At 43.4% G+C, this 144,179-nt stretch overlaps 2 protein-coding genes across 7 annotated transcripts; one reads left to right on the top strand and one right to left on the bottom strand.

Moving 5' to 3' along the window:
- Positions 1–67,094: 67,094 nt before the first annotated feature.
- ST3GAL1 (ST3 beta-galactoside alpha-2,3-sialyltransferase 1) lies at positions 67,095–143,536 on the top strand. Of its 6 annotated transcripts, XM_040547280.1 has the most exons (8): positions 95,658–95,797; positions 97,333–97,370; positions 117,270–118,057; positions 126,576–126,772; positions 129,945–130,124; positions 135,427–135,472; positions 137,947–138,066; positions 139,978–143,536. In XM_040547280.1, the coding sequence occupies exons 3-8, from the start codon at positions 117,746–117,748 to the stop codon at positions 140,149–140,151; spliced, it is 1,029 nt and encodes a 342-aa protein (XP_040403214.1). In that variant the 5' UTR covers positions 95,658–95,797; positions 97,333–97,370; positions 117,270–117,745; the 3' UTR covers positions 140,152–143,536. The 6 variants fall into 6 exon arrangements, with proteins under 6 accessions (XP_040403213.1, XP_040403217.1, XP_040403214.1 ...); XM_040547279.1 differs by lacking the exons at positions 95,658–95,797; positions 97,333–97,370 and adding an exon at positions 67,095–67,418; XM_040547283.1 differs by lacking the exons at positions 95,658–95,797; positions 97,333–97,370 and adding an exon at positions 89,940–90,360.
- Positions 108,038–111,770, bottom strand: LOC121064958. The gene is made up of 3 exons (XM_040547285.1): positions 111,248–111,770; positions 108,845–109,183; positions 108,038–108,617 (listed from the first exon to the last, which is right to left on the bottom strand). The coding sequence occupies exons 1-3, from the start codon at positions 111,593–111,595 to the stop codon at positions 108,588–108,590; spliced, it is 717 nt and encodes a 238-aa protein (XP_040403219.1). The 5' UTR covers positions 111,596–111,770; the 3' UTR covers positions 108,038–108,587.
- Positions 143,537–144,179: the final 643 nt, after the last annotated feature.

Genomic DNA, 144,179 nt, shown 5'->3' with positions numbered 1-144,179 from the left:
TATCTCTGTTTCTTCTTGTTTTGTTTGTCATTCCTCACGTTTTACCATAAGAAAATATGGTGAATCAGCTCCCCTTCTTAGACCCTCAAAAAGGAACTTGTTTCACATGACCAAAACAAAACAAAACAAAACACAAACAAACAAACAAAAAGACTCCAGCTGGACATATTCCAGGAAATTCCAATTACTGTTGGAATTCCAATTAATATTTGCAGATGTAGAGAATGGTTCAGAATAAATATGTGCTTTTCATTGCACATAATGAGAAAGATCAATCTAGCAGACAGGATCGTAGGAAGATGGACAAAATCTCTTTTTCAGACCACTGTAACATGTTAGCTTTGACAGTCACAGTTAGATTTATGTTCAGAGCAGTCCTGTGAGTTGCAGGAACAGTCATTCCTGCTTTATAGTTCAAGAAATGAGTTACAACACAGACTTATTAAAGTATGGGGAACTGTACTGAAAGACTAATTATCAATGGTTTAGTGTTAAACTGAAATAAAGTATTGAATGGTGTTCTGCAAGAGTCCATCTAGTCCTGTTAAATACTTTCTTTAATGACTTGGATGAAGAAATATAGAATGACCTTATTGAATTAACTGATTATATAAAACTGGAAAATATTTGCAAACATTTTGTAGACTAGGATGGGGATTCAAAAAGATCTCAGAAAATGGATAGCATATGCTGTAAAAGAATGGAACATATGTTGTAAAGACAAGAGAAATATTCCATGTTTAGATAGGCATAATCATTCCACAAGATGCAAGCTGAGACATCAGGCCCACATGAACACTCCCACTTGAGATCATAAACTGTACTTTCAAAGTACAACAGTCCTCAGTGTAAATTGCTCCCAGAGGAGCTAAAATATCACTGTGAGTCCCATCAGTTTTTACTCTACAATCAAAGATGATTTCTTCAAAACTACCTGTCAATACCTGCCATTTACTTAATCACGCTCCTGTTAAAAAAGAGTGTATGGCACCTACATTTCTACCTTGAGGAAAAGGAAGAGACGGCCTGCACCATAATACATGTTGCCCTTAGAAGCTGTGGATGCCCCATTCCTTAAGGCGTTAAATGACAGGTTGGATGAGGCCCTGGGCAACCTGCCCATGGCAGGGGAGTTGGAACTGGATGAACTTTAAGATCCCTTCCAACCCAAGCCGTTCTATGATTCTATACAGGAATATATGTGTTACCATACCTCTTAGTGCCCATGTGGAAGGAGAGACAGTAGGGAATCAGTATATACAAATGCAAAACAAGCGTCTCTCAATGTTGCTGGATTCTTCTGAATTTCACCAGTTCCTTTATGAAAAGTTTCTAGCTAATGTGTTTTTCTACAATAGCCTCAGAAATGCAAGGTGAGAAAACAGTCTGTGATATGGTCTTCTAGAATAGCAGATCTGCTCAGCCCCATTGACCCCTATGAAGAACTGCCTCAGGTGGCTGTTGACTGTCATAGATATGACCAGTTTTAACATTGCTCTAGTTTCAATTAAAAAAAAAAAAAAAAAGTAATGCATGTCCTTTCTGTTTTTGTTTTGTTTGTTTGTTTGTTTTTGTGATGTCATCCTGTTTTCGAATACCCCCTGCATTAGATCCCACTTGACACTCAATCAAAAGTTTCATGGAGTCATGGAGTACCTACTGGACATGTTCAGTCCTCAGACAGGGAAAACCTGGCTTGGTGAATCCATCATCATAGAATCATAGAATGAGTCATAGAATGCTTTGGGTTGGAAGAGACCCTGAAGATCATCTAATTCTAAAATGTCTAAATCTAAATCTAAATCTAAATCTAAATCTAAATATATATATATAATTTAAATCTAAAATGTCCCATTGGCAGGGACACCTTCCACTACAACAGGTTGCTCAAAGCCCCATCCAACCTGGCCTTAAACACTTGTCTCTCAGTAACTATACACAATTAAATTTGTCCACTATGCTCAAGAAAAAGCTTTGGATGTGAGTGCAAGAGGGTGAGATACTACCTGTTAGAAGCAGGAAACTTGGCTACAGAATGGAATCCAATCCTCCATTTAAATTAGACCTTGTTCTATCAAAGCTGTTTCTCATTTTGTCTTTCTGCCTTTCATCCCTCATTTTTTCCTCCTGCTTTTAACAAACAATTATGGCAGTACAGTAAAAACAATATATATGATTTTTCTTTCATGTTTTCAACGGCAAAAAAAAAAAAAAAAAAGGAATCTGCACATTTTCAAGTGACACTCTGCTGTGACTAAAAGATTTGTCATCTGATAGAAGTGCTAATTAGAAGCAATTATCATTAAGATTTACCTGCCAATGTATTCTGCCATCCAAAAAAAATTACACTTGTTTACTTTGGGAATCTCACAGCTTTATGGATTTACAGACGCTGAAAATGAGTGTAAAATGTGGCAGCTCACTGCTCAGAATTACGCTAGAAGCAGCACTCACTTGTCTTTGTCACTGGTATTTTTATACAGGACAGTGGAAATTATAAAAGCCTTCCAGCCATTCTACTAAAAAAAAAAAAAAAAAAAAAAAAGCAGTACTGAGAAAAGTATAATATCTGAATATCTGAGAGATGACAGAAGACTCCCGTGGAGATTCCAGAGCATGGCCAAGTAACATTACTATTAATCAGGAGCTGTATCCCAGAAGCAAGGAAAACAGGCACACAAAGTTTAGTAGATTCAATTGAAGGGAAGAAAGTAGGTGGTCACAAAGCATGGATTACATTCAGTGATGATTGCACATGGATGTTTCTTTATTTTGAAATAAAGACTACAGCATTGCTGCCAACTCCAAGTTTTAAGGTTTTTGCCCAGATGGATTCAATCCCATGTCACTGGGGAATTGAGGCTAACCAAACACACAGAGATAAAGTGTTCGTTGCAAGGAGTTAGTAAGGCTTTGTTGCTAAATCCAGAGCTAAGCATATAAGGCTAAAAGCACAGCAGCTTTATGTTTCTACCCAGCATGCCGTGACGCCTTTTAATTTTTAGGTCTCTTTCACCTCATGGCATTCACATGACTCCATTAGACACCTGGGCTGATGTAGTTCATGAAGAGTTCAACATCTTAGACTGGGATCTACAAAAGCTAGCTGGAAGGCTACTTATGTTAGCCAGCAGGACATGATCATATATGTCACAGACCTCCAAATCATGGTGTTTAACTTGCAGCTTCATGGAGAGAGTCTCAGAGATTAAAATTTCTAAGAAATCTCTGCTGGCACAGGGCACATTTTTCCTAAAACACAGGAGAAAGTGGAGTTGTTGTTCGTTTACTTAATAGCCTATTGACTGCAAAACTTATCCATGATTTTGAAAATCTAGGTTCAAGACCAACAGAATAGTTGGACATGCTCACTGGTCTACAGAATTTAGAGGGATAAGGCAGTGAACTGATAGTGTTCTGCTCTTCAGAAGAAGACAATCTGGACCTGGTCTCTCCTTCACACCACTATTATGTTAATGCATCTCCTGATCATTAAACTGTGGATGTCTTGGTGACATTTGACATACACTAGACATGACATTCAATTGACTTTGTGTAGATGTTTAAAATAGCACCAGGGACCTAACTCTCCCAAGCTCCTGTTATAGTTAATGGAAGACAAAGAAATTGATCTTAGGTGCTATGTACCTCAATTTAAGTTGTATGAATAAAGTAGATTTGCTAAATCATGCTCTGAAAGTGCCTATTTCTCTCCATTGACTAAGAATGGCCCTAATGAGCTCTGATGGGTGTATTTATATGTGTACCCACAATATCTCTAATGCATCACAGTTTTAATTATCGTTTCAAAAGAAAAATGTATTTCTAGAGAACTGGCCTGAGATTCATGGAGATCACAACTTTCACAAATCCCTTTTTGTTCTCCCACACAAAGAAACTGATTATGTGAATTTGTCTGTTTCTGAAGAAAATGTGTTTACAGTTTTGCAGCTTGGTGACAATTAATCTCACCAACCTCCTTTATTGCTAATTCACAATAACATGGTAAGAGCCTTTTCCTGTGCAAAGACCTTAGTGTACTCTACACCATTAAAATACATAAGTCTTCTATGGAAGAAGAAAACAGTAATCATGTTAAAATGGTAAGACGTGAAATGGAAAACAATTATAAGATTTAGACAGGATCAAAAAATCAGTGACAAATGAGTGGGCAGAGTTAGGTAGAGAACTAGTTGACCTTTATGCTCTCAACCCTTCTTCCTCCTGTTGGTCAAGTAGTGGAAAAAAAAGAAAAAAAAGGAAAAAAAAAAAAAAAAAAAAAAAAAAAAGAGGGTTTGTCTATAATAGCTAGGTTCTTTTAAATGCTTTACAAATCAGGAACGTATAAGCATTTCCTCAGCCAACATTTACCTATTTTCTTTTGTTGACACATGTTATGGAAAATCTTGCTATGTGTTTTAGAGGTAGAACAACTTGTCCACTAGTGTTTGCATCACCATGGGGTGCTTGGCAGCTCTCAGCACTTTGAAAGCACTTCAGCAATGTGTATCCGGGAGCACTTTTGACCACAGGTTTTCCCTTTTGTGTACACTCCTGCCATTTGGTGCATAGAGGAACTTCAAAAGACACAAGAGAGCTCAGCCAAAGATGCTGCTGTTCACTTTAATTTATCCTTTGCATTGAATCCCAGGAAGGAAACTTGAAAAGAAAATATGGAGGTGGCAGGTTATTAAACCATATCATCTCTTAAACTGTTTTTCCTCTCTTTTGCAATTTGCGAATCCTGTCATAAAGCAGGTATTAAAAACAATCAATCTGATTTCCTGAAGGGTGCTACATTAATTATTCAGATGCAGCTCCTTGCAGAACAGACGGGGTCTGACAGCCTCAAGTGCAAGACGAAAAAAGAACTAAACATGTCCAGGTAATCTCCAGAAAGTAAAGCTGACAGTGTTTCCAAAGGCAAAGACAGCAAATAGTGATGTCCCCAATGAAAAAGGTGGGACATTACCCCCCACATTCCTTCTCTGCCATAGGCAAAGGTTATTTGATGAGCTTTCTTGCTTGGTATCTTACTGTCCTTTGGGATGTGACAGATATAATACATGATGGATTCCTTTATGTTTCTGCATTAGAGACCAGTCCTATTAAAAATATCTGATACATGTCATTGATTCTAATAGGCAGAGGAGTCCAGGCCTCATTGTGTCCCATGAGTACTCTTTACCTTTTCAGCCTCTTTTTATGATGTTTCATTCTAAAGCACCTCAAATACTCTATGAATTAAACAAACTCATCTTGTTATGAATCTCCAGGGTGCCTTCGGCACTATGGCTTCTAACTTCAGCCCCTGGACACAATCAATGAATGAATCAATAGTAATCGATACACAGAGCATTTCAGCAGGATTAATGACTGGCTGGGAGGTGCTGATGGGCAGAAATTAAGTCAAGGGCCATTAAACCCAGCTGGTCATTTGTCTCCAGGCAGTGTTCTGTGCTAAGGTCATTACTGCTATTCTAAGGAAAAGTAAAAGGAAACTGACATTGGCACTTGGGTATTTTTAACCTGACTGGTGCAATCAGTTGTTGTGTGTAACTCTTTCTAGCAAACGTTATCCACCCTCCATTAGGCATTTCTGCTGCATAAAGTGTCTCAGCACCATTTTCTCCATCTGGTGAATCAACAGACATTTTTCATGCAGGCTGCAGAGAGGTGTCCTGGGATTCATGGAGCCTGACAGACCACAGTTTCCTGCAGCGAGGATTTACTCACAGCCTCTCCCCACAGACATCCAGCTGTGTCTAGGATGACAACAGAGACATCTGCCTTTCTGCCAAGGCGTTAGGAATTGTGGCAGTCACATATCGTGTCTACTGGGTCCTCAGGAAATCTTACCATCTCAAAGCAGAGAGGCATCACAAAATCAAAAAGACTTCTAAAGATTTTTTTACCTCTTCCTGGACAGTCCCTAGCATGCATGCCTAACCACACAGCTACATACAGATGGGATGAGAAAAGAATTATAAACTTTCTCAAAGTATCCTAAGAATCAGTGGCCCACAGTGAAAGGCAGCCATATTGCATCTGTAGAGTATTTTTAAGAGCCAACTTCAAGATGGAACCAGGATGGTATTTGTTGACCATCTATGTTAGTTAGCTGTTAGAAAATGATCAGAGACAGTTTGGGGGAAACCCAGCTGCTGCAGCCCAGAACTCCTTGTTCTTCAAAGCGCAGAGTATTCCACTGTACCTGATGTATCTTGAGGCTCTGAGCTTGTCCCTTTTCCCTCTGTGCGTGCAGAACATGTGATCTGTGATATTACTTGGCCAACAATGGTTGGATGAGCCAAATCAGGTTCCTTCACATCAGGGTCCAGCTGTTTTCTTTTGCAAGAAAAATATAGTATGGACAGTAGCATAATGTGCTTGGTAATTTGGTATGAGGAAGGAGCTAGGCAGTCCTAATTATGCTAGGGAAACAATTATGTCCCAGAGGCCTGGAGAATTGTCTTGTGTTACTTATTATAAAGCGCACTTAAGTGCAACTCACAACACTGTTTGAAATTTCTCCCATTTTCCAATCAACTTCAGGTTTTCTTGTAATTCAAATATGAAACAGATTAAATTGGAGTGTCCCTCTGTTCTAGGGACTAATTTTCCTATCTAAGTACAAACATGAAAAACCTGAAAATGTTGGAAAGGGAGATGAATATTTTGAAGGGGAAGGCAATAGATGAATATACTCCAGGAGACAACTGAATGAAAAGAGACAACAGGTGAAAAGAGTTTCAGTACTACTTTATGTTGATCGGGTAAAAGTTTACCAGACGTGTTACTTTCTGGAAATTTTGTAAAACTTGTACACAACCAAGGTTTATAACATAGGAAGAGTAGACAATTTGGATTGAGACAGGATAATGTGCAAATTCTCATGGCAGGGAGGAATTTTGCTCTTTCTCACTTGAGTACCAGAAGAAAAAAGTACATAAAGCTCACATTCAGTGCAAACATGGTATCGATAGCAAGACAAATTGTTTTGCATACAAACACAGAGTTGCCTGGGCTGTAAGGAAAACTAACAGTTACAGCACTGAACTACAGAATGGGGCTTGTTGGCATAGATAAGTGTTGAGTGAAGTAATATTTACTATTGCTTTACTCTGTCTTTCCATGATTTTATTAAAAAAAAAAAAAAGTTTTTAAAAAGAAACACCAGTGAACAATCCAGTTCCTGTTCACTTTCTGTAGGCCTTTTATGATTTATAGGTGTTATCCAGATCCATCCTCTGGACTGTCATAGGTCTGGTAGGAGAAAGAACTGTATAATTGTATGTTTTTCTACGGAACATATAAAACAAACTCAGTATTGAAACATTAACAAGGCAAACTAACTGTATGTTGCAAGAGAAGCTGACCAAGTGATATTTTAACGCTTGAAAGAATTAATGTTACCAAATGAAGCAGTTTCCTGTGCATGGTTTGTGTCATGTTGTGCAATTGTTTAACAAAACTAAGAGAAAAAAATAAATGACTTAATAACTTAAAATGCTGAAGAAGTCATGCAGAACTAGATGGAAATCTCCTGGAGACAATGTGCTTGAAACAATAACCTCTACCGTGTACTACAGAAATGGAGAAAGACTCAAGCAAAGCAATCTTGTATTTTCCTGGTTATCTTCATCAATAACAGGACCATTCTCAGCCTATGGCTACAGCCATATTAGAAGATGCTTCTGGCCTGATTTCAGAGTTGTTGCTGACGCCATTTAATTAGAAAATTGCTACCTCACCCTGTTACAGACCCAAATTAAGTTACAGAAGTGTATCTCTGCAGAGTTCCCCTGGATATTCTCACATCTTAACCTCCAGTTTTTAAACGCAAGGTAGACAGGCATATTCAATTAGATGCTGTGTTTTCTCAGGGCTTTCTAGAGCATAAGCTACACAAGGAATGACAACAGTCCCCCCTCTTGTTGGTCCCATCAGCTCATGAAAACACAGCAGGTATTGCAACCAGTATCCCATTTCAGAGAAAGGTCAATGTGTCTGCCAAACATGTCCAAAGGCAAAGCAAGAGAATATGAAGAAACTAAGTGAGAAAGAAGTCCCCGGAATGAATAGCAGGGTGACACCACAGCTGCCATTCAGAAACTCTCAGTGGAGAAGGCTGGGCCAGTGCTGCTGTTAACCCCAGAATATATGCTCCTGGCTGGGTTGCACGCTGAGTTACAGGCTGACTTTTCTTTCATACCAATTAAAAGACAGGCTGCTGAGCTGTCTCTTGCAGTCACTGTACTTGGACCCAGTGCTCAGAAAGCCTTTGGCACAAGATGAGAGCAGTGCCCATGCCCAAGCCCTCTCACAACTGCTGTGGTCACTTCTGGGAGAAGGCTGTACAAGGCTGTCATCACCAAGCACAAGGTAGAAGTGGTAGCAAAGGGGACACGAGAGCAGGGCTTGCTATCAAGGAAGAGAAAGCTGAAATAATCATCCTGGAAGCAGACCAGTTACCCTAAAACCCTTTAAAGCATTCACACACACACACACACACACACACACAAACACACATACACACACACATCCTTATCTGAAAAACACTTGAGAAATACTTGAGATTGTTTCCTACTAGGGCAGATCTGAGGACTTCTGTGTTGCTTCGGATGAGAGAGGAACAGTTCCTGGTTGAATAAACTGTATTTGCTTAGAGAGAAGAGACTTTTAAATCCAAAGCAGCAATTAAATGTGCAAGCATTCTAAGAGTATTCACATGGGTAAATACTATTGACATATCCTTTCTGTTTTTTCCAGAGGAAATGTCAGTCAAATTATTAATATCATATTGTTACAATAATGAGCTCTTGATAGTCATGGAACTTAGTTCTCCCTCTGTTGGTTTAGCCCTGAGTCAGTTTTCGCTGGCAATAAATAAGAGCTTATTTTGCTTTAGCATCACTGACAACGGCAGAAAGATGAATACAAGATGGGAACACCATGAAATGCACTGCAAGGCTTTTCTGAAGTCAACGAATCCAGGGCATCGATGCCAGTTTGCCACCTACTGCCTCAGTCACTGGAAAGTGCTGACCTGGTTAAACTGCAGAAGCAGCAATTGAAACCCTGGACCCAAACCACTAATGAGATAGTGAACAGCCTTCTAAATCCTTTCACTCCTGCTCCAAGTACTTGGGAACACATTAGCATGGATCTCCTGGTCCTACTGCTTGCACAATGCTTTGGTCTGTGAGCTATTCTACAAGCACCTACAACCCTTATCATGAATAATTAATTATAGACTTGCTTACTCCTTTGCTTTGGTGTTTTTTTTGGTTGGTTGGTTGTGGATTTTTTTTTTTTTTAATTGTGGTTGTATTATTATTGTTGTTGTTGTTATTATTATTATTATTATTAGGAATGTAGGAATGTTCGAGGAACAGAACCCTCAGAACGTTTAGTAAAAGACTCTGGAAATCTGGAGTAACTACTAAAATATACTGTTCAGCCTGCCTCTGGTTTATGGTCTACTACTTAGGATCCACGAGGGTAATTATAATAATTGATGGGGTTTTAAAAAAAGCTGTCTTTTTTTTTTTTTTTTTTTTTTTAATGCCTCAATGCTGATCTAGAAAATGAAAGGAAGTAACCTGAAAGGAAATAATTTGATTTTGTTGTACAAACAGATAGAAAGCAAAAATGTTTCAAATAAAAAATATCTAATTCAACATTTTGGTCTTAGCAGACCAAAGCATACTAGGATTGAATAGATTTTTTTTTTGTTCTTGTTTTGAAATGTATTTCTTTTAATAGTGAAACAAGATTTGTAGGGAGAAGTAATAATTTTTGCTAGACAGGATGATGCATATAGAGAAAAAAAAGAATCTCATAGGCATACAGTCCTCCCTTTTCTTTTAAAATCTTTAATATAAAGTGAAAGAAATATTATGCCTAAATGTGAACTAGTTGTTTCTATTTAAAAAAAAAAAAAAAAGATATTTACAATCACCTACGTCCCTTTTTTTTTTTTTTAACCCTAATTATTACTATTCTTATTTTTGAATATAAATAAGTTTTACATGGAAAAACTGTTTTCAGTCTTGCCATCTCAGCATGTTAAGGATGGAGTTTTTAATTTACCTTTTTTTTTTTTTTTTTTTTTTTTCCCTACAGACACCAGATTTGGAACTAAATGGAGCTGGAATGCTGTCTGTCTGCTGAGCGGCCTCCTTGTGCTTCAGTCCATTCATTTGGACTGAGGGAACTGGGGTTGTTGTCTGAAGAAAAGGAAGATGAGGGGAGACCTCATTGCTCTCTACAACTACCTGAAAGGAGACTGTAGTGGTCAGTATCTTTTCTCAGGTGACAGGTGATAGGACATAAGGAAACAGTCACAGGTTGTACCAAGGGAGGTTTAGATTCTATATTGAAGAATTTCTTCATGAAAAAGGTGGCTAGGAATTGGAACAGGCTGTCCAGGAAAGTGGTGGAGTCCCCATCCCTGGAGTATTTAAGAGATGGGTGGGTGTGATGCTTAGGGGCACAGTTTAGTGTTGGACTTGGTAGCATAAGCTGATGGTTGGACATGATGACCTCAAGGGTCTTTTCCAACCTAAATGATTCTATGGTTCTGTGATTCAATGATTTAGATGTTGACAATCATTGTCAAATGATCTGATTCCAATACAGAAGAGCAGCCCAAGAATAACATTAACACAGGGGCTGTGCCAACCCAGACTTAGATGGCCATAGTGCTATACTTGGCACAACCTGCTCCCTGACACCTGATCGTGTTGGTCACATTGCTGCTTCCTTCATTCTGCCCTGGGGCACCGTCCTCTGCCCCCAACTACTCTGCATTACATGGTTGTTTTGAAACTGTCCTTCAATAGTGATCTACAGGATCAGAAAAGGAGAACAGCAAACAAAAAGGTGTGGAGGCTTTTGTCCCTTTCTGCCCCAGGCCACTGGGCACACTGCAAAGTTGAGACCTGCTGTACTTGTTACTGCTTACTGGGAATAACAGCCCATCTTGTCATGGCTTCAGGCTATTTTAGGAGGAGATGTCCAAACCACAGAACTACAAATCTCTTTTTTGCTTAATATGTCACTGTGCTTGGCCCTGAAGAGACAGATGTGAATTTTGTTTGCACAGTGTTTTCTTTGGTAATTGTCTGTAACATGTGCATTATTATTATTACTGTTATTGTTGTTGTTGTTATTATTATTATTATTATTTGGCACATAAAAATCCCAAGGAGGAACCTATTGCTCATTCACACTGTCTCTCAATAAGAACCTTATTTCTCCTGAGATTTGCTGGATGCACACAGACAGCACTCATCAGTTACTTCAAAGCTGCATTCATTGTCTCTTGTTTCCTCTCCAGTCCAGGCTTTTTTAGGGCACCCTGGGAAGAGCCAGGACACCAGAACATCTCTCAAGAACTACACTTGAGGAAAGTGGCTTGCTGGCTATAGTGACCTCCATGCCCACCCTTCAGAGTGGAGGCTTTTTTGGTCTTGCAGATCTTTTCACCTTTTCTTTCTGGTGCCATGGGAACCAGAAAGTAACTTACCACAAAGTTGCTTTGACGTGAGACTCTGGGACCAAGACTCTTTGCTCCTGTGAATGGTTCATCTCATACTTGTTTTCTTTCTTTTCATGTATTTTAGAAGCTTTCCCAAGATATTCTGGCATAAAGACCATGTCAGAAATAACTGCTAGCTTTAAAGTACACGTTTTGGACATCAGCAATATGATGTTCAAACTGCATCTAAGCTTTGGTTGACACCTGTTGGCCCATACCTTTTCTCGCAGAATAAGATGACAAAATATTGTGTGCAAAGCACACAGTGAAAGCACAGCCCAGGATCACGCTCCCTTGGGTTCTGTGGAACTTTTTATTAGCAAAGAACGTTGTTAAGAACAATTTGGGTATCTGAACCTGTTGCAATTCTAGCACAGATATCTGTAAACACAATCATGTAGAGTGCCTTGTCATGCAGATGCCATTAGATTTTTAGGTAGTCTGGGATGATATTTCCATGCAAAAACCTGACTGCAAATTATTTCTGGCTGTTCTCTCTGCTTCACGGGATCCATGCGTATCTCACCTTTACACAGGATATCAAAACAGAATAAACATGCACAGAAAATGTGTTTAACCTCATTTCCAGTTCTATGTGATTGTTGTCATATAAAGTGATGCAACAATCCCACCAGCCAAAAAGAGATGAAGCATGTACTGTTTGACCAGCAGACCTCTTAGAAGGGATGGGGGGAACGAATGACATTGATTAGGAGAAGCGAGGAGAGGAGACATAGAAGCAACAAAGACTCTTCCTATGGAGCAGAGATAGGGACTCTGTTTGAACAAGAAGTGTTGCACATAGATGGAGTGGAAATTGTAGCATAGTTGTGATAAATTGAAGCCTTAATGGACCTATTTTCTGGTTTACATTTAAGGCCCTACTCTTAACTTTGCAATGTGGTGATAATATGAAGGAAGACAGATGCTAAAACTCTGGGAGCTAATATTCCTAGTGGTTTGTGGAGATGTATGTCTTCTTGTTCTCTGAAAAAAAAAAAAAATGATGACAGTAGTAAGTATTCTGTAGTCTCTTCTGCAGACCCAGCACATCAAAGGGCACATGCAAAAAATGTCTCTGTTCTCCTTCTAAGCTCCAGTTCAGGAGATAGCAGTGACAGTACAGGTGCAAGAGGTTTTCTCATCCATAACACATCAGTCATGTCAATAAATAACCTAAGGTACCTGCTATGTGATGGAGAACAAAATACTGTAGAATATGTTTTACTGAACACCACCACCCCCCCCACAGCCACCCCTGACTTTGAATATGTTGTTTGTGCTTCTGTTTGCCTGAAAGAATAAAACCTCAGGGATAATGGGGACCGCTTGCCTGTACAGAGTATTTTGTGCGTAATTAATTTTATGTATGGACAAGAGCTGCTTTATCTACTAGATTAAGTATCTGTTCCAAGGTAATGTTTTTTGCTTGTAGTTTGGGGCAAGGGAAGGTGGTTTATTAGCCATTTTAGAGGGCTTGTTGGATTTTTTATACTTCAGTAAAACTTCTGGCATAGTTGTCATTTCCCCTTCTCTTGTAGTTGAACAGAGAACAATGTAAAGTTTTAAAACAAAACACCTTGGAGGCTTCACTGAGCTCACTACAACGTACAAAAGGCACGTGCACTGTCTGACCTGCCAGCAGAAGCTGCTTCATTTCTCCACCAGTTAGAGTTCTTGCTGCATGACAAACTCACAAGCAGCATCTCCCAGGACCACGGTGTACTCCAGAGAAACATTGCTAAGCCACTGATGTGCCTTTGACTGGTACTCAGAGACTGGCTCCATCTCCTGCAAGAAGAACCATAAACAACTTGGAACAAGAAATTAATGGTTTGTAGTTTGCTCCTGAAGGACTGATGATTACCTCAGTGAGACCATAACAGACAATACCAGCTAAAAACATTTTCTTTTTGCTGTACCAATACCTTGGTGAGGATAGAACAACCCTTGCTACTCTTGGCAAGGACTGAAGAGTTTGATGAGAGTTTTTTTCTTAAACTCCAATCCATGGCAGAAACACTCATAAGGAAAAGCGAATATCCAACATCACACATAGCAGGAGCAAACGAGACCAAAAGGGCTGAGAATGGTGGGAGAGCAGAGGACTGTTTGCTTGTGTTCAAGATCAGTAACGACACTCTCAGAGCCACACGAAAACCACTCGACAAACTGATCAAGAAAAGAGCTTTGACATCAGTAGAGCTTATGGGCATGGGCTGAAACAGCGCTTCAAATACTCAGCTTTCAAGTGTGGTTGATAGGATAGTGTGAGGGACAATGTGAGCTTGAATATGCGGTACCTTGCAAACAGACAAAGACCAAGAAAACCAGAAGAAAAGCAGAACTCCCACTGCGTACAAATAACCAGCTCTATATATGCCGGAGTATGACCTCCAGCTAGGATATAATAACCAGCTTTCATGAACAACACTCATTATATTGTGTCCATTATAAAAGTGCAGCTACATGACAGTGCCATAGGCTATAATGTTGTTACTCAGAAGAGTTTCAATTTTCTTCTGAGAGACAATGTCTCCCTTTTGCGAGCTTATTTTGTGCATCCTGTGGTCGCTTTTATGGGACAGGGTGGGTGGTTTCATTGTTGGTGGTGGTGGCTTGTTTGATTGTTTGTTTGCTTGTTTTCCTTCTAAAATGAAAAAAAAAAAAAAAAAAAAAAAAAAGAAGAGAGAGAGAAAAAAAGGCACAATAAAGTTCTGTGATGATTTGGGAGATGGCTGGGCAGGTATTCCGCCACTGTAAATCAGTGTGACAAACACCAGCTGAGGACTTTTACCAGATGACTATAAACTTACTGGATCAGAGTGTTTGTCAATGGCCAAAAATATCTCACAGAAATGTCCTAGTTGGCCTTCTGTTGACACAACAGAAAATGCTGCTTGGTCAGCAGAAAACTTGGATTTGTTATGTGATGGCTTAAGCAAGGTTTTCTCAGTTATTTACTCAGTACTTTTGCTTGAATATTAACTGTGAGATAACTCAGGCTTGTAAAGTACAGGCATCTGAAACACCTGCGATTTTATAGAGAAACGCCTGAATGCCACAGGCAGACCCAGGCAGAGCCTGGCAGAGGTCATTATCTTTGAGTAGTTGCCCTTTATCTGGTCCAACCTTTCCAGGAAACAATAAAGCTACAACTACATGTTGCCAGGTCTGTACTAAGAAAACCTACAAATCTCAGCCATACAAAAAGCTACTTCTAAGTACGTCATCCTCAACGTCCTTTGCAATGTGTGGAGGTATAAACAAGGGGATGCAGGATGCAACTCATCTAATCCAGCAGTACCTCAAAACCACGGTGAAGAACAGCAAGCTCCAGTGCTTGTTTCCTTCTTATTAGCCATAAAAGAAGCTCAGAGAAACAAAATCCCATGGGTTTGGTGTCTCTGCAAAAAAATTTGAGATCTGACAGTTACTTTCCCTAGAGAGTGACTTGCTGGGATGAGTTTACATCTCACATTTTCACGGAGGTATGGGGAAACACACAGGAAAGTCACCCAGGAGTCAGCTTCCCAGAGAGACAAGACAAACAGGTTCCCACTCCAGGTGCAGAGCTGTTATCTTTCAGATCATGCAAATATAAGTGTTTTGTGATATGCCAAATCACCGGCTAAGTAGTTAACCTGAAGAGCACTCCTGAGAGCTCTCTAGGATGCTAATGTTTTCTATACATGTAAGGAAAGTTTGTCTGAGGTCGTCTTGAGCACAAACACTTGCTAAATGTAAGTCCTGATGGAGCCTTGTCTTGAATTTCACAGTAGGAAACTGGTGACTTCCTTGATAGAGACAGGAGCTGGTTTTGGTCTGGGGAACGGGTTGATTTCCCTGTACCAGTTAGACGTGAGGTCACCTGCAGCCTCCTCTCAACCTCTCCTCTCAGCAGAGCCAACACAGGAGATAGCGCCAGTCACTGGTGCCAATACTGCACATGAAAAAGGGCACTGAGCCCAGGGTGAAATAATCAGGGTGAGATAACATGCTAGCAGAGATGTCACACTGTTGTCTTCTCCTGATAGGGATGGGAGTCCTTTTCTGCCTGCTGGCCTCCTGCTGCCTGCCTTGTTAGCCCCAGATCAGGTTCCTCTCCTTCACCCTGTGCTAGGGGTCCTTGGCAAAGGGACCCAGCAAGCACCCTACAAACTCTAGGGATGATGGGGAGACAGCAGAAATTATCTCTGGCCCTCTGAGTAACATTGGTTCCCTCTTTCAGTCCCACTTTGCAGCTAAACTCTTTTTGCCGGTGTGTCTCTTTACTCAAAGCCTACTTTCACCAGTGAAATTGGGTTTGTCTGACTAAGCTGTCTGTGTGTGTCTGTGATCCATACTAATAACCTCTGAACCTGCTGGCCAAAGGTATTGACAGATGTCAGAGCTGTGAAGTTCTGCCACTTTATGAAAATAAATAAATCCTGTCAATCTTTCCACTTAAAAAAAAAAAAAAAAAAAAAAAAAAAGGCATGAGGCTAATCTCTAGTGAGTAAATGTTTCAAAATGCTTTGGTAAGGGACTGCTGGGTCTTTAATCTACTCAAGTCCTCTCTTTCTCTGTCTGCAAGGTGGCAGTGTTTTTTGTTTGTTTGTTTGTTTTGATTTTCTTGTTTTGTTTTGTTTCGCTTTTTCTTTTGGGTGGTTGGGTGGTTTGGTCTGGTGGTGGTGGTTTTTTGTTGTTATTTTTGTTTGTTTGTTTGTTTGTTTGTTTGTTTGTTTCAGTGAGCTAAGGACTTGCTTGTCCAAATGACTCTCTGCAAACCTTTCAGTTATTTCCTTGCTGGTGATTTGCTGGAGCACAGATACCCCAAGGATGCTCCATAACCTACAGAGGTAATACCAGAAAGGCAGCGGCTTAAATTACTATTTTTAGCAAGCATACCCACCCTCCTTCATACAGGAGCATTGCATTTACAGAACTGGTGGGATAACAGCCCTTTAGCTTATGCCATCAGGATTCATGGTTAGGTGATAAAGGACTGCATTAAAAACACTGACAAAAATCCTGAGCTCACTTACCCTATATTTCCCATCATGGTTGCTGCAGCACTACCTGCCCTAGTAAAAGAGCATCAGTAGGGGATTTGCTAATAAGTTCTAGTGCCCAGGAGAAGTGTGGGAGGATGTGCTTGCTGCAGTTATCTCCTGTCTCCAGGGGAAAATACACCAAGTGTATTTTAGAAAAGGTCTTTCCATGCATTAATTAGACCACAACTGAGTCACCCATCTCATTACACTGCTGATAGAGATCAGCAAACACTTCCTTCACAAGCATTTGATATCTTCCAGGGGCTGCAAATAAAAGTGTAGAGAGATGCACCATTTCTTTTTGAGGAAAACTTGGGTGAACTGTTTTCTGACGGATCAAAATGTTGGCTAGCAGCTCGTGCAGGGATTAACAGTCCGGATCCTCTTCCCTGTGTGCAGAACAGAGCTTTGGGAGGTTGGAGCTTGACACATCTGTGTTGATGGCACAAGTATCTCACTGTGGTGGGAAGGAGGTCAGGGCTTATATGTGATGCCTGATGTCTGCAGGTAGTTTTGAGTCAGCAACACAGTCGAGAACTCCCACTCTGCTCCCTAGCTATCTTCACCTAGCTTCTTGCTCTGTGTCCCATGTAGGACCAAGCACTAGGGGAAGGCTGAAAGTGGCATTTCTGAGTGGCAGAAAATGCTCTGGATGGAGCAACAACAACAGCAACATCAACAACAACAAAACTCTCTATTTTTGTAGGGGGGCCAGGATTTCTCCAGCTTTCATTTCTAGGAGAGAAAAAATGGCACCCCTGTGGGTCCCATACCTCACTGATGAAAATGAAACCCACCAAATCTTTCAGACTGTCCAGAGCATGAAAGTATTACTTTTTTTACACACTCTCCTTGGAGGGAAGGAGAACAAAGGAAAGAATTTCACCATCCATTCTTTAATCCTACTCAGTCGGTAGTTCCTTTAGCTGAAATGCTTGTGTCACTTTGGCTGTCCTCTTGTGTCAGCTGTGGGATTGTAAAACTTTTCCTGGTGGAATATCCAAGTGGCTTGGAAAAAATTATGCTTTTCAAAGGAAATTTTCTCATTTGGCTGTTTCCATAAGAAGTTTATTAAATGGTTCTACCAGATAAGAAGCCAGAGACAATGATTTCAAGTACTTTACTAATATTTTTTAAGCAAGCTTTAATTCCTATGTATTTAAAGAATGTGTGATGTCCTACTATGCAAAAACTGAGGAGCATGTCATAATTCACTTGGAGTATGACTTATGATTTTAGGAATCCTGAAATGGGCAATGTAAGAAAAGAATATTTGCATAGTGGGCAATACTGTGGAGTGGAGTGTCACAGAGAAATGCTGGCATTTGTCCTCTTTATTTTTCTTTATTTTTGTAAGTCAAAGCACAAGCTAGATAACCTAACACACATTTCAGAGCATCACAAAACTGCCTTTGGCAGACAACTAATTCATATCGAAGAAAAAGCACCTTGCCAGGTTCAAAAATTAATTAAAAATGCCTGGTGTGATTCTAGAAATCACCCACTGAACCTCTGTGATACATTTTTAATGAAAAAATACTCCTGAAATTCATTAAATATTACAGATTTATACCTTCCAAATAATTCAAAGCAACATGTCCAGAACTAGGAATGATCTAATCTCACAAATTTATAATTATTTGGAATTACATAAATAAGACATATGACATGCAGTAAATACTCCCAGATATTTTATTTCACAAAAAAAAAAAAAAAGGAAGAAAAGAAAATAAAGAGAAAAGTACTAGTAATTAGCATTTAAGAAGACCAAGAAGAATTATGCCATTTGATATAAATCAAAAATGTCAGTTCACAAATAATTCAGTGCTTCCATTATTATACTTTATGGCTTTTGTGAGGTTTATAGTATTGCTTGTTACTGTATAGTTCAGTGCAAAAGGCAGCTTTGGGGGATAACAGGTATAAAGTGTTTGGTGCAGAATGACAGAAGCAATATAAAAGCAGTAAAAGATCTGTAGAGTGACTTGTGATCCAAATTGACTACATTTTTGATGAGTGTCTTGAGAGACCTTTGAGGGACCTGCTTTTTAAGAATTCACTATACTTAGTGTTCTCTCAAGTGCTTCTGATACAGGAAGTTTTGTACCCAGAATTACTAATGATGCTTTGAAGATCTAGTATAGAAATGTGCATATTAATGTTAAAAAGGGCTGCGTTGTGAGGTTTTCCTTTGTTGGCTCTTTCTAGAGAAACATCCATTTCTTCTCCTAAATCACATCAGCCAGAAAACTAATCATTCGTGTTCTTTGAAAAAGTAGATTTAAATCTCAATGTCAATGAGAAGATATAGGTGTGTTTTAAGGTGTCCTTTAAAAATCTGGATCCTGGATTAATCTGTGCAACCATGGAAGTAATGAACATCTACAGGAATGAATAGCTCCATTGAGCTCCAGAAGGATTCCTTCTGTGAAACCCTACTCGCAGCACAAGGAAGGGATAAACAAACTAGACCTTACCACAGGGGAAGACTAATATTTTTAAAACCTGGCCAAGATGCGAAGTCTGAAGTACTATGTACTGGCTGTGAGTGACTTACCGGTGTCACATTTGATACAGTAATGGTCTGGCTTGTCAGACAGGGTTTTGTAACATCTGCCAGGTTTGCACCTACACATTCCTGGGCATAGCAAGAGAACAAGAAGGGTCTTCAATATTTTCTTTCCTCTGGCTGGCGGTACCACAATTGGCCATCTTATTTTTGCTGCCGACACAGTTTTATACAGGAGTCTTAGATTTAAAAAAAAAAAAAAAAAAAAAAAAGTAATTCAAGTGGAGAATGCAGAATTCTTGGGAATAGTTGTATGCTGACTTTTTCTTTTCATATATGTTCTTTTTGTCCTTAAAATGTTCATAATATCTAATTGAAGCCATATCTTATGGATTCCTTTGTGCTTGGTATTACAATTACTAAGGTGTTTTTTATTATTATTATTACAATGACTAATAATTTTTTTTTTTTTTTCAGATCTTGCAATAATTATAAATTCTCTAGTGTACAAGGTGACCCACAGGACATTTAATTGTCTAAATGAAAATTGTTATGAGTTGTGCGGCTGAGAGAGAGTAAGACAGATAGACATGCACACGGGCTTGTAGCATGTCACTATTGGATTGCAGTCATTCTGGAGGGAGGTTACCTATGTCAGTTTGGGCCATGGTATTTCATCCATGGACTGGTTAAGGTGAAAATGTAAGAATAAAGGCATAAATAAATAAATAAATAAGCACTTATCTTCTGTGATGGGTTCAATCTGGTGGCTGCCAGGTGCCCACCCAGCCTCTATCTCACTCCCTCTCATCAAGACTGGGGGAGAAAATTACATGAAAAAGCTCCTGGGCTGAGGTAAGGACAGGAAAATCAGTTCCCAGCTACTGTCATGGGCAAAACAGATCTGACTTGCGGAAAATGAATTTAATTTATTGTCAATTATAAATTAGAGTAGGATAGTAAGAAGCAAAACTGAAACTATAAACATGGTCATCTCACTCCCAATTCTTCTCAGGCTCAGCTTCAGTCCTTTGTTCCCTGTTCTTCTGTCTCTTCTTACCTCCCCCAACACAAGTGATGAAGGGGAATGGGGAATGGGGGCTGTGGTCAGTCCCTGACACTTCGTCTCCGCCGCTCCCTCACGGTACCTCTCTGCCCCTGCTCCCCGTGGGGTCCCTCCCATGGGATGCCGTCCTTCCCGAACTGAGCCTGCGGGGGCTGCCCACAGGCAGCAGCTCTTCAACAACTGCTCCCACACGGCTCCGTCCCACGGGGTCCATCCCCCAGGAGCAAACTGCTCCAGCACGGGTCCCCCACGGGCGGCAGCTCCCCCCAGACCCCCTGCTCCTGCGTGGGCTCCTCTCCACGGGCTGCAGCTCCGGCCTGGGGCCTGCTCCTGCGGGGGCTCTCCATGGGCCGCAGCCTCCTCCAGGCCACATCCACCTGCTCCACCGGGGGCTCCTCCACGGGCTGCAGCATGGAGATCTGCTCCGTGTGGGACCCGTGGGCTGCAGGGGGACAGCCTGCTCCACCAGGGGCCTCTCCACAGGCCTCAGGGGAACTGCTGCTCTGGGGTTTCTGCAGGGCTACTTCTTTGTCATCTTTCTCACTCTTCTTTTTCTCAGTAGATGGAAAGCATTTTTTATCCCTCTTTAACTATATTATCACAGAAGTGCAACCAGCACTGATGATGGGCTCAGTTTCATCCAGTGACCAGTCCTTTTTGGAGCAGCTAGACCATGTCCTACATGGGTGCAGCCCCTGGTCTCTTCTCATAAAGACCACCCCTGCAGTCCCGCTGCAACCTGGACATAAGCCCAATACACCTACTTAGAGCTGAGAGAGAGGAAACTTTTAGGTGAAATTCCACCATACCCTGTAGCAAATGCAGTCTTACTGAAGATAGTGCAACTGTGCGCAGTGTGAATTAAGAGCAAAATGTGTCATTAAATTGGGGCAGTGAAAACCGAGGCATAAAGGAGGATGGCAGAGGAGATCAGGCCCAAGAACATAAGAACTCTATTCCCTTTCTTCTTCAAGTAATAACTTTTAAGCTTTTTTTTTTTTTTTTCAAATTAAGAAAAAAAGTCACCCTGACCCTTCCAAAATGCGGCAGAATAGCAAGACTCAGCTTGGTCTGCAAGGAGACAGAAAAACCACCTCCAAGAAGGTAGAGATCTTGGTTTTGGCTTCCCTAGGAATGTGAGGCAGCTGCAACCTTCCATCCAACCTCATAATAAATCCCAGGCAGAGTCCAGCCTTCCCACATAGCCAGCAACCAGTCTATAAATTGTAGTGATCTCAGCTGCCTCTGCTTGCTGTTTATGCCAGTTACAGATCATTTCTCCATACCTCATAAAGAGGCTTCCTGATCCAGAAATATTCAAGTTTATAACTGCTTGAGATCCCCTCCTTATATGAAATACGACATTCTTTATTTTATTTTTTTTTTTTTAAAAATTTCTTTATTTGAAGATGTCTGTGGGTTTTCAAAACATGCTGTGGGTTTAAAATAATTCTTTCAAGGGTTAGTATTTTTTACTGAAGCAAAATTTTCACAAAACCACAAATGTCTTTGGTCACTCAGGCTTGCTAATACTTTCCACAAACATCTCAGATAGTAGTTTAAAGAAAGAAATTTGCTTTAATGTGATTTTTTCACATATTTCATGAACCCCTTGGGGGAAAAAAAAAAAAAAAAGATATGCTCTTTCAGTGTTTTGGTGGTGGTGGTGGTGGTTTTATTTGTTTTCTTTTGTTTTGTTTTTGTTTTAAAGGCTTTCTCTGCCTACAAAGAAATAATGGATTCTCAGTTGTGGAAAAATCAAGGCAAACTGTCACTCAGATAAAAATTAATTAGCTCAGAAGATCACATCCTGGAATCTGATAATAACGAAATACATTGTTTAGTGTGACCTGACACAGACGATGTACATTTGTTGCTTTGCTGATAAGCAAATGTTATTTCTAGGAAGCAATCATTCTATAAAAAAGCAAAAATCTCCATGTGGGATGGGGTGGTGCTGTGCAATAAAGGGATGCTGACACAGCCTGGCTCCACAGAGCATGGGCTGCAAAGGTGGGTGGAGGAGAGCCAGCGTGGATCCAGGCACTGCTGGGGATGGAGCTGTGGATAGAGCTGTGACAGTGGTGATTCACATGAAGGGTTCACCCATGCTGAAGCTCACATGGCTGCTTCTTCACCCTGGCAGCCTTAAGGAGTGGGGAAACACACTTCCTGAGGAAGACAGGAGGATTCACCATAGGTGATCAACTCTAGACAGTAAATCTTGGGAAACCTGTAGTGCTCCATCACTTCAGCTTGAGCATTAGCCTCAAAATTCAAGTGATTTATGGGTTCCTTGCATAATTCAGGGACCAGGGGATGGAGGAGCCTTTCTCTGAAAGAAGCTAGGCAAGAAGTAAAAAAGCTTCTGGTGAATGCTGGCTTGTTCAGAGCAGATGTTCATAAAGCTCACTCGCAGCATTACTGATCTGCAAGCTTCACTTGAAGCGCCATGTGTGTTTAACAACATTTTTACTCTGTTACTCCCTCCTGGAAAACTGAGCTGTAAAGGGCTCTTTTGTTGAAACCAACTGCCCTGACTCACAGTTGCAGGGTCAGTCCCTTTAGACAGACCAACAAATGATTTGTCGTCTGGGTGGATATAAGCTTCCACATGAGTGCCCTTTGCCATCACAGCTGGGTGGCATCCGACTCCACCAACATCCTGTGCGTTGTTGCCTCCAATGTGCTGAAGGGGCCAGGACAGTCAGGGTGGAGTAAGGCTTGATATGACCTTGTAGCAACATTACTAGGTGTTTTGGGAGGGTGCTTTGCCTCACAGGTATTTGGGGAGCGAGTTGAAGAAACTTGTTCTGGTCTTTGCTACGTGTGCAAGCAATTTGCATTTGTCTTTTTCCAGCAGGCAGCTGAGCAGACAGAGCTGGCCACACTGCAGAAACCATCACTACAAACTCAGCAACTCAGCGACTCAACCCTGAGTGATGAATGGAGTTAATTGGAATTGCTCCACCATCCCTGAAGCTGGAAGGTATCATTCAAAGGCATGGCTGTGGGGAGGAAAGTCTCACACTCTGGGAATCTCAGGCTGTTACCTTTTCATAAAAGTTTTTTCTTATTATTATTCAGTGAAATAAAAACTATGGAGTAGTGTAGGCATCTCTACAGTCAGAATCACAGAGTGGTTGAGGTTGGCAGGACCCTCTGGAGGCCCTCTGGTCCAACCTTCCTGTCCAAGCAGTGACATCCAGAGCAGGTTGCCCAGGACCATGTCCAGGTGGGTTTTGAAGATCTCCAAGGAGGGAGACTCCACAACCTCTCTGGGCAATCTGTGCCAGTGCTCTGTCACCCACACAGCACAGAAGCATTTCCTGGTGTTCAGAGGAACCTCCTGTGTTCCAGTTTGTGTCCATTGCCTCTTGTTCTGTCATTGGGCACCGCTGAAAAGAGCCTGGCCCCATCCTCTTTGCACCCTCTCTTACAGCTATTTATGGACATTGATAAGATCTTACCTGAGCTACCTATTGGACTCTTTCCAGTATGTGCAGGTCTCTCTGGTATTGAGGAGCCCAGCACTGGACACAGCACTCCAGGTGTGGCTTCTCCAATGTTGAGCAGAGAGAAAGGATCACCCCCTTTGACCTGCTGGTGATACTTTGGCTAATGCAGCCCAGGATATAATTAGCCTTCTTTGTGATAAGGACTTATTGATGACTCGTGTTCAACCTGGTGTTCATCAAAAGGATCCTTTTCTGCAGAACTGCTTTCCAGCTGGGTGACCCCTGACATGTCCTGGATCCGGGGGTTGTTCCTCCCCAGGTGCAGGACTTTGCGCTTCCCTTTGTTGAACAACCAATATCAACTTTTAGCAATAAGTCCCCTGAGTGTTTTTTAAGCGGAGAAGAAACTCAACATGAAGCAAAGTGAAATGCCAAAACAATAAGAATGGGGCAGTATCCAGGACCTCCTGACTAGAAGACTACTTAATATGAGAATGAGAAACATAGAGGAAAAAATGTTGTTTCTCTCTCCATGTCCTGCCTGGTTCCTTGTGCAGTCTGCTGGGTTATGGCTGCAGCTAGCCTGAACACCCGTAATGAAAAACAAGAGGTTTGCCATGCACTAGAAGACTGGAACATTAACAAAAGTTGCTGAGCATCCTTCCAGTGTATGCTGGGATTTGCAAAGGAGTGGTTGCAGCCAGGTATGCATCCAACAAGCTGAAACCCAGGGAGTGCAGGGTAAATGTGCTGCCGTGTGCGAGAGGCATGAGCAGGTAGGGGAAAAAACAGAGCCACAACTTCAATCATGGCTATATCAGCTCAGGAGGGTCCCCCTTGGAGCTTATCCTGAGAGAATTGTGACAATACAACTTTCCTGGCAGAAAAGGCTTTGTTTTTCTAATTAAAGTATTTCACAATCAGTCAGTAGTTTAAAAGATAAAAAAAAAAAAAAAAAAAGTAAGAAATAAAGGAAGAAAAACACCAATTTTAAAATCACTTTTAATAGGAGAAAAATTGAAACAACTTTCAACTTTCTAGTTTTTATTTGTTTTCTGTAGATAGACTAGATGAGTTCATATTATTTTTTCTTGTACTTTGTACATGTTATAGCAATATTAATCTGGGCTACCAACACTTTTCTCTATCTTACTTAACATCGTGCAGCTTCTGGGACTGGAGCTGTCATTTCAGTCCTGTCCAGAACATTTCCAATAAATCTCAGTATGTCCTGTGGGAATGTTAAATGGGGTCAGGAGTGAGGGAGGGGAAAGAGCATAGAGCCAGGTATGAATGTAGGACATTCTGTTGTCTTTAACTGAACTTTTACACAATAAATGATGCCCTCTGAGTCTGGTTTGTTTTATATTGGACATGTATATTTCCACAGGGAATTTCTCTGCTTTTATTAAGACTAAAAGAAATTCATTTACAGCTACATTTAATTGGCTGCTGTCTTGACACAAGCTTTTGAGAAGAGTGAGGGTTCTTCTTGCTTTCCAGGCAACACATCTCCAGAGACCCTGCTACCTGTTACCACATGACTTTCCTCAACCTTAGAAATGCTCTGAAAAATAAGTTTTCCAGTGTTAACCTGTGCCATGAAGAAGATGAAAGTTGGAGACAGATTAAGCGTTGGGAGAACATCCTGCATCTTGGTCCGTAAACATGAAGGGCTAAAAGGACTTAAGGCTGTTGCTGAGTAGGCAGATGTGTCTCAGTTGGAGAAGCCCAAGTCTGAGAAAACTGAAGCAATTGTAATTTCATTAGTTACTCCTCAGTGCATCTCCTCTTTGACCGTCCTTATATGTTGTACCTTATAGTCTCCTTCAGAGCCTTTTCCACAAAGCTCCCTGCCTTCTGGTCAGCCTCTTCTCCAGAATAAAAAGCCTTGCTTATAAAATACTTGCTTCCTAGGATGCCCACCTTTTGAGGAAGCTCTTTGCTATGCCCATGGTTCAAACCCTCTGCAATATTCTCCTTCCAGGTGAGTGTCTTCCCCGAGAACAAGGCAGATGGAAATTCCCTTCAAATGGCCCCCTTTGCTTCTGATGATGCGGGGGTGGAAGGAAACAAGCTGCTCCCATCCATAGTTCACAGGTGAATGGTCCAAGAGGCAGCACACAGAGAAACTCTGAAGCTATAGATCAGACAAAAAGAAATGCAGAAGTTAAACAGACACCTCTGGTGGCAGCTTAAATGACCCAGAGTCAAGTCTCTAGAGGCAACAGAAGTGTCTGCTGTCACAGGTACAAACATCTGGGTATTAAGATGCCTTTTACATCAAACTCTATCTGTTTCCTGCATGGAGAGGTCAGTGGTGTTTCAAGCCACTGGAGAAGCTGCATCAGCAGAAAGTGTTCTGCACCAGGGAAGGATGGAAACATTAAACGTAAGAAAAGAAGCAGAGATGGAGATTGTTCAGAAGACAAAGTTGATAAAGAGTGATGGGAAATCAAAGACTGAATCGGTGTGGGGACAGAAAACCAGGGTGAGATAAAAGGCAAACAGAAAAAAAATGAAAGGATACTGAAAAAAGAGAAAATGGGGCAGGAGAGAGGGGCAGGGAGATGAAATTGGAGGAGTCTGAAGGAAGTATTATGAAAAAGAACACTGCATGAAAAGGAGATGGGGAAAGGAGCAGAACACAGTGGACCAGACAGGAAAAAAAAAAAAAAAAGAAAAAAAAAAAAAAAGAAAAAAAAAAAAGAAAAAAAAAAAAAAAGGACTTTCAGAATAGCTAACCTATCCATACAAATGAGAGGTAAATGGAAAGGGATATGGACCCTTCCACCTGTACAAGCTGAATTTGTATATAGGTATGCCCTACCCAGGAGTAGTCCATCAGCAAGTAGATGGATGGCTGGGACCGATTCATCAAGTGTGTTTCCCTCATGGAAATGCAGGTGTTCCCACGTGCGACAACACCTATCCTGGGAACAAAGCTATCACTCTTAGAGGGCTTGTTTTAGCCTCATAACTCTAAGAGACAAGGATCTGAGAGGGAGGGAGGGAATGAAATTAAAAAGCTCTTTGCCCTCAGCAGGAATGCACAGAGGGCTTTACCCCAGAAGCTTTCCTCCCAGCTTTTACGCCCAGTTGGGGTCATAGTGGCAACAGGATGGACAAAGTTGATTGACACCCATTGTTATTCTATCTCAGGTGATGGTTTAATGTCTCGCAAACATTTTTAATTAGCATTTCTGGGAGGTGAGTTTCTTCAGGGTGAACTTCCTTACTAGCTTCAGTAGTCTGAATGTTAGTGGGAGCCTGTCTTCCCTATGACTAACACTATTTCCATCCTTCTCATGCATGACATTTCTGGTCCTTCTTCTTGTGCACATTTTCCATCTTTGGTAGTTCTGGTAGGAAATGTGAAGTAGAGACCTCTCTCTTCACCTTTGGTGGCACTTCTCCCATTCTACCACACTCACATAAAATGAATGGCATCTCAAAGCTTGTTCTCTCTTGCATCTCAAAGCTTTGTAAATAACAAATCTCACACACCGGCCAAGCATGCTAGTCTACCATCTACATTTCCTGGTGGCTTTATGATCATTCTCCCTTTGAAACTTGCAACCTGACATGGGAACCAAGTCATGACAGGTACCCTCCAACTTGGAGCCCCAAGTCTGGTAGATTTGTCTCTTCTTTCCCTTTTGCAGCTCAGCTCTGCAACCCGAATCAAAGTGCATCACAGCAGCAGAAGTCAAAAAGAATCTTCCACTGTTAATTAACTGGTAAGTTCCTGTCCTGGTTTCAGGTAGGACAGAGTTAATTTTCCTCCTAGTAGCTGGCAGGGTGCTATGTTTTGGATTAGAATGAGAAGAGCGCTGATAACATGCTGATGTTTTAATTGTTGTAGAGCAGCGCTTACACCAAGCCAAGGACTTTTCAGCTTCTCGCTCTGTCCTGCTAGCGAGCAGGCTAGGGATGCAGCAGGAGCTGGGAGGGGACAGACCCAGGACAGCTGACCCAAACTGGCCAAAGGGGTATTCCATACCATCTGACGTCATGCTGAACAATATATAGGGGTGGCTAGCCGGGGTGGGGGGTGGGGGGCGGCTGCTCGGGGATAGGCTGGGCATTGGTCAACGGGTGGTGAGCAATTGCATTGTGCATCACTTATTTTGTACACATTATTACTATTAATACTATTATTATTATTATTATTGTTGTTATTCTTTTCCCTGTCTTAATAAACTGTTTTTATCTCAACTCACAGGCTTCACTTTCCCGTTTCTCTCCCCCATCCCGGAGAGGGAGGGGGGAGGGTGAGCGAACGGCTGTGTGGTGTTTGGCTGCCAGCCGGGCTAAACCACAACAGTTCCACTACCAAGAATCCCAGTGGTGGCTACCTACTATTCATACAAATAGGTTCTGTCATATCAGTTCTTCTTGAGGTGATCTAAAAAACTGCTTTTCTCCATCCTGTTTTTTTTTTTTTTTTTTTTTTTTTTTTAACCTACACCCCAAGGCTGCAGCAGTAGCACATGAGCTGAACACACAACCAGAAGCACATCCTTTCCCTCCTTCCAGCAGAAGTACCACCAGGCTGATGGTCCTTCCATTTATATCATCCAGAAGTGTATAGATTCTATAGAAAGGAAATGGCAGCCTGTCAGTCTAACTGTGGAAGTAATTAGGTGTTGGATGATGGTTATAAATAACAAGGATCACTGACCAAAGCATTTCCAGAAAACAAAGCTGAACAGGATCTATGCCCTGGGAGGTGTAGGGTTTCCCTCTGCCCTGGTATAGGAAATGCAGGATGCATTAACATACTGCAGCACATCTTTTGGTAACATATGTTGCTATCTAGAAAGAAGGCAACACAGTGCAGGTACAAAGAAGGAGGTAATTTAAGGAAGAAGAGTGGCCAACAGGGAACTGCTGCTTTCCAAGTCACTGCATCTGATTAGTTAAAACAGCAAAGCAGAGCTACCTTCTTCTATAAAACCTCATACATCAAGTTTCAGTTCTTTCACCCTCCTATCTCTTTTGCTGAATTCTAGTTGCAGACACTGACAATTTCTCAACCATTGTTTTTTTTTTCTTACCATCCATTATGATTATTTAGGCTACCAGCTGCCTCTGGAATAAATATACCTTGTCTTGTACTTATTAAAACAATTAAACACATTCTCTTCACTCCTATTCCTATCTTTCTTTATTTATTTATTTGGGTCTGTGAAGGGATTGACACATAGAACCTTTTGAGATTTAAATTTGCAACCAGTTTAGATTCAGATGCTTCAAGATGAAAAGTTTTAAGGAACTGGAAAAAAGTATGTCTGATTTTCATTGCAGATTCTGTCCTGACGTCTCTCTGGCAGGAGAGGCATACAGTTATGAGGAGTATTTATGTATGGAGTGGAATCTGTAGCATCCTGGATATACAATGGCCATAGAAATTAAATTAAATTATATCTTAAAATACGTAACTCAGGTACTGGGCTTTATCTAATCTGGTTAAGAATAAATAAATAAAAAAATCATTTTTGTTAAAATGGATGCAGAACCTAAATAGAATTCTTTGTCTTCCTGCCAGTTCGGATGTTTTGGGTAGCAGAAAGCAGTGAGCCAAGCCTGCTGCATACCACCCTGCTAGAACCATTTTCTAGGTGAAGAACATGTCAGATTTACAGTGCCTTGGGAACACACGCAGTAGATTTTTCATGACACAAGCCCCATAGGAGATATAATTCATTTCAGAAATTATATGCAATAAATCCTTCTGGTTGGTTATTACAGTTAATTGACACTTCTCATAATAACACTTAGTAGTGCCTCCAGTGCCTCCTGCCTGTGTTGTTGCAATGGAAGTCCAAGTTTTGTGCATTGGACTGTCAGAGGCATCAGCAGCTCTGCAAGCTCAAGTAAGAAAAGACCAGTGTCTCACACTGAAGCCGGCGGACAGAAGTCAGGAGAGGTCAGAAAAAAGCCCTGCACCTTGCTTCTGTGGACTGTACAGATGGTGAGGCAAATGATAAGGTGTTTCTTATTTTAGGAAGGCATATGAGTACGCTGTGCTAGAAGCATTTTTATGAAGGAGGGAAGGCTGGTTGTTCTCATTTGCTGGTATTTCCACCGACTATCAAAGCAGAATTGTAAAACTATTCACATTCATGGCTCCCTTTTATTTCCCTCTAGCATTAATTTTTCAGTAATTTCCATACAGAAAATTGCTGTGTACTGCTGTAGGCTGTGAATGGTCAGGATAGGGGTCTTGCCCATAGACTCCGTTTTCCGAAAAGCAACCAAACCCTCAACATGTACTGTGCATAAATGAAATCTTGTTAATCACCTTTGGACTCTAGTTGCAGGATGATTAGGACATGTAGGCTGGGCAGCAGATAATAGTGCTGGGTACTGCAGTTCAGATGATGTTCTCAGGGAAGATTTAACACATTTTGAGGATGCTCTGTGTCAACGGGAAAAGTACTGTCCCTGTATATATTTACAGGACTCAGATGAAAGCACCTGGATTTAGCACATCTCACACTTGATGTCATCTGCATCCCTGCCATTGCCATCAATTGATCCAAAAATGCATTAGTCTCAACCTTGACACAGGGTTATTAGATCGCATTGTCTGCATCTGAACACAGAGTGAAAGCACATGGAGTGGTTAGAATAGAACAAATGCACATTCCCTCGAGTCTAGCCCCAAAAGGATGCCTGTCATATGCATGTTAGCATTGTTGGAGAATGGCTGTGCTACAGACAGAGAGAAGGAAGGAAGGAAGGAAGGAAGGAAGGAAGGAAGGAAGGAAGGAAGGAAGGAAGGAAGGAAGGAAGAAAGGAAGGAAGTTAATGAGCACGTTTTATCATAGTTGATAAAATACTTGTGTATCATATCAATGCAACACATATCATTGTATTTGCGGTAGCTTATAAATAACTTAGTGCCTCACAGACACTGGTGGTATGTCAAAGCCCCAGGTCTGGGTCCTCTCTGCAAGGCTCAGGCATACTGTAAGGCCTGAAGGCACACCTGGATCCCACCTCAGCACAAGCTCATCCCCATGTGAACAAACAACAACGTTTACTTGCCACCAGGCTTCACATGCAGGCTGAAAGGAGTGATGAGCAAACATAGGCTACTGTCTGCTCAGTAAGGGTTAGATATAGCCACCGTCACAGAACAAAACTATAGCAGTCACAGTTGTCTTCAGATGGAGAAAGTGTGGCTTTGTTACAGGCTTAGACCTTTCCTCCACGATGAATGCTTCTCACTCATCATTACATCAGTAGGGAACTCCATCAGGGATCAGACAAGAGCAGTTCTGTGCAATTAGTTGACAAGGAAATCTCTTACCCAAACAGTGGTTTAGTTAAGACTTGGATTTAAAACAATTGCAATGAAATGTAAAGGTCAGGCTCAAGAGTATTTCCCCAAAAGCTGGTTCCACAAAGGTTTTGAGTATCCTGTGTTAATAAATCACCTTTTATTTGTAACCTTCTGTTATGCCTATAGCACATGCTTTCCAAATTTAGACTAAAATGTGGTATATATTTCATAAGAAGTTATGACAGGGCAGGCAAAAATTGGATTTTGGAGCTTACAGTGAGTTACAGCCTTGGATGGTTTAAAAAACACCAGAAGATAAATGGATGATACATGCCTACCATTGTGCATCGATCACTGTGACCCAGCTTTGGGAAAGGGTCTAGCTGTCTTTACCTCATTCCCTGCAGCCCTCTTTCTTCGAATGCTGCACCGCTTCTATGTGCAATAAGAACCATCCTCAGTGATAAAACAGCAAGAATTTGACTTTTCAGAAATCTAATTTATGGCTGCCAGTGCTGCTCTTTTACTAGTGAATCTTTTGTTTAACTTACCTTGGAGAAGAAAGAAATCAGCAGGTTCCTATGCTGCTAAACACATCTTTGAAAGAGGGAAAAGGGGAAGGGAAGGGACTGGGAGGGAAGATATGGGAAGGGACAAAACCAAATGAAATTTTATCTTCAGGAAAGTTATATTAGGGAAGTAATCTCTCCAAAAAAGAGCTGAGAGACCTTATTGGCAAAATATGAAAGACGTGTCCTCTCCTGTTCCCCAGTGGTATATGGTTCTTCAGTCTCCTTTGCGGCTCATCCAGCATTACATTCATTTTTAGGAAAAGCCATATAGCAGCAGTCACATATTCTCCTTCAGTATCAAATGCTGCTTTTCCTTTGGGCCTTGAGGCACGTAGTTTTCATTTGCTTGCCATATGTGACTTAAATCACCTAAATGTCTCTCTGATGCTTCATTGTGAAGGGGGCTGGAAAGACAGCCTTCAAGCAAATGAATGTTAGTGTGTGGGCTAAGGACTTCTATGTGACTTCCATACAAGACTTTCATATAGCCTTGTGGTGGAACTGTGCAATATGTTTGGAGGTGAGTTGGAGATGAGCCAGAACTGAAAGGTCCTGACAGGATCCACCTTCAGCCAAGAGAAGAGACCCCCCTAAGGAAGATCTAAGTAACCTCATCACCGAACTGGAAACAAGACAATTGCTGCACTCTTACCTTCAGCATACTGAACATGCATTAGCAATGGCAAAGGATCACAAATGCCTGAGCTAAATTCAGTGGTCATGTTGTTCATCTGCACCAACTGAACTTGCAGAGACAAAACCTAACCCACTTGCTTCAGCACTGGCACAGGTTGCCCAAAGAGGTTGTGGAGTCCCCCTCCTTGGAGAACTTCAAAAGCCACCAGGACATGGTCCTGGGCAACCAACTCTAGGTGTCCCTACTTGAGCAGGGGATTGGACCCCATATGACCTCTAGAGGTCCCTTCTAACCTCCACCATTTTCTGATTCTTTGAGGGGGCTGCAGACAGTCCCTGACGCTTCATCTCCTTCACAGCCCCTCTCTGCCCCTGCTCCCCATGGGGTCCCTCCCATGGATGCCGTCCTTCCTGAACTGAGCCTGCGGGGGCTGCCCACAGGCAGCAGCTCTTCAACAACTGCTCCCACACGGCTCTGTCCCACGGGGTCCATCCCCCAGGAGCAAACTGCTCCAGCACGGGTCCCCCACGGGCGGCAGCTCCCCCCAGACCCCCTGCTCCTGCGTGGGCTCCTCTTCACGGGCTGCAGCTCCGGCCCGGGGCCTGCTCCTGCGGGGGCTCTCCATGGGCCGCAGCCTCCTCCAGGCCACATCCACCTGCTCCACCGGGGGCTCCTCCACAGGCCGCAGGGGAACTGCTGCTGCGTGCCTGGAGCACCTCCTGCCCTCCTGCTGCACTCAGCTTGGGGGCTGCGTTGCTGCTTCTCACATCTCTCTCTCCCAGCTGCTGTTTTGTTGTTGTTGTTTGATTTTTTTATTATTATTATTATTTTTTATTTCCCTTCCTTAGATCTGCTCTCCCAGAAGCACAACCAGAAACGCTCACTAGCTCAGCTCTGGCCAGCAGCAGGTCCATTTTGGAGCCAGCTGGAGCTGGCTCTGATCTGACATGGGGCAGCTGCTTGGCTCTGCTCACAGAAGCCACCCCTGCAGTCCCTCTGCTATGAATTCCTTGCCATGTAAAAAAATGAAGGTTTAACCAAGCCCAAAGCAGAAGGGTTTTCTCTGGAGAGCTGTCGAGTCCAGGTCCTTTCTTTACAACCACAGGAGCAAAGGAACTGCCAAGTGCTGTCATACGCACCAGGAACCACATCAGCCTGCATCACTCTCAGCATGTGCCTCCAGCACCTGAAGCAAGCAGAGCTGTGGGTAGGTGACGTGTAAGCCTCTGTCTAATGAGACTTAACAGCAGAGTGCTCCATTTTCTTCAGCCATAATCCAATTTCCACACTGAGAATAATCCACTCCGGTTTCAGATGGAAACTTTATCCATCAAGGGGAAGAGAGAGGAGCAGATTATCACCTTATTGAATGAAGTGACCTATTGCTCCCTAAATAGTCCCTTGCCCATGTATTGCTTTAGCTGTTGGCTACATATGGGGAACAACACTTTGTCACTGCTGCTCTCCTTTAATACATATCTATATTCCCCCTCCACTATGATGCTACTGTTACCTATTTCCCAGCTATCTTTTTAATGTTGCTGTCAGGAAAGTGTGTGATTACAAAACAGAATTTGGTTTCCTAATCAAGGAAAGCCAGGAATTTACTTCATCTAGTGTTGCTCAAGACAATTAGCAGAACTTCATTTATGTACTGTCTAAGAGCCTTTGAAACGCCCCAGATTACTGAGGTTAAAGATGAAGTGAATCTGTGTTTACGATTTATGAGATTATTTTGTTTCCTAGGAATGTGTTGTGCATCTGCTGTTCTTGTGGTGCAGCCAGTGACAGCAGAGATCGCTGCATGTCGTGGAGTATTGAATTTGTACTGAGCAACAGGCAACTACTTATAGTACAACACATGGACTGTTATGTATGTATCCTCACTCTGCACAGCAGGATGTATCACTAGGATGTGAAGAGTGGTCCAGGATATTCTTCTTGACAGAGTTTCAGTGGTTTACAACTGCCAGGAATCATCTCCAAGAGGCTTTGCTATAACATTTATAGCAATTAAGACAAGGGACTGTACTGCAGACAGTTCCCATCTTGGCAATAATTGTGGACATGTTTCTGGGGTCTATTTTAAGCTGTCCAAGGACAGCTACATCAAGGCTACTATATAAAGTGCAAGAACTATGACCTTGAATCAAAGGGAGCATAATCCAGATTAAACTTGCTCTTGGGAGCCTCCTTATGAAAATATGTCATACATTGTTGTTCAGATTCTTACTCCAATCTGCATCTACCTCCCTGGGAACAGAAGTCTGTTGCATTACTTTCCAACAGTTAAGCTATGCTTTTTGAAAGAGGAGAAGCACGCATAAACTTGGTTTGGACTCTGTTGGTGCTCAGTATGAAATTTAGTAATGAAATAAACACAAAAGTTATGGACAAGGTAACTGGATATATAATGAATTATGAAGAGATATACAGAGATAAGAGCTATATGTGTATGTATATTAATGTGTATATATATGTACAAATTTCTCGTCAATGATTCCCATTAATTTAGTACCAAAACATGAATCTGATTATCATCAATTCCCCTGTGTTATAGTACAGGCTGAGACAAAAGACTTGGGGAAGGAAATAGGGAAAAAGAGTGCAGATTTAAGTCATGTGCTGGAAGACATGCAGAGAGTCACTGTCAATCCCCTACTTCTCGCACCATGCTAACAGGAGGATCACTTTGTTCACAGCGGTAATGCAGATTGCAGTTTATATTAGTAAAACTATGTTGTGATTGGTATTTCTTAGTTCCACCCTCTTCTGGTCCAGTGGTGGTACATATGTGAAACGTAGCCTGACAACCTAAATTACAAGTGAGAATATTCTGCCTTGATCCACGTGCTTTTATTCACGTAAGAACATGGTCCACGCAGAGTCAACAGAGCCCAGGGCAGCAGTGGAAGCAGCCCAGGCAAGAGTTGTAAGAGGAAGATTAGATTAAATTTAATGACATTTTGCCTTGTAAAGATCACACAGATGGAGAGGCCTGTTTTTAAGGAAAGCTAAAGGTCATGCATTGCTAAGGCAGAAGTGAAATTTGTCCATTCTGCTAACCTTAAAATTAAACTGTTAAGAATGTAATAAAAATGGACTTAGAAATGGAAGCATTTTGATTATTTTGAAATGCTTATGCATGAGCCATGTGGGATGCATGTACAGAACCAGGGAAACAGGGAATTTACATAGTGATTAAAACCATGAGTAAGAAGACTGTAAAGTCTACAAGATAGAAACCATATTGTTGTCCCAATGTTTATTATTGAATTGCCCTGAGTTCAGGACTGATACCTCTTGAGACCACAGTAAAAGCAATGTCTGTAACCTCAGAGGAGTGGGTGCATATGATTAAATCACTGAAATTGGCAAGGATTATAGCACCTTACCCACTGACTTCAGGGGCCTTTGGAAAAACTCTTTTTAGCTTATGTATGATATATTATTTTTTTTTTCTAATTAAACTCTCTGGTAGATAAGAGTTTGGATAAAGAAATAACACAGTCATCTGCCCCCAAAGGAAAATATACAACCCCATATCTGCATCAGTTTCAATTAGTCTTAAAAAGAAAGGTGAGTCCCTCTAAAAAAACTGACCAAGGAGTGCTTCTTTCTCTGTAATGGATAATGACCATGAAAGAACTCAGAACTCACAAAATTAGAGCAGCTCTTTTTTTCTGAGACAAGTATTTACAAAGATGCAAGCACCATTTTAGCCATGCATGCACAGCCTGACCTGATGGATGTCTCTGTTTCACATGCCTACTCATCCTGCATGCCTCCTGCTGAGCCTAAGGCCAGTTAACAAAGGTGCAAATGGCACAGGATTTGGTGTGAGAACCACCAGCACAGGTGTCATATAAGTGCCACCTACCTATTTGCAAGACCTATAGGGAATGGAAGAGTAGGAGATCTTGGAACAGCTCTCCTTGTCATCACAAAATACCAAGCAGTCGCCACGTGATGCGCAATGTTTCCTTGAAGGTTATCAATTTAATATGATATTTTGACAAGACCACCTGCTGCAGAAAAACATGCTACATATATCATCAGAACAAACTTCTACCCTAAGGGAGGCATATTGTTCCCAGTTGTTTGAAGAAAGTGTAGCCTAATGCCAAAATGAGTATTTTAAGGACTTTTAATATACCAGCATGAGATTAGGCCCCATGGTATTTCTTTGGTGTGATACAGCAATTGAATACTGAATCATTTTCATCCTCTATGGACTCTGGTGGAAGCTGAGGGTCTCAATTGTCTTCAGGAGCTCAGTGCAAGTAAGGAGGAAAGCTACCAGTGTGAGGACAGACATATGCCCACTATGGGGCTTGGGTCACCAAATAACATAAATTCAGTTCTTAAATGCATGAGACCTTTTCATACATAAGCAGAACTTATCTTAATCAGGACTTGAAATCCATGCAGCAAATACCAATGAGATAAACTTGGGAGTCTTGTCTTTCAGTGGGGTTCACATACAGCATGGCAGGAAGGAGGGTGATGTTCTGAGTGGTATAGAGCTGCCTACAGTGGAGCTTTCACAAATCACTCAACTATGGGGAGACAATTTACTTCTCTTTCATTGCACTGTGTTTTGTCCTGAACTGTAAGATTCACAAGGGGTTACTTCACCATGCATGAAAGTAGAGTGATAAAAATCACAGGCTGTTTCATGAGCTGGTCTTACGTGAAATCGTGGTTGGGATTTGGGCAGTAGAAAAGAAAGCATTTGCAAGCGTTAACAAAAAAAAGCAAAGAAGGAACTATACATGGGTAAGCCAGACTGTCCCCACAGGGTGTGGCATGAAGAGACCAAGAAAATGGATGTTAAGTACACTTCAGGCTTTTCCACCCTTTTATCTTTGCAATATAGTTGCAGAACTTATTAGAAGACTTCCCACACAGAACTTCAATCCACAGAGCCCGGAGAGCTTTGCTAAAAATGTCTCACATTTGAGAAGGAACCTGCAGTAGTGCAAGGCAGTGCTCTGCACTCAGTGTGTCTGCTCTGCCTCCCTGCCACCTCCCCAAACATGCAGAGCTCCCTTTCACTGCAGTCTATCTTTGATGCACACCTGACAAGAACATCAGTCTGGCGGAGAACAAAAGATTGGAGGGCTTCCAGGCTCAGAAATAACGGTTTGAATACAGGGTGCAGCCAAACACACTAAAAGCAAAAACAAAGACTTTACAGCCAACAGGAATTCTGCTTATCAGTTGGCTTTATTTATCAGCTCTTCCATATTGTAACCTAGATCTTTGCCCATAACATAATGACACTAATAATCATCTGCCAAAAAACTGACACAGACAGCATTTAGGTGTTTTGTCAGTTTATGGGGATTTTTTTTTTTTGGGGGGGGTGGGGGTGGGAACTCTCAAACTTCTAAACTGGTGTACTGGTCTTGACTGGGATAGAGTTAGCTTTCCTCGTAATAGCTTGTGTGGTGTTATATTTTATGATGAAAAGAATGTTGATAACACAGTGATGTTTTAGTTGTTGCTGAGCAGTGTTTACAGAGCATCAAGGACTTTTCTGCTTCTCACACCACCCTGCCAGTGAGGAGGCTGGGGGTGCACAAGGAGCTGGGAGGGGACAGAACCAAGACAGGTGACCCAAACTGACCTAAGGGATATCCCATACCATGTGGTGTCATGCTCATCTCAGGTTAATGATTGCCTTTGATGTCACTTATTCTTGAGTGTTTTGTTTGTCTGTTTGTTTACTTAATTAATTTTCTTTCTCTCAACCCATGAGTTTTCTCTCTTTTGCCTTTCCAGTTCTTTTCCCCCACCCTGCTGGAGGGGAGCGAGCAAGCGGCTGTATGGTGCTTAGCTCCCAAGCAGGGTTAAGCTACAACTATCAAATTCAGAACTAAATTTGAGTTTATTCAAAACTGTAGGTTGCTTATATGGTGGAATTTAGTGTGTGTGCCTGGTTTAATACAAATAATTCCCTTTGTTTCGCAGTTCCCAATGAGGCTTTTTGCCTCACAAATACAACTGGCTGTAAGGAGATCAGAAAACGAATTCTTCAGTCTTGTGGGCAGTTGACAGTGCCTGTACAGATACACCAAAAAAGCCTAGAGAGAGGAAAGACACATTCCTCTTTTCACAACTCATTAGTGCTACTTTGGGGTGGAAATAACTCCTCACTTGGTGTGCTGTGCCAGAGCAAAGCCTGGGCTGAAACAGTTCATTGCCGGAAGAAAGGACTTCTTGTAAAATAGGGCTACCTCCTTGCTCCCTACATCTCTCTTCTAGTGGGCTGATTGCTCAGGAGCATGGCCTGCATACAAACATACTGACCAGCAACATTTTTGCACCCAGCTGGCCACTTGATCCACTTACCCCTTTATTTTCCCATACTTGCTCTTTCCCAAACCAGTTATATTCCTCCCTTTCTCTGCGTTGGTTCCTCCCCTCAGCATCCCATAATAAGTTTCATGCAGCCCCACATGCTCTTCCCTTGAATCCCATAGTGTGTCCAATACCTCAGGCAGTGACCCGGTTGGATCTGTGAGGTGTCCCATAGAGCTGTTCCCACCTCACCGCACAGTAGGACAGCCTCAGTCTGGCCCAGAGGCTCGTGTCCCTGGCTGAGATACTGGGGACTCCCCCAGTGCCCTTGTGCCTCTGGGTTTCCTTCTGTGTGTGACGAGTCTTTAATCACGCAACCTAACACAGTCCTTCCAAAACATTTCACGTTGGCTGAAGGAAGATCTCAAGAACAAAGTACTGGAGGTAATCTACTGCTCGCTGGGCTCTGCAGCTGTGCATTGCAGTCTGTTGCATATGGTGTGTGCCACAATACATCGTACAATGGGTGAGCATGAGTGGAGAAGGGTGATGACGTACTGCCTAACTTTGCAGAATGCAGTAATGAAATGCAATTTTTTAATGGCTGTGTGTTATTGCAAAGTCTTGTTTGTAAAAAGGGTTAAAGAAGGGAACACTGAGGTATGCCAGAAATTAAAAGAAAGGCCAGAGGCTGGACCGTCCTGAGAGAAGGATACTTTCTGGGGGACTTGGAACATCTGGGTTCAGTTAAAAAGTTCTTGGAAATCATGGTCATATGGAAATGATCCATGGTCCCTGCATCATGGAATAAGCCTCTGAGGGGCATGAAACAGTATAGGGTCAGAACCCTGGACCCGCTCTACCACATGTTATCGCACACTCTTTATCCCACACTTTACAACTTTCTCTACCAGCCTGAGGGGACTGTAGTCTGTATATCTTCCTCAGTTCGGGCATTAAACCTAAGTATTGATCCTTCTTTTATCTTCTCCCTTGAGTCCAGGTGGAAGTACTACTGCATTTGCTGAATTCATCACTGTGTGCAAACAATATTTACATGACAGCAAATCCATACAACTTTCAGCTAGCAAAAAAAGGAAACTTATTAGGTCCTTGCTGGAGGGCACAGTAGTTCCCTCTTTTTCGTGGTTCAGCACAGATCCTTTGCCCTACATGAAAATGGCCACCACAGCAATTTCCTTGCTGTTTGCTTGCGTGTTTGTTTGTTTTTGTTTGTCTCTTTGTTGATTGTTTGTTTGTCTGTTTTTTAGATGGGAAAAAAATTGGATTCTAATAAGTGATTTTTCTCAGCAGTAGTTCAGTTTTAACTTGTTCTATTTACAGTCAGTCTAGTCCTAGCATATATACCATATTTCAATAACCCTTAGGCTTATATAAATAAAGCAAGTCAAAGGGATGGAAAAGAAAGATAAAGCCCAAGCAGAGCTAGTAAAATATTTAAGGGAAGGAGGAGGTATCTTGGTCTATCCATGCCTTTCAATCATGAGTTGATGGCAAAACACTACTGTGAAGGCTTTGAGCAATCCATTGGTGTGTTTGTAGGGGGTTGGAAATAAGAGTTGTCCCAGATTAGCAATCTAAGACCATCTGATAGCTCTAGATTGGAAGCAGGACTAGTGGATCTCAAATTAGACACTGAAAACACTTCTCTTCCTTGGGAGATTCATAAATTCCTAGAAGACTTCCCAGTTTTCCTAGTCATTGGTCACCTTGTTTTTTGCATACCATAGTGTAGCCTTTAGAGGGATAGAGCTCAGTGTTGTAACTTGAGGACACTCAGGAAAGAAATCTATAGTCTATGCAGCCTATAGAATTTAATTTTGCAGAAAAATGCTGATTTAAGATATTCATGGAGATGTGCCAGGTGCAGTAATCTTTCATTAAACTATACATTTTCTTGGTGCCTTTGAGGCCTGCTGTGGAACCCTGGGACCCCCTGGTGGGATGGGAGTTTGGAAACCACATGAGGTTACAGGTCTCTCTACTGTAATGGTAGGTGTGAAAGATATAAATCAAGCAGTCCAAAATCCTCAAAACTATGTCAGAATTTTGGTATGTTTCCCAAGTCTATAATAAAGGTTTGGAAGACTTGAGAGCTCCAGGTTGACATAGGATTTTCATACCTTCTGTATACGTTATGAAGTGGAAGGAGGAATCTGGAGAATAAGAGACAAGTTTACAATATTAGGAGCTCTATAAAGAGCCCAAACCAACTTGTCTTTGTATAAGAGACATTAGTTCTTCCCATGTTTTCTGGCTTCAGGCTGAGCCCTCTCAGGAACCTGGTGGGAGGAATTTTCCAAGGGTCACAAATGCACCTGACAAACTCATTTGGTGGTCAGATCTGACCAGATGATCGCTGAAGATCCTCTCTTTCTAGAACATCACTTGGCAGAGCATTTGAAAATAAAAATTGGAAATATCAAAGAAATTGGAAATTCAATTTCAGCCGGCAGTATTTCAGATCTCCCTTGCATCCATTTTACTTATGTTGAGAAAGTCATTCCTGAGGTCGTGACTGGGGAGTGATCAGCAAGGAAATCCAATTAGACTGGCGTTGATTAACCTGAGTATTACTCTGATAATCATGTTTATTATGTAGCATGGCATTTCTGAACCCTTAGATTGGATTGCCAAATCCATCTTGCACACATATTGGAGGTATCTGAAACAGTCTATCTCCCCCCAGATTTAGTAACCATATCTTTACTATTTTTCTCATACCACTTTATGGGAGAAGATGCTGTCAGGACAGCAAATGTCTGGCTGTGCAGAGGAAAGCAACAGATGTAGTCTGTCTGGCCACAGATCCCTTTTCTGCTCCCTGTTGTCTTGCCCACATCTCACAGCTCAGCAGAGGAGTCCCACACTGATGGGATGAGGCATAAGTCTGTTGATGACCAAATCTCTTCTTACCCAATAAGAGGAACCAGAGCCATTTTTTTGTTGTTGTTGTGATTTTAGTATCTAAACATCCCAACAAATCTCCCCTAAGTGTTATTCAAGCTACTGTGACAAATGAGGCTCAGTGAATCCAAGTGTTAATTTTGATTCATGTCAGAGACACAAGCCCCTGCCCTGTCCCCTGCCAGGCCTGCCCCAGGGGCCCCTCTGCCCCATGGGCCAGGGGTCCACTCACCCCGTGGGGCAATGGAGCAGCTCTCCAGGTCACCTCACTGACTAAGGAAGATCACTGCATGGGATATGGGACACGTCATGGGAAGCAGGGGAAGAGCATCTGGGGATTGCACAAGGCTTTTTATGGGATGTTTAGGGGAAAAACCAAAGGCAGGGGAAGGGAAGCATTAGCAAGGTTTGGGAAGGAACAAGTGTCAGAAAATTAACGTATAATGGGATAAAGTGTCTAGTCAAGTATAAACAGTTTGCTGGGCAGTACACTTGTCTAGTCACACCGTTTCTCATGAGTTCAGCCTGTCCTGTCTTTTCATTAGACCCCATTTCTAACTCTTTTCCTGGGTAAGGGACTCTCTACTCTGTGTGTGTATCAGTGTATTGGGGGTCTGAGTACAGCAACTGGAGTGGGACTAGGGATCTTGGGGCCCACACATCCATGGTGCAGCAACGGGAGCCAGTGCAGGTGTGTGAACGAGTGTGAGATTGGTAGTGAAGATCAAACTGGACCAGCTGGCAAGTAGGTGACATGGTCTGGGACCAAGTTGGGTGAGTGGGTCTCTGAGGGCATGACCAAGGTTGGAGCTGGCTGGTGAAGGGACCTGGAAAGCCCTGGGAAGCTTTGTGTGTGTGTTTGTGGCAGTCTGTATGAGCACCTGGAGTGGGGCTGTGGCCCTGGTGGCTCATACTTCCAGATGCTATCAACTGTGGAGACTGGGAGCCAGGGCCAACTACTACACAGGCTGAGTGCCTGAGCCCAGCTGCTGGAGGGATTACACGTTATGTACGTGTGTGTGATGACACATTACATATGTGTGTGTATACATACTCCCTTCTGCTCAGCCAGAAAGGGGAGCAGGATGAGGTTGTTGGTGCTGTGCATGTTCATGTGTGTGCTCTGAGAGTTTGTTCTGTGTGGCCAGCCATGCCTGTATGTATATATGTGATGTACAGGTGCGTGTGCACACATGCCTGCCGGGAATGCGTGCTCAGCCTGGCCTCTGGTGGGACCTGGGCTGGGAGCTGCTCCAGCCTCACCTCCTTCAGGCTGCTGGATTCATGGAATCACAGAATCACAGAACAGTTGATGTTAGAAGGGACCTCTGGAGGTCATTTGGTCCAACCCCCCTTAGCAAGCAGGGACACCTGGAGCAAGGTGCCCATAACTCTGTCCAGATGTCTTTTCAAGATCTCCAATGAGGGAGACTCCACAACTTCTCTGGGCAGCCTGTGACAAGGCTCAGTCACCCACACAGCACAGAAGTGCTTCCTGATGTTTAGACAGAACCTCGTGTTCCAGTGTGTGCCCACTGCCTCTTGTCCTGGCACTGGGCACCACTGAAAAGACGCTGGCTCCATCTTCTTTGTACCCTCCCTGCAGGTGTTTGTAGACAATGAAGAGATTTCCCCTGAGCCTTCTCTTCGCCAGGTTGAACAGTCCCAGCTCTCTCAGCCTCCTCACATAGAAGTACTCCAATCTCTTCACCATCTTGGTGGCCCTCTGTTGGACTCTTTCCAGCATGTCCATTCAGCCTTGCCCTAGCTGTAACCACCACCACTGACAGGACACCACCACCAGATACAGCTGGGAGCTGCTTGGTCCACCTCTGGCAGCCCAACATCACTGGCCTGGCAGAAAAGGCCAAGGAAAGGAAGAAAGGGAAAGCACAGCGATAAAACCCAGGCTGTGGTGGCAGCTGCACACATCAGCCACAAGCCCATCTGACCTATGGGTTTCACAGCCTCTGTCGCCTTCTTTTCTCCTCCATTACCATCCTAGAAAGTTCCTGTCTTCATACAGGAAAATGTGTAATTACTCCTCAAACCTAGCCAACACTTCTTCCCTCTCTCCTTCCCAGCTTCTCAAACCTAATCTGTGATCAAATCCACCCACCAAAATCAGATGTCTTTCCAGGGATGAACCTTCACACCACCTTGGAAGAGATTTTCTAGTTCTGTGGTTGGTGAGAATAAAAAATGAATGCAGCTTGTTCCGTGTAGAAGCATCAGTCACACGCTGCATGTACACCAGATTCACAGGGTCACAGAAATTAGAGGTTGGAAAGCCCAGGGGAGATAGCTGCTCCAGCTAAGGAGCTGTGCAAAATTGTTGTCTGCACCACATTAAAGCAAGGAAGAGCTCTGGGCATTCCTGAGCTGTCACGTTGTCTTTGTTTTCTTGTCACCTTCTTCCTGAAATGTATGTGCGGGTATTGTCTTTTCCAGAGAAAGTAGTTTATTAATTTTAATGAGCAATCAAAATGTGTGCAGTTGAGCAACAAGCTCAAATTAAAATATTACTCTTATGTAATGAAACATGGATCTTTCACGGTGACATTTAAAGAGCCATGTTTTTATTTTTGGTTACAAAAATTTTAGTGCATGGAGCTGACATGAGATCCATCAACTTACCTGTCTAAGGAGCTGACCCAGGTTAGATATATTGATTCAGTTCTCAGGCTAGTATGCACTCTTTCATTGTGGATCTAGCCTTAACACCAATTAAAAGCAGTTGGAAAATCTCTAAATGGCTTTGCCTGAGTAGAACTAGACCCCTTTCAGACCATGTGCTTAAGGTCAGTTGCTGCTCTCAGGTATAAATCCAGCAGAGTGCCACTGAAATCAGTCCAGATACAGCTGATTTATTGACATGACAGTGGGAGCAGCAATTGACTCATTGCAAGAGTCTGTCTGTGGCCTCAATCCAGCCCTGAGCTCCCAGGCTCCCCATCCCAGGCACTGAAATCAAAGCAAAGAGAATCCAATCTGTGGTTATCTGCTGACTCTCGTTTGAGTTCTTTCTGGTTGAATTTTCTAATGAAACAGCCATGATGGGATTGGCAAGTGTCTTGTTCCTGGTAAAATTGTTGCCCTGTGTTTTCCTTGCCCTATGCAAGTTGCCAACATTGGAAAGAAAGCGTCCTCCTTCACTTTGCCTTCCTAGATGAGGGTCAGCCAAAGCACCCCCGCAGTTCTTCATGAAAACCAAGCCCTTGCTCTGTGGCTTCAGCTGCTCCCTCTATTGCCACCTCCACACTTCCCAGCGCTGGTTATGACTTTGCTGCTTGCTTTGTTTGCGTCCCAGATTCACCCTGCTTCATGGAATTAGAAGTTCAGCAGAGGGGCAGCCCCATATGAGGATTTGGAGGGCTCCTGTGTTGCTGCTGCAACAGATCTTTCTCTCACACTTAAAACTAGCAGTGCTGGACATTAGAAGAAATCCACAAGGGGCAAGGAAAAGATATTCATTAGCAGTGACTTGCTGATGATGTGGTTTCTCTGTCAAAACCTGTGACCTGAATTACTGCCTGTGCTGCCAGAGGGATTATTGGAAAGAGGATAGCTTCACTGGGAAAAGAAATCAGACTGCTGGGCAGAGCATTTATTAAAATAAAAGGGAAAGTCTTACTTATATCTCAGATAAGCAAAGAGGACGTGATCATAAGAACATCCTTAATGCTGGACCAGGCTGCAGAACGCAGCTGGTTTATGTGAGCCACAAGTCACGGATGCTGCAAACTGCCTTAATGCCCTCTTCAGCCAAATCCCCCAGAACTTCACTCCCCAACCTGCAGTTATTTAGATGCTGCTGTTGTTTCCAATAAGCTGACAAAGATCATAGCCAAAGAAGTGGCATGACAGAGGGCTGTCCTCAGACCATCTCCCATCTTTTGTGGTCACCCTCCAAATGGATTTCTGTGGAGGTTTAAGGCTGCTGGAAGCCTGGAGTCCTCACTCAGATGATGTTCCTGAGACACTGCCCAAATATCAAGGGTGGATGAACTTCCAGAGCAGCCATGAGCATGACAGCTTGGGTCCTGCCCCGCTTCTGGATGGATGCATTGCCAAGAGGACCATTAACTGGCTCAGCCACGCTGTCCTTTGGGTGACACAGGGACAGGCTTGGATGCCCTGCCAGTCCCATGGTATAAAAGCCGTTCAGTCCAACCTGGAGAGCACTTTTACAGTCAACAGCAGTAGTCAGTAAAGCGTATTTATCACTGTGGAGTCACTTATATTTTGCTGCAAGAAAAAACATATTCCTATGTTTTATTCCTAAAACAGATGTTCCTATTACTTTTCCCTTGTTTTGAGGAAAGTAATAATAATAATAATAATAATAATAAAACACAGCATTTAAGAATGACCTATTCATGTTGCCTTGATTTATTCTTCCCTGGAGTTCAAGGGACTCCTTGGGCCAGAGGCTCTACATCTGGCTACAGGAAATAATTTCACTCAAACTTCCAATGTGTCCCATTCACAGAAGATATTTTGACTACAAATATGTAAGAAACATCAAGAAGGGAACTAATGAATCAACTAATGAGTCAGTCCTGAAGCAAGCAAAGAAGCTGTAAAAGGGCTATTAATGTAATACTAAGTTTAATTAGGCTACAAAATAGCATTGCACTGCCTTTGATTAATGCTTGTTACAATGTCCTGTCTGCCAGCCCAGATCCCAAAACTGCTTCTCCTGTGCATAAAGATTTATTGGCTATATGATATTGTATATAAAGAGTCTGGGGAATAGGGAGAAGAAAAAGCACAGGGAGGTCAGGAAACACAGGTGTGGATTTCACCAAGCAGTCGGCACTTGGCACATGAGTTTAGTAAGGTGGACCCATCAAAGCCTTTTATCTGAGTGAATCATTTTAATGATGGCACTTTAGCAATCTCCATATTTGTCTTGTGCACCATCTTTCAGGATAAGTCCCTTCCTATACCCAAAGCAAACAGGAAGCAAATTATCAATTCTGTCTTCCTCTTGGCTTCTCCTTTCTTTGAGAGCACCATGAAGATGTTCCAAAGCCTACATTATCAGTGAATTAAAGATACCAGCGTAGCTTTAGGAAAATCCATAGAGAGAGCATCACCGCCCCTTCTAATCCTGGTGAAGGGTGTTGTCAGAGTGGTGGCAAGGAGGCACAGTGATTGAAGCATCTCAGAGGTCCTCTTGCCTTCTGCAGGCAGGCGGGCATTGCAAAACAGCCCTTGGGCTGCTCTGCAGAAGCACTGATATCAAACTGCTCAACCTTATCTACTGCAGGCACCAGGGTATAGCATGTCCTCGCTTGTCTGCCTTGTCTCTCAGGTGCCTCTGCGTGTTTCTTTGCAACATCACAGGGACAGCTGAGGAGTGATGGCAATTAATAGTTTTGAAAACTTTGACTGAGAAAGAAAAAAAAAAAAAAAAAACCTCACCTGAATACCGCTAATGAGTTTGTCTCAAACAGGTGACCCAGGGATATCAAACACTGCAGCTCTTCAAATGCATTTTAAAATCACTGTAAGACTGGAAGTGGATTTTGTTAGTTTATTGCCTTCAATTTTTAGCTTAAGTTTTTATTTTTCTTGCATATAGCATCACTTGATGATCCCCAAAGTTTAGGATACACACCGTGCACAATAAAATCCACAGCAAATATAATCAGATAAGTCATTAACATGGGTGCTTATGCACCTTTACTAATAAATCACCATTCCTTACCTCAAAGACTTTAACCTATATACAGATAAAGAAGTCTTCTTAGATCATTTTCTCCCTCTGATAAATGGAGTCATTAAATATCAAAGGTTTCAATGTTTATCTACTGTAACATTTCTGCCATTGTGCTTCTGTAAATTGGATGCCAATAGGACTCATGACTTTAACAAGCTGCAAATCTTCCCTCGTGATGTTACCCTTTATAGAGATATCAGAATGTGTTTTCTTTGCTCTTGCTTGTGGAAACTCTTGTTGACTCTTCAAATATTGTGGCTGACTTCAGAAGGGAGTTATATGGGGGGGACAAAAAAAAGCACATTTTTCTTTTGGTGCATTTTGGCATATTTCAACACACTGCACTGAAAACAGACTGATGGGCATTGCTACTTTTTCCCTCTGTGGTTTTGGTTCTGATGGTAGTTTATTTATACTGAAGGTTTGTCTATAATGGCAGATTAGCTTTGATCTCAGCAAGCCATCTTCCCTTGTCCTTTAAGACAAATCCCCATTGCCGAGTGAGTGCTGGTGTGATGGGAATCAATACATTTGATCCTTCAAATACTATTGCTCTCCTAGTAAATACTATGTACACTACCTGTGCTGATCTAGCACTTTCTTGCAGACCCTTGCACAAAATCCTGCTGTGAGCTGCATCCTCCAATACCAAGTTACACATACTCAGTATATGTCCTGAAGGCACGTGCTAGTTTTTGATACATAGGTTGGTAATGGCTGTAGCATAACTCCTTTGCCCTACTGAGACCTGGGCTAATCTCCAGTACAAACCACCGGTGACATTTTCAATGGCATTCAAATGACACTTTTTAAAGGCTTTAAATCTTTATAGGTACTGACTTAATTGGTCAATACTTAAAAACTTTATTGTTATAGCTACACACATAGAAACCTGTAACAGTTTGGCTCTCGGTGACTTTGGAATTCATATCTTATCTCTAAAATGAAAGGCACTGACATGCTCTAGTATCAGTGAAAGCCTGATACTATGCTTTAAGTTTGTAAATTCAATAGCTGATTTGATAATTTGACCTAGGAACCAGTAAAGAGATTCACATGAATTCCCATTACCATCCCCATGCATATCAGTTCTTCTGTCCTTTCACCATCTTCTTTTCAAAAAATGTCAGATTCTAACCTCTGTACTAAATACTCCATCATCACTCATTCTCTACTCTGTCTTTTCTGATTAAAAGCTATTTATTATATCTATGGAAAACAATTTTGTCAAGATCCATCTACAAATACAGAGAACAAACTGCTAACACTAGAATTGAAGATGATAGAACAATTATTTTTCTCTTGCAGCTGTTGATTTATTTTCCAAAATATATGCTCTTATTTCAAATTTGGCAAAGTGTTCCAGCTGACTAATGTACATGTGTGTGTGTGTGTATTTATGTATATATGTATATAATAATTGACTATTAATAAGTTTCTCTTCTTTCCTGTCATCATAGGTTATAACACCCTCACAGGCTGTAGGATAAAAATGTTCAGTTCAGATCCTCCAGAATAACACCCCAACTGTAAAACAGTAGTGCTCCATATTTTCCATTTTGCTGAAGTCGTTCTACTCTGCATAAAACATTTAATTTTTTTACTAGCACAGCAACAGGAACCCAAATGGCTTACTGCCCAGGTGAGTCTCTGAGTATCTGACACTGTTGATCCCTTTCTTCCTTTCCTTCCCCTGTTTTCTAGATCACGGAATAATTACCTAATTTGTGCAAAAGACAATATTATTAAGAGAAACAGTAAGAAGAAAACAGATTGCAAATGCATCGACAGTATCCTCGGAGATGTGATCCAAGGAGCGGGTGAAACCTAAAACATTGTTTAAGCTGGCTTTTTATATCACTCTCTGTTGATTATATTATCATAAATGATATAACTATATCAGTAATGTTATTATATTACTGTCTGTAGATTGGCACACATACATGAGGGTACAGGTTATCTGGAAATCCAGGCTATTCCATGGGGTCCTCTGTGATGGACACCATGGGCACCTTTCCTACCTACCACTGGCCACTGGGCATGCTGGTGGAAGGGAATGTGATGGACTGGGATTCTCTCTCAGAAGGACACACTGCGAGGTTGTACAGGTGCAGAAGCTCAGCCCAGTTATTATGACAGTTCCCTGTAACATACATTCATGTTTTCACTTGCTCTCTGCAGATACAAGGCAAACTGAGATTGAAACACAGGCGATGGCCACACTGAATAAGTTTCTTGAGATAAACTAACCCAGGAAATAAGGTGATTTGTGACCCCTGTTGGGAAGTGGCAGTTGGCATCAGCTAAGCCTGACATGTCCACTGATGCCCTGATGAGCATAAAGTGATAATATGTTGTTCCGTTTATCTGGGGAGATAGGCAATGAGATAGGCTGTAAAAACTGTTAACAGCCACAATGCTGTTGCTGGCAATTCCATCCTTACCCAAAAGTGTATCAGAGGCTAAGTCAATATTTGGACAGTCTAAGCCCATTCATTACTACCTTCTGTAACCCCCCAAAACCAACATTAATGCATTTACTTTTTCCTCAGTGATGTAAGAAAAAAGAGAACAGAAACATGAAGAGGTTTCTCACACGCTGTATGCTGCATTCAAACACCATGAAGGAATTCTGTCCTGGTTAACCACTACAGGTTATCATCCAGTGTCAACCTTTCCTTGAATCCTTCACCAACCTTTCCTTGAATCCTTCACCAACTCAGATTAGAGAACAGAAAGAGAGAAAAATTAAGGATAGGAAATTGAAAGGGTTTGTGAGCTACAGCTGCTGGAACATCCTGGAGGCACAGAACAAACACCTCAGCACCACCTAAATTGCCCTTCTGATGTTTGTGTCTGAGCAGGTCATGTGTCTGAGTGGTCCCCTGTAGATGTTTCCATCAGCTACAAAGGGACTTTGGATCAATGTGAATGACTTCACTAGACGTAACTCATGTAAATGGGTTGAATTCTGCCTCTGCCCAGCTCTAACCCCAACTGGACTGTCACTGAGATGAGACAAACTTCCCTTGCTTCATCCTCATCTGCGACAACCTCTAGGGACCTCAGAGATCCCAATAGCATTTCTTCTTTTGATCTTCTTCCTTCTTTTCAGTACCTTTCTAGTCTTTATTCTGACCCCTAGGTTCTTGGTTTAGTTGGACATTAGTTCTTTTTCTAAAGATGACAGGCAAGACTCGCTATTGGGACAGGAAATGGCAAAACCTGCCAAATTCTGCTCTCAGAACAACAAATTTTGAATAACTGTCCAGTACTGTAGATGCTTGTTCATGTTCTGGTTAGTCCTACATGGCTTAGTGCAGTGCTGTGCATACCCAAGCCATACCAGGACATGCCAGCTCGCATACTGAAAGCAGCCTAATCATGCTAGTGATGCCTTTCACCCAGGCAGTTAATCCTCCTGAAAAGCAAGATAAATTAGGCAGGAAAGCCTGGCTGTCTTACTCAGAACTGTTGCAGTATCTTTATGTGTTACTGCACTGCTCTGTGTAGATACCCTTTGACTTACAAGCTTCATTTACTTCACTAAAATTAATGCATCAGCATGCAGTTACTATGGTGATGTGGGCTACCTAACTATCTTAGGCTATGTCCATACTCATGTGTGAGCTGGTTCTTGCTGTGTCTGAAGTTTGCTGGCACCTGACTATAACCAGACTGCAAGCCAAACTGTAAGCATGGCTGGATGAGCAGGGGATGTGAATGTAACTTAAATAGGGAATTTTGCTCTTCAGTAGTTAAGTAATTGTTTGGGTGTCCCTATGTACCTATGTGCTCCATGTGCCTATAGGGGACAACCACAAAAAGACCTCTGATGAAGAAAGCAGAGACACATCCCCTGTATCCCAGCCCCATTGCTTGTGCACCAATGTATGCTGCTTTCATTTCACCAGGCTCCTGCCTTAACACGGGAGATAAGGGTACTTCTGGGTTTTACTCTCAACTGGAAAAGACAAGACTTCAGAGAAGATGGAATTAACCCAATGGTAAGATCCTCAAAGTCTCTGGAATACCTGGGATGATGAGGCATCCTGTATCTCCAGGACTTCATGAGATTTAACAGAGGCACTATAGTTATATTGGCTCTCCGCATTATAGGGCTCAAACTGTAAGTACCATAAGCAAGAAGAAGACGTCCAAGGGCTTTGATGATCTGTTTGTGGCTAGGAAAAAGGTGAACTTAATCAAAACCATGATTTGCTCTTAGTCACCTCCTCAGCTACTGATGGTGTCTGGCTTTACTCTGCTGCTTGTTCATAGTCCCTTGAGTCTCAGATACCTGATCATTGCTATGGTGATTTTATTTCACTGAACCTCTTCTTTAGAAATAAATCTTTGTCCACTGATGGCTTAGTCAGCAATTTGCTTGCCTGATGCAGCTCACTAAGACACATGGCACTGTAGCATACTCTGAAAAAGAACAGAGATGCTCTGATTTGCTGTAATGAGGCGAGTCTCCCTGCTGTGATGGCACAGAGGTGTTTACTCTATTTGGAGATTAGAGGACATCTGTAGAGCTTCCTACTGACAGCAGTGTTGCTGCAGCAGGCTGTTTGCAGAAGCACCCTATCATTACCCAAACTATCATTACCCAATGACATAGACAATGGGATCGAGTGCACCCTCAGCAAGTTTGCAGACAAACCAAGCTGAGTGGTGCAGCTGATACAACAGAAGGAAGGGATGCCATCCATAGGGACCTGGACAAGCTTGAGAAGTGGGCCCATCTGAACCGAATGAGGTTCAACAAGGCCCAGTGCAAGTTGCTGCACCTGGGTCAGGGCAATCCCAGACGTGAGTACAGACTGGGAGAGGAACTCATTGAGAGCAGCCCTGCAGAGAAGAACTTGGGGGTTGTGGTGGATGAAAAACTCGACATGAGCCAGCAGTGTGTGCTTGCAACCCAGAAGGCCAACTGTGTCCTGGGCTGCATCACCAGAGGGGTGGCCAGCAGGGGAGGGAAGTGATTGTGCCCCTCTGCTCTGCCCTTGTGAGTCCCCACCTGGAGTGCTGTGTCCAGGTCTGGGGCCCCCAGCACAAGAAAGATGTGAATCTGTTAGAGAGGGTCCAGAGGAGGGCCATAAAGATGGTCAGGCCAAGAAAGCTGGGGATACTCAGCCTGGAGAAGGCACTGGGGAGACCTCATTGCAGCCTTCCAGTACCTTCCAGTACCAGGGAGCTTATAAAAAAGATGGAGAGAGACTTTTTACACAGGTAGAAAGTTATAGGACAAGGGGGAGTTGTTTTGATTCTTTTGATTCTTTGATCTGTTTCTGACTTACCTACTGCTTAGGCCTCTAGTCTGGTCTCAGCCAGGATAAAGTTAATATTCTTCCTAGTAACTGGTATGGTGCCGTGTTTAGATTTAATATGAGAATAATGCTGATAACACACTGATGTTTCAGTTGTTGCAGAGCAGTGCTCACCCAGAGCCAAGGACTTTCCAGCTCCTCTTGCTTCCCTGCCAGCAAGGGGCTAGGGGTGCAAAGGGAGCTGGGAGGGGACAGGACCAGGACAGCTGGCCCAGATGGACCAAAGGGATGTCCCACACCATGTGGTGTCATGCTGAACAATAAAACTGGGAGGAGTTGTCCAGCCAGGGAGGAGGTGCTGCTGCTTGGAGATGGGATGGGCATCGGTTGGTGGGTGGTGAGCAATTGCATTGTGCATCATTTGTTTTGTATATTATTTTTAATGATAATAACTATCATTATTATTGTTATTATTACTATTTTCCCTTCCTTTTCTGTCCTATTAAGCTGTCTTTATCTCAACCCACGACTTTTAACTCTTTTTCTGATTCTCTCCCCCATCCCACTGTGGGGGAGTGAGTGAACAGCTGTGTGGTGCCTAGCTGCCTGCTGGGTTAAACCACAACAAACACTAACCAATGTTGGACCAATACAAATTACCAGTCTGGAAAAAAACATTTTGGGGGTAGATTTTGAAAAGTTTCTGTAGATGCAAAAATCTTTCCAGTATTAGGAAAAAAAAATGTCTAGGGGGATCAAAGGAAGTTGGATGCCTAAGCAGTTGGGGATTTTAAAATCCCACTTTCTGCATTTTTAGATATTGAGTAGCTTTGAAAAGCACGGTGAGATTTATGAATGTCTTTGAGGACTTTATCTACGGAGATACTTTGGATATCTTTGGATATTCTTCAAATTCCCAGTGAGTCGGAAGCACCTCAGGTGCTCTCTGGCAGCTGAGGAAAGAGTGCAGGGTGCTGTGAGCTGCAGAGGCACTTGTGAGAGTCTGAGAGAAATACAGCTCCAGAGTTATGGCGAAGAAGAGGAATGAATGGCTTGAGACATTTTAAAGGTGTTTCCTGGTGATGGGACAGGGGTGAGAAAGTGCAAAGCCTGCAAAGACAGGAGGCTTCCAAATACCGAGTTCCCTACCAACATCAAGGCAACAACTTCAGGATAAATTAGTAGATTGTTTTAACCAGCCTAAGCAAGCACAGTGGTCCTGCAGCACCAAGCCTGCTGGGGCGTGCACTGATGTATCTGAGCTTTCAGCTCTGTCACACCTCTGCATTTCCAAAGGAACTGTCTCCCATGAAACCTCCTATTGCACAGGATGGAGCAGCCCCAGATGGTTAACAACGCTGTGTTCCCTCACATGGACTTTGTCCTCATACTTCTTTGTTTCGCTTTTTCCTTCAATTAAAGCATTTCTTTTAATGCCATTTAAGCTAGAGAAATCTGGCAGCTACTCTTGTGCGCTGTAAATCTGCTGCCCTCCCAGTGCAGCACAACAGCCCCCACCCGCAACAGCAACGGAAACCAAGAAAGAAACCAAAAAGGAGATGAGAATAAGACCTGAACTGCACTAAGAGGTGTAAGTTTTTAAAAATCTTGTTGGACAGTTCATTTTTCAGCACAGGTTACCTGCCACTAAAACTGGAAAGGAATTTTTTCTTTTCTCTAACACAGAGAAGTAATTTTTGTCTCACTGAAATATAATCCAGGTAACTGCCCAGTTCAAGATATTTACTTGTTCCCAATACTGCAGATCATGAGCTACTGCTGTATTTAACTGTTTAAGCAAAGAAAGAGAAAAAAAGTATTTCCCACAATAAGTAGAAGCAGAAGAGTGGGCTTCCAGGCAAAACAAAACCAAACCAAACAGAACAAAACAAAACCAAAAAAAAAAAAAAAAGCAAGCAACCAAAACAAGCAAACAGAAACATCCTGTGCAATCACACAGTGCCTCTTGCTTTATCACTGCATGTCAATGTTGTCTCAATCTGAATGGCACAATCACCAGTTCACATCAATAATACAAAAAATTAGGTAGCTGTGACTCTTCATGTTCATTGACCTGCCGTCCAACCCACCCACATTAAGGAAGAACCAAAGGGAGGGTTTGGTTATTCAAAGCACTTCATAGCTGCAAAAGCCTGAACTGGAATAGAAATGCTCATTTTGGGGTGCAGGAACCAAACCACAGCTGGAAAGGAAAACACTTAAAACCCAGAGCCAAGCAATCCTAAATCTTTCTCAAGACTGATGGAAATGTGATATTGAAACAAGCAAACAAACAAGTAAAAAAAAAGAAAAAAAAAAAAAAAAAGGTCTGAGGAGCCTTGAGTCAGGCATTACGTAGGACAAGAAGAAGAGTAATAGTGACAGTAAGGCTAGAAGTGGTCCTGGTGGTCATCTCTGCTGACCTCGTGCATACTGTACATCAGTGTTTCATCACTGCTTCCCACACCAAGCCCATGGATCATGGCTGAGCATCTTTCAGATGGCACAGAATTGTCTTAAACTCTAAGCTTTGTGTAAAGATGGATAACACCTCACTGCCCTCAGTAAAGGGATGTTAGAAGGTGGGCTTGGCTTTGGCCTGGAATACCTCCCATCTCAATGTGTCCAAGTTATAGCACAAAAATCAGCACGATTCCTACCTCAGAGGGAAGACGGTGGACCTTGGACTTGCTCAGAAGAAATACTGTCGATTTCTCTCTCTTAGCCAAGAGAAAAGAGAACAAAATAGAAGAGACATAAAGACTCAAGTATGTTATGCAGCCTATCCCTAAGGAGTTAATTCACCTCATGGAGGGTGTGCGAGCGCATAGGAGCAGGGATCACGGTCTCCATCCAGCCTGTGCTGAGAGCCAGCAGCTAAAGGCACCCTGCCACGGCTGTGCGAGCCGCTGTCCGTATGGAGGGTGGAACAAGAGCTTCTTGGCAAGTATGCCAACCGTTTGGTAAACCTTTGCTCTCCTCCTTTTTCTGAAGAATGTCCAGGCCTCACCAGGGCAATAAGGAGTGTTGTAAACAAAGTCCAAAGACTCCTAAGCACCGAGCAAGGCATGAGTCAGGATGCTTGCATACTCTGCCCCAAGGGTAGGTCTAGCTAGCAGCATAGCTCACTGATTTGGCCTACTTACTAATTGGCCTCATTGTGAGAAACTTTCGTCTTATTTAAGTTGTAAATATGTTTAGATTCACCTTCCAGATACCAGTGAATTTGGGGTTGTACGTAGGTAGTATAATACAAGCCGTGCCTCCAAAATCTATACCCATACCTGCACTGGGAGTGGTGCAAAAAAAGGTGGGTTAAGGAGAATTAAAGATCTCCAAGGCAAAATCTGGTTTGGCTGGCAGGATGCACGAAGTGGACGGAGCCCGATCGCCATCTGATGTGCCTTCTGCTTCTTGACTGCAAGTTGGGCAGCTGAAGCCTCTCGTTAGCACCTCAACATGCTGCGTTCTGCAGGCATGGCCAGCTGCCTGCAGGACCAGTCAGCTCAAGCGGATGGCAAATAGCAGTGAGGACTGGGAATCGGCCCTACCGGGGACACCTGCTGTGGGTTGGGTGGGGAGGAAGCTTCGCCATGCATTGTTTTTTCCTCTTGGGTTTAGTCAAGCCAAATGTGCTCCAGAGATTCTCACTGATTTTCACAATAATGCCAAATTCAAAACCCATGAACTATGTTATCCCACATCGATATTAAAATATTTCTTTATTCAATACTATAATAAACGTTGGAAAGTTTTTATATGCCTTCTGCTTTCTAAACCTTTGGGGAACATTCAGTACACTCATCAAAGCTAGAAATATGCTTTTTCTCCCAAATAACTAGATCTTCCCCAAATCACCTATTTCCAGAAATGACGGATTTCAGTAAAGCACTAATGAGAAGCCCATGACAAGACAACACTTCCGATGCACTGTGTTTGCTCAGGTAACAGCAGATTTTTTTTCTCCCTTCTATTTTGTTGTAAATGAAGCCATAGCACATACCAGTTCTACAACTACCACACAAATATTGCATGTTACATAAGTAATTTGAATGCTTGGCATTCAGAAATGGCAATTCAGCTTTCTAAAGCTGGGCATTAAAAACTAAAAGCTATTTCCAAAAGTCTGGTCATAACTGGTGTATCCAATGACACCCACAAATCCAGAGTCAGAGTTTAAATTTGAACTCCACAGTCTTTAATTTGTAGAAACACACTCAGCCTCTGCATATGCTACCTTGGGAGATGAAGATCCATCTGAAAAAGTCTATAAATTTGAAAAATAACTCTCATAAAAACTAATGTGATTTATGTAAGCACATTAAGGGGAAAATACCCTGAACAGTTGGTTTAAGTGCTTAGACTTCCTAAACTTAATATTTCCATATGGTTACATTGTAATTTTAGATTTTTAGTGCCTTCTTACCCTTCTCTGTTAAATTTGAGAAACAAATCAAGGTACCAGCACAAAGAAATTAAGATTAAGGAACAAAAACGCCTGCAATGAGTATTTGATTGTTCCCACATGAAGCAACGGTTCTTTCTACAAATTTCCGTAATCCTCTAGGAAACATTATTGCAATTGTCATAGGATTGTTTGTGTGATGTTGTGAACAGATGATTATAAAAGTCTTTTGATATAAATAGAAAGCAGTAAAATAAAGGGAGAAGTGAACACCAGCCTTTTTTTTTTTTTTTTTTTTTGTTTAATGCAGGATTATATTAGCTAAGTAAAGGTTAGTTTCAAAATACCAGACATGGTTTGAATTCTTGCTGAATTATTTCACGCCTCTAACACTTTCATATTTATCCCATAAGATTTTCACTTTTGCCTAGTCCTTGGCGGCTTTGCAGTGAACCACCCCTAAACGTGTTTCATCGGTAGCACCAGAACTGGCTTATGTTCCACTTTTTAACTAAAGGTAACAAACATCTTAAAAATGATTATTTGAGCCACCACAAACTGTTGTGTGAACATTCTCAAATCGATCAAAGCCCACGTTATATCAATTTAACTTAGGTTGATCCCTATCGACTAAAACTAAATGGATATAAGTCACTCACGCAACAGCACAGAGGGATCTTTGTCTGTGTGTCTGTTTGTGGTCTCAGCTCACTGACTATGATACTGTGCAGTAAAAGGTAAGAAAATGCAATTCTTTGTGAGGAATGTCCACTCTGCTATGATCCATTCTTGCCTCCCCAGTGCCAAAACAGAAAACCAACCAAACAAAAACATGGTGTGAGCATGTGAGGATGCAACACTGTAAACAGCACAATCTGCCTTCATTGTACGTATGGGACCAGTTTACAGGTAAAGATGAAGTTGATGAGAAATAGCACAGCAAGTCTAGGCTGCAGCTCAGTTCTCTAACATGGCCTGGGCATCTGTGGGGATGCAGATGTAGGTAAAAAAAACAAAACAAAACAAAACAAAAAAAACTTCTTCAGAAGTGCCACCCATTTTCCTGAAATTGTCTGCAGCCAGAGGTAGTAAACACAACAGAGAGGAGAAGACAGGGATGGAGAGAGATTAGGGAAGACAGAGGGGAGAGAGGGACAAACCAGGAATGGGGCATGCCTGAGCTGTTCCTACAAGTTGTGGTAGAAGACCCCCAAAGGGAAGAGCAGGGTTCTGATGGGGAAAAACAAACAAAGAAACAAAACAAAGAAACAAAAAACTCTTCTCATTTCTCCTAGCCAGCAACACGTCCAAGTTCCTATTCAGCCTTGCCTGCTGCCCAGGTGAGCAAGCAACGTGTAATTATGTAAAAGAGATAATATTTATCACATGAGAGGTTAAGCAGGGTTAAGTTGTTAGTCAAGAGAAAAGATTTGCATTACTCCCTTTCTTCAGACCTAATAAAACACTATGGAGTGATGGTTAACACGCTGACATTTAAATACACTTGATTTAAAATAAAGGGAACCAGCCCAGCTACATGAATGCTTTGTCTTTTGTTTCAGAGATTGTGTAATTCTTTGGTTGTCTTCTTCAACTGGAAGAGTAAAAAAAAAAATTAAGGATGGATTCATTGCTCTCTGCTGCACAATTTGACAGACGTTAGTATTTATTAAAAAAAAAACATCTGGCAGCTGTCTGGCTGGGCTAGTGGCTGAGCCTGGTGTTATTAGATACAGCTGATGCTAGAAAACCAAGTTGGATGGAAGGAGCTGAAGTCTGTGATGCTGCAGGGGATGTTAATGTCATAAAAATGGAAAATGGATATGGAACAAAAATATCAAGATTAATAGTTGCATAATCTAGTCTATTTTTCCAGGAGGACCCTAAGTATTAAGGTGTTTTCTCATTAGTGCCGCGTGTATGTCATCAAGAAGGTATGATCAATGAAAAATGCAGACTGTGGACAACATGCATACTGAAATCCAGCTATATCTCCCTAACCAAATTTTCATTGAACCACACCACTGCATAGTCCCAGGACTTAAGAGGTAGGCATCCTCATATATAGGAATTAAAGTCCTGCATCTGCTCGAGATGTTTCTAAGTCTCATCTGTGTGAGGTGCAGAAGGGAAAGCCAAGGAAATGATTCAAAGCTGAAAAAATGACTTAGCTGGAGAGTCAGATCCGTCTTGCCTAAACACAAAGGTCTTTAATACAGGCGTTGACATGAGAGGTAGTCACCACAGGCTTCCTTTGCTGTTGCTAGAGAGAAATAGAAATGCTGTGAGGGACATTTATCTAGTCTGTTTTAAACAGCCACTTTAGGATGAGAGGAACTGCATTCTGGAAAGACTCATTTCTCTGTGCTGCCTGCAAAGGGAGGCAATGGTGAGCAGTGCTCTGTAGCCATCTGTTGGGAAGAAGTTCACATCTGGTCAGAGATATCCCACCTGAAAAAGCTCAGTGTTCTTAATTCATTACAAGATCACAGTTTTAACTTGATTATAGTACCGAGGACCTTCAAATGGAGACATTTATTTCCAGTGGGCATTGTTGTCCAGCAGAGATAAATAAAGATTAACAGCTGGAAGCTGAAATTACCAGATTCGTCCAGGTAGTGTTTTATTTATTTATTTATTTATTTTATTTTTGTACAGTGATTGAGAAAGCCTGTTGTCACATAGTAGCAGGAGAAGAGAGCACTTCTTTGTCTCCTTGAGCCTTTGATGTCTTTTTAAAACACCTGTTCGGACCAAAACTCTTTGTTCGACTTAATAAGGGCTAACTGGGTAAACTCCTGTGGAGTATGCTGCTCCAGAAATCAGATCAGATGCCTCATCCAGACCCTTCGGCTGATCCCTGTCTTAAATTTATTTTAAAGGTTGCATACTGAAAAGTCCTCACTCCCTTGCACTCTGCTGGGAAACAAACACACACAAAGAAAACAAATAAAACGGTCAAAAACAACCAAACAAACAAACAAAAAAAAAACAACCAAACAACAAAAACAACCAACCAAACAAAAAAAAAACAACACAACCAACCAGCCAGCCAGCCAGCCAAACAATCAAACAAAAAGAACACATGAAAATGTAGCAGGTTCTTTGGTCTACTCAAAAAAAATAAAATAAAAAAGAGATGTGATCCTTTTTGACCATAACTATGCCTTACATTATTGTGGGAGTGATGACAAGGATTTGGTCTGCACATTTAGAAGCAACTTCACAAGCAGAAAGGGCCAAGTCTTCTGAGGTTCCACCCCTGGAAGCAATGTCTCCTTACTCATATCTCCTTTAAGTGACAAGGAAGATCTGAGGGACTGAGCATGTTCAGCCCCCTTCAGCTGGTACCAGTGCCCTTAACCATCTAGTTTTTGAGATAAAGAGAGATATTCGCCCTGGGCTATGAGCTTCAGGCTCAGTTCCGATCTTAGAGGATTCAGTAGAATATAAACTGCCTCACGTGGCCTGGTGCCAGCCAGCTCCTCTGCCTCCTGTATGCAGCAGAATTACTGCAGCAGGCAGCTGGGAGATAGAGTATGAGCTGCGCTCAGTCCTGGTGTCTTTATCCATGGTGGTTCCTGCTTTGCTCATTTTTCTTGGTCTAAAACAAGAAAATATTTTGACTGAAGCTGCATCTCTCTTCTCTGAGCCATGAGAGCACCCCATAAGGGTAATATCTCAGCTCTAATGCAACTGCTCCTCAGGGAGGAGTGGCTGGAGTATAAGGCAGCTGCAGCAGTAAAAGTGTGTTCATACTGGATAGGTCCTTGATCCACGATGGGGACTGCTAGGAACAATCTCAGTATGAGAGATACAGATATTGCCCAGTGATGGCAACACATAGGCTTTGATACAGCACAAAGAAGGGAACAGAAAACAGCATTTTAAATGCAACAGGATGCGTGTATTTCTGAAGTCAAGAGGGGAAGGATGTCAGTGTGAAGATCTATGGAGATACAATGGGGGAAAAAAAAAAAGGATTGTAACAGCCCAGCATTTTTTTTTCCTAGACAATTGCTTATTTTCAGCTCCTTGCTTATGATCTGCATTCCTGTGATGTGTACTTTACATGGGGCTGATACTTGGATGGAAATTTTAATAATGTGGATGGCAGAAGAAAGCAAAGACAAAATGAGTGTCCTGCAAAATAAAAGATGAAGGTAGATCCCTGCCTGATGCAGATCATCATAGACCTATGGAAGCTGATAAAAAAGCTGATTTACGCTGAGGATGTAGCCCTAGTGTCTGCAGTCATTGATGGATCAGGTCTCAGTGCTCAGGCACATGGTGTGGGAGCAGCCTCCACCAGGGAAAAATGCCTTCTTGGAATAATGGTGGAAGAGTGGGGAAATTGCAAAGGCATTGCAGCCTTGTACGAATTCACGAAGCTTACTTTGAAGCACATCCTTTTCTAATTAGCAGCGGTGAACCTGGAATGTCAGCCAGTACTGCAGCAGCGTGTTTTTTTTCCCCCTCATATCTTGATCAAACTTCTTTTGACTTCTCAAACTGCTCGAAGTACAATTGAAGGAAGGAAAAAGACAGTAAAGATAAAAAGTACATTCAGTGACACAAACTAGCAGTAATGAAGGAAACTGAACAGTAGCTCATGTTTTGCTTTAAAAACACTACTGTGCCATACAAGCTGGCCTCATTTTTATTTATTTATTTATTTTTTTTTTTTTTCATGAAATCTCTCTTCTGCCAAACTGAAGTATTTAGAAACTACATTCTGGAACAATAAATCTGTGGGAAACTTCAATGTTCCATAGAATGTGCTTGATTATGTGAACATATTAATAATAACAGATCTCAATAGCACTTCCTATGACAAGCAGTTTCCTATTCGCAGCTTTCTTCGGTTCAGTGCTCTCGTAGGAGTAAACCAGACATCCCTTTGACCATCAGAGAAGTTAGGAAAGGGTCCTGGAAGGTGGCCTTTGCTGGGATCAGCAGAATCTCTGCCAGGCTGTGTAATGTCTTTCTTACTCTTTTCAGAGCAATTAAACGGATGCCACCTGCTAGTGATGTACGTCCTTGAGCATAAGCAACATCAAGCCACATTTCCTTATATAAGGAGATTTAAGTCTGATTCATTAAGATCAGTTGTTTACTCATACAGGAAACCATATCATAAATTTTTCCCTGGGAATGCATCAAGCCCCATATGTAAACATCAGCGAGTTTGCTCTCCCGTCTCCAGTAGAGGCTTTATTTTTTGCATCTATTTGTCTTTTTACATACTGGTTAATAACACTGTTTTAATTTACAGCCCGAATGTATTCACCTGCAGCTGATACTCATTGCTCCTTTAGCTGCTATGCATTCCTCACTTCCCTGACATTTACCTCCCAATTAATCGACAGCAATCGGATTCTCCCTCAGCTTTCATTTTGCTAGGCTGAGCAAATCTCATTTGCCCATTTCACGGCTTCATCTGGCTGGCGGCTTAGAGTCGTCTTGTATACCAGAATCTTCCCCCTCCTTAATTGGAAGCAAACAAAGAGCTCCTGTCTCAAGGCAGATGGTTTTCTTCGTTCCTAAGGGTGTGTTTCACTTCACTTCACTTGGTCTAAAGTGCATATTGTCAGCTTCCTCAAATTTGCTGCTTTCCAGCCATGAAGCAACCCCCAGCCCAGATAAGTCTTCCTACATGTCCAAGAGCCATGTATTGGCTGGCTAACTCCTCTTCCTCAACAGTGGGCTTCTCCTTTATCTTACCTTGGATGACAAGACCCTCTCCAGTTGCATGAAGACATGCTATGCAGCCACGTTTCTGAGCACTGGCTGCAAGCTCTGGATCAGCTGGGAACTGAAGGTGAGCACCTTGCACCAGGCCAAATGGATGTTCCCAGAGAGATGGAGAAAGCTGGGGACAGTGCAAAGGCATGATAGCCTTGGATGAAGCTTATTTTGAGCCACCAGTTTCTTTACAATACAGGATGGGCTTTCTTCCCTATTTCTTCACAAGAAGCTATTTTGAGTCCACTTTTACATAATGTTTTGGCTCTGTCTATAACTTCTGATAGCTCCTGCTCAGCATGCATGCACTTTGGCCTATCAGTCTCATTCCACTCTTAGCTTCTAGCGGAACTACCAAGAGTCCAAGTAGTACCACTCCACCTGCTTCATCAAAGATAAATACAACCTACTACGAATCTTCTCTTGAGAATCACTTCCTGTCTCAAATGCACTTACAAATTATTCTTGTTTAATCTCCCTTTGGTAAATACAGGTTGCTTTTTATCCCATTTTTCCATTTATCTCCAGATCTTAAATTAATGTTTCCTCCTGAATTTGTTCTATATCAGCCTGGTTTAAGCTTAGATTAACTGTCCTCTCATTTTCTAAATAACTGTCTGTTCAACTTCTTAGATGTAGATTATGATCTGAGTGCAGCATCCATCTAGTTTACAGAAAGACCATCTTCAAGTCTTTGAGCTCTTGTGTCCACCTCTCATCTCTAATCATTAAAGCAATTCCTTAGTTTACCCAAGTTTGGCCTTCTGAAATCAGGAAAATGTAGCTGTAGTCTTGCTTATGTTTGTTTATCTTGCCATACAACTTAAGAAGAAAAAAGTCATGATCAGTTACTCCCCAGTCATCTTTGATGGCAAGTTCCTCTATAATAGCTGATTTGTTACTGTCAGATCTAAAACAGCATTATGGATGACTTACTGCTGCTTTAGTGAATAATTCTACTAGCTTTTGCTCACAGAAATAATGCAACCTAAATATTTTCCAGTCTACATCTGGGAAACTTAATTTTTCTAGACCGTTACAATTGCCAGATTTTTTTTTTTCTCTAGTAACATCTCAGACACTCTGCCCAACGTAGATCTCCAGCCCTGTGGGTTAATGGGAGCACTACCCCCAGCACAATGCTCACCTGTCTTCCCTGGAGCAATCCTGTCCACCCCATTTAGCCCTGCTCAGCTTGTCCCACCAGCTGTAAGGGATTGTGCAATGTTATTTCAACCTTTACACCTGGCAAGAAAAAAAAAATTTCTATCCTATGTAGCTTACGATACTGCATTTCTGCCATTGAACATAAATGCCATTCCCCAGTAAATTAAGCTGTGACTAACATCTGTCAGGTGTGGTTCATTGTTTTTCTCATCATTTACCCAACGGATGACTTCCACATGCAATTAGTGTGCTGTTTTGTTAGCGTGTTTAATTTAATATAGCATGTAGAGCCCTTCGTATGTGTGCGCTGTCCTTTGGGGGAAAACATTTGTCTCAAAAACTGCACGGTGGCACAGCTTGTGTGCTTCTGTGGCATTCAGGAGAGATGAAACAGTTAGCTGGTACTGATCAGACAAGCACATAAGCCTGACTTTGAAAAGGTTGTTCTGCGTTACTATATTTATTTTGTTTGAGCCACATGCTTCCTTGTCAAAATGTTTCTTTAACAGGCTTTGCTTGCCATCCTTTTTGTGGTCTGGAGACTCAAACACAAGTCTAACAGACACTTCAACCTCATCAACATTTGTTTTCTGCCTCTAAGACTGATCTTACCTTCTGGTTTATTCCTGACTATCCTGGGGGACAGCTGAAATGAAATAAAATGAAATGATGCTAATAACGGCACAATCAGTTAAGGCACAAGTTTTTAAGTCTTTGCTTGGGAAAAGCTGAGGATTTGCAGCTGAAGTGGCTGGGAGTAGACAGTACTCGAGGCATGACAGGATCAAGATGCACGAAGATAAATCAGGTGAATTTTACTGTCGTGCCTTTCTGTAGGTGATACCTGCACGGCCTAGAATGGTCACTTATGTTGGGGAGCTTGTGCATGTTACAGGTGTACAAAACACCCCAAAAGTATACCACGTCTGTCCCTCTTTGCCATATGGTTACTTATATTTACCCTCTTTTTTATGTACTTTTGTCATTTGTTTGTTTTGCAGTAAATTGCTTGTGGCCAATGAAAGTTTCTACATGAATTTAACTTCCTGTATCCTGAGAGATGTACTATAGTTTTATCTATTTTAATATCCTCATTGTGTTTTATTCCTATCTGGTGTTTATTATTCCTCTCAGGCTTTATATTGTCCTTGTAGGGAAAAAAAAAAATCATTTATCTAAGAGTATAAAAGCAAAGCAGTATTTCATTGCTGGGATTTTTTTTTATGTGAGTTTGCTAAGGGCTTGGCTTGAGCTCCAGACTTGCTGCGTATTTGTGCAAATCAAGCTTTTGGTATTTACTGTGTGTTTTTATGTGCTACAGCACTGAAATGTTTTTCTGCCTTTCCCAGATATTTATTGAGAGCAAGTTCTGCCATATCACAACCGCCACCCACAGCGGATGCTCCCATGTCCAGCACTAATGAGTCCTAGAAGGTAAAAATGTGTCACTGTGTAATTGTTTGGCATCGAAGGAAATCCTGCACTGATGTAAAGCCCTCTCAGACACAGTTCTGCATCTTGGTGCTGTGAAGCAGATGCTGAGAGCACCAGCCGTACGTTCAGTCCCACCGAGCTCTTCCATCTCCTTGCCATACAAGCACCAACAGCAACCAGAGGAAGATGCTGCATGCTTTTTGGGGTTCTTTCCTCCTTGATTTTTAAAGCACCTTAACCCCGGAGTCAGATTCTGGACACTGTGGAGGCTGCTGAGGACCTGATCTAAATACCTATTTCAAACCTCTGAGCAGTTCTCAGCTGCCACAGCAGGCTTAGGATCGGAGGACACCACCGCAGTTCTGTGAAATCTGAAGAGATAGGACAGCAGTTCAGCGTTTAGTTTGCAACATAAATAAGTAAGTAAACAAGGCAAGATGACCTAACTGGCTGAGATCAAACCATCTATCAAATATGGCAAAGTCAATTGCTACCAGATACCTTTATAAAGTTCACGTTCTTGTTTTCACTAATTACGCTGTTCTAATGAAGACATTTATGTAAAGTAACTGCAGTGCCTCTTGTGCATCTAAATAAAGAATATTGTTCATCTTCTCAGCAGAAATAACATATATGTAGATGACCTGTCTCTCTTACCAGTCAGAACAGAGTTCAGAGTTCAGTTGTGGCCAATAATCCTAGTTTCACGGTTACAAAGGTTTTTTTTTTTTCAGAAGTATTTAATCTTCACAGGCAGCTATAGCAGTCAATAGGTGTCTCTGTACAATACCTAACAAACATGTATGATCAGCTGCGATAAGAAGACAGATTTCCCAGTAAGTCCATCTACATGGAGTTTGGCCTTGGAACGAGGACAGCATTTATATCGCTCCGGCAGGGTCAGCAATCGCTCCCATGATGCCGGCTGTGACGGCGCGCAGCCATTGCAGTGCATTTCAGCGTGCACGAACACCCTGGGTCTCATTCAGCCCAAGTATTGGGGAGCTGGAGATGGGGCATGTGTTGGCCATGTTCCCACTTGTGCCTCCCCTTTCCTCCAGCAATAGCACGGTGATAGCGCTTAGCTTCCCCGCGAGTCTTTCAGAGCAAGCCAGCCATTGCTGAACGGCAGTTTATTTACACAGGCGAGGAGAAATAGCTTCTTGGCAAGTGCGTACACAGCAAATGCTGATTTTTCTATTTTAACTTCTGCTTCTTGGCCTAGCCGCGATGGCAGTTGGCTTGTTTGGAGGATGGCAGGTTACCTACTGAAAAGAGAGCAAATGCGGTAAGGGCAAACACCAGCCCAAATCTGCTCTCTCCCCTTGGGGTGCCCATTGTTACATCTTGCTGAAACACTTGACACTGGTTTTGGCCTCAAAGAGCTTTCAGAATAATCCAAAGGATTTCTTTTTTAATTGCAATCCCGGAGTTAAAATAGAAATGAAAAGCTGGACAATCCGGAGAAGTGAGGGAGTGGAAACAAGTCTGTGAGGCTGAAACCTGCACGGACTTTGAGCACCCACAGGATAGGTGCCTAAAGCCAGCATTGCGTCGTTAAATAGTTTCACCAGACACTTTATCAGTTGCAAGTATCTGTCTGGGGGTTCTTTAACGATGCTTTTTAATTCCGCAGCATTTTATAGTAACCTTAAAAACAGCAGATGCTGGACGCAAAGAAGGCATTATTTACTATGTGCTCTTTTTTTTTTTTTTTTTTAATCATCATTAATGACGCAAAACGCGCCCTCCCCACGGGAAGCACTTAATTTCTTTCTGCTTTTCCTCCTGCGCTCGGCGCCGGGGATCCGCGCGGGCGCGATTTTCAGACAAGGAGAGCTTTTGGGGCGCGGAGGGGAAAACGAGGGGGGCAAAAGCATTTCGGGGGGGGGGGGGGGGGCGACGCAGGGCGTTTGTCAGGAGCAGGTATTTCGCCTCGGTGGGTGGGGCGGGGGTGAAGTTTGGGCCGGCGGCCGGCGGGGCCGGGCTGTGCGCGCATCTCGCCTCCTGCCCGCCCCGCGCCTCCTGCGCCTCCTGCATCGCGCAGCACCGCGGAGAGCCGCGGAAAGGGGCGGAGGGGGGCAGAAGGGGGCGGCTCCGCCTTGCCCGGCTCCGAGGAGGAGCCGCCGGGGGCCCCGGCTCCTTCCACGTGGCTGGGGGCGCGCTATATGAGCGGGCAGGAAGCCCTGCCGGGGAGGGAAGGGGAGGGACGGGGGAGCGGAGGCTGCAGCAGCTCGGCGAGGAGCCGGCAGCGATCGGTTCGCCCTTTCCCCGGCCATGGGGTTTGGCCGCCAGCCGGCCCCCAGCGCCCCGCCGTGAGTACCGGGCTCCCTCCTCTTCCTCCTCCTCCTCCTCCCCAGCTTACCTGCAAATCCTCCCGCTCCCTCTGCTGCTCCTCGTTCGCTTAAGTTGGTTGTTATTATTATTTATTTTTTGGGGAGGGGGGTGGCGGTGTTATTCTGATCAGCTGGAAGCAGAGGGTGGCCCCGCCGGAGCCCGCAGCATCCTCCGCCGGCCGCTCCGGAGCGGGGCGGCTGCGCCCCATCCCGCCGGGCTGCGCCCCCAAAAAATCCCCGGAGAGGGGGCAAAGGTGGGCTGGGGGGCACGGAGAGGCTCCGGGCAGGCCCCTTCCATGGCTGGGTGGCTGGGGAGAAGCCTAAGGGAGTCCCACACCCCGCTGTTTGTATGGATTCATTTCTTTGCTTATTTTTTTTTTTTCACTTGGGTGGGCTGTGCGGCGAGGGAGGGAAGGCAGTGTTGCTCCGTTAGGGGAAAGCAGGCTGGCTGCCTGAGGTACCAGCACATCCCTGCTCGCAGAATGAATTTCCAGCGGAGTATAAATAACTAATCTCCGAGTTTGTTTGTTAGGTGTGTTGATGTTGCGCCGGAGGTGTCTCAGTAGCAAACGTGCGACCTTTGTCCTTGTAATGATTGATTTTAGTTTTGGCAGAAATAGAAAACAAACTAATTAAAAAATAAAAAAAAAATAAAATGCCTGGATGCGTATTTACTCCTTTGAGACATGCAGGATTTTTCAACTCTTTCTAAAGGTTGAGTGTGTATGTGTCCAATACACAGAAATAACTCTTTCATATAATTGTAAGTCTAAATTATATATTTGCCTGCTGGGCACACATGTTAAAGGAAAAACCTCCCTAATTATGAATCTTTCAGAGAGATTGGAAGGGTGACAAAGCCCTTGCAATCTTTTGGGTCAATTTTCATAAGCTCCAAAAGCTCTTTTTGAAAAGGAAATTAAACTTCAGTGTGGAAAAGAGACAGGAAATTCGAGGATATGAAAAAGAAACTCCACCTTTCGCTCTGATCCTGTCCCCAGGAGTTCCTTTACGTTGGTGCTCTTCGGTGACAGAAGGGAAAATGAAGAGCCAGCCGCCTCTAAGCAGTCTTCCTGCCACTTGGCAGTTCAGAAGATACTCAGTTAGCAGCAGCACGCTCCTCCTGGGGGTTACTGACATGGCTGTAGCTGGAGGGGTGGTCATGGGAAGCGTCTGCTTTGAAACACTTGGATCTCTGCTCCTAGTGTCCCGTGCGGTCTGTGCCAGCCAGGGCCTTCTGCAGCCGATATGTTCACCCCTCCTCAATTTTTAGGGCTTTCTCCAAAGCCCGTGGGGCTCTGCCCACTGTTTGTAATGGATCACCAGAGCTGCTCTCCGGTTAGAATTTGGGGTTTGTCCCAGGGCCCCTCTCTGGCTTTTGGCAGCGGCCGGTGGCTATCTGCAGGGCATGGCTGTGCTTGAGGTCCCTTCTGGGAACTCGATAGCTTCTAATCTGTTTGAACACACTTCCAGGCTGAGGCTGGGGGGTGGAGAAGGGAATGACTGGATTAAAAAAAAAAAAGGTGGATTTTTTTTTTTAATAAGTTAAGGGCACTTGTTTTCTTGATTATCCCTGAAGCAGTAAAAACTCCAGTGTGGGTCCACAGTGAACTTGGTGCATTTCCTCTGCCTATTTCTCACTTTATTTACTCTATTTTGGTGCTGCTGTAGGATAACATTTCAGCAGGTTTATATCCTTTGCCTCAGCAAAGACAAAGCCCCAGACTGTGGTCCTCCCAAACCTGTGTTTTTTTTTTTCTCTCAAAAATAGTTTTTTAAAGTACACTCCTGTCTGATATACTTGTATTTTACCTTTCTGCTAGTAGCATGTAAGAGCACAGTCTCGGACAAAGCAAAAGGAGAGAAAAATCCAATTGCATATTCTTTTGGCTCACTCAATTTGTGCACAGTTGGACTGTGCAGCAGAGACAGCTTTTTGTATGAATTTTTCACGCATCCCGACCAGAAAGGTACCTGCAGCCTTGCTTGCAGTTTTTCTTCCAAACTTGATGATATTAGTAATGGTGATAGCATCTCAGCTGATGAAGGGAACTTTTAACACTAAACATCACTTTGTTTAAGGCTTTGTATCTGCTTATCAATTTGGTTTTCTTTTGATGGAAAACTGGGAGTTATTTGAGGGGAAATTAGGGTCATGCAGATGGCAGTTCCATCTTCTTGGCTATAACAGCATCTTTTATCCCAGATACATTGTAAATGCTGTCATTAAATGATAGCAATAATATGTTTTTATTAAGAGCTTCTTTCAAAAGTATTTTTGAAAGTGTGGTGAAGCAGAAATGTGCTTTTGAAAGCAGAGGAGTAGGAGCAAATCCAGCTCCACAGAAAATTTAAAGTGCTGTTAATCCCACCACCTGGTGGAGCTTTTTATGGTGCCAGCTGAGGGACCACAGAATAAGGATGCATTTTTGTGTTTGGTTTTATTAGTCAAATGCTCTGTGTAGAGTTTCTTTAACATTTTTTTCCTCTCCTCACACCAGACGCTCTTACCAGTCAGAACAAATAAATTGTGGCGAGCATAGTTGTGGCCAGTAATCCTAGTTTCACAGTTAAAAAGTTTTTTTTTTTTTTTTTTTCAGAAGTATTTAATCTTCACAGGCAGCTATAGCAGTCAATAGGTGTCTCTGTACAATACCTAACAAACATGTATGATCAGCTGCGATAAGAAGACAGATTTCCCAGTAAGCCCATCTACATGGAGTTTGGCCTTGGAACGGGGACAGCATTTATATCGCTCCGGCAGGGTCAGCAATCGCTCCCATGATGCCGGCTGTGACGGCGCGCAGCCATTGCAGTGCATTTCAGCGTGCACGAACACCCTGGGTCTCATTCAGCCCAAGTATTGGGGAGCTGGGGATGGGGCATGTGTTGGCCATGTTCCCACTTGTGCCTCCCCTTTCCTCCAGCAATAGCACGGTGATAGCGCTTAGCTTCCCCGCGAGTCTTTCAGAGCAAGCCAGCCATTGCTGAACGGCAGTTTATTTACACAGGCGAGGAGAAATAGCTTCTTGGCAAGTGCGTACACAGCAAATGCTGATTTTTCTATTTTAACTTCTGCTTCTTGGCCTAGCCGCGATGGCAGTTGGCTTGTTTGGAGGATGGCAGGTTACCTACTGAAAAGAGAGCAAATGCGGTAAGGGCAAACACCAGCCCAAATCTGCTCTCTCCCCTTGGGGTGCCCATTGTTGCTGAAGTACTTGACACTGGTTTTGGCCCCAAAGATTTTTCAGAATAATCCAAATGATTTCTTAATGTTCTATAACTTCTATCTATTCCGTACTTTTCAGAAGAGAGCACGGTGTTATCAGTGTCTCATCTAAAGTAGCACTCACCTGTAGGTAGGTGCATCAGTGATGTAAGAGACAGATTTCTTCCTCCCATCCTTCTTTCCCTTACAGCACGCTTTTTATTTGTACTTTCAAAAGCAGAATTATGCTGACATAGAGCACACCTGTAACCTGGGCATCCAAAAGCTATTTATTTTCACTTAGGGGCCTTTCTCAAGTGGAAGAATGTTTTTAATAGCCAGCTCCTCTTTAAAGATGCATTGAATGTTTTCTTTAGAAAGGTAACCTGAGTAATCTCAGTTAGCTTTGTACTAATAGTTTTGCTGTGATTATTGCTATACAAAATTTCCTAAACAGCCTGTGTACAATCATGTGTGCTGTGAGTTCTACCTATAGGACAAAACTGGAAGGGAAAGGCAGATCTGGAGCCTTAAAGCTTGGTGTGTTGCACAGAAATTTCATGCTTTTTTAGTCCTGAGCAGGTGAGGTGAAAACGTACCTTGGACTGTGTGCAAAGTATGATTTATTTTTTTTAAAAAGCCCATAAATTTGCAACTCATTTCTCCAATCTATCCATAACCAGACTTAAGGAAGGTTGTTGAGACTGTATCTTAATCTGTGGATCTCTGTTCATTTCAACCACTGAAAATAATGTCTAACAACTTACTGGAGAAAGTATCTGACCAGGAAAAGAGAAGCAACAACACTTTCTACTTATCTGAGATTTTTGATAAAAGATAAAACAAGGGTGTACATGCCTTTTAATAAGGCGAAGTGTTGAAGGGATGTCTTTGCCCCCTTTCTGGTGTATGTAGTCCTGCTTGACTGCATAAGAACCTGTGAAATGAAAACATGAGTAAGTCAGAGGTATGCAAATTAAAAACAATCTTTTGACTGTCTACGATTTCTCATACCCCAGAGTGGAATTACAATAGTGAGAAATGTTGTATTAGTCATATTCCTAAGAAGACATCTGTATGGGACAGGAGACTGAAACGTGCAGGCAAGCTACAGTTTATGCGTGGTTATATTGCTTTTGTTTTGCATTTGTTTTATTGTTTTGCATGTTTATATTGCTTTTATTGCCATAGTATGTGCGTCAGTAGGCAAGAGACTAACCCAGGCTTTAGCTCGGGAAGGTGGTAACTCCTGTGTGCCTCTCGAGTCCTGGGTGGTGTGGTTCATCTGATCCCACTGTTGAGGTGGATAAATGCCTTTGCAGTCCATCCAGAGCAGAGTTCCTCTCTGGGCCGGCCTGGTGTTTGAAGGTAGATTCAGCTCATTGACCAGCAGGCATGAGAGTACCACGAATCCTATTCCTGGCTTCAGGAGCTTGATCTCCATGGAGAGCAGTGGGATTGCAGTTGTCTACCTGCAGGCACCTGTATTTCAGCATCTTACGTATGATGTGACTTTTGTTTCCTAACCATAGTCACTTAGTGCCATTTGAACTGCCCTGGACTATCTGTCCTGGCCTTCTGGAGCTGGTTCAGGAACTTGTTTGTCTCTGACACCTTGTGTCATCATATCTGGACCCCAGGAAGGTGGCTGATTTTTTGGGCATCTCCAGTGGCATTTGAAACCTGTGTTGTTGAACTGAATTGTCCCTTTCAAGAACTGTGGGAGCTAGATATGTTTTCTGGGCACTAATCTTTAACTTATAAATATTATCAGCTTAAGTGTCTGCACCTACTTAGGAGGTAAATTTATTAGAGAAGGGTTGTTTCCTGTCTCATGTGTCTCTGTTCTGGAAAGACCTCTGGACCACCCTGTCATCCATAAATGACAGCCACAGAGGAACCACCATCAGCCTTTTGATCGCCTTTCCCTTTCTTACCTACAGTCTTCTCTTTCTACTGGTGTTGAGTTTCCCATGGTGTAGCTTGTAAGTAGTAGACTCAAATCACTTAATAGAAATATCCTGTGAGGATGTGAAAAGCTCCTGTAATTGGGACTGTACAACATGCATAGCTGTGAAAAGCTGTAAAGCAAAGAAAACAGAGCTCTGGGGGACAGGGAGCATTTTGCAGAAGAAACTCCCAATAACAGTGGTAGAAACTTGCTCTGAACCATGAGTGGAGGTTAGGGATGTAGTCAATTGTAAAAATTGTAGTAATTGTTCACATATAATTCTGGGGGAAAAGGAGGGTGGAACTTAATTTGTTCCTGGCTCTGTAGCACTTTGAATTGCTCTTGATTAAATTGCTTAATCTGTACCGACGTGCGTCCCTCCACTGGGAGAGCGAGACTTTTGCCTGCGTACTAGACGACAAAGTCTTTGGGCAGAGACTGGGTGCATTATTTCCAAGGGGCAGACAGGAAATCTGTAAACCTCATAAAATGACAGCTGTTTCTGTCAGCTGATGGCTGGGTATAGCGGAGTGCAAATGAGGCACAATAGAGATGGTTGTACCCTGCATCTGGTGACAACTGCTTGAAGTGTAGAGTTCTTGCTCTGAGGACATCATCTCAATAGACCTTTTGTTTTTTAGTAGTTCTACTATTTCATTGGAGGTCCTTTCTCCCGGCAGCAGTTTTTGATGTGGGCTCAGCCCTCTGTAGCTCTTCACCCCGAAGTGTTAGGGTGGAGGAGAAAGTGGTGGCTGTGGTCAGAGACTGCAGGGACTAAACATCACCTTCTGACACAGGATTGCTGCTGACAGAGGTGCCCACACATACTCTGGGTGTCTCTAAAACTCTTCTGAGCCAGACCAGTTGCTATCCAGCCCCTTGGAGGATTGTTCTGCAGAGCAAAAACTGGCACAGTGACACTTAGGTATTAAACTGGATGCAAGACAAAAATGTCTCTGGACTAGATAATTGCTATTGATGTTTTCTCAGGTTTGGTGGATTTTTGCAATTTTATTTTTTTTAGCTTTGATGTGCCAACACAAAACAAAGGTAGTTCCGCCTAAAGGGCATCACGTTATTTCTGGAAGCTGGTTATTCAATCAATGACTTGAACATACATATCTGAAATGCTGTATTTGCTGACACATCACAGTACTGTACCAGCTCAACAAAGAAATCTAATTCTATAAAATCTGCCAGCTCAGTTAATATGACCCTGCCAGGGAAGCATAAGGCATCACCTCCAGATTTTTAGGTAAGAATCATGTTCCATATCTCCAGCTCAAATTCAATGAACACTACACATGGTCAGAAGTGGATTTCTTTTTAAGGTACCTGCTTATATTATGGTGCACAAAAGATCAAATTGCAAGATGTCATCTGAGTATTGGGGTTGGCACATACCAGCTGAAGTCCTGCAGAAAGCCTTGACTTGGGATTAGTGTGGAAATAGACTGGTCTTCATCTTGAGACCTCTACAAATCATACAATATAACATGGTGTAGAGCTGCCTACAACTTGAATTGGAGCTGAGCTTACAGTATGACATTGTCCTCTTTTATGTTGCTCTTAATTTGGTGGCAAAACTGAGAAAAATACTGGTTTATATGGATTCAAAAGAAAGCTAAATTAAACATAATAAGGTCATGGTAAATTTGGTTTTGATCAAACAAAGCGTACAGGGTTTGCCTGTCAAGGTTTTGGTACCAGAGGGACTGCAGGGGTGGGTTCTATGAGAAGAGCCCAGCAGCTGCCCCATGTTAGATAAGGGCCAGTTTCAGCTGGCTCCAAAGGGACCCTCTGCTGGCCGGAGCTGAGCCACTAAGAGATGTTGTTTGTGCCTCTGTGAGAGCAGATTTAAGAAAAACAGGGAGGAAAAAAAAACTTCTGTGCAACAGCAGCTGGGAGAGAGAAGAATGAGAACCATCCCTGCAGCCCCCAAGCTGAGTACAGCAGGAGGGCAGGAGGTGCTCCAGGCAAGCAGCAGCAGTTCCCCTGCGGCCTGTGGAGAGGCCCCTGGTGGAGCAGGCTGTCCCCCTGCAGCCCACGGGTCCCACATGGAGCAGATCTCCACGCTGCAGCCCGTGGAGGAGCCCCCGGTGGAGCAGATGGATGTGGCCTGGAGGAGGCTGCGGCCCACGGAGAGCCCCTGTAGGAGCAGGCCCCGGGCCGGAGCTGCAGCCCGTGGAGAGGAGCCCACGCAGGAGCAGGGGGTCTGGGGGGAGCTGCCGCCCGTGGGGGACCCGTGCTGGAGCAGTTTGCTCCTGGGGGATGGACCCCGTGGGACAGAGCCGTGTGGGAGCAGTTGTTGAAGAGCTGCTGCCTGTGGGCAGCCCCCGCAGGCTCAGTTCGGGAAGGACGGCATCCCGTGGGAGGGATCCCATGGGGAGCAGGGGCAGAGAGGGACCGTGAAGGAGCAGTGGAGACAAAGCGTCAGGGACTGACCACAGCCCCCGTTTCCCTGTGCTGCTTGAGGGGAGGACATAGAAGAGGGCATATAAGGGGTGAAGATGTTCTTAGTTTGCTTTTAGTTTTTCACTGCTCTACCCTGTTAGTAATAGGTAATAAATTGTATTAGTCTCCCTGTGCTGAGTCTGTTTTGGCTGTGACGATAATTGTTGAGTGATCTCCCTGTCCTTATGTCAACCCTTGAGCCTTTTCTATTGTATTTTCTCCTTTTTCCCCCCTTTCCCTTTGAGGAGGGGGAGTGAGAGAGTGATGATGGAGCTCAGCTGCCCAGCAGAGTAAAACCACCACACACGGCATTCTTGCTTTTTGGTTCACTTAATCTTAATTCCAGGTCTATTTCAAACTCTTTGACGTGGTCAAAATTATTTCTTTTGGAGAACCCAGAAGGAAATTCTGCCTTTAGAAATGTCAGAATAATTCCTCTGAATTTGACATGGCCTGCATTAACACCATTTATGTTGGCTGGTGGCTATGTTGAAATTATGCATGAATTTGGATTTTTCTTTCTTTTCTTTGAAATGCTTTTCCTATTTAAGTTGTTAATGTTCTTCAGAAGGTTCACCCAGCTTTCCTCTTGGGGACAATTCTGTAGATTTTGAATAAATAAAGGATCAGTCTTGTGGCGTGGTCTTAGAAGAATTAGAAATCTCCCCTCTTGCTCTTTTCTTTCCAGCATCCTCTGCTTTTCCCCTTTAGGTAATGCTTGCTGTTTTGGGAAGCGATACCTGTATGATCAGGTCTCCTGTGGTTTCAGACTGCATTTTGCAGATGGATCTGGTATTCTTCCCAGGCATTTGGCCTAAATCTATTCTGAAAATTCACCCCGAAATGTAAAAAATGAACTTTTGCTTGCCCTGTACTCTGTTAACAAAAGTTCAGCATCAAACTTACAGAATCAAAATACAGAGTGTGAGAGGCTAAAAGCTTTTCCAGAGCTTGGGGGTAAGTCTTCCTTGTTTCTCTTCTGTTTCTCTTCTTTCTGAATACACACTGAAATATTCTTCAGTCCTAGTGTCCTGGTACCCTCCTGTGTTTCTTATCCCCTCATTTGCATGTCTTCTCACCACTCCCTGTAGCACAATTGCTCCTTGCTAGAGGGGAGCAGACTTGCAGGCTATTTCTGTCTCTCCTGCCACTCCCTTTACTCTTCAATGTTTTGTCCTCTGCATGCCAAGTTCCGTGCCAAGTTCTGAGAGAACCAAGACATGGGAGGGTGGAGGGCGCTTAAACTTTGCACCTGAGGTCATGTGTGTGGCAGTGGGAGGATGCGCTTCGGCTGAAAACCTGGAACCTCCTCCCGTCTCAGCTCTATTTTGCCAGCTGTAGATGACAGCATTGGACCTTTGTTTCCCGGAGGCTGAATTCATCCTGTAAGATGCACGGAGACTCCAGTAAAGTTGAAAACACTGCTCTCTTTGACTGACAGCCCCATTTATGAATTGGGGAACTAAAAGATGATCTTCAACCTCATGGACAGCAGAACTTTAGGGACAGGACATTTGGCTTCAGCAATTTACTGTCAGCCACTCCATTGAGCAGTGCAGTCATCAGTGACGTGCCAAAGCATGGCAACAAAAATCACCTAAGTTTCTGCTTTGTCAGCTGTGGTGATTGATACCTGTGCTGAAAGAACAGTTTAGTTTGGTATTTTTTTTCCAGATGGCTGTTGTTGCGGTGCTTTTGCTTGCTTGGTTCCTGAGACCTTACAGAGCAATGGGAAGTGTCTCTGTCAGTCACTCACTGTGACTATCGCAGTAGACTTATGTGAATATTGCAAAAATACACATGCAAAAATAGAAACTGCTTTAGACCAGAAAAGCTAGAGGAAAAGCCTGTAACATGGTAGCAGGATGTGTGAAATAGCAGCTGCTGCACAACTTCTCAGATAGCATGATAAAACTGTAGGGATGCTGGAGCCATCTCAGATGGCCACTTCATTAGCTTGCTAGGTCAATGATATATGTGTATGCTGGGAAACAACAAAGCAAGCCCATTAAGGAGTGTACTGATTACAGACAAATTTTCCCCAAGGCCACCACATTAGGTTTGATAAGACTTGTTTAACTGTACATAGTTGTGTGAAATATTCAGGTGCTCTTTGGCCACTTTGAGGAACTGAAAGTGTTTGTGCATCTGTAAAGTATGTGCTCTGTAAAATATTTAAGGACACTGGAGAACTGTGATGCATAGTCCAGACAGAGGAAAAATGGGGTAATTTAGGTCTCTTGCAAATGGAATTTCACTCAAGTTACAGGAAACAAATGTGACAAACTGAGATACCGCCTGTTTTTTCCTCATATCCTTAAAAATCATGGAAGTTTTCAGGGGATGGGAGGGGGTGGAAATACCGATAATATATAGGTCCTCTGAGTGTTGCCGTGATTCTCACAGCTCAGACTAGACATTAGGAAAAATTTCTTTACTGTGGGGGCTGTCAAACACTAGAACAGGCTTCTTAGAGAGGTGGCTGATGCCCCGTGCCCGCCAGTGTTTGAGGCGTTTGGGTAATGCCCTCAATAATGTGCTTTAACTTTTGGTTAGGCCTGAAGCGGTCAGGCAGTTGGATGATCTTTGTAGGTCCCTTCCAACAGAACTATTCTATTCTGACAGTTAGATTTCACTGCCATGCATTGGGTGTAGATGTCTGGTTAAGACATTTGTGCCCTACCTGGGCTTTTATTAAAGCACCGTAACTCTGGCACACAGGATGGCCAGTGCCTCAAATGGAAATGAGCCTCAAGCAGCTAAATAAGTGGTTGTGAGGCCAAAGAGCAAAGGAGCAGGAGATAGATGCTTGCTCTTGAAAAATACAAGGTTGTTGAAAAATACAAGGTGGTACAGTAATTGCAGAAGCTGCTGAAACATTTGCTGATAGCAATGAAACAAAGGAGTTTAGAGTAAGTTGCCTCTGCAAGGCAAGAGTCTCCTGTCAATACTGGGTTGAGTATAAATATTGGCTGAGTAAGCTGCTATGTAAGTGCAATTCATTTTTATTTTTTTTTTAAATAGGGGAAAACTGGAGATTTGGATGGAAAAGAATCAATAGGGTACAATTACCATCCCAGCTCACTTGGAAAGGAATGTCTGTTTTGCACAGCAAGAGAACAGGCTGCTCTTCTCTGCTGTTTTCTGACCTGTTGGAGTAGGAGAGGGGCTCTGTGCCTTTGCTCCCACCTGCCTAAGAGGAGGGCACACTTATCCCTTACCTATAGCTTTGAAAACAGTGGACAAAGAATACTTTGTAAAGCAAAAATATCGCTAGAATAAGCCAGAAGTGCTCAGCGTGGTCACTGCTGCTATTGTTTGTTAGAGAAGAGCTGCTCTCTGCCCCAGTCTAGACTGTAGCCCTTTGTCCCTGGGGCTTAAAATACCCAAATCCAGTGTGCTGATGGGGAAACAATCCCACAAAGTCCCATGTTTGCCCCATTTAAAGTTAATATGTTGGAAAAAGGATAGTTCTTCTGTGGGAACAAGCCTGACCAAGAGCTGGATGTTAGTGCAGCTGAGGGCAAAGCTTCGATCCTTGTTAGGCGAGCTGTCAGGGCCCTGCACATCCCAGCTTTCTTCCCTCGTGCATGTGTGAATTTCTTAATGAGGCTTTGCTCAAAATGTCAACTTCCCTAATTTATCTTGCCACACGCAAACTTAGAGGTTTTCTGTATTTTTATGAAAAATATCCAGCAGAGCTTCATTTTGGGAAAACGGCATTTCATCGAGGTGTCAGTCGGCCCTAAGATTGTTCTCAGAGCCACTAACCACACTTCTGGCATGTCTCTGAGTCTGGAAATTAATACTAGTAGTCTGGCTCTTGTCTGCCAGCAAAATCTTGTGCTGTTACTGTCTTGCTTTGAAATTTACTGTCTGTGATATGTGAATGCAGAAGATATTGGTGTTTATCCTCGATGAGGAGCTTCTTGGGGAACAGACTGGAGGCGGAAGAGGAGACCCCCTCCCTGAGTTCCCACTTGAACCTGGTGCACTTGCTGTGCGTGTTTCAGATTTCCTTGGCATAAATGCATGCACTGGGTGTTGGTTCACCAGGGTGGAGTGTAACTCTTTCCACTCTTAGAAGAAACCAATTGGCTTCTCAAGACAGCCCTTCTGTAGGGTGAAGCGTGGCGCTGTTGAAACTGGTGCTGCGTGCTCCTGCGCTGCTGACCTTGTTCTCAGTTAAACTGCGAGGTGTTGTGTTCAGCCGCCGGCGCCTGAGGGTCAAGTCGAGGGTAAAACCAGGTTAGGCTTGCTCATTTGGAAAAGCATCCCCCTCAGATGTCCATGCCTCTACAAAAGGAACCGCTTCAAATTTGTCAAAGCCCAGATCCCTTTTTTAATACTTTTGTATCTAATCAGGTTTCGTTTGACAAATGTAGCTCTTAGAGATGGAAATTCTGTTATTAGGGCACTGACACTTTTCTGAATATTAAAAAACCCTCTTGCCTTTACAGCTGTCAAAATCAATCTTTCTGATCTCCCCTTGAGCTGCCATGCTTTCTTCTGAGCTGATTGCTGCTCCCGGGCAGGTTACGTGGCAGCATCGCTTTGGCTGGTGCTGACAATATTGACTTCCAAGGAAATTAAGGTGTTTCTGCTTCTAGGACCAAGCACTGCGTTTGGTTTTTAATCCTCTTTTCCATCAGGAATAAATGCTGCATGACTGTTTCACCTTTCTCCAGGAGAGAATAGGGTCGTGCACGGTAACCTTGAGTATAGACTTGTCATATCTAATGAGCTCATTAGGGCTTGATCAGCTCATTACCTGGAGACTCTTTAGAAGGCGAGACTGAAATATCTTACGGAGACAGAGTGGGTAGTGTGCTTCTGAGTCAGCACAGGGCTGTTGCTCAGCACATGTGTTAGAATCAATTGCTGAAGGTGTCATCTGCTTAATGAGACTTGCAAAGCATCTGACTTCTCCTGATCTCTAGAGTGCACGGCACTTTTATGAACAACCGATGATACGGGTTTCCTTACCCAGTTCCAACAGGACTCCTTTCAGCCTGCATAGCGGAGTACTTTTCTTAGACCTATCTGTCATCACTGTCTGAGAGTCCTGTTAAAGGTACAAAAGGATAAAATTTCCTTTCTTGCAAAGTTACCCCTTTGGATTTCCTCCCCTTCCTGAAGGAAACTTTCATAGATGTGACAGCCTGTGGAAGTCTACTTATAGCTCCTATTGAAATTCAACTTCCTGTCCAAAGTTATTGGGATGTGGGATTTTTTTTTTTCCCTCCCTCAAAGGTCAATTTACCTTGCAAAGAGTGCACAGTGTAAGATTTTAAACCTGATGCATGAACTTTAAGGCATGTCACAGAAACCCATAGAAAGCAACTTAAGTGTTGGGAAAATTAAAGATTGAAGAATAGGTTCTTCAGGAGGTGCAGAACAAAGAAACAGACTTGGCATCCAGAATTAAAGGTGACCTACAATTAGTCTTCTCAGCAGGCTGCTTTGGGAGGCATAAGCACTGTAAGCATCGTGGCAGAGAGACTGAACTGCTCCACATCAAATGAGAATAGTATCTGTGTAGGCTATCTTTCTTGGCAGGTGATTTTTGTAGTTCTTCATTTCTTGTGAGATTTGTATCCCGATCTAAATATGAAAGACTTACGTCTTAGCCTCTTTTGCCAGGTTTTCCCATGCATACACTCAAACTGGTGCACTGGCACAAGCATTATGAATGGCAAAACTCGTGTCCTTTTGATATAGTTGCACAGTAACACGTAGTTTGATCAAGCTGGTAACTTTGTTTTCGATCTTACCAAAAAAAAATAAGCAAGACACTCACTGGCATGTTTGTCTTTTTGTTGCCTGAACCTTCAAAGGAGGTGTCAGGGGAAGGACACAAGTGACTTTCAGATGACATTGCATTCATTTGTAGCGGCGCTGGAATTCTTGTTGAGATGCTTCCTAAGGTTGTTAAATGCATCTGGCAAAAGCTCTGCTTATGTTTTCCTTTGATATATGCCCGGAACCAGAGACAGATGCTGTAAATCAAAACAATTAAATGTGTTCATTTCTTGTAAAAGATGGTTACTGTAGTTCATTTCATGGTTCAGGGGTCAGGAGGGGTCTTTAAATAGAACTGTGCTCTGCCTGTGTAATTTGATTTTTTTTAAATATTACTTTTATTTCTAATTGCAAGGCTTACTTAATAACTTTGTAGGCAAAATATTTTTTTCAATAACAAATGTCTTCTGTTGGGTGTTAGCAGCAGCACTGAGCCTTTGCTCCTCAATTCAGAGGCAGAATGGGAGAGGGACATGCTGAAGGAGAATTTCTTAGTGCTTAGAAGAATTAGAATAAGCCCAGCAAGCACATGGTTTGTGCTTAGCTCTGAGAGCCTGAATCTGATTCTGCTCTTACTAATCTCTAAAGGGATTATTCCTGATTTACACCATGATGAATGAAATCAGAATCTGGCCCTGAAAGCCTATTTGTACTTCAGACATTGTTTCAAGGCAGCTGACCCATGAGTATGAAAAAGCAGCTTGGCTTCCTGCAAGTTAATTGTTTAAATTTGTCAAGCTAAGTGGACTATAGTTTGTTTAGCAGGGTTTATTTTAAACTACAGGTTCTTTATCCAGGGAACTGTATGGCACAAACCAGGGCTAGAATCCATTTACTTCTATTGGACTAATACGAGATGGTAATCAGAAGACCCTCTTTGGTACATCACAGTGCTCTTTATTTGCGTAGTAGCTTTTGTCTGAGGATATTAAATAACTCCTTCGTTGCAATTCTGGAAGCTGTTCAGCCAGACAAGTCTCTTTAATGACCTGCAGTGACTCTAGATGCTAGCAGTGAAGCAAAAATAAGCTGCTACGCTAGGTCTGTGGTCATGAGTGACATCTGTAAGAAAAGGTCTTCAACCAAGAATGGGGTGAAGCTGTTAGCTGAAAATACTGGGGTTTCTGAAATAAAGGTTACAGCATGCCTACTTGCTGTGAAGAAAATTGATCTTTCTTAGCACGAGTTCAGCTAGTGCTCACTGAGACAAGTACCGAAGGCAAACATATAGCTTCGGGGTGGGAAAGCACAGGTCGGTCACCTTTAGATCATTGTGGCCAACTGCTTGACAGTCCCCAGCAGACACACTTTTTTTTTTTGATTGTCTGCGTGCTCATTTTGAAGGCTGTATTTATATCATACCTGTCAGTATTGTGGTAAAAAGGAAAGTGGAATACACCTTTTCACAGGACTGCTCTAAAGGAAACTAATACCTTATATACCCTTGCGTATGAGCAAGTCACATTTCTCGTTGCTGTAAGGCACAATTTTGCTGTAGCAATACACTTGTGCATTCCTGGAGAAGAGACTTCAGTGATTCAAACTGAGATGCTGGTGAGTGATGCTCTGAGAAGTTTGCACTAAGAATGAAACCTGGTAGACTTTGTCTGTAGCTTGTGCAAGCATCCCAGAAAACGATGCAGTGTCCTCTCCTCTGCCAATGTGTGCGTCAGCCTGAATCTGCTTCATCAAAAAGAAGCAAAGCTGGAGCTCCTTTTGGAGCTTTTTCCATTTAATTAAATCACTCTAGAAAGTCTCTTCATCTGTATCTATGATGTAGAGTGAGAGACTTTTTACCCCAATGCATCTCTGCTCTCAGATGGTCCTGCTAAGGCTGACACCACCGCAGATGTAGAGGTGGAGAAACTTCCAAATGCAGCATGTGCCAGATACGAACTGCACTGCCTTACCAAACTGGTTAATGTTGTTTAGCTGACAATTCTGTAATGTAGAAAAAGCTGCATGTTATTGGCGAAGCACTTCATAATTTTCTGGTATGTCTATAAATGGATGCCAGCACTTGGAAAAATTAAGTAATCTTTAATTGAAAGGATATGATCAGTAGGTGATTAGTTTGTAAAGTGTCTTGGATGTATGCTGTGCTGTAGAGACAAGCCATCTGGAGCAAGCCTGTGGTTTGGCTTCTGTAATGAGTACTCGCAGACCACGATGCCAAAATAACCAGCTTTATTACGTAGATGAAGATCTTGAGTAATTCGATTCATTTTCACAGATCTAAATGAACTAAAATAGGATCATAGTTTGGCCCAAAGTATTGATTTGCTGCTCTTAACTATTAAGTCAGGATCATCGGTGTTTCTTCCAGTATCCTCAATACAACCAGCCACCACAAATCAGATTATTGAATTGCTTCCTCTCTGTAGCTTTTACCAAATTTGTTGTGGCCAGAATTTCGCTCTGTTTTTCGTTACAAATCCCAGAGCTTGCATAGCTGCAGGGTACCTGGGTGATTATGGTTACAGGTTACATACGTGAAAATGTGGGGATTCTGCTTTTATGAAAACTTGGCACTTCTCATCATGTAGGTTGTTCCATAGCCCCCAAAATAGTTGGAAAATCCTTGGGGTGACTTTCCCACTGACTTGGCAGGGTATGGCTTGTCAGCCAGTGACCAAGTGGCTCTTCAGTTCCTCTCTTTGTTTCTCCAGCTCAAGCCTTATGTTGCATTTTGCTGATGTTGTGGTTTAACCTGGCAGGCAGCTGAGCACCACACGGCCACTTGCTCACCCTCCCCAGGGAGAGAATCGGAAAGGTGCAAGAACTCATGAGTTCAGACAAAGACAGTTCACTAGGTTAAGTAAAAGCCACGTGTGCAAACAAAGCAAAACATGGAATTTGCTTCTGATCAGCAGGCAGGTGTCAGCCACTCCCAGGAAAGCAGGGCTCATCACGCGTAAGGACTTCTTGGGAAGACAAACTCCATCACTCCAAACATCTCCTGCTTCCTCCTGCTTTCCCCCAGCTGTCATTGCTGAACATGACACTACCACATGGTGTGGCACGTCCCTCTGGTCCAACTGGGCCAGCTGTTCTGGTTCTATCCCCTCCCAGCTCCCTGTGCACCCCCAGCCCCTCGCTGGCAGGGCAGCATGAGGGGCTGGAAGGTCCTTGGCTCTGGGTGAGCGCTGCTCTGCAGCAACTAAAACATCCGTGTCTTATCACCACTATTTTCATCACAAATCCAAACCACAAGCCTGTGTGAAGGAATTTAACTCCATCCCAACCAAAACCATGAGAGCTGGGCACCAACAATCTCTGTGAGAGAGATGTGGGACACACAGGGGCCTCTTGGCTCCCACCCCTGCAGCAGCTGTTGGTGGGTACCTGCATCTCTGCTGCCAGTCCTGTAGCTGCTGGAGCTAATTACTCTGAAATGGAGATTGATCTGCAGCACCACACCAAAATTAATCCTCCCTCTTTCTGAAATTATCATTACATGGACTTTTTGCTCAAGTCCAATCAATCACCGTGATGTACAGCGTTAAGCCCCGAATCCGAAGGGCTGCCCTGTATCAGGTCTGTCAGGTGGTGGAAGGAGTGAGGGTGGCTGGAGGGAGGGACTGGAAGAGGAAGAAAGAAAAAAATCTTTGAGAAGGCTTTGGTCTGAAGTTGGATGTCAGTGAACCCAGGGAGGAGGGTACTTTTAGGAGAAGGGCACAGTCTCCATGGAAGCAGATGTATTCTATTTGATGTGCTGAGATCAAGGTGTCGGAGCATTTAACTGCTCATCTGGCTATCTTATCTTGCACATTTTTTTTCCTCTTAATTTTTCCCTAGTGTTTTAAGAATTGGTTTTCCCTCTTGTTCTGTGAAACATTCTTATGCAAAGCCCAATCTCCTGAAACTTGAGCAAGCTGTTTGTAGCATAAGAGCAAAGAGATTCAGGAGTTTTGACTTTGCATAAAAACACTTTGCTTATTTTTTTTCCCCAAACTTGTTATTGAGTGAGCAGTATTTTAATGAAGGATTTCATGGAGGGGAAACAAATGCAATTGCTATGTCCTGTAGATCTTTCCCAGATCCCTGAAGGAAAGATTATTTACAGATTAAAGCCTTTACTGTTTCCTGTGTCACTGCAAAGCAAATAATGAGCAGAACTTGAAAAGCTCTGTTATCTTCTGTCTTGGAGTACCAGACCCTCTCAGAACATCAAACAGACATGCTAGTGCGTTTTCCTGGTACTAGATGACTACATTTCCTAGCAGATATTCTGCCCTGATTTAATGCTGCTAATGACTGGGTGAAATAGACCAGAAAAGTGCGCATGGGTTTAAAATCCCAGCTTCAGTATTTGAACTTTAACAAGTCTGTACAGGAAGAACCTGTTAGAAAGGGGAGCATTGGTTTTTAATTCCCAGGTTTTTCAGGTTTTTATTGTGATTTCCTCAAAGCCATGCAATCCGTGGCAGGATATACTGCAGGAATCAAGTTCTTGCTGTAAGCACGGGCAAGTGGTGTGTTGGCATGTGATGGACAAGCCAACTGTCCCTCCACAGGAGCTGAGTCACTGGGGTAACTGGGGAGTTTCTTTTTTAAACAGCAGCAGTGAATTCATGCTTCAAGCAGCCTCAAACAGCCAAAAAGGAATAAACTTTAGGTTAAAACCTTGTGGCTTCGTGTCATCTTCTCTGTTCTCTTTCCCCTGCAGTGACAATGTACTGGGTGAGTACATTGGTAAGTTTGAGGGGAAAGGGAGCTATGTCATAGGTGGGAATAATAAAAACTAATAAAAAAGGTCTATGTTATGAGGACCTAGACTAAAACAAGAAATACAGAAGCACCTAACTTCTAACATAGGGGAAAGAAAAATAGAGGCAGGTTTATAGAGAACACTTGGGCAAACTGAGTGTGGATTTCCTCTGTACAAGGTAGATAAATATACTGACTATTTGGCTACCCATCCTCAATCAAGGAAAAATACGCTTCTGGTTAACTGAAGTCTGTTATCTATGACATACCCAGAATATGTCTGTAACGCATTCTGCTGATACAAGCCTGAGTTGCTCACCTCTGAACTGCGCTTTCCAACAAAATCTGGTAACACTCGGCCTTTCTACCTGTGCCCCTGATATAGCCACTGCTTCAGAAAGATGGGTTTCAGTGCCAAAGTTGATCTGAGCATACTCTTAACTACGGTGTAGCCATGGGTTGAGCATTGGTGATGTACAGACTCAGGGAAAGAAGATAACATTAACTTTGTTGCAACAGAAGCCTATGATACAATCTGATTCCAGCATTTGAAAGGGTTTGTAGAGATTCGTTAAATAGAGACTGATCACTTTTACAGTAAGAGAAATGGGATAGATTTTAGATAGGACACTGGCTTAAAGACAGGGATTCGTTTCTATATCTGACACAGAAGATCTGGGAAATTCTACTTTGTCTGCTGTGGTCCAGCTCTAGACTGAAATTGTCACTTTCTACATTTTTCAGAGCTAACCTGGTTTTAATTAGTGTTTCTTTCTATCACTTTTTAAAATATGCTGTCACACTCAACATTTTTGGAATACAGCTGGATGGGTCTACACGCTTTACTGAAGTATTGACAGTCCTTAGTCATCTACTATTGAAGAGCTGAAGTGCAGATGGTTTATTCCACGGGGAAGTCACAGATGCCAAAAGTTTAAAGTAGTGAAGAACCTTTGAATTTGCAGTATACAAAGACACTCGGGTAGCATAAATAACACTGAGTTTTTTCTCTCTTTAGGGATTCTCCATATCCCATATTGTGCAGAAATGACAGAAGAGATGTTAAAATGTGCCAGAGTAATATTTCTAGAAATTCTACTGGCTTTGGATGGGGAAAAGAGAGCTTAAGACTTGATTGTAAATACACCTGTTTATAAAATAAAAATCTTTAGACAGATAGGTATTTTATGGTACGAGAGCTCTCAATATATGGGAATCTCAATTAAATGATTTTGGTTTTGTAAGCTATAACCTTGTAAACCTTACTATACTAGATGACAAGAGCGAATATGGTTCATTAATAACTCTTGATAGGTAGCAGACATGGTGGCAAGCAGCAGCAGGTGGCTGGCAGTGTGATGAAAGTAGGTGTCCCTCAGCAGGATTTGGTGGCACTGGAGGAGCTGCCTGGCAAAGAGGATGAGCGTCCTTGGAGGGGGTATAAATATGGGATGCTGCTGGCTGCCTGCCTGTAAAAGCAGAGGTGAAATCCAGCCAAGCTGACCCTTGAGCAGTGAAGGGTGGTGCATGGGTACAGGGATGGATCAGTCCAGGTGCAAATCCCTGTGGGATCATAGTTTGGAGGGCTGCCAGGCCCAGAGTAGCTGCAAAGGTGTCAACCTTTGGGGATGAATGCGTGGTGATTGTGGAAGGTGTTTTCAGGGCCCGTAACCAGGTTGGCAGGGTTTCTGCATCTCTCAGGGCCTAGCAGGCAGTGCACACGCAACTCTAATGGGTGAGGCGCCTGCTGCATCTCCCCACCCCAATATTGCTGGTGACAGCACTATTGGCAGAATCAATACTGTGAAAAATACGCTGCTGCAACCCAATAATTTAAAAACGACCTTGCAGAAAGAAGTACGTTTGCCCGCATCGCCGAGGGAATTGGCGCTTCATTTTCTTTCAAGAGCACTTCGGTTTCTTTTAATTAGGAGAAAACCGCTTGCCTTACAGAATGAAGGGTAGTGTGTGGAGTGCAGGCATGGTGGGGGAGGCAGTTCATGCTCCTTTTGGGGCAGAGAGCATTTTCCTGTCCTGGGACCTTGTTTAGAGCAAAGGAGACGAGTGTGGGATGCAACTGACCAAGTGCAAGCATCTGTAACCTATGCACTGCTGTCAGAGCTGGTTGTAAGGTCTCCTTCTGTAGGATGCAGAGAGAAGTAGGTACTTCAGCATCTGATTCATCTCACTGTGGAGGAAACGACCCAAAACAAGGCTGTAAGAATTCTCTCTATTGATGGTTAAATTCTCTCTGTTGATGACTTGCTCAGGTGTTGAGGTGTGATGTTAGATCAGGTGGGTGCTAACATGGGATTGAGAGCCTATTCACCTCTCTGCTATGGGTGTATGTGCACTAGGGCTGTACCCGGGGCATCTACACCAAGGGCTTTAACGTTTGCTTTTGGGGTTTTCTCGTTCTGTGGAGAATTGAAGCCCGAAGGCTGTGCCTGTCGGGTAGGCCGACAGGAAGCTTGGAGCCCAAAGAGGATTGAGTTGTCTGCACCTGACTGAAAGCTGTGCCTTCCTGCTGCTTTCATGCCCTTTAAAGAAAAATAAATAAATATTTTGGTGTCAGTGTTATCTGTTGAAAAAACCATCCATTACATGAGTGTTGTTCCTTGCAGGTGAATGTGGAAGAGGTGTGGAAGCTTCATTAGGATCTGCTCCTCTTCCTTTGGGGGTGGGATATCACTGGGCTCATTCTGGCTCGGAGCTGCCCTGCAGACACCACTGCACAAGTGAGTGAGCCCCACTCACGTAAACAGAGTGAAAGCCCTAATAATGAACCGTGCTTAAACGTGTGACACAGCAGGAAATTGACCCAGCTGGTGTCTTTCCCCTGCCTGACATCCACTTGTAGACATGTCCTCTTAGAGATGAGAGGTTCAGACTGACCTGATTGCACTCACAAGTGCCATGCATTAAGCTTTTTGGAAGGTGTTTGCTTCACACACGAGAAAACAACTTCCCCGAGTATTTACTATTTGGTCTTGTGCCCTGCTTGAAAAGATGCTGTCAGCCCTCTGCCACGGGGCAGATGTTTGCATTTTTATTTTTTCTTTCAGAAGTGAAAGAATAGCAGTGTTTAAACACCAGTGAGCTGGTGCTGCTTTGTCAACGTCTAGCTGACCCTGAAACTTGCTGCTGCAGTACGGTTTTGAGTAAGCATGAAATACAGGGTATCTGATATGTCAGATGCTGCATCTCATGCTCTAGGCTGTATTGCTGCCTCCAGAAGGTTGCGGAGATGCCTTTTCCTATATTAAAGAGCCTTTCACAGCTTTCTACTGATCTTCTGAAGCACCAATTGCTGATGATAACCCAGGGACTGAATTTCTCCTGCACCAATATCTGATTATTTGTAATTTCTGCAGCAATTTCCCTTTGCTCACACCACTCAGATGCTTTTGTTTGGTGTTCTATAGAAGAGCATTCATGAGCTCTTTTCTCAGTGGGATACCTCTGCTGGGTATGCAAGTCACCCTTGTTATTATAACAGGTTTGCCTTTAATTTGATAGCCCCATTGCTGTTACGCGAATTCACTGTCATTGCAAAAAAACACTTTTATTGGCTTTTCTCAAGAAGGGATGGGGGGATGCAGAAGTGAAATTTCTTTAGTAAAGATATGTCATTTCTGCTCTCTGCTGATACCTAAATATGTAACAGAATAAAGCTAAAAATATTGGTCATTCTGTAGAGAATTTAAAGGACCAGTGGCTTGCGAATGCAGCTGTGGGGTGTGAAAACATGGTTCTTACAGAGATTTTGGATTGTAATTCTGCATCACACCTCTGCTGTTCGAAGCTCCGCTCTGTGTCTCTCTGTGTGTTCAGCTCGTAATGTTTGGAGTATTTGTGACGAGCCAGACAGCTATAGCCTTAGATATGATGTGATCTGAAAATCCTCTGAGACACTGAAATACTTGGAGGCAAGGAAAGCTGTGGCTAAAGAGTACATGATGTAACTGGAAAGTCTGACCACAAAAAGTCTGAACGTCTGCTAAAGGCACTATTTGCTTAATTACTTAATTTGAGACGTTTAAGGCAGTATGTAAAAAGAAACAAAAAAAATAAACCCTAAGTTGCAGGCAGTTCTTTTGAGGTCTAAAATGACTGAGGTGGATGATCAGGAGACTTTCAAAATACAGATGCTTCCAGAAAAATAAACAAATAAAAATTACTGTATGACATTTTAGCTGGCTGTTTTTTAATTATTTTTATTATTTCTTATTCAGGTAGCTTTTACAGCAAATCCATTGGCATTTTGGCTTGCTGCAAATGTGAAGTGTGTTTCAGGGTGATACTTTCCGTATTTCTGAGGCTTGTGCCGAGCCATTCATAAGTATCTGGTTTCTCTCAGTCCCCAAACCGCTGTCTGCCTGCATGTGGCTTTGCACTTGGTTGGCTCTCCGGTCCTCTGGCCGCTGCTGTTTCTCAATGCCAGACCCCAGGGAGTGACGACTTCCCAGCACAAAGCACTTGGCCTGTAGTTCTGCTTTCGTATTGTCCTTTCTTTTTTTTTCTTTTTTTTTTTCTGACCTGCTGCCGATGACCATGTCGAACCCGTGCCCTGCTCTGTAGCCTTCCCGCCCTGAAATCTCAAGCACAGGAAGCATCTGGCCGTTCCTGTGCTCTATGGGGAATTCTTTTAGCGGATTATCTCCGTTTCATTCTGCTTCATTCTGGCACAAAGCCCTGAAAAAAGAAGTCATTCGACTATCACGGGCTCTGCAGACCCGCATCACCCATCTCTCTCCACTCCTGCGATGCAAGCAATTCCTCCAATTTCTGCCCAGGTGAGCAGCTGCTGCCTCCACCGCCTCAGAGCTGGCTTCTCAGGACAGGGGGAATTCATCAGGTTTGCCTTTTCCTTTCTCATTGCTTTACCCTTTACGTCCCCTGGAAGAGGAACTGCAAGTCATTAGGAGAAGGTGAATCAAAACACGTTAAACTTGGCAAAGTTTGGAACGGGGATGGAATTTTTGAACATCTGCTTTCAGTATCGCTAGTGCGAGGGGTGGTTTTTCCCTCGGCTCTGCGTTTGCAGGCTTTCCATTATGTGAAGAGGGAAGTTAGTTTCGATTTTGCAGGTGTAAGAGAAAACAAGTGTCTATGGCTTCCTTCTGACTGTGCATTGACTTTTTTATTTTTTTCATTTGGCGCAACTGCTCTGCTCAGGCTTGGCAGGTACTCAGCCGTCTGCGCTTTCTTTTGTTGAGTCAACAATAAATCCAGCCAGAGGAGAACAGCTTAATGATCTATAGTAGTCATCTAGCCAAAACCATGGCTAAAATATCCTCTTCCCTCCAACCTGTGCAGCTCCTTGGTTTGCCCCCTTTCATCCCAAAGGGGATGGCGCTTGTGTAGGCAGTGGGGTGCTGAGGGTCCTTGTTGTGCCTGGGTAGGGCAGGCGATGCTGGTGTAGGACAAAGTGGCTGGGAACCCCAGAAAATGGCGTGAAGAAGTGGCATGGCCCCTTCATGAAAATCAGGAAAGCCTTCACTTGGCATGCAGTGCCTGTTCTCTGGGTACAAGGCGGTCTGCTCGGTTCCAGATAAATGGGTTTTGCTTTGACTTCGGAGCTGCAGGTTTTAGTTGTGTGGTCTGTTGCTGTAGTGATGAGATAAATGGTGCCATGGTTGCAGTGTTGCACCAAAACACTGCCACCTTTTCGGGTTGGGTTGGGCGGTGGGATGCTCTCCCTGCGCTTTGAAAGTCATTTTCTGTCTTTCTTATCAGCAGGATAGGAGGGGCGTTGGGATTCCTAATGCTAAGATCAGAAGCTCTATTCAAAGAATTCAAAACCTCGCAATTTCTGAGGCCTGACTGAGGGGTATTTAACGGCTGGGGCTGCTGACATGTACCAAACCTCTCTGAGTATGCCTGCGAGGAAGAAAAGCCTGTGAGAGACGTACTTATTCATTACTATGTATGCTCGTACATCATAAAGCTTAATGTTTGCTTGAAGCCTGGGTGACAGGGACTCCATTTATGCTGTGTTTGGCTCTTAATCATTATGATAATTTATTATACATCATCTCTAAAAGGTAGATTAAGTCCAAGCATGACAAAACCTCCTATTGGGTTGCTGCTGAGATCTGTCTCATAAAACCAGCGCTGGGCTTATTTTATATATGTATTTTTAAAGCAAAGTTCTTGTTTACCTATTACCAAACCGTGCAATTACTTAAAGACATTGTTTTTCCACTCAGTGAAGAAGTAAGCCCCAAAGTTGGATCAGTAGGGTCACCCCGCTACCTGCAAACGAGGTCTCTGAGCTTGGCAGCGGTTTGCTAATTACTGCTGATCCATTGCCCCGTGAGCAGCAGTCATTAGCAGGATGCTGTTGGCTGCTGGCAGTCCCCAGGCTGGTGGCTGTGCTGTGCTCAGCATTACGGAAATTCTCAGATAGTGACAACCCCACCGTCAGCACGGGTAGACGATAACAGAGAGGACATCCTGACAGAGGCCAGGCAGTTCGCCGTGTGGCCTTTCTGCACTGCGAGAATTTATTTTCCCACTCAGGGCCCCTGGGCTGGACTTTGAAAACAAGAAGCATATTTTGAGCTTTTGTTCCTACAGAGTGTCAGCTCGCTTGCTCCTGCTGAACCTCTCCGAGTGCTGCAAAGGTGTAAAGAGAAAGCAGTCTGGCTTGCATCTTCAGTTTTATTTTTTGTGCTTGCCTGATGGGCATTTTCTGTCGGTCCTGAGCCCGCGGGTCAGGCTGTGTGGCTGAGCAGGAAAGGTCCCACGGTATCAGTGCATACTACAGAGCTGCCTGCAGCTTCCTCGGCTCACTTGGTGTGAGATATCCATCCTCCAAGGGAGTAAACCACAGGCGTGACTCCCCACACAATGACCAACTTTTATGGGGAGCTTACGGCTCCCCGCAAGGGCTCCTCCTCTGCGCTGCTCCTCTTCCAAAGGCAAATTAAACAGATCTATTCCTATCTGACTGAAGCCATTGAGTTACTTAAACAGATTGACCTGACTTAGGCTTATCAATTTCTTTAATGAGGTGTCCTCTGCAACTTCTGCTTGGCTTTTCTCCATCCTCCTCGTTAAAAAAGTTTATTTTGGGATCTCTTTGTTCCAGGTGGGTTCATTGCCAGCCAGTTGGCTGGCTGTACGGCTGACCCTTATCCCCTAATAATGCTTTAATTTTAGTTTTTATGTCATGAGAAATTGAAAGCGAAGGCAGTGAGAAATTACCTCGCTTGTAAATTCATGATTTAGAGATCATTTTGACTCTACCCAAGGAGCAGGAATGGAGAGAGGGCTTCTTAACTCCGCCTGCATGGAAATAATCCTGCAGAACAGAAGAGTTTCAAGATTAAGATGCTTCATCTTGCAGCCTGGGTGAGATGCCTTCTCATGATAGCCTTTTAAAATGACAGAATTGACAGATTCCACCCATGCCAGAGGATAACAACCTCCCACTGCAACTTCTTTACCAAGTCAAACCCGCAGGATCAAATGGTGGGTATCTGTGAAGGGCCTACCCGGAGCGTAGGAAAAAATTCATTATTGATGCATAGAGAAACCAATGTGTTTCTCTGGGATGAATATGCACCAAAAAAGACTGAATTGATCCAGGTTTACTCTGATAAAACTGTGCTCTGCTCCAGAGTAGCTCTCCATCTCCCAATCTTTCTTTTGGATGCTGATGGTGCATCTCCTAAAGCTATTAAATCAGTTAATGTTAGCAGGTTATTTTCTGATTTTTTTTCCTTCAGCCAGTAGCTATCACATATATATCATTTGTCACCCAGGGCCAGATCCTCTAAAGGACCTGTATGTGCATGAATTCATGCCTTTTTAAAGGCTTCATTGAAGCCTACTCAGAGGCCACCTTTCCTGTGCTCCACATCCTGCCCCTTGAACCTTCACCCAAAGGTACCGCCAAGAGCTACATCCCACCAAGACAAAACCTGACAAGCAGATCTGGCTATTTTCATTTGGGGCACAGATTATTAATCCAGCAGGTGAGATACCGCAATGGAAATCCTCCCAGGTGGAAGAGGAGATGTAACTTGCGTGTCCTGTCTGAACACTCGGTGGTGGTCCCTCAGACTCCTCTCAACAAAACTGATGCCTGTGGTTGACTTTTCTGCTAAAGCCTGTCTTGTCCACACGTGTTAGGCACAACATTGGCAATGCTGAGACCCCAAGGTCTGATCAATGCCTGTTTTTCAGGTGTCTGCTGTGTGCAGCAATGACAGATGCTAAATGTTCAGTCCTGTCCAGAGGCAGTGTTCAGGGACGTCATTCTGAGCTCCTCTGGGGGCCTGTTGTTGTTGTTATTATTATTATTATTATTATTATTTTATATTGTTTTCCTTTAAGGCAAAGTCCCTGCAGAGTTTAGGTGGCAGCGTGGGAAGAGTGCTGCTAAGCAGAGGGTATCAGACATGCAAGTTTGCACTCAGGCATCCATCTTAGTCTCTTTTTGTTGGTTTTAACTCTGACCTTTTCCTGCAGCAGAGTCTATCAGAGCTGACCAGGCTTAGCAGGAACCACTTTCACCTTCTTCAGCATGCAGCATATATACTGCTAGTAGAGGCAGGATCCCAGCTCCAGGGAGGTATCATTTACGTTTATCCTGAGGTTTGCTCATTTGTCCTAGTTGAAATAAAGCCAATTTAACACCAGGTTGCTGCAGAAGAAAAACCTTCTGCTTTGGCAAATAAACCACCTCTGCTTCTGCCCCTCCAGCTTCAGACACCCAGCTGAGGCACTGACACCACCACCTCAATCTCAAATGCATGGTTAGAAGAGCAGGGCAGGGAAACACAAGATAAATCTTGCATAATAGATGCCTTCTATATCGAGACACATCTTATTCCCAGACAGGGAGAGGAGGAGGAGTGTGTGAGGCTCTCAGCTTGTCTCTGCACAACCAGGGAACAGAGGAGGATGCAGGGAAGCAGAGGCAACCCCACAGCACCATCATTACAGGTTGCAGACTGTGACTGCGGAGCAGAGATGACTCTTGCATGGCACGATATTTATTACTGACTGCTATTGGATTTTTATAGACCTGATTCAGCAGAGCATTTGCATCTGCATTATTTAAGTGAGTGGAAAACCCACTCTGTCTTTATAAAGTTAGATGTGTGCTTAAGTGTCTCACTGAGCTGGGATTAATTTAGGGAAAATAAATAGCTGCTGGCTGGCTTGGATAGCAAGCAGTCTGGGGCCAGCATTTGCAACCTGACTAGATTTAGCATGTTTCTCTTCTGAGTACCTAACTTCAGATACCTCAGCGCAGAAGTTTATCAAAAATACAAGCGTTAGTGAGAAAATCAGAGCCTTAGCTGCATCGAATCCCACTCAGCCCTCCAAACACTAATTTACAGAGTGTTTTCCAAAGCATGTGGTCCAAACAGTTGGATAATGAATGTAAAGCTGTCCAGAGGGTCATGTATATCGGATTTGCAGGAAGCATTATTGAGTTGTGGTCAAAATGACCACAGATAGACCTATCCTGACTCAAGTAACCATACACAAGTCTGCGTGTGAGCCAAAATAGTTTGGAGAAGGTGTTTCTTGTGCCTTTGTGTGTGCCCAACAGGCCTGAGCCTGCGTTCCTCTGCAGGCTCTGAGAAAGCTCCCATTAAAATCAAAAAGGTTTTTGCATGAATAGGGAGTTTAGGCTGTATCACTGTGGATTTTAGTTCTTTCCATTCATTTTCCTTTGATTATGAGTACAACACTTTATTTTTGCACAGTGTAATATTTTCTTAAAGGCACATTTGTAGCTAATAACATTTATGAAAAGGTAGCTTTGACTGAAACTGTCTGAATGTCACTTTAATAAATGGGAATGTCATATATTCATTAAAATTTGAACAATGATAACTGTATGTCTGTTAGAGTTCTCTTTTTGATGGATGTGGCCAGCAGCCATTAAAATACAGTGGGAATTTTTGTTTGCAGACTCACAATGACTGATAATAACACTCTTGATAAGCATTTGCAGCTCAAGATGCTGGATTTACAAAAGGGATTCATCATAGCTAACAGAGGCTGTGAAGATTGAAATGTTACCATTATTCAGCTCTACATTTCCTTTATTTTTTTTGTAGCCCTGTGTATTTGAGAAAGGATCTCTCTTCCCCACCCATCTGTAGAGTTCATTTTATGCTGGCGTCTATGAGAAGCTACTCACTTCCCAGAAGGAAAATGTTAGCCCATATCCCCCATTGGTTTGAACTGGCCGCAGGGAGAGAGGTGAGATGAAGGTGTTTGATGAAGGCATGCGCCTTGCCTAGGCTTTTCTGCCCCTTTTCACAGCAAACAATGCACAGCCAGAAGAGTCGGTAGCAGCTAATATTAGTGTATAGTTTCAAATGATTTACATCTAATTGCAGACCACTGTGACTATAAATATACTATAAATAAATATAAATATAATATAAATAAAGCTGTTCAACAGATCTTTAAAACAAGCCTATCCTTGCTCTGAGGACAAAGTAGTTTTTAGCATCCTGTCCCAGACGCATTCCCTCTACCCAGACAGAGTGTATATAGCTACTTGTGACCTCTAGCTAGTGTGCCCCTCTCAGCCTATAAAGCAGCACTGCTTTAAAGAAAAAAAATCTACTTTTCACCCTATTTTTAACTCAGAAGGTTTGTAGAATTTAGAGGTGGAAGTGACCTATTGGGGCATCTAATCCATTTTCTACACTCCTCTGCTCTTTTTCCAAGAGTTTGTGTTTCTGGGCTTTTTAATGTTTACAGATGCATTAGTACCACCACTGTTTCTCCAGCTCAGTGATGTGTGGATGTCATTTGGCTCTAACAAGGAGACCCACACAGCACTTTGGAGCAGGCGAAAAATGTGGAAAAATCCTCCTACGAGCATCCATCCCAGAAAGTGACTTTGCTTAGCTTACAGTAAATACAACATTCTTTAAAAATACAACGTTCTTTAAAAAATGTGTTAACTACAGACTATGTAACTCATTGCCTAGACCTACAAAGCTGACCCAACAGACAGTGTAGTGCAGTGGCTAAGATGACTGACAGTCAGCTGGCAAACTAGTATTCTTCATTTTGACCTTCAAAAAGTCACTTAATGGAACTTTTCCTTTCCATCCTTGAGCATTCTGCAGGGCAAGGTTTATCTGAGCAAGAAGTGCTTACTAAGCATCAGTATAGCATCTACTGGGCCAGGACCCTGAGCTTTATCTCTCAAGCCTGGTCGACTAAAAATAATATGCTGCTCTCCTGAAGAAATAAAGCTTTGGAAGAAGCTTGTAGGACTGGGTTTTTGGGCTGGCACAAAGGATTTGCCAAGGCGTTTGAGTTTAGCATTTCCTTTGTCATCAAGGATATAGTCTGTTGACTTCACTGATTCTTTCCCCATTCATGTGTTCAGTTCCGATCTGGCAGTGGGAGCTGGAAGGCTCACATCCTTGTGCATTAAACAGGATGCATCGCCTAATTATTATTTTAATTAAATTTTGTGATTAAGTGGTCTGTAATTGTCTGTGGGCTCAGACTTTCCCAGATATTACTCAGAGCTGTGTTGACTGATCATCTGGTCAGGGCTGAGGTGGCAGTGCATTGATTAAATCTTGAAGGGGAAGTGGCACGCATCTCTACATGCACTTAAGCTCTGTGGAATTTTGTTATATTTGTTTTTGGTGAGCAATATGTACAAGTGTATCAAGTGCAAAGCTGGATAGGTAATAAATGTCGAGAAAGGATCTGCGGGGAGATACACACGTAATATATATTAATGATTCCTTGTTTAATTTCAGAAGAGAAAGAAATACCAGATTCCTGATAAATGTCCAAAGTAAGTACATAAAACAAAGAAATAAATATATGGTAGCAATGTAACTTCCCCTTGATGACTAATGCTGCAGAATTTTTAAAGCTAGGGAAGAAACAATTTTAGGGGTGATTAAACTGAAATCTCTGGTTCTCTGCCCTCTCAGAATAACCATCCATGCATTTCAAGTATTACTCCTTTAATAGGCTAAGGCATATTGATAAATAATAATAATAATTAAAAAAAAAAAAAAAAAAGCTTATTTTAACAAAGAATGGGCAGTCCGGAAGTCAAATGCTGTTTTTTCCAGCTCTGTGCGGCTTGGACTTAAAAGCTTGAATAGCACCCAGCAATAACAGGGTGGAGATGAAATCCACTTGGATAAAAAGTACAGAGCAATGCAACTTGACAGGCTGAGTCCTAAAGGGCAGCAGTCTTGGATGCAATAGTCTCTCTCATTTTGAATAATTGCTGTGCAACCTGAAATCCAACATTTATTGCTGAGTACAGGCGCATTTGCTGTCCCTGGTGACCCTCTATAAGCAAATGTGCAATACGATTTTATTACGAGAAGCGTTTCACACAAACTGTTTGCTTTACAGAATTAAATAAACGCAGACAAAGGACAGTCAATACGATTGTTTTGCCTTCTTGCATTTAAATGCTGTATCCTAGGCAGTTCAATAGCAGGCCAGGAGAGAGAACTGTTCTGTCTAAATGGGTTACCCAGAGGAATTCACCTTTGAGAAGAAGCTCACAAGAGCACCAAAACTAAGGGGTTACTCCTCTGTAGACCAGCAATACATTCAGATTTATGCCTTCATCTTAAGTAGTCAGATGTGATTGATGGCTTGCAGGGATTAGGTTGACTGGGGAAATCTGAGCCAAAAAAATTTGTTTCCAAACTGTAACGGCCAAGCAGTGGAGAAGCTTTGATTTTACTGCCAATGCAGCATTTGAATAGTGAAACCATATTTGTGGCTGTGGCTGAAAGAGCTTCTGGGAGACATTTTGAACCTGTGCCATGAATTTACGAGCCAGAAACATTTTTCAGTGCACAGAAAAAAAGGACATCTTGGACTAGCACTTGCCTCAGGAGGGATTGAGATTGGTCTTGCCTTTGGGCAGAGCCTGCACTGAGATAGGTAACTCTTCAGTGCAATTAGAGATAAAGGCATCTGTTGCATCCCTTGTCATGATGACAGCACATTGCACTTTTGTGGAGGGACATTAGGAGCCACTTAAAGTGCCAACTAGTGCCTTATTTGTTGTGCTAATGCATTCCTGCGCTGTTGATTCTCCCTGCTAGGACATCTCTAGACTAGGCAGAGGCAGAAAGCTTAATGTGTTCAGCCCTTTTTCTTCCTACCAGGGTTGTGAGCACAGCAGGGCTAAGACATCCCAAGGCATGGAGCAGGGGCTGTGCTCGTCTCCATAAAAAACTTGAGAACCCCATTCAGAGATACACACCCTAAACTCTAGAATCTTCTCCTTGTTCATATTCTGGTACACACTGATGTGGTTTCTCCCCTCCATGTTGCTTCATCGCTGTGCTCTTTGTACTATGATAAAGTTAAATCAAAGGGAGGAATTGTAAAATATATTTTGTATGTGATTGATAGCGTTGCATGAAAGCAAGAGTAAATTCTGAAATGTTGATTTGCTGTTCAAAGACCAGTGCTTGGGCTTTTTATGAGGCTTGAGCTGAGGAATATAAACCCTGGATGACAGGCACGGTGGGACTGGCTATTCAGACTATACCACTAGACTTTCCTATTACTCGAGGCGCAGCACGGAGTAGCAGAGAGAAGCCACCACTACTCAGCAAGAAGTTCTCGGTGGCTGCTTCACATTGTTTGGTGGTGCAGGGATGAGGTGTTCTGGGGGTCAAGCTCCTGTATGTGCCTGAGCTGAATCAAGGTATTCTGGTGGGTTTGTCCTCTGCACGGACCAGGATCAAGCCTCCAGCTCCAGGGAGCAGAATGGGCAGAGTGCAGGAGTGCACAGCCAAATGAAATGGAAGCTAACATGAAGCTGGTCAAGGGGAATATAAAAGGGCTTTTCTTTCAACAAGTTGGGTAGGTGGTGACCCAGACTTTCAGAAGAAAACGTTTGATAACTGATTGTGGTAGGAAGAAATTCCCCTGTTCACTCAAAAGCTCCTGGATCCTGCCAACTCAGTAATGTGCTGCTGGGACAGGTAGAAAGGGCTTCTTTCCAAAAATAAAGAGGCATTATGCAATAAGCTTAGTTATGTTAATAACTAAAAAACGGATGTACTACTTACTGTTAGCTTTCAAATCCAAGCAGGCAGTCATACTGATTGTTACGGATTTATTTTTTTTCCTCTTATACAGGGAAACGTGGGGAAGGGCAGGACTCAGTATTTATCATTCTACTTTTGATTCTATATTGCAGCATGATAATTGATGCCAGATCATGGCCCACGCTGCTAGAAGCTTTTGTGTTGACTTTGGACTTTGAACCAGGGCTGAGAAGCCACATCACGAATCATTCACAGGTCCCCCTGGTAGAGTAAGACCTTTACAGGGCCAGTTCTGGAGTTCTCAGTGAAAGGAATAAATCCGGATAAAAAGTGCCCATCTTTGGTCTGTTACTTCGTATTTTTCTGTCCTGGTTCTGATATAGGAGGTGTCCTACACATAATGCCCACCGTTGTAAATAGGAGAAATCTTAAAATTCATCCTGAATTTAAAAAAGGGGATTTATTTTTATTTATTTATTTATTTTTTGATAAATCTGCTGGTAGAAATCATTTGGAAGACTCATCTGGCTTCACTTGAACTTGGAGCAGGCTCAAGATACAGTCACAAGTCCAGCAGTGAAAAAATCTCTGTGTTTGTTGTCAGCTGCTAAATCCTTCCCCTGCACTCTGGGTTATTCACACCGCCTGCCTTTAGGCAGTTAATTGGGATGTCTCAATTGGGAGGCCAGTAACTGAGAAGGTGAGGGAGGGAGAAGCGGTGGGGCGAGCCTCTGCACTGGGGTTGCTCATGGAAAGAATTTAACTTTGAAATTACAAGTGTGAGTTGAACGTTTGAGATGAAGGAGAGTGTCCCAGCAGCAGGCTCACGTGCTGGCAATTCCTGGGGTGAGACCCACCGAGCGTGTCCACCTCTGCTCCCCTGCTTCCCAATCCATAGTGACTTGCATTAACCTCTGCAGCTCATTTTGTCCCAGAAAGTCTTTCAAATGCCTTTTTTTTCTCCTCATTCACTCTCCTTGCTTTTGAACAGATGGCATTGAAGGACTTTTACCTTTCCTCCCCCCCTCCATCCTTTTTTAGGCTCTCCATGCCTTTCCCAGCTCTCCTCCTGTCACGGACGATGCCCCTGACAGCTGACCTCTCAATCCTGTGCCAGCAAGCATTTTTCTTCTCCAGAAACCGATCTGGTACGAGGCTCCCTAACAACTAACCCCCTCCTGACCTCTCGCCCTGGGGTGCCTGCTCAGTCCTTCTGCAGGGGGCACGGGGACGGACGGACGGATGGACAGACAGACACCCACCCTGTGATGCTGCGGGTGGCAAGCATTCACCAGCACAGCAGCACGGGCTGGATAATAAGTGAAAAATCAGCCAAAGAGACAAAGTGTTCCCTTCTGCAGAGAGAGCCTGTTCTCACCTGGCGTCTTGGAGCTAATCACAGTGGCAGGAGCCATTGTTTATTTTCTCCCATCCTTGTCTTTCTTGTTTTATGGTAAATTAGAGCAGGCAGGCGCGCCATCCATCAGGCTGTAAATGCTGTGGGGTGTTTTGGCTTTGTGCTAAATAATTGTGCGTTTTATTGCTATTTACACATTCATTTTCCTAGGCAATAAAATGCAAACTGCAGGCCCCGATACTTTTCTTGTTTTCTGGATGTATCGAGACAGCCACACAGGCTTCAGCAGCAGCATGCAGCCTGCTGCCGTAAATTCACCGTTATTTGAACAGGTCTAACATTTATTTATAATTAATGTCAAAGACCTTACACAGTAATGCCAATTATTGATTTTTTATTTTTTTATTTAAAAAGAAAAATAAACGACTTTTTTTTTCCTTATTACTGCCATAGCAACCCAATCAAGTTAGTTAGAGTGGCTAATCTTCTCCAGGGTGGTGGGAGAAAAGGCTCTGAGAAACTGGTGGTAAAGTTATAAAGCAGCATGCAAACCCTTAACTCTAGGGTCCTTACAGATCGGGGATGTCGTGCTGGAGGAGCAGTAACTCAGACGAGCAGCTCTGATGGTGGGCATCAGTGGAGATGGCTGGGAGAGGGAAAGCTCTGCAGCAGGAGCTGTTACAGCCACTGCAAACCAAGCACGTGTGGAGGTGGCAGCGGGATTAAATGTCCCACTGCAGGGAATGTCCCAAACTCCAGCTGTGGGTTATTTAGCATTTTCTATGTTTGACTGCACAGGGGATTTTCTATCACAGGCTGAATGCAGTGCTTGCGTGCACTGCAAGGGGACGGAGCTGGGATGGAGAGGAGCCACACACACATGCACAAGGCTTTGTATTGGCACCAAAGAAGCCTTAAAATACATTTCCAGACTTCAAGCCGCCTTCCTGGTGTTAAGACACTGACCATACATTTGCAAAACTAATTCCCCTTGTTGGTAGCCCTTGCATGGCGTGTGCTTCCTTTTCAGTCCTACTGTGGCCCGTTACACCACCGAGTTTGCTGCAGGCGGCATCAGGCTTGGCAAAGAGCGCTGGGAACAGCAGCCAGCTCCATCCTAAACTGATTTCCCCCTGCCAGGGATGGATGCCTCACAAGTGCAAGGACCCAGCCGATCCAAACCCCTGGTGCTTTACGCATTGGAGGCTAGAAAGGTCTGCAGAGGACAAAGCAATATTTCCGTTGTTTCTCCAGCTCCTAATGATTTAATTTCAAACTCCTGGGCAGGGAAAGGAGAGGATCAGGTTGGTGGAGTGGTAGAGTTGGGAGCTGGGGATGGATGCTTTCTGCCTCAAGCACCGTGATGGTGGCAATAGGACGGATGCCCATGGATGCCCCCCCTGAGGCTTCAACCCCGTTTTTCTCCTGAGGGATTCCCCATCGGCTCCTGGGGGTGTTGAGAGGCCAAAACTGTGGAAACCAGCGAGGGGCAGGTGCTCAGCATCACTAGAAACTCAGCCCCCAACATCTTGGTTACACCAAATGACTGCAATGAGCACAGAGGCCAAAGTTACTTGTTTGACATCAAGCAGCTGAAAATGCTGCCCAGATTTTGTCACTTCAAGCCTGGTGTTTCCAGGGATTTGTTTATTACAGGTTTTGTTTGTTTTGTCTGGGACAAACAGGATTTTTTTTCTTTTTTTTGCTTGCTTATCAGGAAGACAGCTCTATTTTCATTCCTTACTTAGGTTGGCATTTCTGCAGTTATTAAGATATGTCCGGCCAATTTGAAGTAATGCACAACACCCGTCAGGTCACAGGCTTTGCAGATCAGGGGTAGGTACTGTAAAGATGGGACCACGCAGCAAATTGGCTGTTGGGGCTGCAGAAACAGAGGGGATGAACTTCTGTCTGCTGTGACAATGCCGAAGGTGGGATTTAACTCCCTGTTTTCTTTTAAAGCTGCTTCTGGAGGTTTTGGTTCTGCCTGTGCCGAGCAGGGGGAGACGGGAGCCGCATTTCACCCCAGGGATGCTTCGTAGCCCCAGCCCTGCTCTGCAGAGGGGGCACCTGCAATGGCAGACGTGGAGAGAAAGAGGGGTGATTTCCTTCTCCTTTCTTTCAGCCTTTGCTGTTTTTATTGTGGTTGGAGCTTGGTTTGGTTCAGAGCAGAACGGTGGACTGCGGGTAGGTCTGTGTGTACCTCGCACACTTCTTGCACGTCCCACATAAGGGTTAACTCCAGCTGTAAGCCCGCAGCAGGGCTATAAGCCCTCTCTCAGACCCTTCCTGCTCCCAGCTAATCCAGACAAATCCTCTTTCCTTGTGCCTTCTCCTCTTTCCTCCACAACCTCGGGGCAGGGGGGAACGTATGGAAACACGCTTTAACCATTTTTAACCACTTTGGTATCTGCATGAAAGCAAAATAGCCTCCCCCAGGTACAGCACAGCCCCTGATTTCACGGGGGAAAGGGGATGGGGCTACATATATGTGGCTGTGAGCAGACTGTGTGGTCCTCCCCATTTAGCTGCCTGCCTCAGGACTTTTCCTATAAATTCATATAAGCCCCCCAACTTTTCCTATAATTCCCAGCACATCGTGTCTCGTAAATGAGGCAAGGGGTCCCAGGCTAAAGCTGTTTCCCCGAGTGTCTGTAGCTGGAAGGAGGGAGATATTCCTGCTCCTCGTCCCCCTGGGGTGCAGCTTTAGCAATGGGTGGGTGCTCACACACAGCCCACGGCAATGCACAATGATGTTAAAAAAATTTGGGTTTCCTGGTTGGGTTTCCTAATGATTCAGGGCCAAAAGTTTGCCAGCATAGTGTTACATCCAATGGAGGGACTTGTTTCAACTCATTTCTGATCGTTACTAAAATGGGACTTTGGGGAAGATGTGGGAGTTGTTTTGTTGATTTTTTTTTTTTTAATTTTTTTTGCTATTGTCTAAGCTAGGAATGGTTCTGTACTGATAAAAAATTGCTTGGCGAGGCAGGAGAATGTCCTCTCCTGAGTGTTTTCCGAACAAGTTTAGACAAACATCTCATAAAATGGCTATATGTCAGTGGCTGGTGCCGCCTTTGCAGAGGAGGAAGCCTCCGAGCACCTCGCCCAGCTGAGCCTCCTACGTTTCTGTGACCACATGTCCAGAACCAAAGCCAAACGTCTCCGTGGCAGTCCTCCAGCAGTGCCAGCCACAAGCTGCACCTCTGTGTGGCTGTGAGGGCTAAAGCATCCTCCTCAGCTGCTTTTCTGGGTGGTAGCTCAGCGAGCAGAAATGAGTGCACGTATTTGTAAAACTCAGGCGAGATGATTTTGCCTTCGTATCCCGAGTGCTGTCACTGTGAGTCCTGGTGCCGCCTGGCTCCCACACTTGCCTCACCATTTCTCATACAGATCAGCGATGCACCAAATCCGCTGTGCATGTAAATCAGAGCAGGGTCGATGAAACTCAGGAGTACGAAGCGCAGGAGGAAGGAAGACGAGAATGATTTCCATCAGCTCCAAGTTTAGAAATATCTCTGACGCTGATCCCTGAAAGCACAGCTTTAAACAAACATCTGGGGGCAATCCCCCAGAGCACAGGACCCCCTGATGCTCGCTGGCTGGATGGGAACAGCCCAGCAGCAACAACTACCTTGTGCTAGATGAACCCCTCGTAGCCGTGTGTGATGATGATTTGGGTTGGGGACTCTTGACCCCTCTTGGAGCAACTTGCAAACAACGATGCCCTTGAGCTGATGCTGTCTCCTGCATAAAAAGCCATTGATGAGTTCTCCTCTAGGAACTTCAGCTGTATTTGCTTCCTTCTGGGTGCAGTCATTATTTTTCTGCATTTACTTTTTTTTTTTTTTTTTTTTTTTTGAGCGAGAGATGTTAAAAAAAGGAGAGATTAAAAACTCATCCCACCCTGTTTAAAACCAAGCCAAGCAGAACAGCGTATTTTCAAGAGTTCGTGGTATACAATTCCTGACAAATCCTTGAGACATTTTAATTAAAAGTGAAATGACTTTTCTTTTTCCTTTGCTTAACTGAGACCACACGAATAAAAATCCTGGAGCTCCCACTTGCAAAGCAAACTTTTTGACACGAATTGACGGCTCATTTAAAAGCAAACCCAAAGCCCCAGGCTGCTGCTGCCCGCAGTTGTTGGGACAGTTAGTTTTTAACACTGTGCCCATTAAAACTTGCCCAGAGCTCTAATGCTAGATCAAGAGGTGACATTTTTCTAAGCCCCGTTTTCAAAGCTACCATGAAACTTTTCATGGGGGTGAGAACGGGAGCCCTGGGACCTCACGTTCATTGCAGTAGTCTTTCCTGGCCTGAAACATCCATCCTTCAGGGAGATGAGGTAGCTTTTCCTTCTGTTGCAAGCTTTTATGTGTATTAGTAATATTTGTGTGAATTGCTAATCAGCTTCCATGTTGCAAGACAGGACCGATATTTATCTTCGGTTGACCCAGGAGAAAAAGATCTTTGTTTTCTGAGACACTAGGTTGTACCAAACGGGCAGATTTTGGAAATTGCTCCTGGGGAACAGTCAGCAGCAGGGAATCCCCCGTTGTCCTTCAATAATCAGCATCCCAAGGACAGAGCTGTTCCCTCTTCCACTCCTTGTTATTGATAAAAGAGTAAATCCAAGCCTGTGTTTCCAGCATCTGGCCTGCTACAGCTTTATTTCTAGGCAGGATGAGGTTGGCAGCACTGCACAGAGAGCAAAGCATTGATGCCATATATTGCAAGATGATATTGGTGACCATTTTCTTGTGCTAAAATTTCAGTTTTGCAGACTCAATGGGCTATAGTATGATACTGACTTAGAGTTCAAAATTTTAGTACTGAATAAACTAAATCTTCCTCTGCTAATTATTTCTGTATAGAGAAGTGATATTCTGAATTTCTCTTTGAACCAGGAAGCCCTTAAATATTTTGGGACTGCTGGCTGCCTTAGCACTCTCCCTTTTTATGTTTTAACCACCCAAGTAAGACAAATGGAAAAGATGCCATAGTTTTGTGCGCGCCTGTGTGTATTTCTCCAGCATTCAATTATCAGCATCCACATACTTCAGTATTAACATTTTTAATGCACTTCAGGATGCCCGGTCGAGCTGCTGCATGTGCAGCTCTGATGTATGCAAATCCATTTTGTATGCAGCTCTTGACATATTTTCATATTCAGGATTATGGGAAGCCTTTTCTGTGCCACTCTGATGTATGCTAATCTTTGTTTCTCTACAAACACTTGAAAAGTCTGGACAAAAAGACACAATTTCTTCTTCACTGAGATCCTGCAGTTTTCTATATCCCAGTTGCCACACAGTCCAGAGCAAAGCTTCCACCGATGGAGCATCGTAGGGCTGGATTCAAATTGCCTGCTTGGGGCAACTACTTCTGTCCATCAGGTATTAGGGACAAAAGGCAGCCTGAACCCTTCATTTCTTTCCGAACTGGAAAACTAACTTCACAGCTGGCCTGGGAAGATCCCCATGTGCACAGGGGCTGGATGATGTGTGGGCTGGGAGCAAGAGCACACAGTGCACGTGGATCCAAATAGGTCAAGTGCTCCTATTAAGGGTGTATAAATGACCAATCAATTAAAGTAGCTGCATAATGGCTTTGTAATTCTGGCTTGCAGCACAGGATATTAATTACTGCATGCGTTACTTATATCTATATGTTTTTTAATGTCTTATTGACTCCTTAGAAACTTCCTGTGACTGCCAATCTCTCAGAAGCCTGCACAGTAAATGGAAACCTGGAAGTATTGTTTTGTACATACCGTAGCTTGCATGGACTGCCAGGTCCAGACTGCACACAGGTGCTAAAAACCCTATGAATTTTATTGTGGGCAGGTCGACACCAGTGCCTTCATAGCACAGGAAAAACTAAGCTTCAATCCCACGTTTATGAAGGAGCCCCCTGTGGTGCTGTTAAACCTTCTCTAGAATGAATTCAGCATGTCTGATGAATAAATGTTTAATGCAGAGCCATATCTGTTGGTGTCATTGATTGTAAGAGAAAGGCTGTTAGTTGTGAACAGGAGTTAACAACCCTGCAGTGCCAACAACTGCTTGGTAGCGCTCCCAGGCAGGAATCCCAGGGAAGAGAGTTAGAGATGCTCCAATGGGCCTGGAAACGTTTCCTAGGTTTGGGGGATTATTGACAATACTTTTATCATTATTATCTACCCTTTTATCATTATTATCTATCTCTGGATTTAGAATTATAATGCCCTCAGGGTCCCTGCAGTGTGTTAATCACGTTCTTACCATCAGAAATCAAGGTGCCTCACAACATATTCCTTGCAGCGTCTTCCACATGAACAGCTGTATTTATAGTCACATTTCCTTTGGTTTTAATCAAGAAATAGACTGGTGACTATTTTGGGGCTGGATACTCGTAGACAAGCTAGCAAAACACCTGCTGTCAATGTGATTGAATTCTACCTTTAGTTTAAAGTGTCCTTTAATCTGAAATAATCCTATATCCTCTTCTGTAATCCTATAAAACTGAAACTAATGCATGTACAGGAATGCACTTCTACAATATTTTTAACTTGCCTCTATTTCTACTACTGCTGTTGCCACCGTTAATTTGTCCTTCTGTATTTGGATTACCTGAAAGTGTTCTTACTGTCTCTGGGAAACCAGGAAGATTTTAAAACATATATATATATATAGTCAGCCCAAAAGGAATTAAAACTAAAAAGAAGAGGTGAAATTTTCTTAACCCTTCTCCTATGAGTGAAATTAGAGCTTTTTCATTTTGTTCTTCTCAATGTTTTGCTTTCCTTTAATTGTTATAAACTACACATTTTCTAAAATAAGTTTTTTTGCAAGATGAAAACTAGAACTTTTTATTTCAAATGTTAAAGAGTCCTCTTTTTAAAAAAAAATTTACTGAAACAGAAAATGGAAAATTATTGTATCCTCAAAGTTATAGTTTTAGCAAACTGACACCCCCCTAAGAAAGAAAGAAAGGAGGAAAGGAAGGAAGGAAAGGAAGGAAGGGAGGGTGGGAGGGAAAGAGAAAGAAAGAAGGAAAGAAGAAAAGAAGGAAAGTAAAGAAAGAAAGAAGAAAGAAAGAAAAAGAGAAAGAAAAAGAGAAGGAAATTTCCCCCAAATTGTTCTTGAAAACTCCTTGCCAGATGCAGCTCTAGGATTGTCCTATCATGATCTGTTAAAGAGTTATGCTCAGTAGAAACATATGTGGATGCCCTGGAAATCCCTTCGATAGTTCTTGTTTTCCCAAGCAAAAGCTAGCAGAGCTTGATCCCAGACTAAATACCACCTAATGGCATGGGAAGGGTTTGAACATAGAGGTACTCTGTCACCATGGACTCTTTGCCATCAGAGGATGTCAAAGGTATCAAACAACAATTTTTAATGTACCCAGTCTTCTGTTCAGATGTTTTCAAGGACTGTTGGAAGTAGAGCAATTCACAGAGATACATACCATGTATGACTTTTAGTTTAGGATTTTCACAGGGGAGTTACTGTATTTGTTGCCCCAGCTTTCGGCTGTTGATGTGCCAGCTTATATAAAGACAACACAAAAGTCCCAGCCCAGCCCATCGGTGGGTATTGGCCCACCACAGAATAGCTCTCACAGTCCAGAAGGTTCATCCTATGAGTCTGTCCAGCGTTGCCAACTGCAGGATGAGGAAGGAGAAGGATATTTTAAAGTTTGTAGTGATATATTTACCTTTGAAAACATGAAATGTGTCTGTGGGGAAGGGGATTTCGAAAAATATGTAAGAAAATGAGGTACTACAAGGGAAGCAGAGTTGTTGTTTTTTTGAGTGTGTGTGAAAAGGAGGGCTCCTCATCCAAAAATCACTTTCTAGCAAGGCAGAGGGGCTGCGAAGGATGTTGCTACCTGCAGCATGTCTTTCCACTGCTGGTTTCCAGCACAGCCCTGGTGAGACCTGGCAGCCTCCAGCCTCTCTCTTGGCCTTAATCTCTGCTCGTCATAGCTTGGGAGGATGGCTCTTGCTCTGCTGCTCCTAGTTTCAAATGCTTGAACCAAGGGCTGAGCCAAGGCAATGGACCATGAACAGATGAGCAGTGGAGCTGCCCATAAGCTAGAGTTAATCGCCCGTCTCACTGGCCTCTCCCAGTTTATCCCATGATGAAGACACCCAGGGGCTGGTTTGCGAGGGGTGGCTGGTTCACGGGTTGCAGGCATGGCTGAGCGCTCCCCTGGCACCGTCACTGCCTGGAAGAGTTAAGAAGAGGCTTATGTGGGTGAGTTTTGGTACATTAGCAGTGGGATGTTTTACTGAGCCTGGCATGATATCAAGCCCGGCACTAGTAACAAAGGGCCATTATACAAACAGCAATTTGCTCACACTATAGCTCCCTCCAGAAATAAATTGATCACGGGTTTGTCTCCACAGTTGCAATCACCTCTGTGTTTCCCAACGATAACTGGGACCCAGGTGAATGTCAGCCTTACACAACTGGTGCCACCAGGGGAAAACCAGGCTCCACGCAGCCTTGCCCTTCACCCCAGACCACATCTCACTCCTCTCCCAAGGCTGAAGGTCAGATGCTCTGAGGAGGTGGCAGTAGGGCACGTGGTGTTTATCAGAAAGGTGACAGGTTGACGGGATCCTGGAATGAATTTGCAGCATCAGCATCTTTTGACCGGGATCAGCCAGGAGAGCAAACACTTAAACCCAGCAAGTTACTTTTTCCTGAGCCAATTTTCGTGTAAAGTCTGATGCAAGCTCCATTGATCAGAGAAAACTTTGCTTCACACCCAATTCTGGCTGCACCAGCTCCTCAGGAGCTGTCCTGTAGCCCAGCTCCTGAGATGACCTCTGCCACGGACATGGTAGATAGGTGAGGTCGGAGATTTTGTGCAGAGCAGAACATCTTTCATGGCATTTCTAGTCCCATTCAAAGCAAAAATTCCTGCTTGATTGAAGAGATGAGTAGGAATTGTAGCCCATGGAGGACAGCACAATAATCCTGCATATTAACACCACGTTTTTTTTTTCTAAAGAAAACACCCCTTGCAGGAAATAACACTTAGTGTGGGAGGGAGGGGGAAGCTCTCAGTGCTGCAAATGCTCCCACAACACCGGAGGACAAAACAACTTAATTCACAGAGGGAGGAGGCAGGGCTGGCAGCTCTCAGCACCCAAGGGTGCCGGCAGGCTCATGACACTTCCCAGGCCAGAGCCTCGAGCCCTTTCCTCAAGCATCACGGTAGAGATTCCACTTCCAGATGGCTCAGCAATGCGCCTGATAAGGGCTGCCAAGATAAAGATTTATTTTGAGGTAGCAGAACGCAACTTCCCCACCCAAGTTTTTGCTAATCCTTGACACATCTTGCACAAAAAGCTGTTTGCTTACTCTGACTGCACAGACCTGCTAGGTGTGTGGGCAGGGAAGGCTGTTTTGGAGCACCAGGGCGATCTCCTGCCTACCTGGCCAGCTTGAGCCTGCCAGCAGACCTGCTCACTGGTAAGACACGAGTCATGATATTTTTTTCAGATCTCTAGCACCTAAAATGCCATGCAGCTACGCTCTATAAACCACCTCCAGTTCTCCTCCTATTCACTGCGATGGATGAAACAACGCCCAAGAGCTGGCTCCAAATTCAAGAAACATGGAGGAGTTGCTGCCTTTGGATATGTTTAGAGCAACTTTTTCTCATGGCTTAAATATTCCTGAACATGTGGTTTTGTTTTTGTTTTTTGACCTTTTTTTTTTTTTTTTTCATTTTTATATAGGCCGTGTTGATATGATTAATTGGAGTTGCCTGAGGTGAGCATTTTACCAATCCAAGCAGTATACCACCGGGCTACTTCAGTACTGTCACCCTTTTTGACAGTGGTGGTCAAAGAGCTTTGTGCCTCACAGTGTGGTCAGAGATGGGGCAGATTGTTTTCTCACTGATTAAAAGGCAGGTGGGATTTGGAGCTGCTTTTCCATGTCTGTGGGCAGTCAGGACAGGAGAACCTCTGTCACCCCTGTGAGGAGGTAAAGAGGGACGGGCGAGAGCTACCAGTTAGCTCAGAGGAACAAAACACATTTTGATGTTAATTAAGTTACAGATGGAAAAGAGCAAATTCAGCGGTTCCTAAAATCATAGTGGTCTGTATTGGAAGGGACCCTTCAATATCATCTAGCCTACCCCCTGTGCCATGGGCAGGGACACCTCCCACCAGACCAGGTTTATTCAAGCCCCATCTGACCATACTTTGAATACCTCCAGGGATGGGGCATCCACAGCAATATTTTCCGGTGCCTCACCACCCTCATGGGTCACCTGGTGATTTCCAAAACTGCATCCTTTGGCTTTTGGTGTCCGGGAGGGATGGAGCTCACCTTCTCCTGCCAGTCCTGTGGGGCCAGCAGCATTTGTGAAGTCACACCGTGAAAAGGCTGAATCACAGAGGCAGGGGCACATGCCGTACCGGGGCACGTGCAGCATCCCCTTGTGTCTACAGACCTCCTCTGGACCTTGACTCCTCTTGAGTCCCATCGCCTGGAGTTGGGGGAGATGGACCAGAGGTCTTGCATGGGCTCCCAGCATTGTCTGTGTAAGGGAGGTTCCTGTTTCTGCCCTGTGTTTAACTGTGAAGGGTTGCCAGGCTCTCGTAATTGCACAATACATCTCACGTAGCAAAAGCCTTATGCTCAAAGGTCTTTGGCAAGGTGTCAGACCAATGAAGTGTTTCTTTCTAAATGTCAGCCAGCTCCTGGCAGTGGGAGGTAGCCAGTGATGAGCCAGGGCAGGGCAGACAAGCCTGTGGTTTGGAATAAAACAGTCCCATCCATTGTTCCTTTCCAGGACTTAACGCAGAACTGAGGCAGAAAATTGTGTGTATTTTTCCAGGGACGGGCTTTCTGCTGCCCCAAGGTGACGTCTTCTAAACTGTTCTGGGCCTCTGTGGGTGCAGCAAAGCAAGACTTAACCTTGCACCCTCGTGGTTCATCCTGGACCAGTGCTTAGAGACCAACGGTTGCCCAAGTAGTTACTCACGGGGAGTGTGTGTGGGAATAAGTCCCAAAACAGCAGGAAGGATGCTTGAGAAAATATAGCTTGTGTTGCCAAAAGGCTTTACAACAATACAGCTGTCAGTGGCTTGGCTGGGAAACTAATTTGTATTTGGGGTTTTTGCAGTGGGATGACTGTAGTTGTGCTTCTTAAAACGGGCATTTGCAGTTCTGCTGCTGCGACCTTTCTAGCACGAATTAAAATTGCAGCCAGTCCCGACTCCTTGATGTCTACATTCTCCAACCCTACAATGCACAAAGGGCTGGACGATGGCTCCTGACGGCTAGCTGCGGCAAGTCGCCATGTCCTTCGCCAGCCTCCTGCGGGGTGACGCACACCAGGGAGGGTGGGGATGTGGTTTCTGAGTGTAAAGCACTTTGGAACTTTGAACTATTCAAGCAGTGAGGCTGGAAATGCCTCTGCACAAGAATGTTGTTTCCTGTTGCCTTTGCGCTGGTCTGACCACCAGGCTACATCTGGAAAACGTTGGTGGCATCAAAGTAGGGAAGTTTGTTTTACACCTGGGTATTAATGTGGGTTAGGGACCAGAAGGCTGGAGCCTGAACTGTAGGCATCTAATGCAGGCTAGCAAAGATCTCATCAAAGTGGTGCCGGTAGAAGGGAATTCTGCTAGCAAACAGGTATCAAAAGGGGTCACATTCAACCATAGACAACTTGGGGAGATGAGAAGTACAGTGATTTTTTTTCTCATTTTTGTAATGATTATTTTTGTTATGCTTTTCCATTTAAGACCCATCATTTAAAAAAAAATCGGGAAATGAAGCATTCTGTTAATATTGAAATATTCTTTTCTGACACACTTACAAAGACATATTTCTAAAGGTTTGTTTCATTTCTGCAATAATTTCAAAATAACATTGGCAAATAACTTGCATATTTAGAAACAAATAAAAGTCACCTAGAAATGATTTTATTGTAATCAACACGAAGCACGTAAATTTGGCCTCAGCAAAATAATCACTTGCGTGGCTCAGATTATTTTCTGTCATTCATTCCTGAATGATATTTTCTTCAAGATCTGTATTTCCAGTGAAATTACCTTTGGCCTGTGGCCAATGTGATTTGACACACAGTAATTCACACTGCTGCTCTCACTCGGCACCATTGGGGGGAAATCGGACTGGATCCAGCAAATGAAGGGCGTCAAGGCTGGGGCAGCTCCGTGCCCAGGTCCTGCCAGTAGACATGCTTGGCACGTATTCCCAGATGATGCTCACAGGGCAAGCATACAAATATATACACCACATATATACATGCGTACATAGCCAGCCACATACGTCATGGAAAGACACATGATCTTGTGCCATCCCCAAATGATCTCCCCTTGCACCCCATACCGTGTCCCATGCCACCAGGCAGCAAGCCCCCAAAGATGCTCTGGTGTTGACCCATCTGGGTGGGTTTCACACCTGGGCACTGGGGCTGAGGCTTTCCTGGTTCAGCCCCGGGGCCCAGACAGGGTGTCCCCTCTTCTGAGTCCACACTTCATGTTCTCACCTGCCCTTGTGCCCCTCTCCTCCTTTGGGCTTAAGGAAACGGAGCTCTGATGGGCTGATGGCTCCTGGGATGGGCCTGGGAGCAGCAGGGCAGGGTATTTACTGTTGGGGCATCCCCACTTGCCATTGTCTCTTTGTGCTCCCCTTTGGGTGCACAGACAAGCTTTTTCACGTAACCTAACAAGTACAGTGAGAATACGTTGCGTTTGTAGGTGGAGTTGTCAAAAAAAATCTCCTGAAGGTGTTATGAATTTTTTTGTATTATCCCATTGAACTGATGTGGTTTTATCCTTGTCTGCTAATGCCCAGCTGGCAAGCAACCAGGGACATTCTTCAGGTTTTGAGTTTGCAATGGAAAGAAGATCTACCCTGAGAGGGGAAAAAAAACCAGTTATTTCTGTTCCTCTCTAAAATATGAGAAAACAATGAACGCAATCAATTGCAATGGATTGATCACAGTATATTTTATTTCAGCTCATAAAGCCTAGACAAAAGACTAAGCTCTGCTCTCCTTTACGACTCTGTAATCACACTGGCACCACTCTTGCACTTTGGTCCCACCATGGAGGAACATGCCCCGCTGTGTTCTTGCCTGGGAAATGAAGTTTTGCATTTTGGTATTGGAAGTTTGCAGCAGAACTAAGTTATCCCGGCATGTCCGAGGGTGTTGTGCATGAGGGCAAGGGTAAATGTAGGAAGGGGGAGGAGGTGGGAAGGTAACAAGAGAAATCCAGACTGCAGATAAGACCTTAAGCACCCAGTTGCTTAAGGTAGCTTATCCTGCTGCCCACAGACAGGCCAGCCACATGCATGCTGCTGTTCAGCCCTGTTTAGCTCCCAGGGGACGGCAGCTGGACTGAGGGCTGGGCATGTAATTTAAACCTCCGCACCTTTGGTTCCCAGAAATTGTTTCTGGGTCTGCTGCCAAAACGTCCTGTTTGTAGATGTGTCGATGCCAAGGTCATGGTGAGTTATGTTGACAAAGACTGTGGCTGCTTGCACGCTGCTTCTTTGCAATGATTTAAATTAACTAGTGCAAATAGGATCATGAAACAAAACACGTTCCCAAAGGCTGAGCCTGGCAGGCACCAGCCCCGTGCGATGTCTCACGCTGGCAGCAAACACGGGGCTGCTGCTTCGGCATCGTCCTGCCCTTCGTTCTTCTAGCACGGCAGTGTGGAGCCTGCAAAACCTCTTTATTAAGGATTTATGAATACCCACAAGCAGAGGGGGCCATAGGACGGTGCTTGGTCTCAGATGCAGCAGAGGAGGCCTCAGCTCAAGGAAGGAAGAAAGAAAATCCTGATCTTGGACCTAACTCGTGTTTTAAGGAAGGAAAAAAATGGGCTTGGTCCAAGTCACAGCGAAGTCGATGAAAGCATTTTCCATTCATTTCAGCATGCCTTTTCCTCAGGCCCTAAATCATATTTATAGTCCCCAGAGCCCTTCTGCCAGGATATATTTATATATATATTTTTTCTATTGTGAGTACCCATAAGAAACATGAGCGTTCAGGAAACCGGAATGAGCGAGAATTAAAATAGAGTATGCAGTGTGGAAAAGGGCCATGGGAGTTCTTCTGGTTTCGCACCTTCCCCTCGTGCTATAAAAGGTGGCATGATTAGGAGTTTGGAGACACTGCAGTCCACTGTCTAAACACCGTTTTTTTTTTTTTTTTCCTTTTTTTTCCCCCCAAATTCTAAACATAAGTTTAACCTAAACTCAGTTAAAAAAAAAAATAAAAAAATCTGTTGAAATGGGTGTTTACTTTGGAGGCTGTAAGTGTGGTCTTTTATGAACAATACCCCATTTTATAGGCTTTTCCAAGAAAGGCTGGATAATCCCCCTCTCTCCTCCACTTAAAAATAATAGAAGAACAGGAACTGTGTTTACAAACAGTGACTTGGCTCGGCAGTAACAGCAGTAGGGGGTCGCCCCGCCAGCATCACAGCTTTTGAATTATCTGGCCCATAAATGGAGAATCAATCTGCCTCTGGGACTTGGCCCAGTGCTGGGGGGTTTAGAGGCCGTGTTTTTGTTTAGACTAGCAACTACATCCATACCAGTAAAACGAACGACTTTGGGACTGCTCGCTGGCACAGAGGCCAGTTGGTGTGGACAGGGATGTTAAAACCCCATGCTTACTCTCCAAGGCATGGTGGCAGCATCCCCCATGCCTGTTGGGTTGTGATTCCCAAATTGTACCCAGGGAGATCTCTGTTTACCCCAAAACTCACCACGGGTCCCTTGAAAACATCCTTATCGGAGCCAGGCATGCAGGATTGCCGCAGCGTAATTCACTGCCCAAGCAGCCCGGGTTAATAAAGCCTTTTGTTATCTGCCCTGACCCACTTGTCAACCCTCGAGCTCCTGTAGATGCATTCGTAAGGGGCAGGCTTCAAATAAATCCCAAGGCATTTAGCAAGCAGCAACTGACAGGACGGCACAGCCTGCCCATCACGGGCTGCATGGGGGAAACTCGGAGCAGAGGCTCGCCACCATGATCTGAGGCTCCTGCTTTCTGGTTTGGCTTCATGGGACTCAGTTAATATTTAACCACCGCCTCTAAAAAACAGTCCTGTCTATCTCCAAGCAACCATCTCCAACCCTTGGGACAAGTACCATGGCCTTGGGCAGCTCCTTGAAGCTCTCCAAGAGAAAAAGTGGCAGCAAAGCCCAGCCCAGCCCCGTGGCCACATCTCCTGGGTTTGGGCGAGCCTTGGCTCTGGGGCTAAAACAGGAGGGATCCTGCAGGGAGCAGTTTAAAATGGGAAGTTTTGACAGGTAACAGTTGCAGTTTTGCTCTTTCTTTTCTGGCCAGAAGCCTGAAGCTGAGTGAGTGAGACATCGTTTGCCAGGCTTCTGCTTTTTCACAAGCTGCACTTATTCTGACACAGATGCTTCTCTGATGTTTTCTTCTTCATTTTTATTTTCTCATCAAAAGAATGTTATTTAAGCAATGGCACTTTGGGGGCTTTTTGCAAACATCCAAAGTTTTAAAAAAACCACAAGACATTTTCTTCCCATGAAACAATGGCATTGTGGGAGGAAGGGATCCGGCTTTTGGCTTTTAGAGACTTGTTGCTTATTTAAATCTCTGCTCTGGGCCCCTCCGCATCCCCCCTCTGCCTGGCTGGGATCTCAGGGGAACCTCTGAGATCAAAACCTGGCTGTACCTAACCTGCCTTGGCAGCGAGGGAAAATAGCAATAACCCATGCAAAACAAAGGCCATTTATCCTTTAACTTGTCCCGTCTGTCCCAGGTCGTATGAGCTGTTCTTGCTTGGCTCTCTCCAAATCACAAGTCCAGCCCCAATCCTTTAAAAATGAAGCTGGCTGGGGGAGGAAGAGAAAGGAACCGATTCCTCTTCCTCTCGGTCCTGCTCCTCCCTCCTCTGCCCACACTTTTTGTTCACCTGGTTCGCCGTACGAATACTTTGCATACCTAGTGGCTATCAAGGTCAGTTTAAGGGAATAAGGTGATTCATTGCCATTCAAGCGACTGCGAGCTGTAATTCAAATAAGGCCAGAGAGCTGCGGCTAACTCGATACAAAGGGACTCAATGTCCACAGGTCGATGCTCTGCCCTTTTGGAAATTTCAGCCTGCAACTTGTCAGTATGCAAACAGGGCAGCAGAAGTCACTGCTGGCCCTGCGTCCAGGGCTCAGAAGTTTTGGGATGGGCAGCGGAAAGCACGGAAACTAGGTTGGGAGCGATGCCTTTCTGACATTTATTTTTCTTTCTTTTTACGTGTGTGTGTGTGTGTCTGCAGGCTGCAAACTGCTCTCTGTGGCTTAAATGGACATCAAAGCACGTCTCTCTGCTGGAACGGACGTCCCCGACTGGTCTGATCCTTGGTGAACTAACTTCAATGAAAGAGAAAAAGAAGAGCCATCCTCTGCTTTCTGTGATTTGGTTCCTTTAATTTATGGCTCGCTCCCACACAGAAAAGCTAAATTTTCATGCTGACATTGCTCCTCTCTAAATCTTCCGGAACGTGGAAGGACAAGGATCTGTCTTCGCTGAAGCCTCAGTGGGAGAGACTTGCCAGCACTGTGAAAAGGGGAAGGGAAATACCCAACTTTGCCTTTTTTCAGCCTATTTGGGGAAAACCAAGCTTCCCCCCCCCCATGGACGGAGGTATCGGTGGGTCCATCCTGAGCCCCAGGCGGTGACTGGCTGTGTCACCAGCTCCCCGTCCCTGTTGCCTTAGCTTCGGCCCACCTTGTGCTCCACCAGCGCACAGGGATGGGTACCGTAAGGAAGAGGAACGTGAAGGTGTTCACGTTGGCCTTCGTGCTCATCACCGTAACGTCGTTTCTGCTGAACTACAAGCACCAGGTGACCACGAACACCTGGGATCCTAAACATATCATCACGCAGTTTTCCGAGCACGTCCGGAAACTCATCAAGTACCCCAGGAGGCCGTGCAGCTGTAACACGTGCATTTCGGAGCTGGGACATTCCCTCTGGTTCGACCAGAGGTTTAATTCAACTATGCAACCTTTCCTGACCTCACAAAATGCCTTGATCCCAGAAGACAGCTACAGGTGGTGGCTGGTAAGTGGAAGGCATGTGCGCGTGTGCGGGCCTGGATGCGGCCTGGTGTCAGCACGGCGGGTATGGTGCCAGGCTTCCAGGGATGCTGAGCAGATAGCAAAGATAGCATTTTCCTGCCAAAAATGTGTGCAATCCCAGCTGACGAGGCAGGCAGAGGTGGGACAGAGTGGGTGTTCTTGCTGTTGTTTAGCTTGCAGGCACTCATCGCGCACCTTCAATAGCTCCAAGTTGGAAAAATCCCTGGCAGAGGTAGGGATTTGCACATCACGGCATTGCCTTCTCCTCCCTTTTAGAAACAGAATTCGTAACGTGGATTATTGTGCTTCAGGTGGTTAAAAAGGGCTTCTGCCATCTGTCAAGGCAGCAAAGAAAACTTCTTGGGGAGTGTGTAATTCACCTGGGGCTCTCCCGACTGTGAGACATGTAAATAATTACCAGGATTAATCAGAAAGTGATTCATTCCTTGTGTACGAGCATTGGCTGTGCTGTGGGCAGTGACGTAAAGCAGGTCTGCAAAGCACACAGGTGGCAGTGGGTCACGGGGAGGCAGCAGCACAAAAAAAGCACGAAAGGGGAGAAGGAGCATCCTGATATTTTGCCTAATTGAAGCCCCTTTTATGCTTTCTTGAAACAAGATGTTGCATTAAATGAATTTGCTGGCCCCGTCTGCCCAGCTGCTGAAGCATAGATTCTGGCGGCAGCATCCCACTAAAATCGTGGTTTTGTTATGAGGTGCTTTCCCCCTTGTTTCAGATAGTTTAAATAGTTTAAATAGTTTAAATAGTTTCACATGTCTTTCTTTGAACATGCAACTTGGGCTCCTGTGCCACAGCCTTTAACGTGGAGTTTGGGGACGTGGGGACACCCCTCCAGGAGGAACTCTTGCTCACATGGGGAGGACTCAGGTCTCAGAGGAGGCATCAGGTGCTGCAGGAACAGGGCTGGATCTGATATTTATCATTTCACACTCCCTCAGCTCTTGCATTTCCTCATGAAAAAAAGATGCTAGTGAACTCCAGTGTCTAACTAAATAATATCCTAATTTTAGGACAATATCCACCTTTTTGCTATTAGCCTCACATATTCCAGCTGTTGCATCCTTTCACCTGGCTTTTGGCCACGACTGCTATTTTCAGTCGCTTGTGGTTATCCTTGCTGCCCCCACATGCCCTTCCTTAGGTCCTCACATTTCTCATCTGGGCTATGCCAGAGCCATGAAGAGGGAAGGTGGCAAGCTCAAGTTCGGCACTCAGATCCCAATTTGATTTTAAACAGGTTTGAGTTTTGAATGCATTCTCTCTTTAAAAAAAAAAAAAAAAAAGTTTTAAAAAAGGAAGAAAAATGGGACTTTCAGTACAGAAGTCTGAATTTCTGGTTCTCCTTCTTGTGGTGAAACTGAAAAAAAAAACACAACCACAAATATCTAACATCAACTCAACCTGAAACAGGTTTTTGGAGAGGAGGGTTCTTTCTTTTTCAGCTAAATGAAAAATTAGAGACCTTCAGGACAGCCAAAAGTGGTTTGTTTGTTTGTTTGTTTGTTTCCCTATATAAAGGCTGCCATTAATTTTCAAGGCTGTCTAACCCTATTTTTAGCGTTTTCATTCATTTTTTAAATTCGGTTCAAGTTCAAAGGGAATACACTACTTCAGAACAGAAAATCAAAGCAGCGTTTTCTTAGGTGGGAAAAGTAAATCTTAGAAGATTTCTAAAATTCAGCCAGAACACATGAAATATTTTGGTGCCCCCCTAAAACTGCATTGCTTATGGTAAGTTAGCCACTAATGAAAATACTTGCCCTCGTCTAGATTAGATGGTGAAAGAGCCCTGTCTCCTCTAGCAGATCATTGTGGGTAAACCAAGGCATGACATGGCCTCAGCTCCTCATTGCAACCAATCCGGGTGACCCTTTCTGAGACAGTCAGAGTCATTTGTACAGCTGGTAATTCCCAGGTACATCCCTTTTTGACATTCTTTTTTAGTCTCCTCTTCAACGTGGTTCAGAGATTTCTGTCAGTCTTAAAACAGTGCTCGTGGCCATGTTTTACTGCCGCTTGCTTTGCTAACTCAGTAATTTGTGATTTTTTACTACATTTGTACTCAAAAGATGAGGCATGAGGAGATCTGAAAATGCTAATTGTTGTTTAAGCTTCATTTTGGCTTGTGGGACTGACTCCAGACAGCGTGATGGATTCGTTATGCTGTAACTGAGATGAGGGTGACTGGGGCTATGTATTATGAGGCTGTGACGTTGGAGTCATGGCAAGACCCACATAATATGGACCACATACACGCAGGGCCCTTGCTGGAGAACTTGGTCTACCAAGCTCAGTCTGCTCTCCCGTCTCATTAACCCTCTTGCTGTATTTGTAAATAGGAATTATTCAGCCAAGTGGTCCCTTAACGTCAGGATCCCTTCACTTCTAGAAAAGCCATGGCTGATTTCAGAGCCCAATGACAGGTATTTGAGATGAAGTGACTTTTGGGACCAAAGGACCGGGTGGTTTCACTTGCTTGCAACTCTTTGCATGCCTGCCTGGCTGATTCATGGTGCATTTGGAGAATATATGGCCAGCTGGGTGGGATATGGCCTTTTGGGGGGAAATCTTCCTGGTGCTTCGAACGTCAAAAAAATCTACGTGGTTGTGCCTGTGTTCACAGAAACAAGGGGACTCTTGGCAGGGCTGTTACTGCTTTTTGTTTGCTTAAATCTACACAGCTGATAAACTCTACCTTGATTAATTCAGTCAGGTTACGAACAGAGGCCCAAATTCTCCTCCTAGGTATACCCCTGCAGATGCTCTGTGATTTTTGTATCTTAAAGTGGAATTGGAAGTGATCTGCAATTAAAATGGCAGATTGTAACTGGCTTGTTAGAAATTATCTCCTTTCTTCCTTCTGTCTTTCCTTCCATCCGTCCTTCCGTCTTTCCTCTTTCTCTCCTCTCTTTGTCTCTTCTGCCTGTGTTTCTCGGTCTGTCCATCTGCCTTCACTCATTGCGTCCCTCAGGGACTGTGAGAGTCTCAGTGTTTTGGAAGCCGGCACCTCATGTCACGTGCTGCATTTCTTTCTATTTTCTCTCCCACCTCCCTGAGCTGGCTCCCCTTCAAGTTTTCCATTGTTGTTCTATGAAACAAATGCTGTGGACTCTTCCACTGAATTTAGTAACCTGTATATAAGGGGACAGGACAAAAATTATATGCTGTAACATGGCATAGCATTTATTTATAGTTTTCTTGTTTTATTCTGAGTGGTTTTCTGCATTGTTTTTGGTGGTCAGAAAGTACAAAAAATATGAGATGGGAACCTGCTGTTCTCAATCCCAAACAACTCTGTGGAACTTGATGGATTAAAGCTGCGGTAAATAAAATAAAATCAGGCTCAGGGTTCCCTGGCAATCTTATCTGTAGCACATTGTTCATAAACTACCACGTTACAACAATTTTTATCTTGAGTTATAATATTTGAGGGGTTTGATTTTTATTTTTATTTTTTGAAGAAAGCTCTTGGGGACGTGTGATTAGCATATCTAAAAGAAAATGTTAGCTTTTAGGCCTTATGGTTGTAGGAAAAAAAAAAAAAAAAAAAAAAAAACACAACATAATATATGGCTTAAAGTTTTTCTCACCAGACAGCAAATAAAAGGGCATCCCCAACACATGCACTGGGAAAGTCGTGGAAGCTGCACTTATTTTTAAGACAGTATCGGAGCTACTTGGCACCTGACTCATGCATTTTGAATGCTCTTTGTAGAAAATTTTCCCAAGTACTTTGATCATAGGGAATCTTCTTTAAAACTGGGACGCTGTCTGTGATACTTTAAATGCAAAACCAAGGGCTCAGCACCCCGAAGGCAGCGTGTTTCCTGCAGAAGGCAGTGCCAAATTCAGTCCCAGTGCCTGCTACATGCCCAGTCCCACCTGGTGTCATTCTGCTTGGCTTCAAGCAAGTGTGTTTTATTTACATAGTACATGCACATTACATTCGTATTTGAAAATGCACGTTTTCTGGCAGACACAAATCATTACGCAAAGCCAACCCAAACACTTAAAAGCCCCTGTATTCTCCCCCTAAATGTCTTTGATGTATACTAATTGCAGGACATTAAGTGTAACAATAATAATGTCATATTTTCCAGACCAAGGAGACGTTAGTAAAATTGATGATCGCCTTTTAACCTCTCCTTCGGTCTGCAAAATGGAGATTACCTGCATTTGCCCCACCAGGATCATGCTAGGATTAATCTTTGTGCAATGTTTTATAGCTGGGAAGCGCTTCCTGAGTGTTAATGCCTCCAAACTGCTGCAGCAAGGCAATTAGTAGCTGTGCAAAAGAGGTTCTCATGGGGTTTTATTCTCTATTTATCTTTTAAAAACAGTTAAAAAACGGAGAAGCCATGACAAAACAGTATTGCTACACCAGCTTCCCCAGGCTGCCTGGCCATGTGCTTGCAGAAGGGCAGACCCACACCTACACCTGCCCACCACGCAGGTTGTGTCTCAGTCCATGCTCGACATGTTTCCATCTGCACCCAGGCTGCACCAATGATTATGGGTTAAGCAGGATATTTTCTACATGCTGATATATTGGGATCTTGAAGGTGTATCTAATACAGTGCCAAACTTGTCCATGGATGCAGGATGTACAGGCACCGGGAGAGCTTTCCTTCCAGGCTCTCTTGACTTTAGCTTCCTCCTCACTGCTCCAAGCAATTAGCTCTGAGCAGCGTTGGCTGAATTCACATCCTCCCCTTGCATCCCCTTAGCTGAGTTTTGGGTATTACTTCTTGGCAATCACTGGTGGTGTGATGGTACCGGAGAGCCTTGGGAAACCTTCTGAGAAGTTTATAAAAGCAACAAATCCCAAGGTTTGTGGTCATCCTTAAAGGAGGCGTGCACAGTGTGGCATGAGAAAGAGCAACAAGCTTTTCTTCGGAAAGCTGTTCATGGATTAAAGAAGGAACTGTGTAAACTTTAAGCTTTTTTTTTTTTTTTTTTTTTTTTTTATAAGAAAATGTAAAACCAGCTGGAAAACCTCTGGATGTGAAGTGGGGAGTTTTAAAGCTAAGAGTGTATCTTCCCTGTTAAAATAATTAGGAAACTTCTCAATCTGGACTCCTGGACTCAGTATTTTATTTTTAACAATGTAGGGTGAAAAGCTGCCTCTCAGGTGCCAGACAAATATTTTTGGAGGACTAGAGCTGAAGTGTTAAGTGGTATTTTATGTGGGCACAAGGCAGGTTAAGATGCCTTTCGGACTTGGGCAAGAGCTTAAACTGCACCATTGCACATGGCTGTTGATTGCAAAGACTTCTGAGAAATACAGTCACTTCACCCAGGACACAGGGGTCAGGTATTTAGGTGTATTTAAGCCCGCTTCCAGTAGCTGTATCCATATGCCTATCCCTGGCACACATCTACACCACTTGGAGGGAGAATGGCATCCCAGCAGAGCCAGGTGGCACCAAACAGGCACTGTGCTGCCTTCTGCACTGCCATGGCTTGATGTGGCTTTTTCTTGTGTGACACAGACAGACTTTTACTCTGCACTGCTGTTCATTTATGGGAAATGCCGGACTGTTGGGAGCTTGTTAAAAAAAAAATAGAGAAAAAAAAAGTGGACAAAAATTTGGTGTGGGAAAGTGAACTATAATTGGCTTGTAATTATAATGTTATTAAAATGGACTTCTTCAAGAAGTCAAGTAAACATTGTGCAATAAGGAACTGGCTGCACGTTACGTCTGAAGTTTATAAAGAGATCTGTCTTGAAGTTAAACATCTTTATTGCCTGTTCTGCTCCATACTGCTGAAAAGTCAAAGACTTATCAGTTCTGATTGAAGATTAGGCTTGAAAAATATAGTCCAATCAGATAATCACTGCGGAAATGAAAACAGCACTTTTAATAAGTTAGAGACTGGTGTCTTACTGTATGGATGTTCAGCACAAAATCCTCATCCTATTTAAGGTCTTTGATGGAATCTCTGATGTCAGTACTAATCTCTGTTGGAGAAATTCTGTACAATTGAGGGTCTGGTGTTGGTGACCATGTTTTAATTTGGTTGCAATACAGTTACTCTAAATTGATAGCAGCATATCAGAAAGAAAAGTCAGATCCCCGTTCTGGGCAAATGGAGGTGCCTATCCATGATAATGCTCCACATCGTTTTCATGCATCAAACAAAAGTAAATACTGCAGTTCCTTTCCTTTACTGATGCTATCATTCTGGCTGAAAAGGCAATTTAACTTAAAAAGAGAGCTCAGATGCTCAGGATTTTCTGAAAATGATCTTCTTCATCTGAATTTTGTCAGGTAAAATCAGTTCAAGAATACTTTTTTTTTTTTTTTTCCCCAGAATAACTATGTTCTTAAAAGTGTTTTGAAGCGTGTTTGATGGTTTTCTGTTTCATTTCTTAAAGACAGTTAAAGTCAGATCAACTTTTACAGAGAGAGAGAGTATGCACATGGTGTGTGCACATTTGTATACACAAATAACTCAAAACAAGCTCCTTCTGAAAAAGCTGGAGTTTTCTGCATTACACACTTGATGCTGCTCTCTGTGATACCTAGGAAACACCTCTGTTTATTTTGAAGGCTGCAGGATTAGGCTACTATTAAGTGTTTTTCTTATATTGAGTAATTTTAAATATAGGTTAGACTGGATTCATGCAGAACACACAAGTGTAGATACGTGAACATGTGTTTGTAGCATCACACATGTAAATTTAGGAGAAAACAATCCTTTGCAATTAAACAATTGAGCCATCCACCGAATACTCCGAATATGTCGTAATAATGACAGTGCTTGTCTGGGCATCCTCATTACCTTTTTTATTTATGTACAACCATTGATTGCTTGACTTGGCTTTTCTTCTGGGCTGCCCTCAGAGTAAGTTGAAGGAATGGCACGAAGTAAGGGGGTGAGCTGTGCTTGTTATTAATGTATCTGGAAGAAGGCAGTGACTATTTTGGTGATGCCGTGACTCGTGTCACTAATCAGAGCTGCCCAATGGACTCAGAGCTGTGGTAACCCAAGCCCTTTATCTTGTCTCTGCCAGTGCTCAGCTTCAGCTACATCAGAGGAAAAACAAGCTGAGATAATAACAGCTGCTTAATAACTTCAGCCCAGCAAGAGTTTTGTGCTGACTACTTTTAACAGTAGACCACCTTATGCAGTCTATACACGAGTGTATATATTAGGAAGGGTTAGCAGGAAGGTTAAGTTCTTGTAGGTAACATTTCTTTGGGTTCTTTGTTCTCAGCCCTTGACCCCAGTGTTGTCCTGTAGCTCTGAGCTCCACGGACCTGTTGTTCCGTTCAGTGCAAATAAGGTTTCTTGACGTAGGTCTGCAAAGATAACAGAATTTAGCTGACCAAACGAAATTTACAGGTCTGTATATATTTGTGTGTGATAGAGATAGGATGGCAAATTAAACAATTCCTGGTGCAGGTGAGAGAAATACATCAGAAACTAAAGCCAAATTACCCCAGGCTGTTGCTGGCAGTCGTGGGAAAAAGCATTTTTCCTCCCTCCATCCCTGTCACTCCTTGCCCTGGGCTTACAGAGCAAGTGCAGAGCCTTTCGGGAGATGCTCTCTTTGGAGCCATTCTCCTTTCGGGAACTTTTCCTTCTCTTTGCAAGCAAGCAGCACCATGAGTGTGGGCAATGCTTCATGTGAGCCTGCCAGCACCCCCAACATTTTTAGTTGCCCTCAGAGAGCAGATTCCCAGAAAGGGAGTGTCTCACCATCACCTGCCCTGCAGCTTGCCCGCACCTTCACCATCCAGCCTTTGTTCCCACCATGCACCACAGAGCTGCTACAAAAGAGTTTCCCTCCATGGCAACAGGCACAATGACCAAGGTCCGGGGTGGTTTTCTTCATCCTGGAGGATTTTTTTAGATGGTTTTACATCTCCAGCTGTCAAAGCTAACTTAACTTTACCACAGTTTCCTATTGCACTAGTGGCTGGTTCCTTCACAGTCCGGAACAGCAGAAGTGAGATCTCACACTCCCACTTCTGTCAAATGCCAAAATTTGTGGGAAGGGTGTCCATGGCTACCCCAACTGGCTCAGCCCTATTTCTGTGCTCCATCAGGTTCCCTTAGACTGTTTTGTCCTTCTTAGGAGGGTTAAAAGAAATCTTATACGTGTCTTAACAGAAGATATCTGGCCCAAGGTGGGACAAAGCTTTTAGACACCAGAAGGACATTTATTCTGCTAGGGTCAACTTTGAGGAGAATGTATGATCTGTGGCTAGGTAGAAACTGAGGAGGTGAGGCAAACAGAGGAGAAGGAAGAGAAAAGGAAAAACAGGTTAAAAAAGTTAATGGGACAGGATTTTCCATATTTTTAATTCATACTTTCGTTCCCAGTCTGAAGCCATGTAACATACACCGCAGGAGACAACGTTTGCAGGAACACGAGCAAGATCAGTCTTTGAGAAGACATTTGAAACTATGTCTTGCTCACAGAAAAGCTAGCTATCTTGGTAACCTGGAGTGATTTTTCTCCCCAACAGAAACTGCAAGGAGAGAAATCTCCAAAGAATATTAATGACACTCTCAAGGAACTGTTTGGGATCATTCCTGCGGATGGGGACCCGCTGCAGGAGCGAGGTACTTTAATGTGCAGACGGTGTGCCGTCGTGGGCAACTCTGGGAACCTTCGGCAGTCTCAGTATGGCCAAGAGATTGACTCCCATGACTTTGTGCTCAGGTAAGTGGGCACCACCTCAGCTCCAGGTGTCTCTGCTGTTTGAGATTTACTGGTGTTTTTCAGGATAAATTAGCAAGCAACGTTTCAGGGGCTATCTAGTGAAATCTGCTTCTTAGGTCCAATCTAAGCTATATTTTATGCCCCTGAATGCATTGGAGATATGGCCTCATGTTTTAGCCTGGAAGAAAAATATGACCTCTCTTGGGTTTAAGTAGGTGTTGATACTGTAGCTTACTCTGCACTGTTCAGAATTGCTTGTGATTAAAAAAAATAAAAATGAAAAAGCTATAATTTTGGATAAACATTATCTCTGCAGCTAGTGCTCACAAGTGATCTTCTGCACACATAGCTGACTGCGTCAGATTTGACCTTTTTGCACTGGTTCACTCTTAAGCAATGGTAAGGTGGGAAGGCCAAAGTCAGTTGACAAGCAGGGAGAAGACAACTGGATGGCTAGAGCTACTTGTTAGCCAATACTTGGCTATTTTTTCCCACTGAAATACAACGGGACACTAGGTAGGTAGAGATGACTGCCCAGAGGGCAACCAAGGTATCTGGGTCAACTAAGTTGACCTTGCCAAGCTGTCAGAGAAACTCTTAAACCACAGTGATCCAACACATTCTCCATCTTTACACTGCAGTTGCCAGTGCAGAACAATTTGGGGAGCAATGCAGGCAGGTCAGAGGGTCTGGAATGCAAGGACTACTACTGAAAATATGTGAGATTATGCTCTTAGAAACAACATAATCTTTAGCAGGAAGTTGTGTGCTGAAACTGAAAGTGAATCAACAGAAGATTAGCATTATTTGAATTGTTAGACCACCTTAGGCCACTTGGGTTTTGATGTGGTTTGGGTACCTAAATGTGCATGATGAATCATTTGAGGAGTAGCTTGCTTCAGTTGAATGCCTTGCCCTCAGCAATAAGTACCTCCCCAAAAGCAGTCAGCCAACCAAATCTTCAGATACATGAAGGGGAGCAAAGAATCATTAATCCTGCAGGTTTTAAGTGTGGGGCAGCAGAGATGCATCTGTACTTAACTCTGCGTCCCTTGCTATGGAGATTGCCCTGTTCCTGCATGGACTTTCTCATCTTGCCTGGCCTACATTTTCAGATTCAGGCAGGAAAGCCTGACAAGGGGGGATTTTTTTGAATAGTAACTAAGGAGTTACTATTCAAATTCAGATATGTGTTTCTGCTCTGAGTTTTCACCCTTCCCATAGCTGTGCATCCCCTGCAAGGGAGAAACTCTCTGTGATTTGGAACTTAACCTGCCAGTCTCTGATTTCCAGTTTATCAATCTCAAGCCAGATATGAATAGATGTCCCAAGGTTTTAGGATTTATCATGGAAATTTGTGCAGAGAAGGTAACCCGTCAGTGTGCTAATCCAACAAACAAAATCTCTGGTGACCCAATAATTCACTTGCAGGTGCTCTGGCAATACAGCCAAGCATGGGAAAGAGCCAGCGAGTGTGAGGTGATACCTTTCCTTCCAAACATCATGTTCCAGGCCACTTTTATTTGTTTAACTGTCTGTTTTCATGACAAAGGGAAATCCCAGTCCTTCCTACTGAGACTGTGTGTGATCACTGCCTTCTGCCGTGCCGCATGGCCAGCCCTTGCTGCAGATGGTGGGGAAGGGACACAGACCCCAGGGCAGGCTGTGTACCATAACCAAGATGCCACCCTTGGCTTTGACTTGACAGAAAGCGAGCCCTGGATCTTATATTTCAGGTTGAGTAATCTCAAGATAAAAATGTAGGAATTTCCATGCTTTGTTAGAGTATCTCTACACCGTGCAGTGAGGATCCCTGAAGCTGGCAGGGAAGAGACCAACTCAATAACAAGTCCACACAGGCCAGCAAGATGTTCTACCTATTCTAATAGCTCCCTTTCGAGGGAGTTAGAAGAAACTTAACTAATTCACCTGGGGGAGCACTGCAATAACACAGCCTGGCATTAACTTGCTGAAGTGACTTTACCTCCCTGTTAGCAGTGACCACAGCAGTCTGTTGTCCAGCAATGGATGATGCTGATCATCATCTCATCACCTACATCCCTTCCTTGCCCTCCTTGTGCTTCTGCCAGGAGCTGAGCTAATGTCTCTGCAGGAGACTCCAGGAGACTCCTATGAGCTTCAGAAAAACCCTATTTTTCTCAGAGCCAACTTGAGTGTTTCTCCTGGTGTTGCACCATGGAGACATGCAAGGTCAGTCACACGTTGGGGTTGTCTAATCTGTATTATGCTGCACCACGAAACCATGTCAATCTCTGCCAGTAGTGAGCTAATGCATCAGGATGGGAAGTGCTCATGTGTCCCCCAGAGGTGCTTTCAGGAGCAAACACAAGCACAGAGGTGGTTCTGCAGTCCTGAGTTCAGAAACCCCCCTCTGTTCCCTATTGCCTTATAGATCCAACATAAAGTAGCCCTGTTTCCTCAGCTTGCTTTGACTGAGCCCTGGTGGGCCCTGGGCAGGACTCCATACTGGGTCTAAAGCACATATTGTCAGGCTTTGAAGCTGATTTTCGAGTGCTCCTTATTACGAAAATGGATGTGTCAAAGCTGTGGGGTACTACAAAGTAAAGTTTGAGGAAATAAAGTGTTAGCAGAAAATCCTGCATTTGTCACTGTGGATTTGGTGCTTTCTTCTGGAAAAAAACATAAGGAATATTTTCTGCTTCTCGTCACACGTAACGTGGTTTGTTACCTGCACCCTAGACATTCAAGTACACTTGTACAGATGGGGGGAATGAAACTGCAAGAAGTCAAGTTGATGGACTTCAGGGCAATATTTTTCTCACCTACTGGAGGCTGCAGCATTAGGGTGGGAGGAGATGTGTCCTGATGGGCTCCCTGCTCTATTAACTAGCTTTCTGCTGACTGTAAAGAGAACTCAGGGACGTGCTCAGGGAGACACTTGCTTTGCAGACATACCCAATTGCACACTAAAGCCTAGCTTTTTTTTACTTTTAATTTACCCACTATGGGTGATGGTCATTTCAGCCCACTTGAGGACCGCTACACCCTGATGAGCCTGCATACAGCATACAGCCTTGGGAAAATATCTCTGCCACCTCAAACAAGCTATGTGAGGAAAAATCACACGTTTGTACCTACCTAATTCCTGTCCCACTTTCTCACTCTCTTGCTTCTTATTTTTGGGCTGCAGAATGAACCGTGCACCTACCGTTGGCTACGAGTCAGATGTCGGGAGCAAGACCACTCACCACTTTGTTTACCCTGAGAGCTACAAAGAGCTGGCAGAAAACGTGAGCATGATCCTGATCCCTTTCAAAACCCTGGACCTGCGCTGGATTGTCACCGCGCTCACCACAGGCACTATCAACTTGTGAGTAAGAGCAGCCTCAAGTGGATGGGCTGAAAGGGTGGGAGCCCCCCACCTCATATTGCTGTTGGAGAGGAAAGCCCACTCTAGGCAAATCCCCACTGATGAAGTCTAGAGGAGCTTTACAACCCCTCTAAGAGCAGGGGTTAGTCCTGAACACTTCATTTCTAGGAAAAGTGTAGTGTTATGGTGCAGTCTTTGAGGTGAAGATCCTTGGCCTCACACAGCGTTCTCAGAGAAATGAATGGGACAGCTTTTGCTTCTGGAGACAGCCAGTTTGAGCATCAGCCTCCTGGGCTTTGGGGTTCTGTACTTCATTTTGGGTTTCTGCTCATCCATCCCCTCTCTGGTCCCTTGGGAGTAAAGTGGGTGTCGCCAGCATGCCCATACCCAGAGGTACCCAGCAGAAAGCCACCTGCAGAATCAGTCATAGGGCGGGTTATTCATTCAGCGTGTTCTTAGACATCCAGATTATTCCACCTGTGATACTTTGGTGGCCAAACGGTCCTCCAATACACATTATTCCGCTTGCAGAAGAGGACAAAGAGACAGAGAGGGATGCTCAGTTCGCTCATGAGCAGAAGCATGGCACTAAGACATCCATCCAGAGCTTCCTCCCATGGGCAGGTCTATCAGGAGCTTGGTGCATCTTTTGCAGTCAAAAGACACCTACTTCTCCCCAGTCTTCCCAGGAAGGCCCTGAACGCTCAAGACTTGAAGCATTTATTTGAACAGAGCTATGCCCATCTATCAGAGAGCTAGCTCCATGCCAGAGCACTATTTTACTCACAGGACATGGGGAACAAAAGGGAGGCATTACTCTGAGGCTCGTTCTCGGGCTGGAGAGCCCCCTCAGAGCCTTTCAGTTCCTCCTCTCCAGCTCGGCCTCTCACCCCTTCCCTCCGGCCTGCTTCGGAGAGCAAAGCCGCGTTTCGAGCTGTCTGCCTGGTGTGATTTTAATTTCCTGGTGGGAAATGATCTCCAGTCCAGGTGCTCTGGCACAAACCCATATGAGAGTTCAGACGTACAGGGGGGAACAGTGCTTGAGAGATGTGTTAGGATCAGATCTGGGGCTAATTGCGGGGCTGAGGGGGCCTTCAGGATAGGTTGCGGCAGAGAGAGATGGAAAATGAAGGCTTGACTGTACTTATCGGCTGTCACCCAAACCATCTGGATCTTTTCCAGTGTTTTCAATAGAGGAGAAACAATCCTGCCTCCGCCCTTCCTGGGAAAAGCAACATTTCCTCCTGTGTGTGACTCAGGGCCGTAGGGCCCAGAGCAGAGGGAGCTCTGGAAATGGCTCGTCCCGGCCTGCCTTTTCCCACCACAGCAGGCTGTGTTAGTGTGCTGGACTTCAGTGCCCCAGTGTGATCACAGACACCCCCAGGATGGGCCTTCAGGGAAAACAAACAAACAAACAATTGTTCCAAGTGAGGAAAAGGCAAATCTCCGCTGTTTGGTCCAAGGGCCTGCAATGGGGAATGGTGGTGAAGTGGAAGGGAGTATTTGAGGTCGGTGTGGCTTGGCCCTGTAAATGGAGGGCAGAGAGTGACATTGAGTGTCCTCCGCTGGCTTTTTCCTTCTCCTTTTCCCATTCAGACCTCGATCCCTGCATTTGCCTCTGAAAACCCAGCTAAAAACCATGAATTTCTGCTAAACCTCACCACAACAGAAGGGCAATATCTCTGCTGTGCCAGTATGAAGGTGTCTCAGGACTGCGGCACATGGTGACTGACAGCTGTGCAGAGGAGGCACCCTTCTTTCCTTTGTCACCTGTGTGCCCTAGCCTTAAATTAGCACGTTTTGCCTGGCAATAATGTGCCACACTGGTATTTATTCTCTATTCTTTATGAGTACTTTCAGAATGAAATGCTGTTCTGCTTAATATATATTTTGGCTGCACCAGAATTTGAAATACGAACAAAGCATATGTTTCTTCTGAACGCCTCCTAGCAGATGCTCTTTCCCCCTATAAGATGGCTTTTCCTAATTCAGAGAATGAAATGTATGACATTTGTACTGTGTATGAGGTTATCTGCTGGCTGTAAAGCCACAACCGTGTGGGATTGCTACACATAGACAGAGCAGAGCAGATTATGTTATTCCAGAGAAAAGTATTTCAAGACATTTCAACTTTTTTCCCAATTTCAGAGTCTCAGAAGATGAAAACCTTGCAAAAATATGTCCCTATTGACTGAGGATTAGACCTCCTTTTAAAAAAAGCTTTTTGATGGGACAGCAAATGGAGTCTTAATTCTTCTTTTTTAAATTTTTCTTCTTTGCAAATTGATTTTAGATTCTCTTCACTTCTTAACATTCTCTTAATTTGTAACATTTTTTTTTCACCAGCACTTAATATGTCCAATCATAAGTTGTCACAAAAAAAATAAATCCATCCTCTGAACACACTCATAACTCAGAAAAATCAGCCCACTTGGAAAATCAGCTAAAAAATATCACTGACCTTTTTTGCAAAGCTTAGGGTTTCTTTTTTCTTTCATAAGCTATATTGATAAAAAAGGTTGAGAAGCTCTGCCCTTAAGCCTGGATCCAAGTGCTATTGGAATTGAGGGAAGGCCCCCAGCTGCCAGCAGCAGCCCTTCAGTGAAGCCCCTTGCTGCATCTTTGTAAAATCCATGTCTGTGCCAGGAAGCCTGCACAGGGCCAGTTGCTGCCACCATCACCCACCCATGTTTCCATCATTGTCACTGCTCTGTGCCCAAACTGCAAAGCCATTCACTGTGCTTCAGAGGTCACAGCAAGTGGGTTGCAGTGGTAAAGTTGAGTGAGCCTTAGCCTGGCTGGAAGATATAAGTGGTTGCCCACAAGGCAGTCACAGGAATAATTAGAAATTGCACATGAACGGAAAAATATCTTTGCTTAATAAGTTGCAGGATATAGATTTATAATTAGATTGTATACATGGGCTTGGTAAGCATCTGGTATAAATCAGTGTGTATTCACCACGTGGAAGAAATACCACTGTTTTAAGATTTTGGGGGAAATTGCATAATTAATAAGCTGGAATATGCTGGGGTAATAAAACAAGACAATCATAAACACACAAATCATAACAATGCATTAAACATAATTTTAGACTAATGGTAGAAACCTATGAGGACCCATTAAACACAATGTCAGATACAGTGTATAAGGAAACTACTGACTGTACATTGGTGAAAGAGAGAAAGGATCAAATAAAAATAAAACCCATTTGAAACTTATTTTAGAAGAGAAGAAATATTCACCACCTTACACTCACTTGCATGGCCATCAGCTCTCGTGAAGAGGCTGCATAGTGTCAGCTGAGGTCGGGTTAACCGCAACCTAAGTGCGCTCGTATAGAAAGAAAAGCATTCCTATTTATTAGATTTCTATACAATGTTTGATTTTCTGTATTCTATTCAAATGAAATAATAATTTCCTAAGACTCAAAATCTGTGATTTGTCTTATTTACCTTACAGCAGTATTAATTCATGTAATTTTTTTTCACTCTCCGAAAGAAAAGCCAAACAGCAGATATCCTTAATATTAGATACAATTGATAGCTGAATGACTCTCTCAGACTTCTCCCACTTGATTGATGGATGTCCCATTTCAGAGTGGGTCTGTAAGTCTGATCCAGTCTCTAAGAGATAATGACCTTCTGCCTGCTCGGCAGCCCAAATTTTACATGACCTTAACAGCAAAGGTCTGCATTTGGCTTTAAGTAGCATGCCAGTACGCAATGCAGTTGTATGTAGTTCTGCAGCTAAGTTACAGCAGGACTTAAGTATTGCTTCTGAAAAAAAAAAAATAAAAATCCCATGATTGACATGACTAATTTACCATCTGACAAGAGTTACAGTAGTCTCACGGCTGGATTAGAGCTGTCTGCAAATATTGTCATGAATGCTTCTTTTGCACCTGGCTATATGTCTGTGAAATATGCCCTCCTTATTTCCTCTATATCACCTTTCTAGAAAAAAAAAAAACCAGACTATTTGCTTATATAATAATGAGGAGATTTTGCCAGCAAGGAAGCCCTTTCTGTCCTCTTAACCTTAAAAAAGGACATGTGATCACCAAATCTGCCTCTACTGACTTTGCTAACCAAAGTCAGGCATGGGAAGCTGAAGGCAAGCGTGAGATTTGCTGAGGGCAGACTGAGAAGTCTGCATGGATGTCCCTTTCTCCATTAGCACTGCCAAACCTGACATGTCCCGTATCACGTCTGCGGGGACTGGGACCCTCTTATCACCTTTCCCACCACAACCAGCCCAGGGCAGGCAGCACACGTGAAGTACCTAAGGAAATGAGGACATTGCTAGGTCACCATTGGTTTGGGAAGACCTGGGCTAATGTTTCAAAGTGCTGATGATCGATGGTTCAAAGAGGCATAAAACCTCACCAATAAGATCTTTGTTATTACCAAAAATCACACATTTAGATCAGACTAATGGAAGGGCTACAATCTGCTCAAAAAGTATGCAGGGTATATTTTGAGATAAACGCCAGTTACAAGACCAGTTCACCAGAATTTTCCTACTTGAAACAGCCTCAAGGAGAATTTTTTACAGCACTCATGATGAGCTGTGTGGTGTCAGCATGCGCTGTTCATGGGACACAAGGAACTAAAGACTTTCTTATTTCAAGGCATGACTCATGATTTCAACCCAGTCATAAGGTATGACCTGGAAGTTTTATGCTAGGAACTGCTGGCAGCCTTCCTCATCCCTCTGGGCAGGCAGGGAATAGCTTACTGGCGAGGGGATGTGTACTGGGATGCCCGAGTTGCACATAACCACAGAAACGAGGAACTCTGCTACCACCTATTCTGAAAACTCATGTGGTAGTTATAAGTATTAGGAGAGGAAAAGTCTCCCCCTGGTGGGAAAAGGTTTTTCTGCCATGAAATTAAATGAAAGCCGTTCTGGTCATCAACATGCAAAAGCTGCAACAGTGATGGTCCAAGAATTGGAAGTCGTGGGCTTCATGGGTGTACAGTGTATATTCAACTAAATCCTTGATGTTCTACTGTCAATAAGTACCTTGAAAATTAAAAGATGTAATATCTTCCTATAAACTCTGCTTCAGTGAGAGCTGTTTTTTCATGCTGTATTACTTACTTGCAGCCCCGTTTTCCAACTACTTAATGTATTTATTACTTTCAAATCATTTGGATTTATTACTATACCTGAAGAATATTCTTTCTTTCTTTGAGAATACATAAAAATATTAATATATATATATAATAATATATATTAATATATGTTGGGCTTGTACTAATCTTGGTCATTTTGTTGTTTTTTTTTCTTTTAACAGCACGTATGTTCCAGTTCCACGGAAAATCAAAGTCAAAAAAGAAAAGGTGAGCAATGCTGGTCTGTTAATTTGTTCTGCTGATGCAGTGTAGATCTTTTGCCTCTGTGGGAGACTGCAAGAATCCAAGGAATTCCTTGACATCATAAAAACTGCACTCAAAATGCACACCCTTTACAAGGCTAAAGGTTGAGCTCCTATGTGCCGTTCAGGGCATTGGTCATTCACTAAATAATTGAGGTCGGGAGGAAACTGTTCTTATGACTTTGTCATTGTGTAACCGCAGTTTTGAAGGTTGCATTGCTTCCTCTGGTACTGCTCAGGGAGATTTAAGGTGCTCCACTGGTGAGTGGTGCTCACTCTCCACAGCAATTGTTCTGCTCCCTCCCATTGCAGTCTTTTAGATGTAAGGACACTCTGAGCTGTGGAAAACCTTTGCTGCTTTTTGAAAATGATTTGACTATTTGATCACCAAGGATGCTTCTTATTCCTGGGTAAGTTCCTTGCAATAAGGAACTAAGTGAATTTTGAACAAATAAAGTCATGAGTTTTCCAGTCAGTGAAGAACTCATGATGATAGTATCAGTGGCTCTTGGGGAAGGACCACAGGCCACAGCTGTAATAAATGTCTGTATATGATTAAGCAAGCGTGGAGACTGGGTTCAGGCCACGTCCAGGCTGGTTTTGTCCCAGGTGCATTAATACTCCTCCAGGCAATGTTCAAGCAAAATTTGGAGGACTGCAGAAACAAGGGAACATTCCATGTTTTTCACAGGGACAGAACTGAGTAATGTGGATGTAATCTCTGCCATGCCACTTGCCTCAAGGCTAAAGAAATCCTTTTGACCCCTTTTACTTCACAGCATGGGTGTATAGAGGGCAATAAGTCGGTGAACATCACTTTCCTGAGAAAGCCAAAGAAAGATGGACAAACCCAGAGCCCACCCTACAGCAGTCAGAAGAGGCTCTATCTCATGCAGCATCCTGACTCATTTCCCGAGTATGCTGTGGTTTAATAGGCATATCCTACTGCTGGAGACAGAGCAGGATGGCCATTCCCATGTTGGACATCTAGCCACCATGCAAAGTCTTTTGTTGTTGTAGCTGCATGTTATAACATAACCAAGGCAGGCTGTGTAGGGAGAGGTTAAAGGTGTTTCATCTTCCACGGACCTTCCAGCAAAACGAAGGTCTCATTCTCTCAGCTTTTGAAAAGGGTTATTTTCAGAGGAGCTCAGGCTCCTAATGTCTCAAGGGCTGGTACAGTATGATGTCAGTCCAAGAGCATTAAAATCACAGATTGAAGCACATTCTTCATTCAGCAGGCCAGGTTTTGCCAAAGGCTTCAGCTGAGACCTTAAACCAGTAGCAGTTTATATCCCTGTGCTTCAATCGTGGGCCTCTGTGGGGTACTAAATAATCACTCAGCTCATCCCTACCTGTGGTGATGGACACATTAACCTCTGAAAAACCCTTGTGAGATATGCTATGGCAGGTTGTTAAACCGATGTCACAACTGCATAGCACCAGCCTGGGGTATGGCTGGAGGTATGCAACAGCTTCCCAAGCAGGGAGACAAGAATCTTGTATTTCCTCCCTCACAGTGCAATGCAAAACACCCCGTGAGAAGCGATTACACACAGATAAAATATCAGCAATTAACCTCTGACTCTGTAAAAGAAAAATCCCTGCAGCTAACCAGATAGCACTGAAACACTGTCACTCTAATTACGAACACAGCATGGAGGGAAAAGCCTCTCTGCCTGATTCAGAAAAGAGGGTTGAAACCAAGGGCTCCCACCAGTCCTTGGATTCACTGTTCAGTCATGTCTGATCTTAAGTGCTGTTTCCATTAGAAGTCCCCATAGTTTCCCCAGGAGATAACCAAATGTGATGTACGTCTTGCTTAAAAATAAATAAATCAAAAAATAACAAAAAATAGCATTTTGAGAAATAGGAGAAATGTAGCTGACACACCCTGATAGGGTTCCTGATAGTTTATACCTGACCTCCGGGTTTCCTTAGACTGGGAAATCTAGAGAGGCCAGGACGTGGTTGGCATACTGTGCAGAAGATTCAGTTCCTTGTACATTTCCTCCCTAAATCCAGCATGACATCGTACATTTCCCTTGCTCAGGCCTCAGACTCCCCAGAGCTCACCTATGCTACCAGCAGGGCGCTAAAGGGAGGGCTGGATGCCTAATTTCCTTCTCGCTTGCACAATCTCATACCCATTGTTTTCAGGATGAATCACTCAGATTTACGGTAGCGTGATCAGGTGGGGTGTTGAGTCTGAGGAAGTTCTCCATAATTGCACATAGTAAATGTTATTGAATGTATTTTAACTACAGGACTGTATAGTTCCTTTTCACTTGACCTCAGGGAATACCTATTATGCCTTTCTTCTCCACTGCCCTCCCACGGTGTCCTTTAGGGATGAAAAGCTACAGTTTGTTTTTTTTTTTTTTTTTTTTTTTTCCTAGGGTGTTTTACTAATGAATCCATCTCTCCAATTTTTCCTAGATCCTGGTTTACAATCCATCTTTTATGAAATATGTCTATGAAAACTGGCTCCAGAATCATGGGAGATACCCTTCCACAGGCCTTCTTTCTGTAATATTTGCACTCCACGTATGTGACGAGGTAAAGTCTGGCTATGTTTGGATATATGGGTATCAAATGAGGATGCTGGGACACTGATGCACACTGAGGTGCCGGGAACATGCCCTGGCCACTCAGCCTTTATTTGCCATCTTCTCTCCCATTCATTTCTTCAGACAGATGCAGAGTCGTCAGTAACATTCAAATACGCTCAAGTGACAGTGACCGATTTTTTTAATGTCTGTGAGTAGTAGGGTTTAGGATGTGTTTCAGAGAAATTTAATTAAACATAAAGAATGGAAGTCCATTTGGAATTAAAAGACATCTAAATATGGTCTGTATCTATGTCTGCATTAGTTGTCTCTGTGCCCATCTCATCAGAGGAAGCCCAGAGTATATTCTCTCTGACTAGGCTCCTAGAGGCATTGGCATTGCCCTGGGCATGCCCTCTACCTCCAGCTGTCACTCCAGGAGAGTGAGAGTCCCTTGGTCCTTCAGCAGATGTCTTGACTGCCCAAGGGCATCTCAAATGGCTCTTATGTTTGGGCAACTACATTGAGGTCTTACCTATGTGGTCAGTGGAGTCCAGAGGCTAATTCCAACCACTTGGCAAGTCATTTGGGGAGCAGCACTGCTCACTGAGCTCAAGGACTGTGCAGTCTGGATCTCCACTGACTGTAGTGGATGCTCAAGCACCTCCATTTGGATATCTAAATCTTAAACATAATCCCACCTGAAGAACTTTGTTTACCAGCTCTTGAAATAGTCAGTTTGGAGAATACAAATGATTTATTTTCAAATCCTTCTCTGTTCCCAAGCTTGTGGGTTTATACAGTAGGTTATGGCAAATGCCTCTGTTGCAGGAGTTACTTGAAGAAATTCCCTCGCTAGGGTAATGTGCGGTGCACCTAGGAGATCAGAGACTTAGCTAGTTAGTGTAAGGCCATTTCAGCTCTACAAAATACCTCAAGCATGGGCTTGTTAGGATGGGGGAGAAAAATCACAATGCTGGCAAAATTCCTGGTCTGGACACAGCTCTGCTGTTAAAAAAAGCGCTTTTGTTTCCCTGGCCTGTGTTGCTTGGAGAGGATGATGCAAGTATGCCAACAGAAATACTCCTGATGACACTGGCAGAAACTGTACCGTAGTCAAGGCAGATAGGATGGGGAGCCTGGGTGGAGCCTGGTTTCTGTCGAGCAGGCAAGAGGCAAGCCTTTGACATCATCAGAAATAATTTAAAGACAGCTCGTAATTGGGTGGGTCCAGGAGTTGCGTAGGTTAGGGTGTTCTGTGATCCATTCAAAGCCAGCCCTATTGCCACACCCAGTTTAAATAAAAGTAAACCACAAAGTTTTGAATTTATCACCAGAGGAGACAGGCATAGCCATTGGTAAATGAGCAGTTGGGAGTGGAGAGGCTGTAGGAGTACACACACATGAAGAACACGATTCCCGTCTGCCTCTGATCTCATGGAAGTAACTGCACGTGCCATAAAATGAAGTATCTAAACAGGGCTTGACATAGGTCATTATTTGGAAGTCTAGGAACAAAACCAAAGATTTTTCTACTCTTTGTGGCCTTAATCTGATAAAGAGGAGATTCCCAACCTAGGTCACTGACCTCCTGAGGTCAAATATCATGCTTAGGAACAGGAATGTGTTTTCCATATTACTAAACAAAAAGTCATGGGTGGAAATTTCCTCTTCTGTCTGGCTGCAGGTGTGGTGGTGGTCTCAGCATAGCTTAGGGTGTGTTGTTCCTTCATCATGATGCTCCTTGGGCCATTATTCTCTGATTGTATCATGTCAGGCAGTAGAATAACTTCGTACAGCACTGAGGTCCTCAAGTGGTACTGCCTATAGATGTACTGAAAACCAAGAGAAAATTTTCACCATTTTAGATGAAGACCAATTCCTTTCCAGACCATAACAGTAGTTCTCTCTTACTTCCTAGGTGAATGTGTACGGTTTTGGAGCAGACAGCAAAGGACACTGGCATCACTACTGGGAAAACAACGCTTTAGCTGGGGCTTTCCGGCAGACAGGTGTCCATGATGGGGATTTTGAGTTCAATATAACTTTGACTCTTGCCTCCATTGAAAAAATAAAATTTTTCAAGGGCAGATGACCCTGGCCACAGGGACAAGTAGGGGCTGCAATTTCCAACATGCAGCAGAACAAAGCTCAGTGAAGATGATCTGGATGCCAGCTGGGTTTGAAAGTGTGAATCTGTGGTGGATTCGGAGCGTCTCGCTGCTGCAATGCTGACTGCAGGGAGCTCGGCCAAGGACCAGCTTCCACGCTGCACTTGATTTCCTATCTACAGATAGCTGGGAACTACCAATCAGTTGTGGGAATAGATGACATGTTGAATCACTGCTTAGGCTCTACGACTTCGTTCCTGAATTACTGATGAAAGACCTGCCTGTTGCAATTAGGAGAAACTTGGGCACAGGGACTGCTGTTTGTGTGCCCATTCCTTCCTTGAGTAAAGCAGGAAATCCTTGAACAACAGTGAAAACGTCTTCTGGGATTTGACACCCACTAGGGTAGCTCTGAACATCACAGTAAGGATTACCTCAAAGAAATTAATTCACTTCTGCTGTTAATCTTCTTTTTGAACTATCTCCTTGGTTTCCTCTGTTACTTCTGGTTTCATGCCCTGTTAAGCAAAAATGCGATGAAGTTGCCTGGAGTAGTAACTATTTCTACCATTGCCTCATTCTGCATTGATGGCATCCAGAAAATATGGATCAAATCACCTGTGATCATGTATTGTTTGTTATTGCTTCCTACACAGCCATAATAAGAGAAAAAAAAAATACTGAAAATTCCAGAAAAAAAAAAAAAAGAAAAAGAAAAAGAAAAAAAAAGAAAAAAAGGCCTTTTTAGCCACTTCTTGTCTTGTTTGGTTATATATAGCTTTTTATTTTTTATTTTTTGGTCAAAATTACTCCAGAATGCTTATTTTTATTTAATCAGTTTAAGGTTGGAAAGTGGACTATTTTTTCTTTCAGTCGTTTACATGTGCCTTTTATAGTTGTGCAACAGATGTGATTTTTTTTAAAGGTGACAAACCCTAAACTATTTTATTTTTATTTTTTTTTTATAAGGGGGGAGAGGGGGATTAACCAAAGTGTAGCCTCCATATGGTATACTTTTGTAGTCAAAACTAAGAATAACAGCTCCTATATTGTATTTGAGCAAACACAAACAAGGCTAATTTTTGAAGGTAGCTTTTACCTTTTTTTTATGGGAAAATATCCAAATGTTCCAAGGAAACTTTTCCTCTTATTTTTTTACGAATTTAGAAAGTGTTATCTCTTTACAGTGTCTCTATTTGAAATGGAAGAAATATCATGGGTTGAAATATAAGATAGTGATGCAATAGTGATGAATCTTTTGCACAGTAGCAGCATCTATGAAGACACAATCTACGCAAGCTTATCCTATAGTGTAAGCCTTTAAGCTGTGCACAGCTCTGGAAGAATGAGTGTATTATTGTCAGTACTTCAGGGCAGTGAGAGAAGGGAAGTGACAGTGGAGATTTTACATCCACAGATTTTGCTGGAATCAATATATTTAATCCTCGAGGGAGAGAAATTATGAAATGAAGAACAAAGTTCAGGTAGTGAAGAGTGTGAAACAGTGGTTTTTGCTTCCCAATATTGTGAAAATAGGATTCATGGATTATTGACCAATTTTCAGCTCTGGTGAAGCCAGAGTTCTTGCCACAGACTTCAAGGGACTTTAGATCAGGCCTGGGAAAAAAATGGCATATTTCATTTTTAACGGATTACGGTGATTGGGGTTTGTGGTAATTTACAAACCATCATCTAAATGACCCGTCTTTCATGCACCAGTTGGGACGTCATGTCCAAGCAGATGGGTATTTTGATGTGAGCTCAGTGAAAGCCTAGCCCTTCAACCAGTAGTATGCTTCAGTCCAAGATTTGTCCCGTTGTCCAGTTGTTAATAGTGAGCTCCCCTCCAAGACAGCAATTCGTGGCAGAATGATGCAATCAGCTGGAATATACCTGTTTGACCAAATGGACTGCTTTACCCACACGAATATTATTGGACTCAGAGCATAAAAAGAGCCAAGGATGCCAAATGTCTGTGTGAGGAACTGAACTCTCTTTGATGTACACATGTAATCCTTCAGTTTAGCAATATGGAAAGAGCGGCATTTTCAAATCTTCATGATGAAACCAGTTCATGTCAAGAAGCCCTTTCCCAGCACGGTGGCCATCAGAACTACCCACCTGCATGCCACAGGTGGAGCAAATTCAACGGGCTTACTGTCTTCTAAAAGCCCTTTGTAAAAAAAAAAAAAAAAAGGTAACATTTCTACCTGAACCATGTTTGTTTGTTTCTTTTAAGCATTCCCACTGTTTAAATTGTTGTTACTCAATATGTTTCTAGCAAGATGTCATGCTAATATGACTCAAGGAAAGCAACTTTAAGAGGAAAAAATTTCCAGGGAAGAATCCAACAGTATCTTCACCCTATGACTGGATTTTGGAGATACTTTTTTGCATCATGAGCTTCAAATATTTTAATTTCTTTTCTTATAGATGGATGCCAGTAACAGGAACATTTCATTGCTATTTCAGTCATTTTTAGAAAGATGTGGAAGAACACTCGTGGCGTTTTGATACCCATTTCCTGTTGATTTTTTGTTACAGGTGGCAGCTTGCGATCAAGGAAAATGTTATAAAAATCAGTTATCTTCTAGAGTGTGTTGTTTTGAAAGTTTCCTGTTGCTGTCCAAATTAAATTTCCAGTTTTTCCCTGGATATTCTGCCTCTGACAGCACATGCAAAACATCTTGGCTCATACTATTCTGGATAGATTTAGTGTCTTCATCGTGGGACAAGCTGCGATTTCCATTTTTCTTGCCAACAGCAAGTAGTAACTGTGTAACACTGATGTCCATTTTTTCAGAGCAGGAGGACAGCAGAGGGTGGACCTTTCTAGCTCTAGGATGAGGGGTAGTCTGCACCATCACATTTCCAAGGAACTGTTCCTAGAGTCCTTTAGGTGACTGACTGCTGATGATTCAAATGCCTTCAGAATAAGGAGGTACCAACAGATGATGCTGGAGGAAGAATTCACTCCCACTGCCAGTGTTGAAGACTGTCTGTCTTCCTGCTATAAACTTTGTTGTTCTATTTTGCTTGAAAAAGCAACAAAGGAAAACATTTAGCAACATGTCGAAGCTTCAAACTTTTGAACTGTGTTTGCCACCCCGAAGTCTCTGGAGCACTCCTTGAGTGTCTGTTGTGTTTTTAACCAAAGCCAAATTACTTGAGCACTTTTTTTTCCCATGAACAGATTTTCTTCCTATTTTTCTTTGACTACATGATTGATTATGATAATCACTTTTTGTTGTTTTGGTTTGGTTTGTTTTCTGCGATGGTGGGGAGTCTCACTCAATCATTCTTTGACATTTTATTTATTTAATTTTTCAGTATGATATGAATCAAAATAAATTTTTTATTGTAATCAAATCAAAGGTGTTTTTCTCTGTCCACACGTCATTCTTCTTCCCACAGTATTTCTATTAGCTCCTAGAACTTCCTGTGACACATAACATTGCAATGAAGCATTGTCCCACCTTCACTCTCATGACACACTTTCCCCTTCCACCCCCCATAATGAAGGAAACCACCACAATCATTTTTACAAATCATTCCTCACTCCCAGAGTAAAGTTTAAAATAGCAAAACTTCAAATAAATTGAAGTGAAGAGTCCCAAGTTCTTCTGCAGATTTAGAAATTCCATTTCCAATCCTAAATCCCATGCAATGGCTTCCTAACCTGCAAGAAGATGCATTTGGGTGTCTAACTCTGATTTGTGGGTAAAGCTCACTTCTCAACATTCTTTGGGTATCTTTGGATCTTTTTTTTTCTAGCTGACCCCAGTCCTACTGCTACTTCCAAGAACTCTCTCATTAGCCACCTGGTCCATCCTCTCCAACTAATACTTTCTTTCATTACTGTTATTCAAACTTCATTGTTATTGGGTGCTTTGAAACAAGAAATGTAATAGTAAAGCTATCCCAGTAGGAGGAGATATGATGAAAGACTCATGTTACAATTGGGTTGTGGGAATGTTGATGTGAACTTTTGTGAGAAAAAAAAGGTACTCCT

This window comes from Cygnus olor, chromosome 2, assembly GCF_009769625.2.
Source record: "Cygnus olor isolate bCygOlo1 chromosome 2, bCygOlo1.pri.v2, whole genome shotgun sequence".
Classification (NCBI taxonomy): Eukaryota; Metazoa; Chordata; class Aves; order Anseriformes; family Anatidae; genus Cygnus; species Cygnus olor.
Note: the sequence above shows the minus strand (reverse complement) of the source record. Positions and strands in the feature narration are given on the sequence as shown.

Bases quoted from the DNA above. Each gene is read 5' to 3' on its own strand.
- ST3GAL1 (XM_040547279.1), top strand. From the start codon at position 117,746: ATGGGTACCGTAAGGAAGAGGAACGTGAAGGTGTTCACGTTGGCCTTC. The intron at 118,058-126,575 runs GTAAGTGGAAGG...TCTCCCCAACAG, and splicing joins ACAGCTACAGGTGGTGGCTG to AAACTGCAAGGAGAGAAATC. The intron at 135,473-137,946 runs GTGAGCAATGCT...AATTTTTCCTAG, and splicing joins TCAAAGTCAAAAAAGAAAAG to ATCCTGGTTTACAATCCATC.
- LOC121064958 (XM_040547285.1), bottom strand. From the start codon at position 111,595: ATGTATTGTGCAATTACGAGAGCCTGGCAACCCTTCACAGTTAAACAC. The intron at 109,184-111,247 runs GTGACCCATGAG...TAACTCTTCCAG, and splicing joins GCAGTTTTGGAAATCACCAG to GCAGTGACGGTGCCAGGGGA. The intron at 108,618-108,844 runs GTAGCAACATCC...CTCATCCTGCAG, and splicing joins AGTGGAAAGACATGCTGCAG to TTGGCAACGCTGGACAGACT.